Source organism: Gymnodraco acuticeps, unplaced genomic scaffold (genome assembly GCF_902827175.1).
Source record: "Gymnodraco acuticeps unplaced genomic scaffold, fGymAcu1.1, whole genome shotgun sequence".
NCBI classification, from domain to species: domain Eukaryota; kingdom Metazoa; phylum Chordata; class Actinopteri; order Perciformes; family Bathydraconidae; genus Gymnodraco; species Gymnodraco acuticeps.
Genome location: NW_022990016.1, coordinates 1,669,112 through 1,811,401, shown reverse-complemented (window position 1 = coordinate 1,811,401; position 142,290 = coordinate 1,669,112). Strand labels below are relative to the sequence as shown.

Genomic DNA, 142,290 nt, shown 5'->3' with positions numbered 1-142,290 from the left:
TTATATTTAGTAACCAGGTTTTCAATTTTGTGGTGAACTGTCCCTACAAACAATTATTTAAACAACAAACATGCAGACATTTCTGTAACACGTACGTCTTGTATGGAGGTTAGAAACAGATTTGAGGATGAATGATGATGAAATGAAGGTTAGTGAAGTCAGTGTAACAGTAATAACTTGAGACAGAGCTTTCTAGTATCTCTGCTTGGTAAAAAACACTCACCTCCAGCCAGGTTATTCTCCACTGAGGGGATGGAGGCCATCTGTGGCTCCACATGGGATGGAGGGGCAAGAGGAACCACAGTAGGAACACCAGGGATGTAGTAAGGATACACAGGAACCTGAGGAGGAGGAGGTCCACTCTTTGCCATCTTCCCTGCTTCATATACTGCAGAGGAGGACAACAAAACAATAAAACTCATGCATTAGTATTGGGGAATCTTATGTGTGTTTTGATGTTTGTGCTGGAGCCGCTTTATCCAAAACAGCACTCCGGTTAGAGAGTTGACACGGAGACAAGAAGTACAGTCGTTGGACCTTATATTAGCTTGGTTCTGATCATCAACACAGAATACATCATGTTTGATGTGGAATCACATATAGGATGATGATAATGAATGAATGAATAGAGAATGAGTAGAGAATGAATTAATGTTTTATTCTTCACGAACGCATTCTCTCTTTGAGATGGTAATTATGCATGTAGGGTTGCCAACTTCCAGAAATGGAGAAACGGGACACATGCAAGATTTCTGGCGGATTTAGTTACTTTTTTTTGTTACTTTATTTAGGTTTTAGGGTTATTTTATTTAATTATTTTGGGGGAGCCAGCCCCCTAGGGTTCGAGGGGTCAAACCCCCCAAAACCCTCAAAATGCATAGAAAACTATGCATACCTATAACACAATACAAACACAATGGTCTTACACCTGCATTAGGCTACTACATCACATTGTACATCAGCATGTTCAAATTGGATAGGTGGGCACATCTGGGCACCTCGATGTACAATTGGCTATTTTGTCCAAAATGTTAAAAAATAAATATTTGAAAAAATGGTATTAAGTAATGCAAAGTATACATGATGTGAACATGCACGGTACATCATTATTAGACTTAATGTTATCCTTCAACCAACCATTTCCCATCAATCAGCTGACTGACTGACTGACTGACTCACACACACACACACACACACACACACACACACACACACACACACACACACACACACACACACACACACACACACACACACACACACACACACACACACACACACACACCACACACACACACACACACACACACACACACACACAGAAGACCCGAGACAGATCTCCACTCACAGGCTTTACCCAAAGTGTTTTTCTTCCACTGTTTGTTGTTAAGACACAAGTCTTTTCTTTTTAGAAGGGCCAGGGCCCAGAACCACATCCTCTCTCTCTTCTCCTCTTTCATTATCACCTCCTCCACCGGCAGCGCTCATTTTCCCACACGACTGAACAGGCTGACATGCCACACAAACAATGATGCTGCGCCCGCGGCCCACCGGAGAAAATCTCACACACACACGTGCGACCATTGTGCCTGCCCTGTCAACTGAGCGGTCCTAGTGCCCTTCGGATACAGCACACAAACACACAGGCACGCAGCCAGACACACTGCATTGCGCGCAAACAGAAAAATATGTAAATGTTTCCCTTTACACGGGAATCCGGGACAAACAAAGTCCCGTACGGGACACGCCCCTTTTGGCTCAAATACGGGGCGTCCCGGCTAATACGGGACGGTTGGCAACCCTATTCTTTCACAACACATACGGGTTTTGGGCCGAGGGCGACACTGTACTTCCGGTATCAACCATTTCACGCGAGGTGCATACAGAATATCATAGTCGATTGCCTTAATCAATATAGTCAACTCTAAAATACCACATATATGCATTGGCATGATAATATTATTGTGACAAGTGGGGTATTCACCTGGTGTTTCCAGTAGATAGACGTAGATGTAGCCAAAATCGACCGAAGGCCACTTTTGAGGGTCGTAATTCCATACATTGTACATCCAACAACCCACACAGCTCTAGTTTACGCTGGTAACGACCTAGAGCACACCCCTCAAGTCCAGAGATGTAATCCGAAGACATGCAGCGATTTCTTCGGTCGTTAATTCAGAAAAAAAACCTAGTGCGCTCTGCCTGGCAACATAAGCTAGCTGTTTATATTAGCATTGCCAGGATTTTTGCACCTCCAGAAAAATGGCGTCTTTATAAAAAAATATATGGCGCGCGTTGCATTGTGGGTAGCTGTGACGTCACTGTGTGTGAAAGAATATGCATGTGACGATGCGACCTCAATAATGTCCTGTCATGAACGCACATGTGTTAACCGTGTAAACAGCTCGAGGACCCGTAGCAGCGCTACTTTAGCTGTCCCTAAATTTGCCTGACTAAAACACAAACGATATAACGCAGATCAAGGAAAACAAGGGGAATTTACAACAATTAGGTTTCTTTACTGCTCCAAAGTTTTGTAGTATCAGCAACAAAGATCGTTTTAGTTTCGGTTTGTCCGAAGGATTATAGAAAAATGTTTTGCCTGTTTGGGCGGCTTTGTCAGGAGGTTAAGTGGTGGTGCACCTTTCTGAGGAATGGCGGTTCAATCCAGCAACTTGTCCCTAAATTCAATGGCTAACGCAGGGTTGCCAACTTTGGGTACCTGGCTGGAGTGAGATTTTAATATCATGGGTTTGATTACACATATGCGCACGAAATGACTGCTATCGTGTCAGTAGCGGGACCTTAGCATATATATAGGATATATATATACAAATACACAATATTGGACACAGACTATAAAGGGCACACAGTTTCATTCACTAATGAAAGTCAAACACATGTTTGTTTCCACTGTTTTATTGTGTGCCTGTCGCGATAAGCAATGAATTGACTTATCGTACGATAAATACAAATGAACTCGATAAATTGCCATTTACATGAGGATGTGACTAGCAGTTTGAAAGGATGTACTTTAATTATTATTATATATTATCATTATGTCAGTGGTCTAAAATGGTCATACAACGGTGCCGACAATATTATCGTTTATCGCAATAATTTCCGGGAAAATGTATCCAACAAAATTAATTATCGTGAGAGCTATACATGAAACACACGCACACAAACAAATCTACAGACTTACTCCAAACTGCCAAATATATTAATTAACACACTCTCACTCTCATACTCTGACTCTATTTTGGCCTATTCATTTCTACTGGATCTTAGATCTGCGCATGCGCAATACGGGGCGGCAGTGGCGGCCACGGAGTATTTGTGTTGGGTAATCTATGGTAGGGCCGGCTAACCCATACAGTGGTGGTGGGGCTCAAATCAGTATTTGCAATGTAATTACATACACGCTCCCCTTGACAGTGAAACGCCACGCGTGAGGTTTCGATTATTTCCCTGTCTCAATCCAAATTGAACTGTATGAAATAAAAAGGCACATTTGTCTTGTAGTAAATAAAAAGGGCGACCTGGAGCCAATCCTGCTATTTCCCCACAGGTGAAAGAGTTGACATGCTGAAAACCCAACCCCTGCCACATTCTGGTACTCTCCTGAGAAGAAAAATAAATACATCTATTACTACACGACATATTTTAAAAAATGAATGCCATTTTAGTTTTGTGTTACTTTGTTCTGAAAGCTGAGCCTGCTGCTCCTCAGAGAGAAGAGGCTGTGTGAATTACTTTACATAGTGGATAAGGGTGGATAGCCCCCATTGTTCTGTGTGTCAAAATGAAAGACAGCCCACACACCTATCAATCATCAAACCGTGGGGTCTTATTTCATTACGTGTTGATTTCTATCAACACGTAATGTTGTATCGATGTAGATATAGAGATGTACTACAGCAAAAGTATTCTCCGTCGGGACTTCCTGCTACAACACAACGCCGTTGTCGTGATTCTGATTGGCCAGAAGACATTATCAAAGATGTTCTATTGAGAAGACGATCACTACGTGACAACAGTTTTCAAAACCGTTTCTAGTCTTCGGTATTCTTGTTTTGGCGTGAGAATAGTTTGGGCAGCGTGAGATTGAGAGTGAAAGCGTGTGTCACACGCCAGATGCGTGAGAGTTGGCAACCCTGGGCTAACGTTGTGAGAGTGCCTGTGGATGTTGAGCTCTTTAGATGAGCAGGTAGCCGTGTGAATGTGTGTGAAGGCGCAGACTAAAAACTCATCTCTTTCGACTCCAGTTCGAGCGATAGAACTATTAACAAAACACTTATATACTAACAAAGGACTGGCTTATCTAAAGCTAGTTGAGTAGCACTTGAAATGTTTTGGCTCTATGAAACCTGATGTACTTTGTATCTTCTTGGTCGAATGCACTTATTGTAAGTCGCTTTGGATAAAAGCGTCAGCTAAATGCAATGTAATGTCTTGTGTCTTAAAGTGGTTGTAAAGACAAGAAAAGCACTAAACTAAAACAACTAAACATGGGTATAACATGGGCCAAGGAAAAAGCCAAAACATTTTAAACTGATTGTAATCATGGACCAGATACACTCGTCTTTTTTCATTTTTGTTGAAAGTGCATGCATGGCCCGTGGTGGAGGTTAATGCCCTTTGTGTACCCTTTAAGATTGCTGGTGTAATAGTTTGTGTTACTCACGGTGTCGTGGACAGCAGCAGGTTTCAGGGCAGCAGCAGCAGCTGACGTAGCAGCAGCAGGAGTGAGGACAACACTGGCACCAGCAGATCCCCATCAACAAGAGGAACAAGACGCTGCCCAGGACTACAGATCCCACAAACACCCACTCTGGAAAACAGACACACAAAGGTATTACTTCTTGATTTGTATAAGGGTTGGGAGGATTCTGACTTCATAATTGCAATGATAAGTTACGAAAAAGTGATATTTTGGTCCTTCGTTCGTTCACTTTTGCTTGTAATGGTAGGAAAAATGTTTAAAGCTACAAGTAACAGCCAAAGTCTTATTCATGTTTCCCTCTCATCTTTAATGAAACCACAGAGGAAGAAAGGGAGAGGAAACTAAAAAAGGAAACTATAGGAGAACTGGAGGGAGCTTTGCATTTCTCTTATCCATCATCACATCTTGAAAGCATCCCGACCCTAACAACACATTTCCTCAGGGTGTGCCCAAAAGCAAAATCCACTCCAAACCCCTCGCTAAGTCAACACATATTCCCTGTGGAGTTCAAACCGTGACCAGAGGAAACAGATAAAAGCTGTGAGTCTGTGAATATTTCTTATTGTAGCTTCAATGACTATTCGTGGGAAATGTCAGGTTAGAGGCTTCTTTCTGTGCATTTTCCAACAAGTGCTCATACTTAAAATGTGTTGGTGGAAAAGAGTTCTGGTTGTTGAGTGAGAAATAAACATGAGGAAGCTTTAGAGAAGCTAGAAGATGCCATGCAGAGAGGCAAAAGTGCAGGTGAGGTGCCGTACCTGGCATAATCTCCACATCAAACTCAGGTAGGATATCGTCCTTCTGACCTGTCCTGCCTGCAGAGAGAGGGAGAGCACAGGTGAAGGCCGGCAGAGGAAGCAGAAAGCAGTGAGAATCAAAAGGTCAGCAGGGCGGATGACTAACGGTCACGCACTGATAAGGAAACTGTAGGGAGAAACTTTTTTAATCAAGTTTTGTATCTGACATGTTGCTATGACGATGAATAACGACACGCTAACTTAGCAACTCGAGAGATGGTAATGTTGGTTGTCATGTGATATCAACAACTATTCAGATGGACTATCATTCATTTGCAGATATTTAAGGTCCCCAGAGGAGAGAGGCTTCTTAATTTGGTGAATGATATTGATACAGAGGACCTAGTGTGGCTTTAGACTTTTAGTCTTCTTATCACATGAATGGGCAGAGTTCATGCTAACAAAATGTGATGCCAAAGAATGACTTAGTATGTCTATAAAAACATGAAACTATAAAAATAAATAATGTAAGTCAGAGGTCAAAACGCACTTTACTTTGTATCTATCTTTAGCAGGAGGGAAGCAGTGCTATCATTTCTATATTGATGTGCACACCACACATGAGCCTCTTTTGTGGCGTTAAAACAGCACACAGACAGAGTAATCGGTACCACTTTACAATAAGACTAGCCTTATAAAGGGTTTACGAATAGTTTGTAATTAATTTATTAATTAGGTTTTGAACACTTTATAAATCATTAATAAGCTTTTATAAGACATGAGATAAACAGGGCAATTGTGACCGGTTGCTTGCCAAATAATGAACCCACATTTATCTGTACTGCTAAGCCTTATATTGGCTACCTAGCTTACTTCGTCTCCTTCATCAGCCAGCATCCTTGGTATCTGTTGCTCACTGAGTTGATTCTCGCTAAGTAGCCAATATAAGGCTTAGTCATCTTGCCAAATAGTGAGCCCGTGTTGATGTATGAAAACTATGTTAGAACTGTTTTAGAAATGGTTCTTAATGATTAATAAAGTGTGTGCAACCTCATTCATAACCTAATTATAAACCCTTTATAAGGGTAGTCTTATTGTAAAGTGGTACCGAGTAATCTATACACATGCAATATGCATCCATATGTGCCATTAGAGGCGGTGTGTGAGGATAAATTGGGTTTATTTGTAAACTGGGGCACATATCGATTCTGGGACAACAAATTACCGTGGAGGTTTGTGCTTCATATAGAAAACAGGTCAAAAGAGGCCATTTGAAATACTGTAAAATATAGAAAAGTAAAGGGACAGTATAGAGTGCAGAGGCTGCAACACAACTGCAGGTGTTCATGTTTCTAATGTGTGTTTATGCCGAGGTGTCAAAGGACTATAATTACATTAAAGACCAGTCACTGTCTGAGGAGGGATAGACTTAAGCTTGCACTGGCTGCAGAAAGTGCTGAGTAGACTGTTACCACGGAGGGGGAAAGCAGCGTACCCTCCCAACCTGATAAAAAGTAATCTGGGTTCCCTGCTGGCACACTGATCTACATACCATGAAGCTCAGTATCACTGAGTAACCTGAGAGAGCCGAGGAGCTATGCAGCCCAAAGAAGGAGGGAGGCAGTGAAAGATGCAGGAATGAGTCACGGAGGAGCAAGATTTTGCAAGAATAAAAAGGGAGAGCCAAGGGAGTGAAAATCAATCCAAAAGAAAAAAATAAACTGGAGAAGAGAGAGATGGTGGGAGAATAAACATTTATTCTTGTTGCTTAATATTATATTTTGGGAAATATATTTAGATTTCTTGCAGAAAGTAAGGTGAACAGATTGACACCACGAGCTGTTAGCTTAGCCTAGCATAAAGACTGTAAGCAAACATGTCTTTTTTTTTCATCCATAAAAACCACACGTTTAAAATCAACGATTCTAACAAACCAAGATAAAGTAGGCAAATCGTTAAGCTGGTATTTTGTTACATTCAAATGTAACCAAGCTAGGTGTTTCCAAGACATATATATAGTTATCTCTTTATATAAACTAACATTCTAGGTGGTTATTTGTAAGGGCAATTTTTTTGGCTCAAAAGTAGGAAGAGAGATTTGTTTAAATGCAGTTTGAATGTTAAAAATACACTCAGCCAATGTGGAGATATCAACGTCAAAGGTCATGAAAACTAACTTGCAAATGTGAGGGTGTATCGACAAACACAACACCAGTTTGCTATCAAATGTGGCTGGTTTCAACATTTTGATCAATAGAAACATACATTTAACATTTGATGTAGGGGAAAACATTGCTGAGAAGTAAGAACATGTGTGGAAATATTTCCTCAATGTGTTTTATCAAGAGCTGGGAAGAATAGATATGCTCCTATTCCAGTCTTTATTGCTAAACTAAGCTAGGCTAAACTAAGCTAAGCTAACCACCTGCTGTGAGTATTGACAAAGAACAATAATAGTTGTAATTGAAGCTATGAGAGTGGAATCAATCTTCTTATCTAACTGTTGGCAACAAAGCAAAACATTAATATTTCACAAAATGTAAAACTAATTATTTTAATTTTGATGCACTCAACTTGATCTCAGAACGGATTAAATGTGAAATAATAGGTTTTAACACACTTTGATCAATCCAAGAAAAATCAGTGTAGTCTTGTTATTCTCACACATTTAAACCCCCCCTCTTCTCACTGTGAGCTGATTATAATCAGATTAGCGCTCAACGGAGGAGCATTTTATGAATGAGCAGACGCTAATGCTACATGCAACACCAGAGTATAAAACAATGTTATAAAGAGAGAAAACTATTTTTGAAGAATTGTTTTGAGGGTTTAAGGATAATTTATTGTCATTAGTTAATATTTTTCCTATGTCTCCCTTTTCATGTCTACACCAGCAGCACTCAGCAGTCTCCTCTGTAAAAAGCATGTTGCCACGGTAACGGCTTAAGGAGTGGTTTTGACAACAATGGTGTCCACAGTTTCTTTGACTGAGAGGACATTAGAGTCTCATTCAAGGAAGACGGGGAATCTCTGACCCTTTGGCAGTAAAACACTTGCTGCTTCATTGATCATTAATTGGCAACAAATTCAAAATTACAGTATGACAGAAAAACCGTTGGACATGTGATCCCATACAGCACTTTTGGATATAAACTCTAAATGAGTTCCTGATAAATGTACTTTTAGGAAAAACAAATGAATGAATGTAAACAATTTTTCTTTTGCTAGTGAATTTACTTTTGAGATGTTATTGCGTATGTTAAAATACATAATTGTTTAATATTATTTTAATAGAAATATGTCAATTTTTTGGAATCAATTGTTTTACATTTACTAATGTAACATTGATGTGTAATTCTCAAGTAGTTTAATTTTATATTTTCATTTTAAGGTTATCAGGGAATGTATGAAACTACTTTATACTTCTTCTGCTACATTTTAGTCAAATATTATACTTTTACCAACTATTATTTGAAAACGTATAAACAAGTAAATGATGGTTTATTAATGTAAAGCTACCCAGCAGTATCATATGATTTTATACGATTTTGTTAGTCTCATTAATGTTAGCTTTTTACTTCTGACAATTGTATTCATGTTTTAAAAAACACAAAAGTTGTCTCCATTTGTAAAGAAGATATAATCTTGCCAAACAAAACATTTTAAGTATCATAAACTTCAGACTGCAACAGAGCTTATTTTTCTGCAAAAGTCCACGAGAAAAATCTACAACTTTTTGGGTTGTCCTACAGAAACAAGCACCAATGCAGAAGCACCCTGTTGCTACTTTGACACAAGTTAAAGTCCTCTCCTACCACTGTAGTGCTAAATCGAGTAACGAGCCAAACACCATGTGGCCGTCTCCATGGAAACTGTTGTAAAGAAAATTCGGAATGCAGGGCAACAAAGAGATCTCTAAAAACTCACATAGAAACTCCACTGAGCTTAAAATGAAAACATTAGATCATTTAAAAGAAAACTCTTCCCAAGTCGATCACAATCAGGCATCAGGAGTTGACTGTACTTTGATAAAAAATGAAGTGCAGGCATACCAAGCACCAGTAACTCCAGCTGGGCCTCATTCTTCCCCTCCAGATCATCAGCAATGACGACTTTACAGTAGTAAACTCCACTGTCGCCCCACTGCAGCTCCCCGATACGCAGGTCTGCTTCTGCACGGAGACAGAGTAAGGTTTGATGTAATAAGTAAAAGGTGAGAGCATTTTCACAAAGCAAGTCAAACAAATGACAATTATCACTTTGTTAAACAGTTGCAGGCACAGCACACATTGATGCCTGTGTTATACAATACAAATACATGTGGAAAACAAAAACAAATGCCATGTAGTGACTATATATTATTATTATCAGCATGCCACTGAACATTTATTTAATTACTTTGTTAAATGACAACAAGAGGGTTTCATAAACATGTGGTATGTCCCATTGACACATTTGGATAGGAGACGGGTGTTTTGTCTTGATAAGGCTTGAGGTTTTCAAGGAGTCATACATGAATAGGAGGTTGTGATGTGTGTGTGTGTGTGTGTGTGTGTGTATGTGCTACTCTTTTGTGAAACAAAGACAAAGGAGGTTTATTTAGAGAACAGGAAACACAAAGCACAGTCAGCTCTGACTCCTGAGTGCAGGAATCAAACAGCTGCAGCAACTCTTTCTCCTTAAATCTGGGGTAGTAAGCTTTTTTGTTGGGCGTGTCTTTAGACAAACATTCTCTAATAACATTTCAGCACATTGTAATTAATGTGCTCTGAGAACAAATTAAACTACTATATCTACTCTTGGTTTGTTTGTAGGCCTTAGAAAATCTAACTCTTGATGGGAAACTTTGTCTAAGCACCAGGCGTTTCAGAGAGAGGATGTTCCTATTGGCTGTTCAACAAAAACAGATGGATTTGCACGTCCCTTCAGATAAGGAAAGCTTGGTACAATGTAGAATATCCTGCAGAAAAAGTTGCTTTCCCAGCATTGGGAACAAGAGACTACACTGCAAAGCAACCCTAAAAAGACAGAGAAAATATTTCTCATACGGAAGATTAGCTTGCTTCTAATGTAGGCAAACTCTCTGCTGCTATGTAGCTAACTAGAGCCTTACATCACAGTATGTTAGCTCAAAGGGCTTTGAAGACTTTCATGTTGACAGGCAGTAATTCTCATAGATGTACAGTACCAAAGCTGAATCCTTGCTACCGGTTTAAATCCAACTTACTGCCCTTTGCTTCATGTTGCACCCTCCCTCAACTCCTCTCCAATCTATCTGAAGAAAAGGCCCAAAAAATATTTTAAAAGAAAAAAGAATTGGCACTATGTTTTGAATCTGGATCACAACCACCAAAATGAATAACCTACTACTCATTATGGCTTTCTACAGAAAACTGGCTCGTCTTCAGAGCTGGGAAGTAGTGGAGTACAAATACTTCGTTACTGTACTTAAGTACATGTTTCTGGTGTCAGTACTTTACTCCACTACTTATTTTTCTGACGACTTTTTACTTTTACTTCTTACATTTTAAACCCAAATACCTGTACTTTCTACTTCTCTCATTTTCAAAACAGGCTGGTTCCTTTAGTTTGAATGTGTGTTTGGTGGCATGATCATTATTATTTAGAGTCATTGCGTGCCTATTGATTTGAACACGATCTGTGTATCCATCATTTCCTGGTCTTCTCTAAAGAAGAGGGACCAATGAAAACGTTGTCATGTTGCCGTTGTTCAGCATGGAAACATTCATTAGCTAACAATGACATTATTGTTCTATTAATATAAAGGGAGGTCAGGTACTCTTTTTAAAACAGCTGGTAGTTATGGGTACTTTTTACTTAAGTACATTTCAATGCCCATATTCCTTAATTTGACTTGAGTGAAGAAGTTTAGTCAGTACTTCTACTTTTACCAGAGTATTTTTAAACACGAATATCTGTACTTCTACTCGAGTAAAGGATGTGTGTACTTTTGCCATCTCTGCCTATCTTTAATTAACAACTTTAGGATACAAATGAAGACATTACTGTTAACGATGGCGATGTCTCTGCCTTTGTAGTGCTCAGCCAGCGTCATGGAGGCCCCCTGCGCCGAGGCCACGACCCGGACTGTGCGCCCGCTGTCGGAGCACTCGAGGTGGGACGAGGGGCCGAGCTCGGAGCCCTGGACGCCCAGTTTCTCCGGCAGGGTGAAGGAGTCTTGGGTTCGGTCTCTGCAGTACGACTTGTACCACCACTGCACCACGGGGTGCTGGTTGGAGGCCGTCTGGTACTGACAGGGGAGGACCACGGACTGGAAGAGCATCGCAAAACGCTGCTTCTCCCGAACTGTGACATGCACACCATCGCACACACACACTAAGAGAGGAGAGAGAGAAAATGAAAATGGGAATTAGTTGAGATGTAGATAAAGAAATGTACACAAATACTATGAAGAGCTTTGTAGAGCTGACTCCCATCATGCAAATGTTGCTCAAAGATCAAAATGTTGGCGGCAAAGTAACAACACAGTAGCAGAGTATCAGCATTGAGAAATACCAGGTTAACACAGACATCAACACACGGCACCTTCAAAGAGTTTATTCATACAGTTATCTCTCCCAGTATGACAATTAAAAGAGACACAAATAACAGCCTCAAACCCAATATAGAGTATATAATGATACAAAACAGAGGAAACAAGCCCATCCTCAGATTTGAGAGGCAGACATTTAAGCAGTAATGACTCTTACATGTCTAATATGTGTAATGTGTACTTGTAAAGCGCTTTGAGCACCTGTAAAAGCGCTCTAATAAAAAATGTAATGCATTATTATTATTATTATTATTAAGTTCTTGTCAATTCAAACATGACTGAGTTTAAAAGTGAAATGTACCTAAATTAATGCAGCCGCCTATAATACAGTAACCCTGCAACAAATCATGATGTCATGTTGTCAAGGTTGTGTCTTCTAAGTCGCTTTGGATAAAAGCGTCAGTTAAATGCAATGTAATGTAATGTAATGTTATGATAGACATTTTTGCTTTTGCTTACAACATATTTGAGAGGTTGTAAGAGGTTGAGTTGTGCTTTAATAAGGGCAGTTTATTTATAGTTGTTTCTTATATATTGAATTAATGGTCTGGTCTATAAAGATCAAGAAAAATAGGCAACTGCTCAGTATCATTTTTGAAAGTTAGGTGTCCCACAAAGAAAGAAAAAAAAAATCAGTTTATTATTAATCAAGACAAACAGCAAGCAGCAGTAGCAACATGTACAATTAAGAAGCTGGAAATGTTGCTTTAAAATCTAAATAGTTGTCAACAAATGTTTCGTTGATCAACTTATTCATGAATCAAATGCAGCTCTAGTTTCTGTAGAAAAACAGTTTAAAGACAGGAAGACAACTTGGTCACATTGGAAACAGCTGTGCCTCCTCTTTGTCTGTGTGTATGATTCACAACACCTGGGAGATATTCATATTAACCAGGAACAGATATTATGTGTGTGTGTGGGGGGGGGGGGCTCCTCTGGTGCTCAGGGTCAGGAAGGTCAAATTCCTGTGAGTGTGGGGGTCTGTGGAGAGGCAGGGGGTTGTCATCACAGGGGAGGGGATGGAGAGGTCGGACACTCGTGGGTGCTTTCTGCTACTCTTATTAGCTCTAGGTGGGGCAGGAACTCACTGTAAACATTTCCCAGAAACACAGGAAATCCAAACAAAACATGTCCACCAGCCTGACTCTCCTTGGGACCGTGTATCGCTTTTATCTCGAATGGACGTTTTTCTTTCTAGTCTCCTTCTACTTTGAGCATGTCTACTTATATCCAGGACTAAAAGTAGTTTTAATCATGGTTAATATGTAATGTTAAGTCTATGAAATCATGGGAAAAAGTGGAAAAGTGAATGTCTTTGGATGTTTGTCTGATTAACAGTTCCAATCTTGTAGATTTTCTGCTTACAATCCCCAGTTTCAGATGTTATCCGGTAATTAAATGCCTGGTATCAGTTGTTTTCACTCCCACTCTTATTCTTCAGATGGGGCGACCTGCACCCTCTATCTATAAGGCCAGAAGAAGCCTATCCAATGTCATAAAAATGGTGGCAGTTATGTTAAGTTTTACTTCAAGTTACATTAGTTTTAGTCGTCAAAAGCTATGTATGTTACTTAACTTTGCTTATGTTCGTTTAAATGACATAAGGATGTACTTCTGGTTTCAGACCAGACACAAACTCCAGTTTCCAGGGTTTAAGTCCTGCCTTCTTTTATTTATATTGGTGAGCCTCCATGTTCTTATAACGTACTTGTACCATATATTTGGGTAACCTCGGATGACAGCCATTTAATGGACTGATAATCGTACGCCGGTTACACAAATAGATAGAGTTACATAAAAGGCATTTAACCATTGTTATGACAATAAACCTTTGAATCTTGAAGCATGACATTAGGAATCATGACATTAGGAATGATTGAACCAAAACATTTTTTAATTTCTGCTTGAAAATGACTAATGAAACTAACCAAAGTTCATGGTTGTTATTTTAAAGTAGTATTCATTCTTCATGAACTAAAACCCCAATAAATCAAGTGATTTTGATGACATCTTGAGACTGGCCAGATGAGCATCATCAGGTTTCCTCTCAACTACACGTTATCTTTAGTATGATGATGGTGGTGGTGATGGAGCAAGAGGGGTTTACAGGCTAAAAGAACAAGAGGAGGGGTGACCAAACTCTTAAATTCCTCCTACGGGAGAGCTCTGGTCTTCCCTTTGTTTCTTTTTTTCATGGACCAGTCCATTGTTAGGGCTTTGCTGAAAATCCCCCCCTTTCTGCCCCACTTGAGGAGTTTAGGAGGGGGAGGAGGTCAGAGTCTCCCGGCCAATGGGAGTATCCGTCCTCCTCCAGCTGGCTGTGAACAGACCAATTAACTTCGAGAGATTTGAACCAAACCGTTACTCAGAGCATGCCATCAGTCTGAGGTGAGAGGAGGTTTGAGTCTCAAACTGTAAACTATTGTTTGCATCAGGTGTGACTCACTGTAGGTTAATGAGCAGGTAACAGACCGTCTCCTCCTCCACCTGCATACTGACTAAGGACCTCATTTCAACATCAGACTCCCCTTTTGAACAGTGTCATGAAAACACTCCAGGTCATAGCTCTGCTGCCGTTTCCTGAACACAGTCAGACCTTTCCTCTCCAGAGCTGTCACATTTCCTGCTCTTACTGCGTTGCACATTCCTTCACATTGACTCATTAGACCAACAAAAAAAACCTGATAAAACTCAATATAGTCTCCTCCATGTTTGATTATGGATTTTAATATATTTTCATAGGACTGTTCTGCCCACAGGTGCCCTTTTAGTCTTCTTTAGACCTGGTGTGCACTTTAGGGTCTCAAATTGAACTTTTATAGAGCAGCAGATAAAGTGTATTTTCATGTTTTGATTAATCTACCAATCATAGACTTGAAATTGGTTAATTGGATTGTTTATAACATCTCAGAAAACTGTGAAAAATCCCTGTTTTACATTCCAAAACCCTAAAAAGATTATTAATTTAAAAATAACTTTACTTAATTAACAATATATTCAAATCATCATCAGCATTTTACTAGTATAAGAAAAACATGATTATATATATAAGAAAAGCACCGGATCATCACATTTGAGAGCCAAAGACCAGGGCATGGATGACATTTTGCTTGATATTTGACTAAAGCTACATTCATTATCAGATATTTGCTAATTATTTTTCTGTCGTAATCAACTTATCCTTGTAGCTCTTGGTATATTGCTATTTTAAAGTACAGCTTTATCATTAAACAGTGTGCTTTAAAATGTACAATCATGGTTTTACATCGTTTTTTGTAATGGCATAGTTTATACAATACACATAGGCTTATAACAGCAAACCATAAGCCCCTAGGGAATATCATTTACACATGTCAGGGTATAAAGTAAACTATAAAGTAAAAACAGCTATATTTAACACACATCCCAAGGGGATTATAAGGGCTGGCAAATAAACTCCCTCACATGTTATTAAACCGTTAGAAATAGTGCAAAACATGTTTATAATGTTGCATTAGTCAAATTGAATTACAGAAATGGGCTATAAAGCATGAAAAAGCCACTTTACTGAGTCCAATGGGTGCCTGGGATAAGTAACACCCTTGCTTTAGGATCAACCTGTTGCTCGGTCGTCGAAGTGAAAACACATTTTTAGAGAATAATACATATCAAAGTGAAGGAAATTAGACTTACCCAAGGCTCCCAGTAAAAAAGCAAGCCGGTACAAGTTCATTATACAGTCCGTGTTATTGTAAAGTGCAGTTTATCCGCATGTTGGTGATTCAGGTTGTCCGCTAACTGCAGCAGTAAACAGGACTCGCGGACTGAGACTAACGGGACTGTACCACTTCATGCAGAGGTGAGTCCAAACACTAAACTCATCTAAAATACTGACTACTCCTATGCTTTTCTTTTATACACCGCATATGTAAACTATATTGTTTCTTAAGTTTATATTTATTATGGAATCTAATTTTTGTTTTCTCCACCGGGTGTAGCCCGTAGCCGTAGTGCCTACCGGGCAGGGTGGTGAGGTCTGCCCGGTGTGGAGGTGGAGGAAGGAGGGGTGGCAGCAGCTCCATGAGTAAATCAGGTCAGACTTTGCTGTGAGATTTCAGGAATTTTACTGCACACAAAAAAACCGAAACATTTGACCCACTTTCTTTATTAAACTCCATTTGATTTATCTTCATGAGAAGAAAAAAAAGTGTTTTACATCCAACATTTACACATAAAAACATAACAAAAAAAAGGTAAACACAAATTGTCGCTTGAAGTGAAATTAATTTCAATAAACTCACAATAAAAAAATGCAATACAATAAACTGCAGGCTATGAAGACGTTTTTCACACATATGTATCCGTGCAACTGAGGCAGTAAATCAGCCAGTTTTTAATCATACATTACAGGTTAATCAGACTAAATAATGTACACACTCTAATTGGCAGCCTGAAACAATTACTAAGAACATTACTGAAGTCGATGGGTGGCCTGCATATTTTAACTTTTATTGTATTCATGATTGGGGGTAGTTTAATGACCAATTTACATTCATTGAGATTTTGGCACTTGGCCAGTTTTTATAAAAAAACAAAAACAAAACACAAACAAACAATATTAATGCTAAAAAGGATTTTGGTATACAATTTATCAAAGGCTCATTACTCATTGCCCATCTACCCAATGGTAGATAATCAAATATGTTTAACATTGTGTCGTTAATAGTTCCTGATTAGGAGTATATTACAATTGTTTTTCCTCATCTCAAATATAGCAAATTTACTGTGAGTTAAAAATGTTGCCACCTTGGGAGCTTTAGGTAAACACAGCAACAACACTTATTCTCCACCGTATATGTGTAACCACTTTACTGTCACTGGTGATCAAACGCACTTTTACTATACTATTTGAGTAAATACTACAACTTCTCTGTAAGTCTGTGACGTCATTGGGACCGAAAATACATTTTGCCATCGACTTTCATTGGAAAAGAGGCCTCTTTGAATCAACGGATTTTTTTTTTTTTAGCTAAATCATCTATCCAATACGATATAGAGTTATTTCCTTATATTGACTGAGCCAAGACCGTCCGTGACGCTGTGGATTGGAGGCAGGGTTTAGGGAAAACACTAAGGCCACAGATCCGGTATTTTTGTTCTAGAGTCTGGTCATTTTGGTTTCATGCGCATTTCTCATATGAACAATGCCACCCACCCACCCATCCATCCACATCTCTTTTGTTTCCATATTTCTTGTCAAATCAAAGCCTTATTTTAGGGACAAGCCATTATTTGAATGTGGACTTTTACCAATGCTATTTGAGTACAAACGTCACAAACTTGTATGGTTTTTGCAAGAATGCAATGTAGCTGTTTCTTTATGACGAGACCAAGCACTAAGCCAATCAATTAACCCAATAAAAGAGTGCATCAACCAAAAAATGTGTTTCAGTGCATTTAAAGAATATTCAGTAACACATTGTTATTAATACCGGTTTCTGTTTTGATCATCGGTGTAATCAAGGCGATCACGGCTTCCACCATGACGATCGTATCGGTCATCAAGACGATCACGACTGCCTCCGTGACGATCGCGATTTTCATCAAGGCGATCCCTACTACCGACGGAACGATCACGATTTTCGTCAAGTCGGTCCTGACTGCCTCTGTAACGATCGCGATTCTCATCAAGGCGATCCCTACTTCCACCAGAACGATCCCGTTGATCATCAAGGCGATCCCGACTTCCACCAGAACGATCCCGTTGATCATCAAGGCGATCCCGACTTCCACCAGAACGATCACGTTGATCACCAGAACGATCACGCCTGTCGTCTTGCGGATCAACGCTTCCACTGTAATGACTACTACGTTCATCTTCAAGACGATCAGGACGGCCATCGTAACGATTACGCTCATCATCAAGGCGATCTCGACTTCCAAGATGGCGATCCTGCTGGTCCTCCTGGTAACGCTGAGAGTCGACATCACTTCCCTTGCCCGCATGCTTTTCTTGACTGCTATAATAACTCTGTTGATCCTCCTCTAACTTGTTTGCAGCTCCTACGCTGTAGGAGCTCTCAGGAAGATTTTTGTCTTCGTGCTGCTTGACCTGCTTTATGTCACCCTTTGACTTGTCGTCCCAGTACTGCTCTCCAGCTTCGGCAGCGTCTTTGTCATAATATGACGCTTCTCCAGGGGAACTAACAGACAAACAGAAACAGAATACACAAAATAAATGGTAAAGCTAGGTAGAATAATCTAATCGAAGCATCTTTAAAGATCACTTATGCTACATTTGGACTAAACTGTACTTCATGGCTATTCCCAACTCAGCTCAGTTGGTTTTCCATTAGCCAAAGTTGTGGATAGTACCCAAGCCTCCTAAAAGAGCGCCGACCGTTGAATCAAATTGTTGTAATGGCCAAACGGTGGTACTACACCCCGTTATAGTCCATGGTGTAACTTTGACTTACATTTTAAATGCCTTTGTGATGTGCTGCAACCCATTTTCCCCTCGGGGACAAATAAACGAATACTACTACTACTACTACATTGGGAAGATACAATACGTCGTAAATCAGCTGAAAAGGCTGAGCTAAATAAACTACCCAGATGTCGACAAAACCTTGATTGAGGTTCCATGTTAAAAAGCAGATAGTTGATGGTGGAGTTAAATCACTACAGACAACTGATATGTCAGGGAACCCTTGGCAACCCATTGTCACAAAGCCGCACTTTTGAAAAAGCCAAAGATACCATCAAAAGCAACTACACAATGCAGTACAGTGAATTGACAAAGTGCACTAAAGATGCACAACAATTTGACGCAGCTTTAGCTATCAAAAAATACTCTCTCCTCAACTCAAGGGGTTCATATCCATTGTGGAAAAAACGAAATAAAGAAGTACTGCTCCACAGAGTAGGCATTCAGTCAAGCGGAACCATGCAGTAGAAATTAGGCATTTGTTACTAAGAAAACACGAACATAAATGTGTGGTTTACAGCGGCAGAAAAACACAGTATTGATCAAATGGCACATTTCCACTGCAGCGGGGTAGCCCCGTTTAAGCGTCCCTAATGGCGCGTTTCCACTGCAGCGGGTAGCTCACTTTAAGCGTCACGAGCCGTGCGGGGCCCGTTTTTGGTTGCGTTTCCACTTGGCCTAGTTTTGGCCCGGGGCTATTTTTTCTGGCCCGACTAAATCGTGGTTCTAGGGCCAGGAACAACCAGGCTGAGTCGGGCTGAGTATGCTAAACTAGAGAGAGAATCGCTGACAAGGGGGCTACAACTACAACAACATGAACATATGTGACCGTGATTTAATTGTAATACACGTTTCAAAAGGATGCCGAATTAACAACATACTGATACCGGTTAGTAAAAACCATGAATTAATGCTTTGACAAGTCTGCAGACAGACGGCAGGCGAAAAACCCTTTTAAATTGCGTGCTTTCTAAATGGAGCTTGGCTAAGCTAACGCAGTATATGCTCCGACCGTCTACACTCACAACAACGGCCTATACAGACATAAATAAACCAGCGACTGTATTCGCCATGACACAGGCAGTCTGTGGTTTGTACTTGTTTAACTTTTGTCTAGTTTCTGAACAGATATCAGGAGCTGTGAGCTCTGAGTGCTAAGAGCTAACGGCTGTGTTGTTTTTCTGGGGCTCTCATTGAAGATGACGTCACGGCTCCGCCTACACTGCGTTACTATAGTAACTGCCCCAGTTCCTAAACTGTAATGGAAGCGCAGCATTAAAGTGAGCCGGCCCAGGCCTAATAAGGCCTAATAAGGCCTAACCAAACCGAGCGAGGCCTGCAGTGGAAATGCGACATAAGCGTCCTCGCTCAGGCCGTCCGAGGCCGTGGCGCATTTTCCATTACAGTTTAGGACCTGGGGTAGCAACGCAGTGTAGGCGGGGCGATCGGCTTTTTTTCTTTTCACATTTCGAGTTGTTCCGTCGAGCTGCCGCTGGATTTTATCATCCCCAATGAGATGTAGGAACGTCGTCACCTCCTCGGTCGACCACGGTGTGCTTTTCTTTGACGTTGCCATTTTTGTAGCTCCTCCGTTTACAAAAATGCTGTGTTTAAAAATGCTGCAAGCTTTCTTCTAGATATATATGCGACGCTAGGGATGATCTCGCGCGCACTTGTGACGATTCTCTCTGACCAATCAGCAGTCGAGAGTGTTGACGTCACTAGTTCAGCCCTGGCCTGATAGAACCACGATTTTATGGGGCTGGCAAAGAGGGAAAAAGTACCCGCTAGCCGGTGCTACGCTATATGGAAAGGCCACCAAAAACTGGCCTGGCCGCTTGAGGACGATTAAGGACGCTTAAACGGGGCTACCCGCTGCAGTGGAAATGCGCCAAAACTTACCCTTCAGCGTACTCTTCCTTTTTGCCCTTTTTCTTGCAGCAACAATAGGCGACAATTCCCAGCAACACAACGCCTGCGAGGACTCCTACAATTATACCGACAGTGGACCCAATTTTCATGCTGCCTGAAGAGAAAGAAGGAAAGAAAAGAGGTGTTCACACTACTTAGTCTGAATAAGATCAGAGGGTAAATCTTTGTAAAACACTTACCAGGCGTCACAGCCAAAGTCAAGTTGCAGGAGGAAGAACCAACTCGATTTGTTGATGTGCAAATGAAGAAACCAGACGTGTCTAATGAAATATTGTAGAGAGACAGAACTCCAGCCTCTGCAAAATAATGACAAAAATAAGGCTTAACAATGTTGATTTGATCAGAATCAAAATCAGTAATAAAGTAAAAACTAAAGTATATAAATATATTTATAAAATATAGAGAAGTTAATCTTCAGACGGTCACAGTCTACAGTATAAAACAACAATGTAAAAACATGTATATTACAATATAAAGCAGTGTATAAATAGTAATGATATTAAAGCCTGAATACCAGGTTATTGCTTAAAATGTACATTATAATATAAAAATAATGCCAAAGCAGCTAGTATTGCGGTGGACCCTCCAGCAGCCATGTCAAAAATATTTGCTTTCAAAATAACACATGGATAGTAAATTGCATACTTTCTGTCGTCTTAGCTGGAAATGGTCTGGCAGTGCTTTTGACACTGAAGCTTTTCCACTCGTATGCAGGTTGTGGTGATCCGTCCTCAGACATGCAGGTGAGGCTGATGTTGTTAAAGTATGATGCTTCTCCCTGAATCTTACAGATCGGTGGAGACGGAGGGACTGGACGAAAAAAACACAGAATTGAACATAAAAACTTCATGATGCAGAACTTTGTAAGCAGAATTGATTTAAAGGTCCCCTATTATACTGTTTTTCATCAATATATTATAGGTCTAAGATATATACAAAACATGTCTCTGAAGTGTTTGGCTCCAAACACCAAACAGATCATTGCAGCATCCCATAACCCCCTCTGTTTCAGCCCTGTTTCAAAAGTGCTGATTCTCTGTCTGAAGTCGAATAGTCCATTAGGAACCTTCCTAATGGAGTGAAATGACCCGGAAGTCCCTCAGTGGCAGCCATGATAAGTGCTGTTCGAATTCTCTAGATGATAGGAAAGGAGGTTTCAAACTTCCTTTATAACCTCCTTTAGCTTAGGAACCACTGGACCTCCCTTGACGAAAGGAGAGGAGAAAGTGCTGCCCCACAATGCCTTGCGGCCGCAGCATTTGCCGTCACTCAACAGTCGGCCGTTCACGGAAACAACCGATTATGACCGAGAAATTATATCATGAAAGTTACGGTGCTTATTAAGAATTTTAAAACGTATGTGGTAAGTTGCCAAAGTGCTTTGTTTTGAACGTTCATCAGTATTATAATCAAAAAGAGAAATATGAACGTTAGTTTTTACTGAAATTATCAAATAAAGTCAACATCTCACAGTCTTTACTGAGCTGTGTGGGGTTTGTTCAACTTTTAAAATATGTTTGAATGGTGATATACACAGTGATAGATGTTAAGGACTAACGTTTATAATAAATACATTTGTATTTATTTTAAGATCTTTTAATAGTTCATACAATCATACGTATTGGGATCATTTGTATTAATGTGGACCGGAGGGAGAGGGTGACGAGCATACGTTTCACTTTCCTTTTTTATTTCAATTCCAACTTTGGTCATGAAGAATATGTTTCTCTGTTGTCCACGTTCATAAAGCATAAAACAACTGCATCAGAGCACGGTGCAGAGTCTCTAGATGAGTTTACAGTAGTCCCTCGTTCTTATTATACATCCATGTTGTAGGGGGTTATCTTGGTTGGTGATTGGCTAATGGTTACACAAGCCAAACAATTGTTATGACATCATATAGTGGCCAAAATCGGATCAGCTCATTTTCAGACAGGTTTTTATATAAATGGATCAGGACAAAAAAGAGAGAGAATCTTTTTTCCTGCAACTTTCAGATTCCCTTTACACAGAGGGGACACATGTTTATGTATGAAAGACATGAAAAAAGTGGATTTTGCTCAATAGGTGACCTTTAAATCATGTCAGATTAATTCTCACCCAGGACCAAAAGGGAAGTGGTGGCAGCGGTTACTCCCTCGTCATCATTGGGGATCAGGACACCGCACTGGTAACTGCGGCTGTCCTGCACGGTCAGCTTGGATAACCGCAGTGTGCTCACTTGTTGGTTGATCTCCATAGAGGCTCGGCCTTCATACTTCGGTGCAATGTTAACCGGATTGTTCAAAAAGTAGGTGGCCACCGTTTGCTAGAGAAATAAACACAAACATTTGAGTATAACATTACATGTTACTTGTTAGACGCTTTTATCCAAAGCGACTTACATACTCAATACTGTGGACAATCCCCACAGGAGCAATTAGGGGTGAAGTGTCTTGCCCAGGGACACAACGACATGCTGACTGCAGTGGGGTTTGAACATCATGAACCCTGATCCGAACACCAACGCACTAGTCCACTGCGCCACACGCCTCCCTAACATGATATTAAAATGTCGTACAAATGCCGAATGTGATGTCACATTTCACCATGACATAATGTTTAATAATAGAAGAATTTGTAAATAAATTATTAAATTGTAAAACTTTTTTTAAGTTAAATTATTTTGAATTCCCCTTTTTTTTACTTTACACAACTTGTCACATGCATCTTTTATAATTTTACAGACAAAACAAACCAGAAAATTATACAATTCTTTAGTTTTAATTTCAGTCATCAGCTTCAGTCTTGCTTTTTCTTTGACTACATTATTTATGTACAATTTGTTGTGACTATAATTCAGATAGCAAAGTAATATAAAGTTGAACAGGAAATGTCCTTGTTTCCATCTGTGTGTGCAGCCAGCCGTTTAGTGAAGCCGAGCCTTATGTGCAAAAGGCAATCTTTACTTTGTATTCAGAGGACAAAGGTCATAACGGCTATGAACAGATAAGGAAGAACCTGTATGCTTTTAATGTTGAACATTTCCTGTATCAATCAATTAACACACAGGACTCCGCCATATAGAAACAGTTTTAAACTACAGTAATTCATTTTCTGCTTTAAGTAAGACATTGTTTGAACACACTACAAATTAATATTTTAAAAGTTGACCCAGTGTGTGTAGTTTTCTGAGACTGTTAATTGACTGTAAGGTACTCAATAACTTGGATAAAAAGCGGATAAGTTACTGATAGGATGGTGTTTATTAAAGAGGTAATTCATCGATTAATACCATTATACTAACATACAGTTGTACGAGAGAGCTCCCAAAGTGGATCCTAAACTTCCCACAATACAGCTCAAATGCAGACACACCCTGTCTTGTAAACACCCACGTCTTTCACACTCCATGCCCCCAGTTTTAATTTCTGATATCATTTATTACTCTCATAGCCAAAGCCGGAAGATAAAGCTGCAATGAAACGTTTTACATTATTTGTTCACAGGCTATAGGTAGGCTTAATCATCATGAGTAATCTGATCTTTATTTGTCCAATGTGGAGTTCCACTTTAGTAAACCTCAACACAAAATGTTTTATTCATAATTCATTGATTTTTCCATGCCTCTCACCATTGGTTCTCCGGTGTTTTCAGGGTAGGCTTCCCATGTGATGACGAGTGTGTTGGTGACAGGTCGGGCGGGGGTGAAGGAGCAGGTCATGGTGACTTCTCCTCCACTCGCTGCCTCATATTCTCTATCTGGAATAGAAACCTGCAAACTCCTGCAGCAGGGAAGTACTGAAACAAAAATAAATACATCATGACAGATATTTCAGTTTTACGCTGCTATGGACAACCTTGCACTAATGTACATTTCCCAAGATATTGAAGTGACTGTTATTTTGTATATATTGATTGTTTTGCTTTTATTTATGTCTTAATGTGTGCATATGTATAAATGTTTCTGTTAATTGTGTATTGGATATACATATTTTATATATATTTTTTTTTTTTATTCGGGATTGTGGGAAACGATCTCTCTGTCTGTACACACTCTCTGACTTTGATATTTTTTCATTTAATCTAGTACTGTACACTTTTGAGGTACTTGAGTATTCCCATTTAATGGTACTTTATAGTTATTCGACACAATATTTTGTATACAAATTATTTTTGATGTACTACATTTAGGCTAGTTTAAAGGTTTTTGATAGTTTAAAAGTTAGTTTGCAAGTTTAAATTAATAAAACAAATGCATTGTGATGTATTATCGGTTAAGGTTCCCAGCAGTAGTCTATATAATGTGATTCACATTAGCTTTGCCTTTAGCAGCTGCACAATAAAATACACATTAATGCTTCACTAATTATAATTCAGCATACAAATGGGGCCATTTTACATAATCAATACTTTTAAACATGTTACTAGTGTATTTTGATACTCGTATTTTTTGTGCTTGAATTATAATAAGAGTTTTAATGCAATAATTGTACTTGTTAAAGTGTATTTACTATTTTTACAATGTGATATTTCAATGTTTACACAAGTGAAAGATATGAGTACTTCAGCTTCCATTCTCTGCTTTTGCTAAATTCGTAGAGAAACATTGGTAGGATAAGATTGACTATAAAAAACAAACGCCATGTTAGTTTCACCAAATATAAGATACAATATGTTTCTTGCAAAGGTGTATGGATTTAACACCTTTTAAGGTGAACACACACTCTGCTTCCTGTTGAGTATGGCAAGAAGTTGGATTAATGATTAACACGGGTGATAATAGCTTAAGGTGTGGCAGAGGTTTATCGAAAAGAGAAAGACTAAAAGCATAAATCCTACCTGTGAGTATCAGAAAAAGCTTTCGCCATCCAAGCTCCTTGTTTGTAATCATTTCTGTAAGAGGATGAAAATATCCAACAAGTAGAAAATCTGAAACTGATGCTTTAAGTCCAAGAGCAAGAGCCCGTCTAACCTTCACGGTGAACTCCAAGGCGTAGAGAAGTGGACCTTTCCAGGTAATATGTTAACACCTGCAGGTCACATGTCTCCAGAAGGCCAATCATTGACCTGCCAACCCCTTAAATAAATCTGACTTCTAGAGATGTATGTGATTCTGATGGGACTACAACTAAAACCTCCAATAATAAAATATGTTTTTGAAAAAAACAGATAGATTGGTAGATAGATAGATAGATAGATAGATAGATAGATAGATAGAAAGATAGATAGTTAGATAGGCAGATAGATAGAGATAGATAGGCAGATAGATAGGTAGATAGATAGATAGATAGATAGATAGATAGATAGATAGATAGATAGATAGATAGATAGATAGATAGATAGATAGAAAGATAGATAGTTAGATAGGCAGATAGATAGAGATAGATAGGCAGATAGATAGGTAGATAGATAGATAGATAGATAGATAGATAGTTAGATAGTTAGATAGGCAGATAGATAGAGATAGATAGGCAGATAGATAGGTAGATAGATAGATAGATAGATATAAAGATAGATAGTTAGATAGGCAGATAGATAGAGATAGATAGGCAGATAGATAGATAGGTAGATAGATAGATAGATAGATAGATAGATAGATAGATAGATAGATAGATAGGCAGATAGATAAATAGATAGATACAAACATTTTGTGAGTTTTTGGAAGTAAAGAAAATGCTTTTAGGAATGCTAACCATTGAATGTCAAACTAAATCAGTAAATAAATAATTTAAAAACAAGACAATTCTAAATATATAATTTAACTGATCAAAGTCAGTGACTGTTTCTCAACATTTCCTTGGAAGATACATTGTGTTGTATGTGGTACTGCTGTACTCAGTTTGACCTGCAGGTAGCAGTGTTGCACTGACCACGATGTTGCAAGTGTTTAACTCAAAGACTGTTAAAATAGGGGTGATACAAAAAGTTAACCTCTAATTCCATTATAGCATAAAGTAAACAATACAACAACTGACAGATGTAATTAAACATCTGTTGACCTTTGATCCATGTTGTTTGAAAGGCAGAGGTGTTAAGTTATCCCGAATCTTAAGTTTAATCAGAATTTGGTTCATTGTCCAGAACTTTTTCAAATAAAGATAATTTAATTTGGTATCTGGTGGTTGTTTGAACACAGTCAGTGAGAGAAAATAAAATGGAAAAGTGAAAGCAAATATAGAAACAAATTGTAGAGGAAATGTATAGTGTACACTATAATAATAATAATAATAAGGTTTTTTGCCAAATAGGTTTTCAATTAGGAGGAGTATGCCTCAGTGTTTGTTGTATGGAATAAAGATATTAAGATGACAAAAAAGAAAATGAACGGTCAAGAAAATTAAATATACATAATAATATTACAGTCAGAATATGAAGAAGATACTAAAACAATACGAAAATATGTTCAATATGTCATGCAGGATGTTAAAAAATATAGATATTTATACGGAAAACATCTTGGTTGGTCAATCAAAAGACTACACAAAATATTTAATCACACTTAATTTACAGTTGTACAGGTTTAGATATATATTGTATCTATTTGTCCTGCTGTTACAGGTACCATTTTCTTTCAATCAATTCAGCGTTTGAAAATTAATTAGCAGACTCTCTCTCGAGCTGAGCACGGCGGATTAACCTTTTGAAGGCCCCGGGGAAAACGTTATCATTCGGGCCCCTATTAACCCCTCTGAGCGCTGTGTGTGTACACTGTGGCCTTCCATTAAGTACACTGGCATAACAAAACTTCATTATAGACCGATTCATAATCTTATACTGGGACCGGCAACAGGTTTTCTGTGAGTAATTTTAATATTTATGTTTTGGACTTTTGCATTAATGAATATATATGTGAGGAGCACAAGCAAAACACAGGTGCGGGCCTTTACAATGCACGTAACACCTGTGACCTGTTTATTAATCTGCACACATGGTGAGAGAATAAAGGAAGTAGATGTAATATAATGGGTTATTTTGGTATATCTGTGCAGATTAATGAGCAAAATGCAGGAAGTGGCGGGGATAAAAGGAAATGTGTCCCCACTTCGCATCCCTTCATATTAGAAAAGTGACATTTTCCTTTTCTGGTCAAGGAGAGGTCATGGACGTGTGTGACTATTGTTTAATTTTTTCTTCTCTTTTCAGGGTGGATGTTTAACAATATTAGTTGGTTGCTGGACATCTATGAGTATGCAGTATATCCATACTGTACCGAAGATTTCAACATTAAACAGAAATGTTTGACCTTGATTGGGCTACAGCAATTATTCTAAACTGCATTGTGCTTTTTGTATTAAGCACTTTTTGGAAATAACCTTTCAAAATCACTGTCCAACAACAATTGCTGTTGCATCTAGATTTCAAGTCCGTTTTTATGCATCTTGAGTAATAGGCTACTGCTATTTGGATATACAATTAGCTTATCACTCATATGTGTTCTGTTTTTCATGTCTGAATGTCTGCGTCACAATCATAGATAAAGATAATGACACACATACAAGGTACAAGGGTTTTTGATGTACGCATTTTGAGATGTTTAGTTAAGTTAGTATATAGACAACTTGATTTCAAGCCCCAAATAAAGCTCCTATCAGTGTTGTTATGCATCATGTGTAACTTTGCATGTATACTTTCTTTTTGGTAAAGATTAGCTTATAACCTTTCCTGGCTTTAATATTATATCTGACTTTAACAGACTACCAGGTTATGTCAATTCAATGTAGGCCTATGTTGTTAAAGTTTTAGTTGGCTTTATTGTTATTGCCAAAGACAAACAGAAGGCTTCATGTGCACTGTATTGCAGATCCGCCCATCCATGACCTTTTCAGTGCAAATTCATAGTGCAAGAAGAGCTGCTTATTTAGGTATGTAAATAAGCAACAGAGAATAACACCCCACACACACTCCACTCAAGTATGCACATGTTCCTATGCATGTGTGAGCAAATTTTGCATGTGAAGATTGGCTGTTTTTGCTCCAAAATATTTAAAAATATTTAAATATGATTTGCAATGAGAACTTGTACCCATAGCTACTGCACATGTTCTTATGGTAGGCCTACTCAGATACTTTACTTTTACTTTTTTTACTTGTCAGATAGCCTACTATTCTCAATGCAATACTTTTACTTTAAATGTTGTATCTTCAGCGTGGGGTACTTTTTGTGTGCGTGTGTGTGTGTGTGTGTGTGTGTGTGTGTGTGTGTGTGTGTGTGTGTGTGTGTGTGTGTGTGTGTGTGTGTGTGTGTGTGTGTGTGTGTGGGTGTGTGTTTGTCTGTGTGTGTGTATGGCGCTGCTGCTGGTAGGCTCAGCGCTGGGATTTCGGGTTAAATATTCAAAATGGCGGACGGAGGAGCAGCGAGTCAAGATGAGAGTTCAGGACCAGGTAATGATTACAGCATTTTACATATTCATACTCATATTCAAACTGTGATACTCACAATCTGTGATAAACGGAGTGCAGATGAATTGCAGATGGATTTAGGAAGGAGGATGATATTCAGATATATTGCAGTTTAACACACAGTAATTTGACAGAGGAGGAAACGAGCTATAGCAGTGCGACGGTAAAATTACATGGAAACATGCCTCCCCCCTTTGTGTGATTAGACGGCCGTACGTCCCTACATATTCATACCTCTGTCGACAAATACAATTTAGCATATTTTATTAGTAATCGCTGAAGAGCCTCTGGTTTCATATATGACATATTTAGACTGTTTTCTCTCTCGCAATCCGATGGAAATGAGGATGCTAGCAGGCTAACGTTAGCTCGGTTGCTAACGGTTGGCTTTGTGTTGATGGGAGGATGCTAGCAGGCTAACGCTAGCTCGGATGCTAACGCTTGGCTTTGTGTTGATGGGGAGGTTTTGATCCGGGTTTGCATATTCATTTCTCCAGTGATTCAGTGGCTGTTTGTTTTCAACTGGAGGGAATAAATTAAAAAAAGGATCGAACATGTGTTTTTTGTTGTTGTTGTTGATTACACGGTGTCAGCTCGGTGTGGTTGAGCTCGAACTGTTTTTAGCTTTTTTTAAAGCAGTTTTTGCCCTCAGTCTTTTGTGTGCTCGGCGCAGCCTGTTGTGTTATTCATGCGGGCCTGCCGGAGCCCCAGAGCGGACTAAAGCATGTCCCATCGACCGACGAGGAACCGGAGCTTATGCTGCACAATAACCAGCATGTCAACAGAACACATACTATCAATATTTACTTAACTGCTTGTAAAATGTGGCTTCGTCTGTTAAAACGCTGGTTCTCATTCCAACGGCTAACTGGCTACCTCCTCTAACTTGGTCCAGTCGTTTAGCAGCTAACTTGGCTTTAGTCTAAAAAATCAACTAAAAATAAAAACAATTCTCCTTGTTAGCTTTTTTAAAACGATGTTATTAGCGTTGCTCTGTAGTGTTTCTCACCTTGCTAGAGTTTAAGTTGCTAGTAGTTTGTTTGAAGTTGGGCCGTACACTTCTTCACGTGAAGTGGGAGTAACGTTATTTTGGAGGTTAACTGTAAATCCATCGCATTAGAATATTATTTAATTTATTTTCCTACAACTTTTCACTGTTTTTCACTGAGCAGTTTTTAAGAAGTGCGTCTTTTATGATAAGATGCCCAATTTAATTTTTCGAAAAATTAAAAACGCACTTGCATATCTGGTTATAAATAAGCATTTGGAAGAGATACACAAATGAAAACCCTTTTCATTTTTTTGGGAGAAACCTAAAAGTGAGGGTGAAGCAGATAATCTACAGAATGAGGGGCTTTCAGTAAATAGTAGGCAGGGGGGAGGTTATGGTTGGTGGATGCATATGCCTTTTATAATACAGACACATGCTTTAAAATATTTAGGATAATAATAATTGTGGAGCTAATGGAAGCAAAAGTTGGAGATTTTTCTGGTCTGCCCCTCTTTGTTTCAGTAGTTTTGACCGAGTGTGTCTGTGCTGAAAACAAAGGTTGTACCTGTGTATCCCCCCCAAGGCACAGGGAGGGGTATGAGGCCCACTTCCGGAAAGCCACAATAATAACAGGCACTCACTATTCACTCCGCCGGTTTCATGGCCGGGCAAGACACAGCTTGATGGCACTTTTTTTCTTTCTTTGTGTAGTTGCCATTTACTTCGTTTTTAAAGAAGCAGTGTGTTGTAGCAACTCTACAGGGGATGGGCTTTTCCTTTTTAAGATAAGACAAACCTTTTATGATAGAGAATGTGGTTGTTACAGCAGCAAATAGACAACACCAGTACATATAAAGTTAAACAATAAGAGGTAAATAATATGCAAATGTAAAACATATAAAAGTAAACATTTAACCATAAGAGGTATATAATATACAAAACTAGGTTGTTACACAGATAGAGTTCTCCGGCAAAGCCATGCCCCTTTAATGATAATTAAAGTATTAGTTTCATGAAAATCAGGCCTGTAGTTAATCCATAATATACCTGACAAACATGCGAAGCGAACACAAAAAACCATTACCTTCTTTGTAGATGTAATATGTAAAAGAGTACAAGATTAAACACAATAATTATGTAGTACTGCAGTATACGTAAACATTTTACTCCACAGTTAAGATGATCTTTACACAAAAGGCAGCTCTAAAGGCGTCCTTACCAAATAGTGATTACACAGTAATAATTGGCTCAAACAATGTTGTTTATTTGTCTCTGTTGTAATCTTTTACGAATATAGTTTATGCAGTTGTGACAGACCTACCTATGCAATTTAAAACATGATTAAATGGAACTGCAGTTTCATATGTTTTAATAATGACAATCAACTTTATGTCTCATGCCCTACGGGTGTTTAAGATTGCATTTCTAGTAATACGAATCACATTCAAATATTTATTCATACCCCGTCTGCATTGTTCTGACACATCACAAGGTACATTTGTAAAGTCTAGTAAGTAAGTAACAACAGTATCACATTACAGGCCATTTTATGATATGCTATATGTTGCTAGACAGTCATGATGGTTCTAAACGATTAGTCGATAAACAAAGAAAACAATAAGCATTTATTTTTATTGTGAATTTAATAGTTTTAGATATTTTTAAGCCATTCTGATTTCAGCAGGATTCCTACTTTTCTTTGTTATTATGTTAGTGTGAAAACAATATTTTTAAAGATGACATGTTTGGCTCTTAGGTTAAGTTGTGATTGCCATTTTAAAACCAAACATTTATCAATTAATTGAAACTATTATCAGCAGATCCAATCGAAAATAATTGGTAGTTGCAGGCGTAGGCATGATACTAAATGTATTTCCCATATTCAAAGCCAAGCCATATTGGCATATCAGGAATGACTTCCACTCTCTGGAAAAAGTGTTATTAAACTGGGCTACTTTAAAGAACAGACGAGAAACTTAGGCTACTTTTCTCATTTAATCAGTTTTTCAGTTCCACCCTCATTCTAGCCTTGTAGTTCCACCATGAATATTCATTGATGTAAACACAGTTGTTATGAATAATGCATAATTCGAGTAATACATTCAGGACATGCAGTCTCAAAGTACAGAGAAGGCCTCCATGAAGGCTCCAGTCAGACAAGTTTTCCACTGTGGAGGAAGAAATCATAACTAATCAGAGCTGTGTGTTGTGCTCTAAACAGATAACGGCTTGTTCCTGGTGATCTGTAGTAAAGTGGCGAAAAGAAAAAACGTCCTTACATGTCTGGTTGTATGAAAGCATTTGGAAGAGTTATACGTATATACAACCTTTTTTATTTAGGAAAAACATATAGGTACAAGTGAGGGTACAGCAGATAATCTACAAATTGGGCTTTCAGGAACAGTAGACAGAGGGGAGCTTATGATTGGTCGATGCATTAGCCAAGCAACAATTGGCATGTTGTTCCTGATGACTCTCATGTGCCTGTCATTATTTAGATCACTGGAAAACATTTGCCAGAATTTCATGAAATGTCTTTATGTTTCAGACACATGCTTTAAATGTTCAGCATAATAAGAATTGTGGAGCTGATGAAGTGAAAGTTGGTGATTCTTCCAGTAGACAGCGTAAGAGTGTATGGTGAAATATTACAAGAAAGTGTTCATACACCAAACAAATATCCAGCAGTTTATGCTAATAATATCATTGTGAATATAATTGTGAATATATGTGCAAATTCAGCCTCTGCCTGGGCTATTTTGAAGTGGTTGAATATCCCTACCACCACCCTCCAGAAACTTCCATTTAATTACGTTAGATTGCATTTTCCACAAAGTCTATAGACAGTTGGTTAATGACCACCCAAGAGATACCGCAGGAGCTTACAGTGGTGTTAGCCGCATTACCCCTCATCAAATTACACTGCACTGTATTCTGTTCACTTGTGGCCTTAGTCCAGTGTTGCTGCTGTACTAGGCACACAACATTTGTTTATTACTATGTTCAATATTCATGTTACTCCAGCTTACACCATGAATATTTAGGCCGTTTGGTTTTCAGGTCCCTTAAATTGAAGGATTATCTGTCGTGATCATACATGCCGATCGTTTCAATTTCTGCTTAGTGTGCCAAGTGGTCTTTATGTATTCTGAGTTTAAGACGAGGAATGTAGGTGCTAGGGCTGAATGTGGATGTGCTAATTAAGTTTTGCTCTGTCTCATGTTGAATCTCCGCGCTCACATGAACTGCCCTGCAGTATTCAGCCAGCCTTCCCATATTACAGCGCTAATGAGGAAGCTATTTAAAATTCTCTTCGCAGGATATTTGTGTAATGCATTGTTCCACAGCAGGGTTTTGCAAACCGTTCAACCAAGTAGTCGTACATGTGTTGAAGTGCACTGCTGATGACTGCCTCTGCATTCACATCGCTTTTGTTTATTCATTTGTTGGCATGATATGATTGTTGGAGAGATGCTTTAAAGTCTAGCTGGGTTTTCACCAAACACTGGGATGTTTGAAGAGAACAGCAGGAGAGAGTTGTGTAATATAGTGTAGTGTCCATTTGTTGTTAAGGGCTGTGAGTTCCAAACATGGGTTCTTTTGAAGGAGAAGGTTCTAAATGTGAGGATTAAACAAGTTTACTTTGAAGTATATCTAAGGAAAGTGAATATAGTTTGGTTTTGGACCTTAGGTCCGACAAAACAAGGCTTCATCTCGGGTTAAGGTTACCTTTTCCTAAGTGATCGAAAAGAAAATGACTAGGAGAATAATGAATATTTTTAAATATTTGTTGTTGCAGCCCTAATCAATAACTATGTTTTTGAGGTTAAAGGAGGATGGACAGAGGGATATAGACACATACATTGGGAACAATACCCACATTTATGTAATTATTTGTAGATCTGTAAAAGTTAGTGGAGAAATGATAGACAGAAAAGTCATCAGTAACTAGTGTACTTTACTTTATATCATTAATTTGGCAAAAATATGAATTGGTTTCCGTTTCTCAATTGTGAAGATCGTCTGTGATGACTCGGTGTATATCTTATGGTTTTCGACTTTTTCTGGTGAAAAACTAGCATTGTTCCCCTGTCTGTATACACGCTGGGGCATGTGTCGCTATTTTCAGAAATGTTATAGACTCAACGACAGGCAGATTAGTTGCAGCCCTATTTAGTAATGTTAGATAACATTTGCAACCTGATGAAGCATGTTGATGAAGGAGTACTTCATACCAAAATAAGGCACTACTGCTTTAGTGGTAACTCGTCATAAAAGCATGCTGATGTTTACAAAAAGGCTGAAAACATTGCTGAGTGCCTGAAGCCTCGTCCCTCATGCTGTCACCCTGCTGATAAAGGGTCTGTTGGTTTTTCAACGCTACCGTGCCCTCTTGCCATTGTTCGATCAGGTCAGCATTTAAATGCCTTTCAGCAGGCAGCGGGTTAAGTGAAGAGGTTGATCAGAGCTTTTTGCAGGAGCAGTTGATGTGGATTTAGTTGGTAAGCCCCCTCCCCTGCAAACCCTAATACATCCATGCATTCCTGTCCAGTCATTCTGATTCACTGGACACCTGTGCAGCTCCATCACAGGTCTACATCCCCGCCGTTAAAACTCCTAAAGCATCCTGGAAATGAATTCAAAAGCGCTCCAAAGTGAAATACTAATGGCATGCAAAAACTAATCTAAATATGCTAATCCCCAAACACTTCATAAACATGGACAGCAACAGCCCGCCACCCACTCTCTGTAGTCGCTCGCTCAGGAATGCTTTAGCCACAGGGGGTCTAGCAGTAATGACAGGCTTGCGGTGGATTAATGTGGAGTTATTTATTTCCGATTGAGCGAGTCCTCCTCCCACTCCTTCCCCAGACCCCCCTTTTTTTGCAGTTAGGCCCATGACTCCTGGAGATACTCCGAACGAGTCTTAGACGTTCTTTTAATGCGGTCCGCCTTGCTAACATGTCCTGACCACCACCGACAGGCCTCACATTGGATTCTGGGATATCTCCGGCCCTTTTACCTGCTCTTAGCTAATTACTTTTTGAGTCGTGCACCCGCTTTATAATTGGTCTTGTGCTGCTGCCTCCCTGCGCTGCGCCAAGTGCTAGTTCGAGCACTTTTTCATTCCCCTCCCCGTGTCGTCCTTATTCCCCTGTTTTTTATCGTCCTCCAAAAGCCATCCAATTAATATGCTAATGAGATGATAAATATTTATAGGGGTTTAAATTATGCAGAAAGCTTTCAGAGCTCGGTGTGAAATGCGTCGCTCGCAGGACTTCAAAGCCTTGCATTGCTAACGAGGCAGAGGCAGATTTGCATACGGCTTTAATCAGCTGAATACTGATTATGCTTCATTATAGAGCCGGGTGGGGGGGGCAGAGTTAGAGGAGGCCGCCAGCTGCACTTGTCGTTTGTTTCATTCCAGCAAGAGGGAGAGGTTGAACTTTTTCATAAGTACAGACAATCTTGGCAAGCGAGAGAGAGGGAGAGAGAGGGAGGGAAAAAGGGAGAGCGGGTGCAAAGTAGGCACTGGTTTGAAAACAACGGAGAGGGGCAGAGCTATAAGAAAATAAAGAGAGTGCTAAGAGAGAAGCTGTTTGCCTAAACCCTGTTGGCTTTCCCAGTGGCGTATCCCAGTGTTGTTCAGTGAACCGTGCGGCGGACAGTGCCACTGTGTCTGTAGTCGCTCCGCTTGTATTGAACCCGCTGCTGACCAGTGGAGAGTGAAGAGAGGGAGGAGGAACTCGGAGCCGGACGCCCTGTTGGTGGTGTGTTTGCCCGGCAGAAGCACATTTCCCACGATAGGCTCCGCAACCATGCTGGAAAACACAGGTGGAGCAAGAGCGGGTGAGTGGCTTGGTGCGGTTGTGATGGAGCTCAGCTGGGATTTGTTGTTGGGCGTCCTTATGTGAAACGGGAAAGGTTGATCTCGCACCACCTTTGCGTTACATTTGACTTGTAAGAGTTTATTGTCAGTCATTGTGTTGGTCTAGAGTAGTTACATGTGACAGAAATGTTACTGCAGAGTAGGAATGTCATGCATTTATAGGATGTATATAATCAGGTGACGATAGCACAGGGCTCCTGAAATCATCCAGACATGGTTGTTATGTTTTCACCGGCAGTGGGTCTGTCTCACTGTCTGTCTCTGTCTGGCTCTTCCAGATGCTAAAGTGAATAATCAGTCAGAAACTACTAAATGTGCAATGGAAAGTGGTGACGGGAACACCGGTGAGTGACCTCCAGCTTCTTCCTTTTCTTTTTTTGTTATTAACTGGATTGAAATGCAGGATATTTACCTCCTCATTCAACAGGTTTCACACAGCCTAAATTAACATTTTTGCAGCACAAATCTGAAAAAAGCTGTATTCACTCATTGAAAAGAAAAGACATGGCAGCTTTCCAAAAGCCTTGTTAGCGGTCTTCTTTGTCAAATGAAGTGTTTACCTCACAGAGCAGTTCCCCTCAATTGAATATCACACTAATTAGCTCCGTCGCAGTGCTTCAGTGACTGTGATCGGAGTGAACACCACTCAGTCATTTCTCATTTGTATATTCAATTTGTGTCATGTTTAATAATGTAAATATGAATGTGCAAACTCATACTGTTGATATGTATTTCTGTGTTACTAATTTGGATCACATTTGTTGTCATTTTCAAATATTCTTCTGCATTTTCACTTTGGGTTTTTACTATTATGTTCCTCTTTTTTGTGTTAAACCAACAACAGCGTATATAATGTCACCAGTTGGACCACAATCTTCTCTGTTCCTCCGACCGCTCGTTTCATTAACTGCATTTCTTCTCCTCAGGAATCCAAATCAATGGGTTCGACTTTCAGAGGCAGGCGATGCCTCTCACTAACGCACACGCACAAGCCCTCCTCCAACAGGTAACACGTCATCACTGTCTTTAAGAAACTTTTTTAGTTTTAATGTGAAATAATCAGATGTAGTGTTTTAGTGGCGACTGTGGCTGCGAGGGGCTGCGGTCGTCTTTCAACCAGAAGGTTGTGGGTTCGATCCCAGCCCGTGCAGCCAACATGTCGATGTATCCCTGAGCAAGATACTTAACCCTGAGTTGCTCCCGATGGCCAACGGTGTGTGAATGTGTATGCATGTTAGTGCATGTCCTAAGTACATACACTGCTCTGTATGAATGGGTGTGAATGGGTGAACGACATGTAGCATGTAAAGCGCTTTGAGGGGTCTTAAAGACTGGATAAAGCGCTATATAAGTGCAGTCCATTTAGTGTAGTTGCTCATCTTAATTGTAGTTTCACAATGAAATAAGGTGTGATGTTTTACCAGAGGTTTGCTCCTCTGCACGAGCCAAATGAGTTCATTTAAATGAGCCAGGCTCTGCTTGTGTCGCCTGGCAACACGGCAGATTAATCAACCCTGTATGCTAATTAGCTGCTCTGCGGTTGCTCGGAAACAGATGGCAGAGAATATGCAAATCTATGCAGAATTGACATGCACTGCATAACGGTTATTTTAATTAGCATCTCAACTCTCCCCCCCCCTTTCCCATTCACTTTTCCTGTCTCTGAAGGCTGCAGCACATTTAAATAGCAACTTTCACAATAACTATTTTATTCAAATTCCTATGCCTGCTCAAAGACTGAAGACTCACTCTCAGGTAGCACAGACGTGACATGTTTCATTGTTTTTCAATTGTTGTGCTTTTATTTGATTCAAACTGTTCTTTTTGGTCTGAATTAAACATGCTTTCAAGTGTTTTATATCTTGTTGGTTTTTAATCATAACAACAATGATGTTAAATTAAGAGACTACCTCATGCTGTGAACACCTGTAGGAAGATTTCCTCTAAGCCTTCCTCTTTGCTTCACCTCCACTAGTCTAAGTCGGAAGACCCGAGTGCTCTTCCGACCTCCGTCCAGCAGAGCGGTTTGCCTCAAACCCAGCTAATGTTGGCCGGGGCACAGATTGCAGGAGTAAGTGGCCTTTTGCCTCATTGCTTTGAGTTCAAACATAGTCATACAATTAAACATGATCAACCCTGGCTGAGAGGCTGGCTGCAAATATGATTGCTTGCCCTGATTCTGCGCCTGCTTGTTCATCCCATGATTGTGAGGCTATGTCCAAACTCTTCCATTACAGAAAATGGACGGATGGGCTTGGACATAGTCTTGATGTGTTTGTACACTCATGGTCAGGTTAACCACACGACACATTTCATATCCATCCATGTTCTCCCTGAGGACCTACTGTAGTGAAGCAGCTGCTATGCGGGAGTGACTGTGCATGTGGATTTGAGTTTGAACATGACATCAACATTGCACTTTTGCCTCCGCTCAGCTGCATGAGTCCAATCTCCATTTGCCTGTCAGGGCTCATGTTAGTGTTGCTACAATACTGACAGTTTCATGACTTTGATACCTTTTTGAGAGCAGTTCAATTCAATTAGAGAACATTTAAGAAACTCTCAAAACTTAAATGTGATTTATTTAGCATGATTTTTCCACTTCAGTAGCATCTGTAAAGGTGTCTGTGTTCATACATATTGGAATAACAAAGTAAAGGAGAAATCAGACTATGCAGAGCTGCGGTTCATGACATTAAAGTAGATTTGGCAACAGCATCAAAGGGTTGGAAAACTGAAGCAAAGCATGGATAAATTATGAGAACATTTGATTGAATCTAATGAAGGCAGTCCTTTCCAACATGTCAAGTGGCATGACGTGTCATACATCTTAAGCAGCACACGTCTTTGTAGTGTCCGGCTGTGTAGAGCTGCACAATATGAGTAAAATATGCAATGAAGTCGTTGAATATAGATATAAGAATTACACCCAAAAGAAATAAACCGTTATGAAAATGTACTTCAGCTTTTTTGCTGCTTCTACTGTACTGCTAAAATATCCTTCATTCAAAAATTATTTAAAATATTCTTTTATTAACAAAAGTCACTAATAAAAAAGAATGGCAGTTACGTTTCTATAAAAAAAACCTAAGTGCAATATCACAGTATCTCACAATGTGTTTATTGTGCAAGTTAATAAAATATATATATATTGTGCCGTCCTACTGGTGTGCTGCCATAGCAATCCTTTCATTAAAATTCCCTTTTTATGGGTATCACAACCAAAACTCAAGTATTGTGACAACACTAACTCAAAAGATCTCTATAACAGAAGATAAAACTGATTTGCCTAAACGCTACTTTCTCTACTTCCTCTATCTATCTGTTACCCCTCTCTCTGCCCTCCATGGTCCCTCTCTCTCTCCCCCTACCCTCCATGGTCCCTCTCTCTCTCCCTGTCCCTCAGTTGACCCTGACCCCGGCGCAGCAGCAGATGTTGATCCAGCAGGCTCAGGCTCAGCTCCTGGCCGCCGCCATGCAGCAGTCGGCCAACCAGCAGAACTGCACCACCGGGGCCAGCATCTCGGCGCAGGCAGCCACGCCCATTACCCAGCTGTCCCAGCCCATCCAGATCGCCTCTGTAAGTCACTATCACACATGTTTCTGCAAATATATCACATGGTTCTTACGGTCATTAAAAACCTGGAAAAGTCATGGAAATACAAAATGCTAATTCCAGGCCCTGGAAAAGTTATGGAAAACAATGTTTCACAAAGTTTTGGAAAAGTCATGGAAATTTAACTAAAGTTGCATCAAATATAATTTATATTTGATCTAATCGCCAAAATAGTAATACTATAATGATAATACATACTGTATAGTAATAAAACGTAAAATGGCATTTAACTGTCGAGGTATTTTGCTGGTGAGAGATTTTAGTTGCTTTAGCCTGTAGGAGCTAGTAAGCCTACTATTTGATTTGTTTTAGATAGGCACTACATGTTTCAGACCTTATTTTCCTGTTCCATGTTAAAATAAACCATTTTCAGTGGTACCGCTGAGAAAGAGTCATTTTTTAGGTCATGGAAAATTAGGTAAAGGTCATGGAGAAGTCATTGAAAATCATTGGTGGAAAAAGTGTATGAACCCTGATATCAACTTAACTTCCTGTTTGAGAACTTGCCCCGAAATGTTTTGAATGAAGCTGACTTATTTATAGATGTACATTCTCTGGAAATTGCTTATACTGAACTTTGGGCTGTTGTTGCTCAGGGGGTTAATGATCATCTACCAATTAGACGGTTAGTGGTTTGACCCCAAGCCCCTTGACCAAAGGTCATTAGGCACGATATTTAACCCCCAAATTGCTCCAGTACTTGATTGGTCATTTATTTGGTTTATATAGGATTGAAAGAGATTGATTAAGTATGTACGTTTCTTTGGATTCAGCTAAATAACATTTCAAAGATTCAAAGGTTTTATTGTCATATGCACAAAGTAGAAATGGCGAAGAAGATCTTACGACCGGAGCTCAATGCAACATATATAATAAAATACAAAATAAAAAGTAGTGCAAAAAGTCTATATACATGTAAATAGAATATGATATGTACAAGACCAGAATATGAAATAAATGTAATGTAAATTAAGACAAAATTAAATACGGTTTATTGCGTGGATAAATATTTATATAAATAAGTATAATAAAGTATTAATTTGTATTCAACATGGGTTGGTATATCTAAATGATTGGCTTAAATAATATACCCTGCTCTTTAGTATGAAATAATACGGAGCCCCCTAGGGGACATGGAGGGAGAAAAAAAAATGTTTTGCGACATCTCGCAAAACCCCTTTGCGAGATCTCGCAATACTTTTCATTTAGCTCAATGTACTTCCTGGTCAGTTCGGCTGCTACGGCAACACAGAAACCACAACAATGGAGCGGTTCATCGATTTTACTTTGAGCTTGGCATTAAATATAAAGATATATCAGTGCATGACATTAAGGACTTTGGGAGATGGCCCTGTGGGCCATCTAAGCTAATTTACAGATGGCCCTGAGCCCAATAGAGATTGCCCTGAAAAATGCGCACGGACGAAATTACGCACGAAGGGTTTGGGGGGGCCTCCCCCTAGAACATTTAGATTTGTGCAGGTCTTAGATGCTGTCTGGTGCATTCTCTAGACTGAATTATAAGATGAACCACCACAATATTATATTGTACAATTTCAATTGTATTCTTCATTTCCCTTGTTTGTGTGTTCTTGTTTGTGTTTGCTCGCTTGCATGCCCTGCATAGCTATAAGAAATACTTAAGTTGTTGGTTAAGACACATTCCATCTGATGAAGGCAAATGCCTTCCCAGATGTAAAAAAGTAGAAAACATTACATTCAGTTATTACTGCCAAAACAAACATTATTTACACTAGTATGGCCCCTGTTAAAAATGTTTGTAATGTTATCTACTGTAAGTTGGTCGAACGAATGCCTCCTCATCCGGAAGCTGACCGAGCAGACCCGAGCAGCAGTCGAGAGGAGCCGAGCGCATCCGCGAAGCACACAAAATGGCGACGTCAGAGTTCCCGTTAGCCGGCAAATCTAAAATGTCCGGTCAAAAATAATTTCCCTTTAGCGCAATACCGCTTCAGTTGCGCCACTTATGCGACAGACAAAAGAGTATGTGACAGACAAGAATAGTCAATTCTAATGTCTAACACTTAATGTGGAGAAAGATATGCCCTGTGTGGGTTGATTGTGCGTTGATCTGTTGGTAATGCCTCAACGTCCCTCTGAGCTGAGTTATTGACAGATTCGAATTTCGCGGATCAATAACTCATGAACATAACGTTGTAAAAATACAAACATGACTTTACAATCATAGCAAGGTAGAGAACGAGCTACAGAGTCATTTTTATCAGAACAGTTCGATACGAGCCGTCATCCGAGCTAAACATCAAGAATTGATCACAATCTGCAGCTTGAGGAGGGAGAGGAGTGCTTAGGGACTGTCTACAAACCGCAAAGGGGTTTTGCGAGATCTCGCAAAGGGGTTTTGCGAGATGTCGCAAAACATCTTTTTTTTTTTTGTTCAAATAATTTTTTTTTCTTCTCCATGTCCCCTAGGGGACTCCGTAAAATAGCAATATTGTAATTGATGGCCATAGTCAAACTTAAGATATGTTGGAACATCTGCAAAGCATAAACTGTGTTATAAATAGCTTATTTATGTGTGAGTTTACTGATCATTAGTTTGTGTTTTCTGCCTGCAGCTGCAGCCGCAGAATCTCAGCATGCCGCAGTTTGTCCTGCTGCAGCCCGGCCACCCGATCGCCACGCAGCTGCAGCCCACGCAGTTCATCATCTCACAGCCACCGCATACCCAACAGGGTGAGGAAACACACTACATGCAGAATTAAGAAAGGAGGCAAAACCAATATTTGATTGTTACGGAAGAATATTTCAATGTATGCATCTTAACTCTCACGTATTTTACACTGTAGGCCTAATGCAAGCCCAGAGTCTTCTAAATCAACTACCTCAAAGCCAAGCTAACCTCCTGACGACTCAACCAAGCATCACCCTCACAACTCAGGTTCGTAATGACGCAAGAAAACTCTGAAATATGTGGTTCTGCTTTATTCCAGCTGTTTGAATAAAATCTAACTACGAAGCAAACTTGTATAGATTAGCTAGGTGTAATTTTATAATACTTTCTCCCCTTTGCTGACTTTGCCTTAATAACAAATACATTTTTATATTTTGCTTATTTCTTCAGCCTGCCACTCCAACCCGCACAACTGCAGCCACACCGATCCTGTCCCTGCCCCACAGTCAGACCACCCCCAAACGGATGGACACCCCGACTCTGGAGGAGCCCAGCGATCTGGAGGAACTGGAACAGTTTGCCAAGACCTTCAAACAGAGGCGCATCAAACTGGGCTTCACGCAGGTGAGTGTCATGTTCTGTGTATTTCTCACAGGTTCAGTGATTGTATGATGTTCAGTTGACCCTCCTCCCTCGGTTAATCGGTTGGAGGAGAAAGTGAAGGAAGAAATAAAAACGTTTTAAAAAAGCAACAGGAACAACAGTGTTCTCTCATAGCACAGTCATTTAATATATTGTGTTATTCAAGTTGAGTTAAGGCTTAGTTATAACTTCTATTTATAGATTTAATTATCTGATATAAAACAAAATGTTCCCCCTTGTCCATTTGGTTTAAGTTCACCGTGATATTTCCTGCACATGGGGGACAACATTACTTTTAAGCTACATGCTAGGCTAGTTAATGTTATTAGTGTTCCACCTTGGAGCTAATGAAGGAGTCTGTTGCCCATTTCACACCAACGTGGTCCGTTCTAGCTCCGTGCTAGAGCTTTTCCGGTTCGGAACCGGTTCTTCTTTTCAGCCCCCGTTTTGTTCACACCGCCCAGAGCCCGACTGGTGCTGCTGCTGCGTCATGACGTCACCGTTTACGTCGCTGATTTTCTCCCCAACGGCGTTACGACGCTCACTACTACAACAACAATGGTGTTAGCATAGCAACCGAAGCTAATCTGACTTTCTTGACTACTCGTTTTCTACAGGCACATTTTACCGGCACATTTTTCATTATGATTATACTTGTGATGGTCGGACATGACAACCTGTGCAGCCCATGTATTGATTCAATCCGATAGCTGTTATAATACAAAACAAAACTTCTGCCTCTCTCCACAATGATCAATAACAGCGAACGGATGGTCAAAGTAAGGCACAAATAAACAGAATCACACGAAGCCTGGTTAGTGTTGCCTGAATTTATAAAGTGTGTTTGTTTTTTTATAAGTGTGTGGTTGCGTTCTAGTCACTTTGCTCAGCGTTACTTAGGGCTGCACGATATTGAAAAAAACTGACATTGCGTTTTTTTGTTCCCCTGCGATATATATTGCGGGTTTTAAAAAAAAACCTGTTAAGCCCCAAGGTCCCGGCGGGTACTTTACTTGTTTTTTAACGACACTGTCTCAGGGGATCTTAATATTTAAGAACCTATTAATGTGTTATACCAGATTAATGGAAATAATCTCAGCTAACTGACGATACAAACCATTTTTACCAAAACAAAACACAAGTCTCATAAGAAGCATCTAAATGACCCCTGAGCGAAAAATGCTAACGGACTTTGGCACAGAACTCAAGATAAAAATACCCTTATTACTTATCGTAGCTGCACATACAAGATATCCGATTAAAGCTGAGGTTCCACAGATTATTTAGGTATATAGTATCATCACTGAGTCATCCGAACTCGCGACAGGGGAAGCAAACACAGACATCACAACACGTACCTTTTACGGAGCTTCTAGGGAGATTGTCTCACCGTAGCTGTCAATCTGATCAAAAGACGTGTTCAATGGCATTAAAACGAGAAAAAACGCGGCTGAATCGGTTGATCCATAGTTTAATAATATATCTGTGGCTTTGAAGCAATTGTTTATAATCCATAATTCCATTTTTATGTACAAATCGGAGCACAAAAGTTAGCTACTAATGGTAGCCACCAGAGTAGAGTGGCTGCTGCTTCCGGTCTTGGCTATGCAGCAGTCTAACCCACACACATTGCCAAGCTCAGGGGCTTTCTATCCAATGCAGAACTGGAGATGGCTATCCGTGCCTTTATTTCATCCCGGCTTGATTATTGTAATGCTCTGTTCTCCTGCCTCAACAAAACATCAATAAACCGGTTACAACAGGTCCAAAATGCTGCAGCCAGATTACTGACTCGGTCCAAAAAAACATGCCACATCACTCCGATTCTTTCTGCCCTGCACTGGCTCCCTGTCCATCTCAGAACCCAATTCAAAGTACTGGTCTTCACATATAGAGCTGTCCATGGCCAAGCCCCAGCCTACATCAATGACCTTATCCACCCGCACATCACAACCCGGGCCCTGAGGTCCTCTGAGCAAGGCCTCCTAAGGGTGCCCCGAACCAGGCTAAAGACTAAGGGTGACCGTGCCTTTGAGGTGGTGGCCCCAAGGCTTTGGAACAAACTCCCCCAGATAATAAAAACCTCGGCCTCAATAGAGATTTTTAAGGGGCAGTTAAAGACACACCTGTTCCGACAGGCCTTTGGGTCGTCGGAGGAGGTGAGTTAGTGGCTGTCTTTTTTATTGGTGTTTTGTCGTATGGTTTATCCTATGTATTACCTGCTGCTGTTTTATGCCTTTTTATTCTACATTTTATAGTTGTACTTTGAATTGTGTCCTGTGTACTGTACTGTAAAGCTCTTTGTACATCCGTGTTGAGAAGGGTGCTATATAAATAAAGTTTTACTTACTTACTTACATTACCAAATAAGGAGTGAGAGTGACGCGTAGCCAAAACCGGAAGCTGCATACACTCTGGTGGCTACCATTAGCAGCTAACTTTTGTGCTCCGATTTGTACATAAAAATGGAATTATGGATTATAAACAATTGCTTCAAAGCCACAGATATATTATTAAACTATGGATCAACCGATTCAGCCGCGTTTTTTCTCGTTTTAATGCCATTGAACACGTCTTTTGATCAGATTGACAGCTACGGTGAGACAATCTCCCGTAAAAGCTCCGTAAAAGGTACGTGTTGTGATGTCTGTGTTTGCTTCCCCTGTCGCGAGATCGGATCGCTTAGATACTATACTTAAATAATCTGTGGAGTCTCAGCTTTAATCGGATATATTGTATGTGCAGTTTCGATAAGTAATAAGGGTATCTTGATTTTGAATTCTGTGCTAAAGTACGTTAGCATTTTTTTTTTTTTTTAAATGAATAAAACCGCACGTCCCTGCGGTGTGAATATCGCGCATGCGCATATCGCGGTTATTGCCATGACACGGTATATCGTTCAGCCCTAGCGCTACTGCTTGTTACAACTTTTATGTACAATCTCGCCCCCCTCCGACGTAAGCGTGACGTATGCGGTTCTTGCTTCTAGACCGAAAACAGTTTGGTGCTTAAAACAAACCGGATTCCAGAGCTTAGAGGCGGCTCCGCTGCGGTGTGAACAGGACCGGTGCTTTTCAGGCTCTAGCTCCGAACCGGCCGGAACCGCGTTGGTGTGAAAGCCCCATGTGTTGATGTTCCACAAATTCAGTTCTCTGAGATTTCCCTCTTGGATTAATCCATATCCAACATCTCTGATCTTGTGTTGTTGACTTTTGGAAACACCCACCCCCCCCCTTGATTCTGCATGTCTCCAGGTTTAGAGAGGGGTTTAGCTTGCAGTGAATTTCATGCGTTACGTTTTAGAGATAGTCTCATCTTGCTAGTGCATATACCAATAATAAACTCTCTATTATAATCAGTGTTTCTGCCAGACCAGGGCTGAGAGGGCGTCCAACCCGAGAGCGGGGGGGGTTGAATTGAGACGTCCCTTTTATAGATACTATCTCTTTACGTTAGTGAGCCGGATCATTTGGCTCGGCTCTTCATGTTACCACAGTTTACCACGGAGCCTCAGTTTTGCCGCTGCGATGCTCCGGCGCTCGCAGTTCACGCGCGTGCTCCACTAGCACCCCGCTCATCGCGTCCAATTCGCGCACGTTCCGTGTTGTCCTGCCAATGTCGGGGAAACGATCAGCAATACTCCGAAAAGAATCCCACCACTCCTTTGCCCCTCCAACAGAGGGATTTCCTTGTCCTTTTTCCTTTTCGTCATTTCAAGCGATAAAAACTCTTGATCTTCTCTCGAATTATGATTTTTTTATTATTATTTTTTAAGTGACGGCAAGACGCCCATCTGGCAGAAACACTGATTATAATAATATTATAATTTGTCTGTGGGTAAAAAGTATTGGGATTCTGGCACTCTCTTGTTTCATGTTTTCCTCTTTCTCTCTCCTCTCCGCCAGGGGGATGTTGGCCTGGCCATGGGGAAGCTGTACGGAAACGACTTCAGCCAAACTACCATTTCTCGCTTTGAGGCCTTGAACCTGAGCTTTAAGAACATGTGCAAACTCAAGCCATTGTTGGAGAAGTGGCTCAACGATGCAGGTTTGTCCCTGAACCCTCCTGAATCCCTCACACAGAAGCACTTGTCGTAGCAGCTTTAAAATCAGCTGTGGTCTAGAGAGAATAATCAGTTAGCTAACAAACGTACAGCAACATAATATTCGTATTAAAAGCAATAAGGAACTTTATTATACAGGCTCTCTTTATAAGAGGACATCACAAATAGGGTTGGGAACCGAAACTCGGTTCCATGTGAGAACCGATAAGAAAATGCCGGGTACCGGGTACCCATACAAAATACACAATTTCGGTTCTGCTTAACGGTTCCTAAACGCGGTAGACCCTGTATTCCACCGGGTCCGTCTGCGCTGCGGTGACCCGGTGGAATACAGGGTAAGGGCCGACTGGCCATCTGTGTGTTCTGGAGAATCACAGAACGGCCGGTCGTCAGCGAGCCGTTGACAGCCGGCTCGGTTCGCTGACGGCCGGCACCGCCCTTAATTTTTTTAGACGGCATCATGTAAGTTGCGCTGACAGGCGACAGAGGTCCACAGTTGCCCCGCAGCGAAGCTCCCCCCGCCCTCCAGTAGACAGTTCACGAGCTCAGTCACTTCATAACACCAGAGATGGGTCGCGGTAAACGCTCTAACGTGAGGCTCCACTACACTAAAAAAGAAAAAGACAAGGCACAGTGTAATGCCTGTTAATAGCTTGCCACAGGCATAGCTCAGTTAAAATAAAGCACAGCTATTATGCAATACATTTGTATTGCATGTATATTTTTTTATTTGTAAAAATGTCAGTTAAAGCTTAAAAGAATAAAGATATTTTTGTTATCTAAACATTTGACCTCTTTCTTTTACAATTTTGGAATCGAAACGGGGAATCGATAAGAACCGGAATCGGAATTGGAATAGATCAATTTGAAAAGATACCCATCCCTAATCACAAAGCAGATTTACATTACAACAACATTCTGGGAGGCCAGCTGATACCCCCTCTGGCACTTTATGCAAAACCATCACACCCTACAAGACAGTGGGATATACAGATACCCCTCAGACACAGTATGCAAAACCTCACCCCCTAAACACGTCTGTTGACCACACATACATTTAAGGTTCACTCCCAGAGAGATGACCTAATCAGAGAAACTAAGGTTAGTTACATTTGATTGCACAATATCCTTAACACACTTTAGCTCTGCATACTCTTTGTCTCCCTGACATGTTGGAGTGCGTTGTGTATCTCTCCAGGGCCTTGTCTTTACTTCTCTTCCTGTCTTTTGTGTCGGTGCTGTTTGTGCAGAGAACCTGACATCGGACCAGTCCCTGTCCAGCCCCAACGCGCTGGGCTCCCCGGGGATGGGCATCGAGGGGATCAACCGCAGACGGAAGAAGAGGACTAGCATCGAGACCAACATCCGAGTGGCCTTAGAAAATAGCTTTCTGGAGGTTAGAAACTCACCCTAAAGCATATTTAATTGAAGTATGTTTTTAGTGGTGCCTACATTTGTATTTCGCTTCAAAACCTTACCTCTAACTGATTGTTTACGACACACACACACACACACACACACACACACACACACACACACACACACACACACACACAGAGAACTTTTTTTTAATCTGACCTATATTTGCCCATTTTGTGGGAACTCGTTTTTCTGAATGTCATATTGATCAGGTTTTAGAGACTCCTCAGTGCTCACATGGCTTCTCTGGCTTTTTGCCCTCTTCCAGCAGAACCAAAAACCTACCTCTGAAGAGATCACCATGATCGCTGACCAGCTCAACATGGAGAAGGAGGTGATCCGGGTCTGGTTCTGCAACCGCCGGCAGAAGGAGAAGAGGATCAACCCCCCCAGCAGCGGCATGGGAGGAGGCGCCATTAAAACCCTCTTTACCCCCAGTAGCCCCATGGTAATGACGAACACCAGAGTCTATTAACTATTCCAGGATCCATTTCAGGATCATTTACACATATTTGTTCACTGGATTAAACTACAATTCAAAACGATTCATCACATCTGTTTTAGCTGTTGTTTGTTGACACTCTTAACTAATGTACTCCTCTCTGTTATTCTGTTTCTCAGGTGGCCAGCACAGCAAGCCTTGTGAACAGTCCCTCTATTAACACATCCACCACTCTGACTGTAAGCCCAATGATGCCTCTCACCAGCACCAGCGTCGCCAATTTGTCTTTCACAGGTGTGTACGGGGTCACCATGTGTGTTTGCCTTTTTGAGAATGGGCACCTAACAAACGATCAGTAATGTTGCTAGGTAAACATCCTGTGTCTCAAATGCATTGAAATCCAAAAGGACTCAGTAGAGTCAATATAAACGCCTCTACACGACTTTACATTTATTCACTTTATGCACACGTATCTCACCTAAGAAGAGATCCAGAAGCAAAAGAATAAGAAAATATGAAATACATTTTACGCCATTTAGTTGGTACAGTATCTTATATACATTTGTGTGATAGACTCACATTTAAAATATTAGGTTCGAGGTTTCATTTTGCGAAAAGATATGTTAATATATATGTATTACAGAATGATGCTATAAATACCAATTATAAGTTACTCCTAAAAACACATTGGTTTCTTTATCATGTTAGATTTTTGTGAAAAAGGTTTTTACACCATTTTTACTTTACGAATATTTTTAGATATTATGAATATAACCATATTTATAATCATATGACACCAAACACCAGTTAAACTCTCAAAGAGTACACGTTTTAATAGGGACCCCCTCAGATGACTACCAGTTATTCCCGGGGAATCACCTTACACAGGAAAACCTACCACATCACTGCACTATAATATCATTGAATGCTAACTGTTGTTTTCTTCCTCAAAGGCACGAACACGGCATCAGTCATCTCCACTGCACCCATATTTACTACAGCCTGCTCTCCATCTTTGAGCCCGTCGCCAACGACTATTCAGTCTATGAAAGCAGAGAGCAAGGGCCACACCATCATCCAGGCCCCCACATCCATCGCCTCTCTGGGGGGGGGTCAGCTGATGGTGTCGGCCTCCAGTCTCTCGGCCGCGCTGCAGCAGGCTCAGTTACCCAGCAGCTTCGCCGCCATGGCTGCTGCCGCCGCGGGGCTCAACCCGGGACTCATGGCCTCCTCTCAGTTCGCTCCTGGGTTAGTACAGGTTCTGTTCAAATATTAATGTTAGAACAATATCACTCGTCGCCAGCTTGAGCTTCAATAATCAGGATATATGTATTTATTATCCTTGCAAGAATGGAAGTAGTCATCACATACAGAGCATTTGGGACAACTAGTTCCTGAACAGTGTCCCGTGCTGATCTGCAAGAGAGGGAGTTACACAGTCACAAGATGCAGGAATACCGGTTCAAAGCAGTATAGGCAAGGCAAGGCAAGGCAAGGCAAGGCAAGTTTATTTTTATAGCACTTTTCAACACAAGGCAATTCAAAGTGCTTTACAAAAAATGAAAGACATTAAGACAAAGGCATTTAAAATCAGTCATTAAAAAGAAAAGCTAATAAAATAAACATTAAAAGAAAAAAATACATGGATAAAAGTATACAATGTTTAGTTCAGATTAGCTGAGGCCCATGTCAGAAATGATCATGCTTGTCATATGTCTATCTCCATAGAGGCTGAATCATCATGTTAATCACATAGCTATCATATGCTTAAAACAGTCCTGATGCTCTTCTAGGTAATCAGACATCCCGTTACATACACAGATACGTAGGGCCTTTGTTATCATGTGCTACTCTGATATTAGAAGAGTACATTCAGTATTTTCTCAACACTTAATGCAATGATTATCACTCTGTGGAGCTTCAGGGGTCTTCATGTCATTTATCCTTTTCCAGCGGGGCCCTGCTCAGTCTGACTTCTGGAGGCCTTGGCGGTGCGCTGAATCCGGCCCTCATGAGCAACAGCACCTTGGCTACCATCCAAGGTGTGTATCAATGTATGTATATTTAATTATTCCTTTGCACATATTTACATACTTGTCATACTATACACATACAGCACAGTCCCAGGTCATGGTAAGTATGGAGCTACAACTCCAGAAGGAAAACATTACTAGGGTTGGGTCGTTTTGTCTTTATAGAGACAGAAGAATACTCTTTAGGACACGCATATTATTTTAACTGCTAAATGCTGATTGCCACATACTGATATCCTGCATCGTCCTTGGTAGCATGACAGATTCAAAGATAGTTTTCCACAAAAATAGGCAATAAAAGCCAGTTATAAATATACTAAACATGATTCATTAGGAGCTAGATGAATTAATGAATCAATTAAATGAAATAGCCAGTGTGATTTTAAAGAACAAAAAGAACATATTCGTAGCATTTATAAAGGAAAATAATTAAGAAATTAAAATTCACCATGGGTTTATGAAGATATCCCATTGTTTGTATAATTAAAGCAAAATGTAATGAGGCCCACAATGCATTTGCATATTAATAGCTAAATTAATCAGACCACGCCCATGAGGTTAATCATGCTGAGAGAAAATTACTTCTGTGAAAAAAGTGGGTTTATTTTTAATTGAGATTGAACCCAACACAGTATGTTCGTTTAACCAGGAACATATACATTAAACATCGAAAGTAATAGTCCTCAAAGCAGAAACATCCCAATATCTGAAAAGCTGGAAACATTCAATGTTTTTACATTTCAAATGACTCAAACGTTGAATGAACTCATTCTTATCTTTTTAGCTAAACCATATATTCTCTCAATAACATCCAAAAACCGCTCCAAAATTGTCCCCATCAGCCAAGCCATTGTTTAACTATTGACTGCATGTGCTAATTAATGCAACGTGTGCCAAATGTACAAATTGCCCCAACATGCAAGTTAGCATCCGGCAGTTTCTATGTGCTGGGGACCCTTACTATACATTTCTAACATAAAACTTAGGGGTACTCAACATGTCGGGTTCACAACCAAATGTGCAAATTGCCCAACATGCAGAAGAGAATAGATGAATAGAATTGGGATTGATGAAACCCTCTTTAATGGTCACACATGCAGAGCACACGGCACACACAGTGACATGTGTTCTCTGCATTTAACCCATCCTAGTACCAGGAGTCTAGTACTAGGAGCAGTGGGCAGCTATTGCACAGCGCCCGGGGAGCAATGGGGGGGAAGGGGGGTGTCCGGTGCCTTGCTCAAGTGCACCACGCAGGAGGTGAACTGGGACCTCTCCAAGTAGCAGTCCACACTCCATATTTAGGTCTGTTCGGGGACTTAAACCAGCGACCCTACAGCTCCCAGTCCAAGCCCCTACTGACTGAGCCACTGCCGGCAGCTTCTATGTGCTGGGGACCCTTACTATACATTTCTAGCATAAAATAACAGGACTCTATGTATTTCAAACAGACTGATCCCCCCCATTGCTCTCTCTCTAAACCCTCCTCCCCCGTCTCCCCTCAGCTCTGGCCTCCAGTCAGATCCCCATCACGTCTCTGGACGGCAGCAACCTTCTGTTCGCCAACACGTCTGGCGGCACACCGCTCTTCCTGAACCCCCAGAACCTGTCGCTGCTCACCAGTAACCCCGTCAGCCTGATGCCGGGGGTAGGGGGGCTGCAGCTGACCTCCGACCCCCACCTTCAAGCCTCTGTGGCTGCTGTGCCTGTGCAAAACTCCACCATCACCGCTGCCTCCAAGGCTCAGTGAAGCCCGGCTGCATACCGTCTGTTTCTCTCGTCAGGGCGTCTGAGATCAGCGCTCCACTAACCAACCCCACATTCTTTGTATTGTATCTATCATTATTTAATCCTTTTGCTGCCACCAAAAAGAAAACAACCCCAAGTGAGGTTGAGGTTGACTTTTTAAATTTTTGTTTCTTTTTTGATTCTTGGATGTTTTTTTTCCAACAAACATTCGCTGTTGTTGGCCTGCCGCTCATCATGAACCTTGACAAAGTGACCGGGAGGATGAAATATCCCCGGCACGATCAAGCCGTTCACATTGTGTGTGTGTGTGTGTGTGTATATAAATATATATCCTCCTATTTCCAGGTCAGAATTTCTCTGAAACACTTCTAACCAAAAACGTTTTGGATTTTTCTCTTTTAACATTCAAACTGATTTACTACTAATATTCATCATCACTAACGGGGATTTGTGTGTCACCCCACCTTTTAATTATCTCTTTTGAGTTTTTTTGGACAGGCCTTGACGCAAATCATATCAAAGTTATATTGTAGAGATTTTCTTTTCCCTTTCTTTTCTGTATTTTTTAACATTTTCAGAACTTTGTAAGTCTAATATTAAGTTAACTATCAATTTGTAATCATGGTTATACGGCTTTAAAAACAAGTAATAAGTGGCCGATATAAAGGTTATCATTGCTTTAAGGATCAGAGGGACAAGACGTGTCTCTCTGAGTCTCTCTTTCTGGAAACACTGAGTTTTACATTTTGCTGCGGAGCGAAGTAGCCCCAAAGCTTTTTGTAAAATCACCGTCTCGGTGCGGATTACAGACACTGATAGAAAATGACTGAAAACATTGCGTTGAAAGCTTTATAAAGAGCTGCGGACATGCAGTCCCGTGTCGGATTTAAGGGTGATTTGTTTTGGATGGTGGTCTATTGGAAAACTGTACATTACGTTTGGATTAGGAGGTAGGAAATAGACGTCTGCATGTGTTGTCTCCAGAGAGTTCAGTTCCTGCATGATCCACGCGGCTCTGCGGCTGACTGCTCTGTCGTTGGGAGATTAGTCAGGGCATGGGCATCATACCAAATGTATGCTGGCATTGGCTAGATGGGGTTATTGTGTTTTTGTTTTATTTTTATTTTCTTAATAGTAGTACCGTCGTATCTACTTGTGCACAGTATCTGTACCAAAAAACTGGATTGATGAGCTGCAGTCTGCCTGTTTGGGGAGGAATGAAATTCTGTCTTTCTCTGTCTGCAGTCACTTGACTGGCTTCGTACTTTAAGATATACCAAAAATATTTGTTAAAATAATTGCTGTGTGTACTCGGTGTAGCTTAGTCTAGTCGATATATTTATGAGTACAGAATTTCTCTTCATTGTCAACAGAATATAGAAATGCAATATTTTGATGATCATTTTCCAAAGATGACCTTTTTTTTAATTTGACAAAGTGTCTCATCGCTCAACTTAAAAAATTGGCAGCACAAACTGACCAAAAACAGACGGATTGGCGGGATGGGGCACAAGAAAATGTTCGTTTTGACTCATTTTGAATGGTTTTTTTTATCACCGGGGCCTCGCCCCTAACGCCTGATCCTGGTTCTCCTTCAGCCATTTGATGGCTTAGTTTTCCTTTATCTTTATTGGCCATTTTGGTAGCAGTTTTGGACTTTTCTGAAGCAAAGTGGAAAGGTTCTGTTTTTTGGTTTTGTACTAATATTCAGCCATAAAACAACAGCTTGAACCAAAGTGGTTTTCCTCAGTAGTTGCCCTACGCTTCACACTGCTGACAAATTATTTCCCACTCTCTGCCTCGGTTAATACCGGATAGTCCTTATTTGGTTCTGCTAGATAAGGATCACAGAAACCTAGCTTTAACAACTTGCTGCTGGAGCTGAGCTGGTTAGAGGCCTGCATGCTCTCCTATAGCTTTATGAATACACCCTGTGAGATCAGGCCTGCCCTCTGGAGGGCTCACTTTTATGTAAATGCTGAGATCGGATCATCAGTCACACACCACACTCCCTCTCAGCATCGCCATTTTTGAACCAGCACGCTATGAAACGATATGCTGCTCCCTAAATCTGTCTGCGGACTCGTTTTAAAACCTGCCAAATGATCTTACTCAACACAGTGTTGGGCTAAGTACTGTTATGTGCTACACATTCAACTGAACCCCACGTAAAAAAGTAGCATTGTTCTACAAAATGAGTTACCACAGCGTTGTTAGATCGCTGAGGTTGTAGGCAGTGAAGTTTGTCCATGTTTTCCTCTTGTGTACTTCTTTTCTTTTGAATTACTTTGACTGAATATACCTCAGCAGCACTTAACATAAGGTTCACCTTTAGACATTTCTGTGTATAGAACAGTGTAGAATGTATAAGTACCATTCAAAGTTTATACTGATGAACCAAACATAGGAAAGGACAACCTACTACTGCTATTTTCTAGTACTACTATTTATGGGGTATTTCCAGGTTTGAATATTATTTTGAGATCCTTCTTGCCAAAGGACAAGCCTTTCTCTTTGCAGCTGGGCGGGTGTCTGGCTGCTCACGTCGCTGGTTCCCCGTCTTCGAGGACTCGGTCCTGTTACCGTGCTGTTTGTAGTTACTAAAGAGTTGAACATGTTGCAAGATGAACCAGTTGCCATCGGCACCATAGGATGTTACTGAAATATTTATCTGAGGAAAGAATTAGAGAAACAATCTTTTCTTAATTCTATACATATAAATATATATATAAACACGTGTAAGATATTCATATTTTATATTTGAACCAGTATGTTATCAAGACTGAATGTAGTGTTTATCATTCTTACCCGAGAAAAAAACTCCCCTAAATCCTCCTTTTCTATTATTGCAAAATAACGATTTTTCTTTTTTTTAACTGACAAGACCAAAAAATAAGAAATCTGAGATCACGCCTCGTGTGTTTGCTCGGACACTCCTGACTCTGATCTTAATCTTTTAATAGATTTGTTTTTGTTTGAGTCACATGGACTTGATTTGTTGTGCTGTCTTTAACAATCATTTGATTTTTTTACTTTATGCCTTTTAATTGTTTTGTATAGTGTGAGGGCAAGATCACTGGCTTTCTTAGTTTGACAAAGAAGATTAACATTATCATTTATGCCTTATTGTTACGTAGAAGACATGAGCATTGTAGCATTGTTGTGTGTGTGTGTGTGTGAGAGAGCTTTTGAGCTCACCAGGTGCACCGTTTTCACTGAAACAAAGCAGTGCACTCTGGGCATTTTGGAGAGTGGGATGATTATGTTGCGACCTTTGCTTTTAGGTGTGACTCAGACAGGTTAAAGATACCTGTGAGAAAAGCTTTACTAATAATTCCAGCAGGTGGATGTGAGTGTGTGTGTGAGTGTGTCTTTTAAAGAGAGAATAGCGAGTAGTCTGCAAACCATTATGGTGCATTTGATCCATCTTCCAGTGGGTTTTTGGGGGTGATTTTCTTTAAAAATGGTTAGACATGAAGAGTACTTTTTTTGTTGGTCCATACTGGGGTCTTTACCGATATCTAAAGCCTAAAAGCAAGCCAGTTAAAGAAAAAAAACTACAGTTTGGGGTCATTGTGAGTGTTTTATCTATTAATGATCTTATCTACTGTCAACTAAAGTTTTTCTTTGCCACTGGCTCTGCTTTGATGCTGTAGTTTCATAACGTGATCTCCAGATTTCAAGTTGCTCTTGTGGATCAGCCGTGCATCAAGTTGTAGTTTGTTGAACCCACCACACTGGTTTGCTGGTTTTTATCGTTGACAAAGGAAGTGTGGAGCACCAGTTAAGGCAAAAGGAGCTGTTGTATACCTCATTTCTAACTCGAGACTGAGTGAAACCTGCTTTAATCTACTTAAGAAATATAAAATATTATTAAAAAAATCACAAAAAAAGAATAAAATACAGAAACTGTGTCAGTGGAGAAGCCCGTTTATACTGTACTTGTGAAGGGTTGTGGAAAGTCGCACCACAAGAGGGAGACAAAATACATACCTGTACTCATGAATGTCTTCTGTTTTTTCTTTTTCACAATTTGGTGTTTTTTATGCTGCACACTGATGTATTTTTCAGCCTTTTATGGAATTGGTTTGTTGTAACTTGAGATTTATTTTAGCGTATTATATTCCTCTGAAAAGTTACTTTGAATAGACGACCCCCTCCACATTTGAACACTTTAAGTTTGACAATCCTGTTTTCTATTTAATTTTTTTTTTTCACTCTGACTAAGTGCAGGTATGTACGTGTCTCCCCACATGACCCGCTCTCCTGTGGTACCAACAATAACCAAAGACTTCTAACTTGATTGTAAACGAAACAACGCCCGTCTCTCGGCCCATCCCCGCCTCACTGCTCAGATCAAATCCCGGCTGCACGCTCTCCCCCGAGTCCGCTATTCATTTGCTTTTTACTGCATGTGAATGTGTACCCGCCCCGAAAAAACACCCTGCGGTTTCAGTGCCTGTGGGCGGGGATCGGAGGTGGGACGGGGGGTCGAAAAGGGGCCGAACGGGCTTCTCCCACAGACACAATCTGGTGGTAGCTGGGTGATGTTTGTTAATACACACTGAGGGTTAATCCTGTGCACACTGTACATGCTCAGGACTGTATGTTTGTTGTTATGTTTCCCCGTCCACTCTTTCTCTCTCTCTCAAGGACTGCGGTGAAACTGCTCTTCCTGCCTCTGTCTCTTCCTCATCACACTGTATAGTCCCAGGACATTTTACCCTGTTGTCTCCAGGAATACACATCCTAAACTCACTGCTGTGTCCCCTCCTCCCTCCTCCTCTTCTGCTTCCTCCTTTGCCATCGTCTCTTCACTACAGACTCTGATCCGCTGTGACACTATGCATCATGGTCCTGTCACTCTGCATGGACTGTGTCCCAGTGACACTTTGTTTAAGGCTTTACTCCGAGTGAGGTTTGAAGGACCTCACAAGCGCTATCCCAAAGCAAAAATCCAAATATTTAACTTTTGACAAATGCAGATACCAAAGATATCTCTCTGTCCTGTGTCTTTCTCTGTCCTTCTCTCCCTTCCACCCTACAGCATGTGTATTAAGAGACAAACCCAGCACTGGCTTTAGTCCTAGCCTCAGTGATTCCAAAGCTTAGATGTATATTTTGGTATATTTCTGAGAAAATCTTGTGTGAAAAGTTTCTCGTTTGTTTGTTGTAATCTCTTTTTTTTCTGTCACAGCATGGAACTAATTGCAGAACTGTCTTACTCTTGGTAGGTTAAAGATATAGTATTTTTGTATGTTTTTTGGGTGTGTTATGTGTGTGTGACCATGGCTTTCAACAAGATAGGAAAAATGAGAAAACCAAAAAAAAAATGCCAACCATGTACATAATATGTTTGTGTATCTCAAGAACTGCATTACGTAAAACATTTACTACTCGCGTTGGAAAGCTTGGGCTCATCTAAAGGAATGTGTCCCTGATTTATTTACCTGTTTCTTACTCTGCCGTCTGATAATACTTGTCGTTCCAGGACTCTAATTTAAGGAGTCCTGATTTCCATCATGGACAAAAACTCTGTGAGAAACTGCTCTGATTTGACTACAAGGAAAAAAACAACTACAAATACTGCCGTAAAGTACGGCGTAGAACTGAAAGGTTGTGTAGGAGTTTTAAGTATGTGAATCAGGATACATAGTAGATTTTGATGCATTTATCTGCTGTATTTTTGTTTGTTTTGTTTTTATACACATATAAAAATAATCTTTTACTGTAAATGTACAGTTCTCTTTTGTTGTAAACATCATTAAACCATTTTCCAAGTGTTTTGATGTGCTTTGTCTTTTATTGGCATTCAGTTACAGTTTGATATTCAGAAGCACCAATTATAAGCCATGCAGGCTTTTTTTCATTTTGTGCCCAATAACTTCTAAAGTTAAACAGGAATACATTCTGTCGCTTATCAGCTTCTGCTATACTTTGTGTAGAACTAATTCATTGTATCATGCTAACAGTAACACACTAAAAACATGCCATTGTGATGTCTTAAGTTACATAAAGGGCTTGTTTACATCCCTATCAGCTTCTGCTGTGCGTTTAGCATTATGTTAGCATGCTAAAGTACTATGCAAATAAGGTCTTAAGTTAAATAAAAGACTTCTTGGAATCCCTAACCGCTTCTGCTATATGTGATAAGCATTCATAATGTTGGCATACTTTGTATTATACCTATCAGCTTCTCGTATAGCCTACTTTATGTTTAACACTTATAAATTACAGGGTTGCCGACTCTCACGCATCTGGCGTGTGACACACGCTTTCACTCTCAATCTCACGCTCTCACGCTGCCCAAACTATTCTCACGCCAAAAACAAGAATACCGAAGACTAGAAACGGTTTTGAAAACTGTTGTGACGTAGTGATCGTCTTCTCAATAGAACATCTTTGATAATGTCTTCTGGCCAATCAGAATCAAGATAACGGCGTGGTGTTGTTGCAGGAAGTCCCGACGGAGAATACTTTTGCTGTAGTACATCTCTATATCGATACAACATTACGTGTTGATAGAAATCAACACGTAATGAAATAAGACCCCACGGTTTGATGATTGATAGGTGTGTGGGCTGTCTTTCATTTTGACACACAGAACAACGGGGGCTATCCACCCTTATCCACAATGTAAAGTAATTCACAGCCTCTTCCCTCTTCTCTCTGCGAGGAGCAGCAGGTTCAGCTTTCAGAACAAAGTAACACAAAACTAAAATGGCATTAATTTTTTTAAATATGTCGTGTAGTAATAGATTTATTTATTTTTCTTCTCAAGAGAGTAGCCTACCAGAATGTGTATTTTATGTTAGTATTTTAAAAAAAAAGAAGAATCCCCCCCAGACCCCCCTGCAGGGGTTGGGCTTTCAGCAGGTCAACTCTTTCACCTATGGGGAAGTTGCAGAATTGGCTCCAGGTCGCCCTTTTTATTTACTACAAGACACAGGGCCGCCCCTTGCCAACTTGGGGCCCCAAGCGACATTGTGAGATGAGGCCCCCCCCCCAACCGACAGGAGTGAAAAAAAATTGCAAATATAATTCCTGTTTATTATTATTATTATTATTATTATCAACAGTTACTTTTTTATACAGTGAGGTAAATGGTAAATGTGCATGTATGTCGTTCAGTATGCGTTTACAGGTGAATACGTCTGCATTTCCTGCCAAATACTAGCCTCATAAAGATTCAAATATAATGAATGCAAATAAACTACTTCTACTAATAATCAATTCAATAATATAAATACTATATTTTTTTTATTATAATATAGTTGTAATATAGTCAAGACAAAACATGCTTATGACAAAAACTGATATTTCTTAAATCTGTATTCAAACGTAGTTCCCTCTGTCAGCAATGTATCAACAACTACACACACATTTCTATCAGTAGCCTATTTCTCTGTGTTGTGGTTGACATGATGATGACTGTTAGGAGTTAAAAGGGAGAGGCTGAGCATCACCATGAAATGTGCAAATTGACATAAAAATGAATAAAAGGGGAAAAAATGCTCCATGTTTTTTAAGCTGTAAACTTTAACTGTTATATAAGCCAACTAGACAGACAGTGTATCACTATTCCTCCTGTACATTAGCAGATAAAAGGCATAACATACTTGAATGAATGGTAAATAAAGAATGCTGGAAAAAACTGCATCTCCATTAGCCTATGCTATGCAGAGACTGCCTTCTTCATGTCGTGAATTGCAGCTGATGTTTTAATACGGCAATTGGCAATTTGACTTATACAACATTCGCAAGTTGTACATTTGACTCATACAATAACCCACCTTCGAGTGATGCTCTAGTTTCTTCATGTTTAGTTTTTTGCGCCGGACTGAAACTGTCTTTTCACCGACATCTCTTTACCTGCACTAGTGGCCGTATCGAAGCCGTGATTGGTCAGATGTCGATACATTACAACGGTGTTGGGTTACAGACATGCTCCCCTTGTCATCTCTCACCAGACCCGGCGTCATGGGCGGGCCCCATGGGGCCGGGCCCGCCCATCCAGGATTTGGGCCCGCCCATTCAGGATTTGGGCTCGCTGTTTTAATCAGGGCTGAATACAACATTTTAACTGTTTCATTATTATGTTCAGTGGCGGTGTCAGTACCAGATATGTTCGGCCTACCAGATATGTTCGGGTGTATTTCCGTCGCATCCGTCATCCGTCATATCCGTCATATACTCACCTCCCTCTGCTCCCAGCGCTATGCTGCCGCACACTGGCCGTCTGCGGAACTGCAGCCGGAGGAACTCGGTACAGCTTGTTATGTGTGAACGATCTAGATCCCTCCGCTTCCCCATAATTACCGCGACCATTTTAACTTTCATGACAGAAATGGAGAGCTTTTATGCTGAGATAAAGCAGTACGTGCTCAATGGTGGTTACCACAATCTCACCATCGCCGCTGAAAAGCATGATAAAAGGAAGGCGTTAATTCGGAGGGCATCCAAACAATACCTGATCAAAGGTAAGTAACAGAATAAGACCATGGTTAAGTCACGAACATACGTTTTTATTATGAGGTATAAACCCCCTGTACATGTGACATCATCACATCCCTTTACTTATAGGGATCAATAAAGTATATATCTATCTATCTATTTATCTAATGGTGTTTTTTGGTGCAAAAGTGATCATACCTCTAATGGTTTATCATATTGCAATTCCAACATTTTTCAGTAAATCGCAAGGACTCCACAGCTTGTTTCTCCTTTTTCTTTTTATACACACTTTACATTACTGTAGTTGTTATGTCTAAACCACATTTGCCACTGGATTTCTTGAACAGCTTTTAGTCATAATGTCATCTCTACACATGTCTAAATGATTGTTTTGTTGTTCCTGTTGTGCCAGCTGGAGATTTGTACTACACATACAAGGACAATGAGAGGATGGTTGTGTGCACCAAGGACCAAATTATCAATGTCCTGAAGGAGTGCCATGATAACCTGGGTTCCGGAGGTCATGCAGGGAGAAGGCGCACCACCGAGAAGGTTTTGGCAACGTACCACTGGTCCACTATGCGGGAGGACGTGAAGAAATGGGTGGGAGATTTTGACTGACTGACTGATTATTGATCTACAGAAATGTGTTGTATGTGTACATTGAAACAGAGTGAGACAGTTTGAGCTCCATCAGAGCAGAGAAAACATATTTCAGAACTTTAACAGTTTAATTCTGTCTCCTCTGAAAGTTTTCTCTGTTCTATCATTTTTATACCTAAAGTTTTTTGTTTTGCTGATTGAAAATGTATGATATTTGCTAAGGTTGATGAGTGTCCCCGCTGCCAGCAACACGAGGTCATTAAAACGGTTGCACCCGTACTGCATCCCATTCATGTTCCCGAGGCATGGACTGTCCTTGGTGTGGATCTCATTGGCCCACTTCCCTCCACTGCTAAGGGCAAAAGGTACTATCATGATGGGCTGAAGCATGTGTAACCTCCTTTAAAGGTTCTAAACGTGAAGAATCTGGTTTAAAAAGAAAGGAAATCATTTACAGTGATTCTGTATGTATTTACAACATTCTGCATTTTATATTGCAGATACATTCTAACAGCGACTGATCTGTTCACAAAGTGGGTGGTAGCAAAAACGCTCTACCACAAAACAGCTGTTGAGGTCTCAAAAAAGATTGTAAATATTCTTCTCGATTTCGGTTTTGTCGAGAAGATCATTACCGACCAAGGACGGGAATTTGTCAATGAGGTACAATAATCTATCTAATACAGTGTATGTGTTATGTGTAACAATGTAATACGATTTTTCAGGTAATTTGGTAATTGGTGTACACTAAACCATCTGCAGGTCAACCGTGGTGTTTTTGATGCACTGGGTGTAAAACACTGCATCACTTCAGCGTACCATCCCCAGTGCAATGGCCAAGATGAGCGTACAAACCAAAACATAAAAAAAGCACTTGCAAAGTACTGTGGAGAGGACCAGAATGACTGGGATTTACATCTGAGGGGCATTGTGGCGAGCATTAACACCTCAAAGCAGGTACAATGTTGTAACAAATGCAGATGGAAACAATACTCAACAGAGATACTAAAAGGAATTTTTATGCTTTCAGAGGTCAACCAAGTGCACGCCCTATTTTGCCCAGTTTGGGAGGCACCCTCGCGTCCCGGGTGTTATAAATGCTACAGTCAATGACAGGGATGATACCTCTGTTTTGGTGCCTGCTGATGAGGCAGAACAGCAGCTTGAGGCAAAGGCTGCAACCATTGCAGATTTGCACTCGAAGGTGAGAATAAAATGGCAATATTTAAAACATAATAACTCCTAAAAAATGCAAGCGTATGTTAAGGACTGTAAATGATAACTGTTACATATCTTTCTCAGATTTACCAGAACATCCAAATAGCACAACAGAGACAGAAAATCTCTTTTGAAAAACGCAAGGGAAAGAATGTAAAATCTTTCCTGATTAACGTTGGAGATGAGGTCCTAAGAGCGAATAAGAGGAAGGAGGGCCGAAAAGGTGGAAAACTGGAGTGCAACTGGTTTGGCCCTTATGTGGTTTCCTCAATCACCAACAAGGGTGTGGCAACCCTGTTGAGCTCAACAGGAGCTCAGCTGAGACAGAGTGTGAATGTGTCTCAGCTGAAGCCCTTTATCAGGCCTATGTTGAGAGGTATTTTGATTATCAATACAAGGACACATTTTAGGTATACTTCATGTGTGGTACTTCAATAATACTGTTTATTTTTTGTCTATCTAATAACAGCTGAACCGAAGTTGGATTCGGAGGGGTCTGTTGCTGACCACCAGTATGCCCTCTCTGGTGCGAAATACGCAAAGGATCTACATCCGATTCAAGACAAGCTGGTAGATATATGTTTACTTCATGCACAGTGATTTGATTTTAATTTTTCTATGTTTTCTATTGGCTTGAAGTATGTTTTGCAATCTGTTATTTGCAGCTCAGCTATGTGCTAGACCACAATAGGCCTGGAGCAGAGGTCATTGTGAAGGAGGGTGATGTGTGCCTGACCAGAGAGGACTTTTGGAGCCTGGGTCTTCCTCAGTGCATGGAGTCAAATGTAGGTATACTTGAGCTTTCCTCCCAACTTCATCTTGTCTCAAATAAATGGCACAGGTAACTTACTGTTGTTACTGTTTCAGATTGGAAACACGTGCCTGAAGATGGTACAAGAAGCCACCCAAAGACATGTCCGGTTTCAACAGACATCATTGGCCTGCTTTTTTCTTTTGAATAACACATATTTTCTAAATAGCTGTTTAGTGGTGAAACTCCAATCTCGTGAAGTGTGGTTGTCTCTTGTTGTTGAACATACTTCTAGGAAGATTTCATTTTTTTTGAAAAACTATCAATATAGGGCAAAGATATATACATCGTGGATATGTATGTGGTTCCTACCTGGAAGTCCAAAACAGCTGACGCGTTGGCCAGTTTTCCAGTAAGTTCCTGTTGCTTGAGACCTATGTTTCTTGAAATTGATATACAGCAACTTAAAATCCCTTGTTTAAAATACTAGGCTGACCAATTGGCCACCAAGGACATGGTTTTCATCCCTGCCTGGAGTCGGCAGCAAGGAAAGGCAGATCACTATTTGCTTTGCGTGAGTCTGTTCCAAATGATCTCACCAGCATGTACAAAATGAACATAAGTTGTGCTGTGTGGTTTTCTTCTGGTGTTTGATTATGTCTAATTTCAGCTATTTTGTCAATGGTTGACAGGTGATCAAGCCAGCAAAGAGAGAGTTATATTTGCTCGACCCTCTTAAGCCAGATGGCTTTGGGGACAATTCCTACAAGGACATATTTAGGTTTTTGTAACATGATTACCCCCTTACCGTTCTGTGGCTTGTATGGGAGTTCTAAATAGTTTATAGTATTCTAATACTGCAGTAACCATCTTGTAGACCAGGGGTCTGAATCTGATCAAATTCATTTATAATATATCTCCATTTCCACAAAGTCTGGAGTGTCCTTAGTGGAACCAAAAGAAAAAGAGTCTGCAACAGGATGCTATGAATTATAATGTTCATTTTGTTATAAGCCTTGTTCAAAGGTTGTTTTCAAGTTCAGCTTTGTTCAGAGGCTGGTAAACGTATTTTTGTTTGTTTTATTTTAGCCCCGTTCAGTGGCTTTCATAACTTTCCTCTTTTAAGGCATGCAATAGTTCAATGTAAGGAAATCCAAAAACATGAATTATATTGAGTATAGCGTTCCTTCACCAAATCAATTCCCATGTCTTATCATTTCTTTTGACAGTGACCTAGCGCACCGCATTGCTCCAGGTCAGTGGACAGTAAAGTTCGGCAGAGACGTCAAGGTACATTTCTCCACCATCTCATACACCTGCTTTCACATGTCTTTATTTTCCATTTGACCATGAACATCACTGTTATATTCCAAATTCTTACAGGGTTTGCCTCACCAAACCACGGGCAATGACTGTGGTGTCTTCATACTGATGGTAAATTCCTCCCTTGACACTTTTTTTTAAGGGGTTTTGTTTGTTTTTGAAACTCATAACTTAACAGATCTTTATCCTTTCACAGTATGCACTGAACTTCAGCACAGATGCTCCACTTTGGTTTACCGAGGTCAGTATTTATCCTCTGAGTTAGTATTTCAGGGGGAAGAGGGGGCTAACATTGAGTAGACAAATGATGAGGTTCCATTCATTTTCAACTTTATTATTGTTACATTTTCTTTTAGCGGGACATAGCACAGATCCGGAAATGGTGGTGCATTATGCTCATGGAACGGTACCAGATTGAAGGGTAAATCATACATTTTAAATGTTACTTTATAGACAACAGTTTCTTTGACACTGATTTACATTTTCATCCTGATATTATGTGATTTTTATAGCCACGGACAGAGGTTTTCTTACTGGACCAATGAGGCCGAAGAGCTGCTCAAAGGGGCACTGGAGCCAGTGTACAGGGTCTCAAAGAAGCAAAAGACAGAACATGAGGTCAATAGGCACACTCCTGTTTGTGATAAAGAAATGTAACAATCCAGATTATTTAACACATGCATACATATCAATATTGATAATTGTATACACATGTAATTAAACAATCACATGACCCACACCTTATATTTTCCTTCAAAGGTCCAGTTTCAAAAGTCCGACATGTGCTTCATATTGGAGGTAATATCTTTTCAGTGAAGCAGTAACTGTTTTTTGTTTAAAAAACGACCTATGATCACGGCAGAATTTCCAACTATTATGTCTCACTGCTTTTTTTAACTTTATTGATAGCTGTTTTTTACCTCAAGGAGAAGAATAACAAAACATAAGAAAAATGTGTGTGATATATTCAACATTAATATTAAAAATGTGTATTTTTGCTACCTGAAGCCCAAAGAATCTTGGTATTTCGATTGTGCTGGCAACAGTCTAGTCAATGTGTTGTTAAATATGTTTGATCTAGTCTGACCAATACTTCACAGCTGCCAAACTGTCTTCTCTCGGACCTTCTGATGGAAGTGGTTCTCCAGGAAGGTGACAAAGCGTACTCATCACTCACTCTAGTGTGTACCACCTTCAGAGACACAATGTCCACTGTGTCTTTCAGAAGAGGGGCCCACTTTCGCTGGCTTGAGAGTAAGTGATTCAGTGAAGGTGCAGCAGTATACGACAGCTGTGGTGTCTATGCATATTTTTAATGGCTCTATTGAAATGCTTGTTTTACACAGGTGTTGCTACATGGAGTTTGTTCTCTGCTTCATACAAGCAGGATTTCAACGTCATGTACACCATTGACACCTGCCGTGGATGCTTGGAGCCTTACAAAAACTGCAAACCAGGTAGACTTCTTATTCTGGATAATAATGTTTATGTGTCATTACATATTTAGTGTGTTGTGGTCCTAGTGTGATTCAATTACAATATTTTCTTTTTCTATTCATAGGATATGTTGGGAAAGGTAAAAGAGGAGAATTGCAGGGCATCTACTCTGATGACCAACATCCAGGCTATTGCAGTCCCTTCTGCAACCAGATATCATAGGTAAAGATTAACTCACACAAACAAATGTCAGAATAGACTAAATTGTCACTGCAATTAATGAAGATCATCCTTTGATATCTTACCTTCAAGTTTGGTTTTCCCGGACGCTGCCCGTCGTGGACTTCGGGTCGTGGACTTCGGGTCGTGGCTGAACCTGTCTCTGCAGTCCTGCCTTGGGTCATGCTGCTTCCCTGATGGCTTCCTCATATATTCTGAACAATCTGTGCTGTTTTCCTATCCACATGTAAAAGGAACTAGAAGGATTTCTTGATACTAAGGGCTGTAGAGAAAAGTTTGGAGCTTTTTCCATTAACGTTGAAGTTCAAATTCTCAATAAACACTTGAATGCTGTGCTGTCTTTCTATTTACTTGAATGTGTGAATTCATTCAGTTGGGTAGGTAAGCTTGGGATGGATATATTAAATATATACATACAAAAAATTAGAGACTCTTTCCAATGAAAGTAGCTAGCCGCAATAGCTCCAAGATTGCTATATCTAGTTTGTAGGTCGCCAAGTTGGCATCATTGACAGTTCGTCTCTTAAAGCCTCTAAAGCTCTGCAACAAAAAAGGATCATTATGAATGTAAATACTATACATGGTAATGCAGCAGGGCAGAGTGCGATGAGGCAGGCAGGCAGAACCAGATTTATTTCTAAATATTTGTCGATCAATATTAGGCTACACTAATATAAGGCTACTAGTATTATAATATTACTGCAATAATATTCCAGTGGTGGCTGCTTAAGGTTGTTTCTGGCTCGTTTGATCCAAACATTGTCCAAAGCTCAAAATGTATTGTAATAGATGTAAGAATTCTCAAAATGTACAATATGTTTTGATCCAACACAATATTCTGATTCAATCCATATATGTTAGGGGTTTTTTTTCCACCAAAATAAATAGACTGCCTTCTCTCCAGCTCACCGCACACAAAGGGGGGGGGGGGGGGGCATCTGTATTAACGGGTCAGTCTATAAGCACTCTAATAGCACCATAAATTACATTTAAATAACCACAAAAAGACAATTATTGTTTCCGATATTGATTTAACGAGATGCTGTTATAACATGGAAACGGCTTAATTTAAAAAAATAAGCTTCAAAAATGTTTTATGAAGCACACTGGGTACAGCCCTGTAATACATGTGTTCCGTGTGTATATAGTCTTACGCAAGAAACACATAGCATGAACAGACTGCAACAAAACCAGTCTTACAAAACAGACTTCTGCTAAACTGGTGCAGAAGCAAAGCATCTGCCTTAGATGAAGTTCACACAGAACTGTGGAAAAGGGAGAACATCTGTACTTGCTTTCAACGACATGATCAGGCTTATATATTATAAAAGTGTTGGCTAAAGTAACGCAGAATATATATATTTTTTAATTGTAAATAATTAAGTACACACACATAACAAGCTGTACCGAGTTCCTCCGGCTGCAGTTCCGCAGACGGCCGATGTGTGGCAGCATAGCGCTGGGAGCAGAGGGAGGTGAGTATATGACGGATATGACGGATGACGGATGCGACGGAAATACACCCGAACATATCTGGTAGGCCGAACATATCTGGTACTGACAGCGGCGCTACAGCCATACCAAGAAATGGCTTAGCCCCACCATGAAAAATGATTTTAAAGTAAGCTAAATAAAGTCCGCCAACTCGCGGAGTAAATTGCACAGACAGCAGTAAATACCGAAGACTATAAACGGTTTGAAATGTTTTGTCACGTAGTGATCATCTTCTCAATAGAACATCTTTGATAATGTCTTCTGGCCAATCAGAATCACCATAACGACGTTGTGTTGTTGCAGGAAGTCCCGACGGAGAATACTTTTGCTGTAGTACATCTCTATATCGATACAACATTACGTGTTGATAGAAATCAACACATAATGAAATGAGACTCCACGGTTTGATGATTGATAGGTGTGTGGGCTGTCTTTCATTTTGACACACAGAACACTGGGGGCTATCCACCCTTATCCACAATGTAAAGTAATTCACAGCCTCTTCCCTCTTCTCTCTGTGAGGAGCAGCAGGTTCAGCTTTCAGAACAAAGTAACACAAAACTAAAATGGCATTCATTTTTTTTAAATATGTCGCGTAGTAATAGATTTATTTATTTTTATTCTCAAGAGAGTAGGCTACCAGAATGTGTATTTTATGTTAGTATTTAAAAAAATCTCCTGGGGGAGAATCCCCCCAGACCCCCCTACAGAGGTTGGGTTTTCAGCATGTTAACTCTTTCACCTGTGGGGAAATTGCAGGATTGGCTCCAGGTCGCCCTTTTTATTTACTACAAGACAAATGTGCCTTTTTATTTCATACAGTTCAATTTGGATTGAGACAGGGAAATAATCTAAACCTCACGCGTGGCGTTTCACTGTCAAGGGGAGCGTGTATGTAATTACATTGCAAATACTGACTTGAGCCCCACCACTATGGGTTAGCCCTACCATAGATTACCCAACAAAAACACTCTGGAGCCGCCACTGATTATTTTTATTGTTGTTATATTTGTAGGGCTTTGTCCTAATATTTATTTTTGTTTTAAACTATGTTGAAAGATTAGTTTAATATCATTTTTTTTATTTTGCTATGATATTCTGAATGAAATTCTGAATGAAAGGCTGCGAGCGCGACTGGTTTTTCGCTGGGTTGAGTCGTGTGGGTTTTTGAGTGAGATGCGGCACAGCAGCCTGTCACTTCACTCTTGCTAGGTTAGTTTGGCTATTATCATTTATATGTATCTGCAACAATGGATATCAGAAAGTGGTTCATGAAAGGAATATGGCAACTCAGCGCCAGATGCAGGCACATTAGAAGACATCAGCTACGTTACCAACGAGTTAGCAAGCCAGCCAGGGACAAGGGAGGCTGGCAATCAATTATATTTTGAAGAGAAATTGACTCTCAAGCCGGCTCTCTCACAAACTCCTGCTCTGTGCGCAAGCAGACCGCTGCACACGCTTTCTGCCTCGCTCAATATCTCTCTCTCTCCCTTTCTCTCCATCGCTCAACCTTACTCCACCTCTCCACCCTGTGTGCTTGCCCAAGTTGGCACAGCGTTACAAATGTGCCACAAAAACAACCAATGGATGTAGCCTATAATAAGACTGTCAACAGCCTTGGCAACCTAAACCCCCCCCCCCCCCTTGACAAATCTCGAGATTTCCCGGGAAACGTACGTTTCGGGGTGGGCCCGCCCTGGTAAATCAAATGCCCGCCCAGAGACGTATGTCTGCCGCCGGGTCTGTCTCTCACTCTCACTCTCGCGGGGGGTGCGCGGAGAACTGAGCGGAGAACTGCGCACAGCAGCTGAGGCCCTCTGGGCGGGGCCCCCTGCGCAAGGCGGGGCCCATGCAGCCTGCGTGATTGGCCTGTAGGGAGGGGCGGCCCTGACAAGACAAATGTGCCTTTTTAATTCAAACAGTTCAATTTGGATTGGGGGAGAGGGCGGGGAGTTGTGACGTAGACACTGCTATATATATATGTGTAGGGGTAGGAGTTAGGTTAGTGTGAGGTTGAACCCACAAGTGTACATGTACCCAGGGGCGGACTGGGACTAAAATTCAGCCCTGGAAACTGACCCAGTCCGGCCACATGAAATGTCAAATGTTAGAAATCCGCTGTTTATTGTAAAGTTTTACGTCCGACTCGCTCCTTTTTCCCTCTCTGTGCACAGCTCCAGTTTGGGCATTGGCCTGTCATCAGATTTCATTTTGAGCTGCTTCCTGTAGCGGAAGTTTAGTAAAATTATTTTTGATGAAATACTCCAAATCTCCACCCTCCATAATTGCACTTGCTTCAGTTGCTTGCTACTTTTTAAGGGCAGTGATGACAGTTACAGTACGAACTGAAGTTGATGCGATTTGATTGGATTGTGAGGCATGACGTGCATCATCTGATTGGTCAATCCCTCAATTCTTTTCACCAAGGGAAGCCAATTTCGGCTAGCCTCCTCTCGCAACAGAGTGCAATCTACTGTTTCACCATAACATCTAGAGGGGCGCTGTTTCACTCTTTGTAAAATACTCAATGAGAATGGGGGAGAGACGGGCCGGCGGAATAATTACCGAAACTAAACGAAGTGTTTTTATGTATTTATTAAAATTATAACTACAATCCAAAAAAACAGGGGAAGCCTGGCTTCCCTTGGCCTCCAGGAGAAAACGCCACTGAGTTCAAGGGATAATTCTCACCCACCTCTTGCTCTTGCCCTGCACGTGTGCCAGTTGAGCTGGTTCTTCCAGCAGCTCAACTCTGTCCCTCATCATGAACGCAGGAGGCTGGCTGTATATCTGAACTCACGCCCTCATCATTCTCTTCATCATCTTGCACTTGTTCTAAGCTGCTGCTGATAATGCTCGTAGCAGCGCTGCTGCCAAAAAGGTCTGTCAATTTGCGACATGTATATGCTTCACCTGCGAGTGACTTCATCTTTTTTGTTCTCGCCTTCTCGGCCCCACCTTTTTCTTTTCGTTTTCTTTGATTTGTATCCATGTTTTTGTATTCTTCCTGTCTGCCGCGGCGTCTAATCCCTTCTCTTCGTGTGGCCGGTCTTTTTTCTTCTTCGTGTGTTGTTGACAGATAAGAACCACACAACTGCATTAGCGGCCGCTGTCGCCCGTCAGCGCAACTTAAATGATGCCGTTAAACAATTTTTTTTTTTAAAGGGCCGGCCGGCCGTCAACGGCCCTTGACGACCGGCCGTTCTGTGGTTCTCCAGATTATACAGATGGCCAGTCCGCCCCTGCATGTACCTATGATCATCTGTTGTCAAACAAGAGTTATTACAGCCTAATAACGAGAAGCCTGTTTCCGACTCACCTTGTGAACGCTACAATATTGTATATATATCCTATATATATGCTAAGGTCCCGCTGCTGACACGATAGCAGTCATTTCGTGCGCATATGTGTAATTAAACCCATGATATCCAAATCTCACTCCAGCCATGTACCCAAAGTTGGCAACCCTGCTTATAAATGATAGCATGCTATCAGGCTAAATCATCATGGTACTATGAGGTCTAAAGTTAAATTAAAGATGTATTTAACATCCCTATCAGCTTCTGTTGTACTTTGTTTAGTGCTATCGGTCATTCTACTGAAAAGGTGGAATCTGGGTGATACAAATCTGCTGAAATATATTCCTTCTAAAAACATCTAAAACCTGTTAAATAGCAATAAATAACTCTTAACTTGATGAATCCACAACAAGTAGAGCTTACAATATTTTTATTATTTTTATTATTTGTATACTTTATACAAAGCTTATTTGTATAGGAATGTCACTGGTGTTACGTGTTACCAGGAAGAAGAGTAACACCAGTGACGGTAACACCAGCGACGGTAACACCACCAGTGACAATTTGGAGAAAACACTACCATTTTAACAAAATGGCTGCCATCTGTCAGTCAATATCAAAATCGTTTAACTCTTCAATACAATACATTTTCCCATTCAAATGTTCACCCCTAGGGCTATGCAATGAGTAACACTAATGACAGACTTGAAAGACGCACGTACAATTTGAAGATAAAATGACACCTTTTAACAAACAAAGTAAGAAGTATCTGACTTTCCTTATGTACATTATTTCAAAAATAAAAGCGTTTTGTGTAGCAGTAACACCAATGACGTCATTTTGGGTGACTGACATTTATTTGATATTATTAATAATAATTTGCGTTTTTTTTTACCATTTCAGTGTTATATTTAATGCTTGTAATGTTATGTAAATATAAATTAGATTTATTTATTGAAAAAAAAATCTTTTAAATTAAAACTAGGCTCCACTTCCATGTATGATCAAAGTGACAAGGCAGTTCCTTGAACTTGGCATTTTAAATAAATTGCAATTTACGTATAAAACCATTTATTTTATTTAGTACCATTGCAAAGACAATCTATGTATTCAACATATATAATGAATGTGAGTATTAGGTCAACATCATGTATTTTGGTGTCTGCAAAAGTAAGTGACAGCACTTCCACCTTTTCTGTTGAATGACCCATCTGGTAAATGTTAGCATGCTATCACGCTAGGCTACAAGCAGAAAATAGTAAATGCTACACAATAACACAATCATCCTTTTTGAGAAGCTTCATGTAAAGAACTGTTTTGCATTTCTTTCTCGATCTATCACTTAAATATTCATTGATCATCAAAATAGTCGATGTATGTTTTGATCGCATAGTTGTTTCACATCTAGGACTCGAGGGGAGTTGAGGCCACCGGAGACTCGTAGGGATCTTTATCCGGCACACCTTGGGTCGACTGTAGAGGAGAGAGACAGAGTTTAACATCATTCTGTATTCATCATTATTATTATTATTATATTATTATTATTAGACCAGTTTATTTTGTAAATATTTGTTAACATTTGTAAAAGGAAACCATTTGCCTTGCCTGTTTCTTGATATTCTGACTACATCCTAGAGAGTTTATTATGTTTGACATTTGGGTCATTCTACAGAAAAGGTGGAATCTGGGTGATACAAATCTGCTGAAATATATTCCTTCTAAAAACATCTAAAACCTGTTAAATAGCAATAACTAACTCTTAACTTGATGAATCCACAACAAGTAGAGCTTAAAATATTTTTATTATTTTTATACTTTATACAAAGCTTATTTATATAGGAACGTCACTGGTGTTACGTGTTACCGGGAAGAAGAGTAACACCAGTGACGGTAACACCAGTGACGCTAACACCAGTGACAATTTGGAGAAAACACTACCATTTTAACAAAATGTTTCCACGTCAGGTGTTATGTATGCTAGCAGCAACACACGGAGTTAACTACATTATACAAACATGGGTTAATGATTAGAGGAAACTGAGTTATTTAGTTTGTTAATATTTCAGCTATTCTGTTTACAGTCTGTCATCAGATTATTTAATACGATTTGTTAAAGGCTCAGGGCAATCTCGATGACAAAGGTCAATGTTCCCCCCCTGTGAGCCAGCCGCGAGCATGGTCGCCGCGTCTTTATTACGTCATCACAACAACACGTTAGGTTACCAACGTAAGCCTGTTCTGACATTCGGTGATATTTTTTCGGTGCTAAAACCCTTTCGGCCGAAAGCCGAAAGGGCCTTTTTAACCATTTTCGGCCGATAATTTTCGGTGGCCGAATATTCGGTGCATCCCTAGTATTTACCTATAGAAACAAAGTTGTTTCTGTCCTTTAAGTAGGATTCAAACCAATTTAGAACTGTTTTCGAAAGTCCCACCCAGTTCTCCAGTCGGTCGAGTAATATGCTGTGGTCAACAGTGTCAAACGCAGCACTGAGATCTAATAATACTAACACTGAAGTTCTGCCACTGTCTGTGTTTAAGTGGATGTCATTGAAGACCTTTACAAGAGCAGTCTCAGTGCTGTGGTTTGGACGAAAGCCTGACTGGAACACATCGAAACAGTTATTTAAATGCAAGAAATTACTCAACTGTTGAAAAACAACTTTTTCAATGATTTTACCTAGAAATGGGAGGTTTGATATGGGCCTGTAATTGTTCATTACTGAAGCATCTAGATTATTATTTTTTAAGAGCGGTTTAATGACTGCCGTTTTCAGGGCCTGTGGAAAAATACCTGAGTGAAGAGATTTGTTTACTATATGAAGTAGATCTGAGGCCATGCAACGAAAAACATCTTTAAAAAACCCTGTTGGAATAATATCAAGGCAGCAGGAGGAGGATTTCAGAAGTTGATTAATGTCCTCTAGGTTTTTATCATTAATCTGATGGAATTGTGTCATGGTGTTTGAATTGATATTAGGTGGACATAGGGACAACACATTTGCTGTACCTGATGCAGCAACACATCCTCACTCCCAGGTCGGCCTATGTTGACGTTATGTCAAGTCCTGTGTCGGCTTTTTCCAACGCAAGGGGGGGGGCCTTAGCGTCCATTTTCAACGCAAGGGGGGGGCCCTTAGCGTCCATTTTCAGCTTTCCGGGATGTCCATATGCTTCTATGGACGCTCATGGAAGCACGGCATTCGTTTGTGTCGGCTGCCCTTAAAGGCAATGTGAGCGTCCATTCTCATTGGATAACGGAGAATTGTACACCCGGAAGTAAGTATTCCCCTTACTGTCGATTGAGTTTACAGTGTTATCTGCACTACTCATCGACTAAAAAACACCAGATTATCCTTGTTAATTACACAACATTGATTGGTTTAAATTGTGTGCAATGCTTTTGTATTTTTCCCCTTCCATTCGGAGAAACAAATATTTTTTCGGAGTAAAGGATGGCAGAAGACACTACACTACCCAGAATCCCCAGCTATCGTTTGGACTACACCATGTGCTCTGTTTGACAAACCCCGTGATAGACCTCAAGCTCTGTGATTGGAGAGTGTGCTCCGAGGGTTACGCCGATTCTCGAACAGCACTTGAAATGGGATGGAACCATGCACGGCAGACTGTCCAAAACTGGATTTGAACGGGTCCACCACGTCCCCCCCTCCCCCACCCCATCCCCAGAACTACACATGCTGGCTATTCTGTTTCGCAACATGTTCTCTATCTATGGCACGTCTCTACTGGGAGTTGTAGTTATAAAAGACGTTTTCGTATTTCCCATAATAAGAAGTTGCCAGTATTAAACTGTGTACATCCCTGGAGGTTTAGAGGATAGGAAACACTCACATTTAAAACATATAATTAATAAATGGGTGAAAATTGCTTGTGCCCATAAGGGGCAGCATTAATATATATACACACATGCCAGCTAAGGTCAGAAGAGCTTTATTTAACAGCTGGTCTTATGTGTGTGACCACTGTTGTTAATTGATAACATTACATTACATTAATTGATAAGCCTGAAACATGCACTTGTCAAGGTTCAGAGGCACATTTTGCAAATATGGCAGTAGCCATCGATCAGCTTAAGATAAGATATACTTTATTGATCTCAAGTTGGAACATTTGCTACATCAGCATGTGTAACAGTTAAATATGCAGTGGTGTTTATTTGTAAATCATTTAGTATAATCACACAAATTCTGTGTTTTATATTCAACAATTCTGTGTTCTTTATTTATTGATTGTTCAATACCTGACAAGGTCGGAGATGAAATATCTACATACATCTTATAAGAGTATAATACATTATGTACAATGTCAGTTAAAATAAGTGCTTCAACATAGTTAACATTGCTGGAGGTATATGCACAAATATTGATAGATGTCTTGTAATGCACTATTGAGGAACCTGCGACCCAAGTTTTTCATTCAATGCATAACTACTACACCATAGTTGTGTAGGCCTATATGATATGTCAATAAACCTTAGAAAATCTTGAAAGGGATGTGCAAAATAGTCATTATATACAGTCTTTAATTAACTATTAGTAGAGAATAACGAGTAATGAATATACTTTATAGGGATCCTATTAATATCTAATAATAAAAATAATGAAATTCAATAACATGCTTTAACCACTAGGTGTCCCTTTATATCAGCTGTGCACCTTTATGGTGTAAATACAGCCTATCTACCAATTGGATCAAATATAAAAGTCAGCCTAATTAGTGTTGATACTGCAAGGAGACGTATTGTGTGAAAAGAAATGTAAGATGTTGTTTAATGGCTGATATATTTATGATCCATGTCACGTTTTCAGTTCCTCATGTTTGTCTAGAAGTCTTCTCATCAGGGCTCTATAAATACAGAACTACGGCAGATATGTAATATTTAATGCAGCCGAATCGTGTATTACAATGCCGGTATGTGATGACTTTCAAAGAGAAAAGCAAGCACACTCGGAATAAAGTATTATTTTATTTTTTTAAAATGTTTTCGGTCTGTTTCCGGTATTTGTTAATGACGATGTGCTGTGAGATGTGAGACTGCAATTGCACAGGGGGAAATAACGTATCTTTAGATGCGGATTTTGTTAAACTAATATGTTTGCGCTGTGGACCAACACTATACATTGACGGGGAAAGGGGTAGCAATAAAGATAACACCATTAAACAGTTACACAACATAACAGAAATAATATCGATAGCAGCGTCCCTAGCAACCACCTTGGTAACAATGAAAACGTTATGGACGCAATTTCCTGAAGTAATCTTCGTAATAACTAGCAAACTAAAGATCATGTGGGCACTGCACACATAATCTGAAATAACAACTCATATTTCTCGCATCAAATGACATCAAAACGCATTTGAATGGCCAAACTAACTTTAAAATAGGCATTTTCCACCGAGAATAAAACGAAGTTCCGCCATGTTTGTTTTTTCTGCAGGGAGAAATGTGAAGATCACGTGACGTCAAACAGAGCACATGGTGTAGTCCAAACGATAGCTGGGGATTCTGGGTAGTGTAGTGTCTTCTGCCATCCTTTACTCCGAAAAAATATTTGTTTCTCCGAATCGAAGGGGAAAAATACAAAAGCATTGCACACAATTTAAACCAATCAATGTTGTGTAATTAACAAGGATAATCTGGTGTTTTTTAGTCGATGAGTAGTGCAGATATCACTGTAAAATCAATCGACAGTAAGGGGAATACTTACTTCCGGGTGTACAATTCTCCGTTATCCAATGAGAATGGACGCTCACATTGCCTTTAAGGGCAGCCGACACAAACGAATGCCGTGCTTCCATGAGCGTCCATAGAAGCATATGGACATCCCGGAAGGCTGAAAATGGACGCTAAGGGCCCCCCTCTTGCGTTGAAAATGGACGCTAAGGCCCCCCCCCCTTGCGTTGGAAAAAGCCGACACAGGACTTGACATAACGTCAACATAGGCCGACCTGGGAGTGAGGATGTGTTGGATGCAGAGGCACTGACTGCTTGTCTGATTTTCTGAATTTTGTCAGTGAAGAAGGCAAAATCATTGCACGCCCTGGTGGATAGAAATTCAGAGGCTACTGACACTGGGGGGTTAGTTAGTCTGTCGACGGTAGCAAACAAGGCACGTGCATTGTTTTTGTTTTTGTTAATGATGTCAGAGAAGAAAGACTGTCGTGCGTTTTTCAATTCCAAATTATAAAGGCCAAGTCTCTCTTTATAGATTTCAAAGTGAACCTGGAGATTTGTTTTTCGCCACCTACGTTCAGCTTTTTGACACTCTCGTTTTTCTGCTCTCACGGTCATGGCCTTTCTCCATGGAGATATTTTCTTCCCAGTCACTTCCTTTACCTTAGTTGGAGCAATGGCATCTATAACATTTTAAATTTTTGAATTAAAATGATCTACTAGCTCATTTACTGAGATGTTAGCAGGGGCAAGTGTGGAAGAAAAATTCTGAGTAAACATTTCCCTAGTGTTTTCAGTTAAATATCGCTTTGTGGTTACCTCTTTTGTACATTTTTGTGAACAGAAATAGAGCTCTCAAAGAAAACACAGGAATGATCAGAGAGTGCAACATCAGTCACCACAACCTTAGAGATATTCAGACCCTTTGAGATAATTAAGTCCAGAGTGTGCCCCTTATTGTGCGTGGGCTCCGTCACATGCTGAGTCAGTCCATAGCTATCAAGAACACAAAACAGTTATTTTGCCCCTCTGTCCTGGGGGTTGTCAACATGGAGGTTAAAATCACCAACAATGACTAGACGGTCAATACACACTAGAGACAGCAGTACAGTGAAGTCATCAAAAAAGCTTGCACAGTATTTGGGTGGTCTATAGATATTTAGGAACAGAGCTCGAGAGGAGCATTTCAGCTGAAGGGCCACATATTCAAAAGAAGCAAAGTTCCCATAAGATGTCTTCCTGCATTGAATGGAATCATTGAACAGAATAGCAACTCCACCTCCTTTCTTATGCATTCTTTCCTGACTCATAAAACTAAAGTTGGGAGGGGTTGATTCGATAAGAACAGCTGCACTGTTATTTTGTTCAATCCAAGTTTCCGTTAAAAACATAAAATCAAGATTGTGCTCAGTGATAAAATCATTGATTAAAAATGTTTTTCCTGCCAGAGACCTGACATTTAATAAAGCTAATTTAAGTTTGTTAAACACACTATCAGTCAGGTTTTTTGTAACAAGCTGTGGCTGACATGGAATCTGCTAAATTAGATAAACTCACACAAACGTTTGAGCGCTTCCTGTATCTAAGATGATTCACCGCTCTTAATCTATTACCTATCAACACAGATATCGGCAAAGCTACTGGCAGGCAGGGCCCCGACATGTCCTGGAAAGAGTTGAGAGTGCCATACGCCCTTGAGCCTGGACCCAGCACATATCAGTAAGAGTTTGTTGCGTTTTGTACACACACATTCTTATCAGGCTTCGGAGACTGCAGATGCTTTCTTGAAGGGAGGGGAGGTGGTTGACGTAGGCACGGTGATGGAGACGGGGGAGATGGTGCGGGGGTAGAGGACATGCTGCCAGGGGGGGGAGGTGGTTGACGTAGGCACGGTGATGAAGACGGGGGAGATGGTGATATACATCATAAATAAATTAGATTTATTTATTGAAAAAAAAATCTTTTAAATTAAAACTAAAGGCTCCACTTCCATGTATGATCAAAGTGACAAGGCAGTTCCTTGAACTTGACATTTTAAATAAATTGCAATTTACGTATAAAACCATTTTTTATTTATTTTTTATTTAGTACCATTGCAAAGACAATGTTACGATTATTGTGTTATGTCACGTTTTGTATGTCTTGTTTTGGGTGTTTTCTTCCTTGTTTCTTGTCTGGTCCTTCTCCCTGTGTTTTCCTCCCTGTCGTTAGTTTCCCTGTGTGTCTAATTGTCTGATTGTGTTTACCTCTCGCCCTTGTGTTTCTCCTCCACTGCCCGGCTGTTTCTCGTCTTGTGATTACCCCTCCCTGTCGTTAGTCTTGTCTCTTCCTGTGTTCAGTGTTGGTTCGGCTTTTGTTTGTGAATGAGTTCACTGGTGAGTGTTCTGTTTTGCCCAAGTTATTATTTTATCCTTGAAATAAAGGCAATATCAGTGTAATCTGCATTTGGGTCCTGCTTGCTTCACCCACCGTAACAGACAATCTCTATTTATTCAACATATATAATGAATGTGAGTATTAGGTCAACGTCATGTATTTTGGTAAGCTTCTTACCTCAGATTTATTCTTCTTGGCAGCTTTTTTCTAGAAAAGATCAAATACAACACAGTGATTGACAGTTTAGGACCGAGCAGAGACAGAAAAGTGACCTTCAAAAGTCTTCTGTTGCTTACTTTTTTCCCTTTTGATGGTTGGAGCACATCGTAAGCATCTGTATCCTTTACTCTGTCGAGCTCCTGCAGGAGAAAAGTGTAAATAAATGTGTTAAAGCTGAGCAGTGAGTTTAAACCTCATCTGTTCATCCAGTGTGAGAGCTCGTCTTACCTGGTAAATGCATGCCTTATCTTCCTTCTTAGTCGGTGAGAAATACACAAGAAAGTGAGATAGTCATCAAGCAAAAACACTCATACTCACATCAATATACTTTATATCAACCAATTATTAATAAATAAAAGGAAAACATGGCGACTTACAGGCTCTTCATCAGTCAGAGATAAGGCGGCAAACTACACAGAGAAACAAACAGCATTTTATCAAATTAAAAGTCTGCAACTTTATGACTATTTCAATTAATTGAAATCCCATCACAAGTTACAAAGGTGTATTTATTTAGCAAAAAATTACAATTATTCCCAAGGTTTATTTTCTTCATTGTGATAAATTGTTGCTTGTCCTTATTTGAAACCATTATTAATGTTTTAAAGTGGCGTTTCAGGTTGTTGGGTAGACAAGATAACATATGAAAGAAAATGTGTATACAAGATTAATAGACAGAAATAAATAAAAGATTAAATGATAAAGAAAATAAAGTATTGGCAGAATTTTAAATGAATAATAAGTTATTACAAAATGTATTAGGTAATTTTTCGGACAAGTTATTAATATCTTGCCTAATAACTTATCTCACCTTCTCCCTGAAGAAGAGCCCGGTGGCAATTATGCAGTAAAGGGTCAGAAACGCATCCAGGAAGTAGCAGATGTGAGGGTGAGTGAAGAACGTCTCTACAGGACAAACACAAAAGAAAAACATCATGAATATTAAACTTACACACATTTCTGAGGGATTTCAACACATCATTTTTGTGTTATTTTTCCTCTTAGAGGAAGACATTTTATAACCAGAGGGGAAATTGAAATGATTTATAGGCATTCATTTATGTGAACAATAAATAAGTATTCTTGTGTATTTGTTTGTTATAAGTGTATTGGAGAACCCTATTTGGGTGTTGTGACAAATTTGTGCTTACATTATTTGGTACCCCACATTTAAAAAGGTCTGCCACTGGACATGCTTTATATATTAGTTTAATATATATCATTATGATATAATTAATATAAAACATGAGTAAAATTATGTGTTTATTTCCCCTCTGACTTCAGAAAAGTACTGTGTGTGTGTGTGTGTGTGTGTGTGTGTTGTGTGTGTGTGTGGTGTGGTGTGTGTGTGTGTGTGTGTGTGTGTGTGTGTGTGTGTGTGTGGTGTGTGTGTGTGTGTGTGTGTGTGTGTGTGTGTGTGTGTGCGTACAAGATATTTACTTTGCAACATGGGATGGAAAACAGCCCCATAGTGAAGCATTTCATGATTGAGTAAGACCCCTGAAACAGGAAGTAATGCACTACATATCTGTGGTATGGTAGATTAGCACTTCCTGTCAGAGTGACGGCTGTTAGAGGCCCGTTTATCTCGCTCTGCGGTCGGAACAGAAGCCATAACGTGAGAGCACCACGCCAGTAGTGGGGATTAAATGAAGCTATCACCAAATCTTGATGTCTACATTGACTTGAAGTTGTCACATGTCTTACTTTTAGATTATTTGTAGCTGTAAACAGGAAAAGTGTGTAATAACTGTTGCTGAGTGGGTGGGATAAGCATTTCTGAGAATTGCCGTTAATGACCTGCTGAGCCCACCTCGCAGTTTGTTTTCTTTCGTTTTTTTTACAATATACTTACAATTTGGGAAATACATTTACATGCTCTTCTAACAGAAATGTGCAGATTGAATACAAGCTTGATCTCTGCTTATTCAATAAGAAGCTACAACCAGAAGCCAGTTAGTTTAGGAACAATCTGTTCATCTAACTCATCAAGAAGGTCATTGTATTTTCAAAATGTCAAACTAGTCCTTTAACTTCTCAATTGAAGTTCAAACCAAACATTGTTTATTTTATTTTAAATTCGACTGCAAATCCTCAAGTAAAGAAAATAGTGTGAGGTTGAATCTTGAGTAATGTGTGTAAACTACTTCTAAAATATTTCCAGTCGATTAAATAATGATGTAGTCTTGGCTATGAATATTTAATCACTTACTGCTAACATCGTTAATATACAGTAATTGAAGGCAAAAGATAAGGAGACTGCTTTCAGGATCTAAAGATGTTATTTCATGTAAAAATGTGCTGATTTGGTCATTTTTGAAGGTATCACTTCCCACTTGTTTCACACATACCCTGGTGAATATAGTAAACATGGACGATGCATTTCTTTGTGTTTAGCAACAAATCATCATCGAGTACGAATTGAAAAATTAAGCAATTGTGGCTTTCAGGAAGTTACAAGGTCACAAATATGCAGTGCTCAAATAAACCTATAAATATCTCTATGGCAGCTTCCTTCTACACATTGTAAAGTGTGTTTTACTTCAGAGGGAGTTTTAATGCTGTGGAAAACTCAATTAAATGTTGCTGTTTTCCCACTCAGTATATTCTGATGGGAGATTATTTATTCATGCTTTCCTGTTAATCCTTTCATCACGATGTATCTGAATGAAATACATGACAGGACTTGAAAGTGTTTTTTGATCACTTAGAAAATATTTTTTCACAACCCTCCTCCAACATGAAAGGGAGAGCCTGGGAAACATCAAATGCACAGAAAACTTCTCTAGTTCAGGAAAGATAGGCAGCGCGTTGTTGCGTAATTTTATGGGATGAATTATATAAAGACACACATTTAAATATAACTAGACTAACATGTATCTCTAAAACACGTTTCATGAGCGTCTGAGAAATATAATGTCAGCAAAGAGCCTCTAAAAACAAAAGGAAAAAACATGTTTATTATCAGATCAGTTTTCCTCATTGATAAACAGCAAGATTATATACATAATGTATGTTTGTTTCCAATATAAGGAACTGTTCTCATAACATTGAATGGAACATTTTTCTCTCATTACCTTACCATGTAAGAAAACCTCAAACGGCTCTACTTTTTTCCACAAGATGATGCTGTGTGGAAAAAGATCTTCTATCATCTGTGACTCTTTTGCAACACATATATCAGATATTTTCGTATCTCTCTGTCTTCATCTATCCGAGCAGAGAAGGCCCGTGTTACGGAAGATATCACGACATAATTCAAAATGCATACAAGTTAGGTTTAAAATGAGTCTCTTAACACTTCGTGACTGTTTTCAAATGCCAGCTGGGTGTTTTATTTTCTCTATCACATATACAAACATTTGACCCCAACTCACATGTAAAAGGTTTTGTATTTGAGGAACTTACCCGCAGAGCAGACAGGCAGCAGGACAAACAGCAGAAATACACCTGATCTCAGGGCGTCCATGACTCTTTCTGCACAAACTGAAGCTTTTCTTTGTGTCTTTCTATCCTGGTTGTGTCGGATTGCCTCACTCTTAATGTTTTCGTGTTGAGAGGAAGTGGCTGAACTGACTACCTGCCAATGGACTGAGTCGTTTGCTGTGTGAACTTCAAAGAAGAAGCACAACCTTCAACACCCACTTTTAAGTCACACTGACAGACTGACAGTCATGTTCACTGTTTCCTTCTCTAAAACCTCAATAAATGTGTCCTTCCAGCTTCACTAATGAGTTCCTCTTCCTCTTTATTCATCTTAGATTATATGTACAATCAATTCTCCTTTACTTGAATAAACCCTGAGCTATTTCCCTGTTTAAAGTTGCAATGTCAAAGATTTGGCATGTATTTGAGTTGAAATCATTCAGAAAAGGGCTGTATGCTCAAGGAGATGTTTGTGATTTTTTATTAAACCATTTTTGTAATGATTTGATATCCTTATTGTTGCCGTCTCCCCACACTTCTAACTGGCTGGTTGTGGCAACAAGTGCATTTCCAGGAATCGACTATGCCAACAAATAGCCACATGCACCTAGTCTGTTGCAGGCCACATTTTGGCATTTAGTTTGTCAAAAAACCGAATATCCATAGAAAGGTTTGGTCTCATTTTGAACCAGAGCATCTACAGATTAATCCCACATGATGTAAGACACGATATAAGAAAAATAAGCCCTCTGTTTTAAAAAAAATCTTTGCTGCCATTTGACGGTAAGGCAGCTGGGTGCACTTTTCTACACTAAATGGTTAGTATTATACATTGTGAAATTAAAGCTGTACTAGTTTATAAAATAGAAAACAATGTTATGCAAAGAATTTTGACTTTAGGTGAATTGTGTTCCTTTATCCTCTGGACCTTAAGAGACATATTGCTACAGTTTTCTAAGGTACTTCAAGGGATGAACAACTTCTAAAAGTGCAGCATTTGTCACTGGCCTGTAAACCACACCTTATCAAGCAGAGAGTAGAAATCAGATTGAACAGATCATAAAGTAAAACATGTGGCTGTTGGTTAACACGAGAACATTGGCAGACTGCAGAAAGATTGATTGGAGCCGGCTACAGTCTGTTTAATAAGGGACTGTGTGTTCAAAGGGTCCATGGATAAGTTGACCCCCATGATACTTAAATGTTAGTGTTTGTCTGTGTAAAGGAAGAGGTTACGGACGTTAGACCTCTGTCTCTTTCAAAGGGTCGCGTCTGTCTCAAGTGGCATAATCACACTGATCTGTGAGGAAATTATTGAGCTATCAGGCAGACAAGTGAGGTCGGGTCAGGTTGCACAGAGAGGAGACTTTATTTTGACACTGGTGAGTGAAATGTCCAGGCACTTTTGACTGGGGTCTGACCTCCGGGGCCTTTAATTAGACGTCCACATTCAAGCTTGAGCCTGTGAGTTGGCCAGATAGATACATCTAGTGGGTTTGATTGAGGGACACAGTGAAGTTAACAATACAAAACAAAACTGACCAGCTCACAACAGCTAGATAAACAATGATGATTGCAATTACATTGATATTTATCGGACAAACCTTGCTATATTGCAGTTTTTATGTAGTCGTTATCTGCAAAGTAGGGTGAAAATACAAAACAAATTAATGTGATTCAAATAACAATATTAGTCTCTTATTTGTTTTAGTTCAGTGAGTCTAGTGGCATAAGGTACCTTAACATGGCACTTAAATACAGCATCTACTTTAGTAAATGCAACTGTCTATCAATATTTGTAACAGGTATCCTCCAAAAATGCATTTAGTAGAAAAAAACGTGTAAAGCATACATTTAATATAATACAGCATAGTACAACATACATAAATAAGGTTAAATAAAACAAATATGTGGTATTTACATAAATGGTTATATAGAAATATATTATGTTGTATTGATCACTACACAAAGATAAAAAAAGGGAATAGTAAAATATAAGGGGTATGAATTAAAACAATAAAAAGTGACATATTTAACCTACAAACATTTTTACAAAATTCAGAATAGTATCTCGAAAACGCACTTTAGCTCAGCAAATACACTTTCCACCACTCATTAATGCATGACATTGTCGTATTCCTTTAACTCTTAACGAAAAACACTTAATACGCTTGTCATGTGGCTGCTGTGCATCACGTGACTTTCTGGGTTTTTTCTTAAAGCCCGTCACATGACACTCACTGATGTCAGTTTGTGCTGAAGCTGCGGTGATAAAGTGTTAAAAGGCAAGCTAAATTAACCTCTCAGCTAGCAAATATACACCATACAAAGTTTAAACGTGGTGCCAGAAACGTCAGTGTTTTTGTTACCAGAACCAGAGCTTTATCATCTTAGTAAATCCAGGGCGCTTGAGTATTATTTCACCCTTTGCTGTTGTTGTTACGCTAACGTTAGCTTAGCTAGCACAACATCTTGCTAAGCTAGCCAGTTAGCCGCGTCTTGTTGTTTGTATCCCTGAGAAGCAACTGGAGTGTTACCGAAGAGAGAAGCATGACTCAGATCGGTGCTGCTCAGTCATGGTGGCTGGGAGTAACGTTACAGTTGATTTTAGGTGAGTATTGGCCCATTCATATTCTATCATCGTTTACTACGTTAACCGGGCGAGCAAAACAGTAACGGTTATTGTTTGATGACGTCACATTCCTGATGCCTAATGTTAGCTGACGTTTAGCTAAGGTCACTATATAAACTCTTCTCAACTAGATAGTGAAAAGCAACGTTTTCTGTGTTTTATAAGGGTTTAAAATGTAATAAAACCAGATAAATTAAAGATCAAACAAGCAGCTGATTTGTCAGGCCTACGTAACATATTAACTTGATTTTGGTTGCAGAAATGTTATATACGGTTTATCCTAACGTTACATGATGTACTGTTTAATGATGCGTTCACGTCTCTCTCTGTTTTGGCGCAAGTAAAGGCGTCAGTCTCAGCTCAGTCTGCGGATGAACTCACACTGAGTTCAAAATATGGGAGCGTATCTGTCAGCAGTAGTGTAAAGTAACTTTAAACGTTCACTTCATTACATTAAGTAACTCGCTACTTTGCAGGTATGGATTTATAATACAGAATATAAATCAACCAATAAATCATAATGTGTTATTATAGGTTAAGCTACCCAGCAGTATAGCAAGTTATTTAAATAACCCCCACCTTTACCAAGTTAACATCAATGCATTAAAAAGAATTATACAATACAAAAATGTAATATTTTTAGATCTGAAATGGGCCATACTGTGAAATTAGAACTTGCACTTGAAGTATACTTTAATGCCAATACTTTTGTACTTTTTACTTGAGTACAATTTTGAATACAATACTTTATATGTTAACAATGCTACTTTTACCTGTGTAAAATATCTTCTTACACCTCTGTATGTCACACTATATAACATCAACGATAGCTTTTAAAAGGGTGTTGTGTTCTCATCCAAGTGTTTTCTTTGGTTAAATGCACAAATCACTTACTGCTGGTATAATCCTTGAAATCTGAGCTACCAAATATACGTGCAAGATAGATATTTGTACTTGCGTAGGCTTTGATATCTAATACCTAAAGGGTTCTCATAAAGTCTTGTTTTAATTATGTATTTAGCATTGAACACATTGCACCTCTGAAAATCGTAACTTTGAACTGAAACCTTCTTGCAGCTGGCGTCCTGCTCCAGGGTTTTGCTGCTGCTCAGACGACGGCTGCCCCGCACAAGGAGCCCATGAGACCTGAGAAGGGTATCTATGTGGTGAGCAGCAGCAACGGGACGGCCTGTTTACTGGCCTCCATGGGTCTCCAGCTCAACATCACCTTCAACTCTGTGTCCCAGAATAAGGTGCCTAAATATAAACCCTCAAACAGCTCTCTGAATTCAGCCACATTAACTGGTTCCAAATCCTAAATGTAAACTCCTTCTTTCTTTACAGACTGTGTGGAATATTGTGAACCTCCAGCCGAATGTGACAAAGTCCTCTGGATCATGTGACGCAGACACCGCTTCCCTGCGACTCTCAACCGATGCAGAGAAGACCAACCTCACCTTCTTCTTCTCCCTGGTGGGTAACTCCTGCCTCACAACCTGCTGTATAACATCGCTTGTATTTCATGAAACAGCCACTAGATGGCAGCTGGAGGTAAACTCACTTCACTGCGGTGTAGCTGATTTTTGTTGCTGTTGCTTTTCTCTCCAGAATATTACTAAGTACCACCTGAGTAACGTGTCTCTGTCTGCAGCATGGCCAGACATGAAAGGTGAGTGCACTTAAACCTTGTAGTATTTCACCTTTTATCATATAATGCCAAACCAATCCTGTGGTCAGTTTTTGGAGATTGTTCTTTCATTTACGTGATTACTCTTAGGACCATGGAAAATAAATCCAAACATTACATTTACATTACATTGCATTACATTGCATTTAGCTGACGCTTTTGTCCAAAGCGACTTACAATAAGTACATTCGACCAGGAAGACACAACCTTGAAGAAAACAGAATCATATAAGTACATCAGGTTTCATAGAGCCAAACATTTCAAGTGCTACTCAACTGGCTTTAGGTAATCCAGTCCTTTATTAGTATAAAACAGAAACCTACTCTGCCTTGTAACTCAATAACAGACCGTGATTTGGTGTTCAAATATTGTAAATGAAATGGAAAGAAGACACAGTAGTGCCCTGTAAATGGATATGAGTCGACTGAGCAAACAATTCACTAAAAAATTAAAATGTTTAGACTTTTCTAGCATTGTACCAATTCTACTAATGTCCAAAATGAACTTAAGACAATAAATCATTCACAGAGGCCATTAACATTTCCTTCCTGTTTGAACTTCAGCTGTCACCTGGTAACTGTAAAGCTAGTTGATCTACAACTCCTCGGCTCATCTTTGGTCTCCTGCCGCCGTTCTTTATTCTGTCTGTAACATTGTTGTCTTGCTTATTTTTCACTTAGCCCAGAAGCGATTCTTCATTTTTGTATTTTATTAAACAAGATTATTATATTATGTCTTGAACAAAGCCGCCACCTTTTAAATTCTCTATGCAAGGTGGTGAAGCATTTCGTCAAAGGCACAATCAGTTGAGTTTCCTTAAAGGTCCTGACACACACCGAGCCGATTTCTGCTGAAGTCTTTGCCGGGTGTTCTAGTGCGAAACATGGCCAAGACGTGAGGTGACGCAACAATCGGGTCTGTCGGAACGTGTTCTTTGGTGTCAGTTTGGTGTGTCAGGGCCTTAAGGTTATTGACAAATACAAACATATCCCTTGCAATAATCACTGATAACCCACTACTAATGTGTGGCAGTGTTCTTGGAGTCCAACATCCCTTAATTAAAAACCCAGCGACCAGATGTCTGATTGTAGACACACATCCAAGATGATACAAAATGTCACAAATATAGAGGCAAAATGCCAAGTGGACAAAGCTTGTTCCAGAAAAAGACTAGTGGTTTCCTCGTTTTGTATCACCTCTATTCTTTTTGTTTACTGAACACATCTTCCTCTGTAATCACTCTCTGCTCTGTTTTGTCCCATAGAGCCCGTCTCAGCTGATAACAGCAGTCTGGACTTCCTGCGCGGCACCCTGGGGGTTCTCCTACCTGTGTCGTGAGCAGCAGACTCTGACCGTGTCCCCGGATCTGTCCATCAACACCTTCCAGGTGCAGGTGCAGCCTTCGGCGTCTCAGGAGATCAGTTCGGAGCAGGTACAACTACAGACGCTTTCAAATGTAGCTTTGCATGTCTGTCGCTATATTCTCTAACACTATCGCACTTAAGATTAAACATCCACAAACAAAATTCGCAATTTAAATGAAAGGATTTATGAATATTATTGAATTAACTTCAGCAACACAAATGGATTAGAGCTGACCTTTTTGTTGGATACATTTTTGATATGATAACATCCATCTTTTTCTTTTGTATAATGTGAACTTTTGTGACAAAGCTCTTGTAAATGTTTGGATCACAAACGGCAAAAACAATCATATGCAGCGATCTCTGGAATCTAATCATACAAACAATATGAAACGATACATGTATTCTATCTTTATCTGCATCCGTGCGATTAAGGCAACAATTATGATCACAATTATTTTGATCAATATTGAGATCACGATTATGAGTTTAAGTGACAACAAATATGTTTTTGCACTTTCTCATTTCAATCCTTCAAATGTACAAATTAGGGCTTCACCATATTGGAAAAAAACAGACATTGCAACAAAGTTTTCAGCAATACGATTTTTAAAAAAAAAACGTTACTTTTAAACGTTGCATTTGTATACTCCCTTATTAAATGTAAATTCACTAATCACGTGTGCTTTAAGAAGCTTCAAACTGGGTGATTTCCCGGGTTTTGCTCTAATCCTCTCTGGCGTTCCCCCCCCAGCTGAGGAGTGCCAGTTGGATGAAGACGACATGTTGATCCCCATCATCGTCGGAGCGGCTCTCGCGGGTCTCGTCTTCATCGTGCTGCTGGCGTACCTCATCGGCCGAAAAGAGGAGCCAACGCCGGCTACCACAAAACCATCTGAGGTCACATGACTCAGGGCAGAGCGGTGCGTACCCCCCCCCCCCCCCCCCCCCCCCCCCCCCCCCCCCGAGATTAACCACTGTTTTATGAGACTAAACACTCCACCCTGTGCCCCCCCTCACCCTCCCTGCCTGTGTGTGCTGTTCTTAGCCTTCATCAGTAACGCTAGTCATCATCACGCAGGTTGATTTGCTCCTTCCGGTCTGACCCGCTCATTTGTGTAAAAAAAAAAAAAGGAAAGGGGCTTTGTTAGGGGATTGTAAGGAAGTGAAGGAAAACTGGTACTTTTAGGGAGAGGGCGGATGTTGATCAGAAGTTAGCGTTCTCAATATGTAATGTACTATTTATGATTTCTCTGAAAGGGATTGTGTGATTTTGAGGGATTGTGTGATTTTGAGGGAATAGCTACTCTAGCTTTTTCTTATCGGCTTTAGGGCGACCATTTTTAGTGGTCTTGCCTTAAATGAAGTTTGTTAATATAAAAGGGAATATTTCTGGCAGTCCACTTCAGACTGAAATGATCTGATGTTTTTTTATTGTAACTCTACATTTAGCCCAAGTTTGCAGATTTTATGTAACACACCTTAACCCGACTCTAAAAAGGATATGCAAGAAGTCCCCTTCGTAGCTTGAATTTAATTTTATTTACTGGGATTAGTTATTTTCCTCTTTACGGTACTCGGCACATTTTGTATGGAGACTGAAGATGCAGTTGTGAACTTTTTGTAAAATAGTTGGTTCCATTTGAAAGAATAATTCAACATTTTTGGGGGAAAAAACGAGATTGATACCACTCGGCTGCACAGTAAATGTAAAGCTACAACCAGCAGCTGGTTAGCCTAGCTTAGCATAAAGACTTGCAACAGCGGGAAATGGCTCGCCTGGCTCTGTCGAAGTAAATCCAAAAGTCTACCAGCACTTCTAAAACTTGCCTATTTACTCTGTTGATTGATCTGTGCAAAGTGTAAACAACGAAATATTCTGTAGCACCTACCTAACCCTCCCATTTATCCACAATGTCATGTTTTTGCAATTCACGTTTTGTATTGAACAAATCAATCTTAGATATATTGTGCTGAGTGAGCTTTAGAGGTGATGGTGGGCAGATTTCTTAACTTTTGACAAGCAGTGCTAACTGATCCTCCCGTTTCCTGTCTTTATACTAAACTAATTTAATCAGTTCAGAAATGAGAGTGGTTATCATCTTCCTCTATCTTATCATGTAACTAAAAATGTCAAACTATTCTTTAAGGTCATTGTAGCCACGCTTGGGGTTTACTGTTACAAAGTGAAGTTGCTTAAACAATCGTCGGTTGGCTTATGTGGATGTAAAAGCTCAGGACATCACTGTTGAGTGTTAAAATGTTGACGTGTTACACTCCACCGGGTGGTGTTGTTTGTTTTCTTTTCCACTTGGGTTTTTGCTTCTGAAGTGAAAGAAGTTGCACTAATGTTCTGACAAACAAACAGCCCCATGTAATGATTTAAGAGGCCAAAATGCTCCGGTCAGTGTTTATCAGTGCCTTCCCCGCAGTGACATAGATAGGATGAAAGTAAAGCCAATACCACAGAGGGACTCACTCACTGACACCGTGTGCTGCCATGTCGAGACTCTGTGTCTCACTAAGCCTTCATGTACCGTTACTACCATAGAAATGCATTGTTTGATGTTGTAGGAGAAAGTAAAGATATTTTTTTTCCCATGTTTTTTTCTCCCTCATCTAAATATTCATGTAGTTATTTAATAAGGTTTTAATGGGTTTGTTTGAATTGTTTGTTTTCTAAAGAAGAGGTCAATAAAACTGAATGAACGAGACTTTTTGTTTTGTCTTTACTATACGCTTCAGCAGTGAAACCGGTTCCTACGTTATTTTGGTCTAGAATAATTGGGAATTGTATTCTAGAAATGCATTATTTTAAATTCCTTTTTAACATCTACCATAGACTTAATTATATTAGTGTCAATAATAAAAGTGCCTTTTTTATTATTATTGTTAAATCAGTTTTTGTAAAGTTTCAATAAAATGTAATTAGATTTTTCAGTCATTCAGGTTTTAAATCCTCTTCTAACGAGACAGCTGAAATAAAAGCCCGCAGGACTCTGAACTGTAGTGTTTTAGCACCGTTCATTTTTATCACATCTGAGCTCATACGTTTGTCTCTGTACATGCAGGGAGGAGGAAAGTTGTCCAAAGGTGCGAGACAACATTATGTAACTGTTAAAACAGCCCGCAGGCCCCAGGTTAACAAGAAACTTTTTTCTTTATCTTTGTTTCGCACAGGCATTTCTTTAGGTCAGCTAGTGTTAGGTTTCTAATATAGAGTAAAACACAAAGTTCTGTAAATGAATATATCTCATTTTACTTCAGAAAGTACAGTTTCAATAGTGTTTCAGTGCAAGAGACATCAACTATTTTCCATTAGACACATATTATCATTAATATATATTATTATTCTCATATATTATCCTCCACAATAATAAAACCACTCCCTACTATTAAGTTACAATACAATAGTGCAAGTAATAAAAACAATGGCCAATTTAAATACATTAGCATCAGGTTATCTTGAAGTATTTATAGCAGCAGAAATGTGAGACCATGAGCAAATGTTTACATCCTTTAGAGAGTAATATAGAAACGTATAACAGAAGGAACAAAATCCATGAGTAGTTCATTTGGAAATAGTTAATTTTTCCTGATATTAAAGTGTTGTCTACTTACACTGAATGAAAGGGTTTTATTAATCCAGTGAGAAAGGGTGGATACAAAATGTTACCGGCGTCCGGATTCCTCCTCCAGTATTCGCTGTCGGCATTTCTCTCTGAGTTTATCGATAGTTCCCATCGACAGGGTCCCAGGTTCGGAAAATATCTTCTGTAGAAAGAGAATTTGAGATAATGTCACGCAATTGATTCTAATTATTCCTTTACAGGAGTACACACTAAGCAGTGTTTACAAAAAGTCTGTAATTTTCCCCACCTTAAAAACTCAGTCAGAATAAGCCTCATATAAACACCTCACCTATAATTATCAGGCTCTGGATAAACTCCTATCCCAGGGGTGGCTTCAATTTGTCATAATCTGAAAAAACTGAATATTTTACATGACACCTCCTTTTCTGATCATTATACTTTTGGTAAATGTCTTCTCTTCAGTGCAACCTGACTGAATGCTTCTCAGGGAGGCCAGGTTAATTCTGTTTTTTAATTAAGGAGTATATTCTACATTACATTTATCCAAAGCGATTTACATTCTCAATACTGTGGGCAATCCCCAAAGGAGCAATTTTGGGGTGCAGTGTCTTGCCCAGGGACACAACGACATGCTGACTGCAGTGGGGTTTGAACCTGCGACCCCTGATCCGAACTCCTACGCACACCCCACTGTACCACACACCTCCCTTTCTACTATTGAATGAAAATGAACCAACCATTATGCAAAGCACTTAGGATCTGAAACAGTTACTGCAACAACTTTGATAATTTGAAGTTATTTTCTTTTAAGAAAAAATTCCAGAAATATGTTGATTTGAGCCTCTTGAATGTGAATTCCTGGTTTTACATTTTTCTTTTATATAGTAGAAATTAGATTATATTTTTATTTAGAGATGTTACCTGGATAAAACAAGACATTTTGAAATGGGCTCAGTTTACTTTCATCTGAATGTTTCACTATTTGCGTACATACAGTATTCTAGACCAAATTATAATTAGATCCATTGTCAAAGTATTCACCAGAATAATCCCTTATGTAAAAAAAGGATTAAAGCAGGTGGACCTTTTGCTAAAGTTTGCCAGTGGAGGAGAGCTAATGTTCAAACATCTCTTATCCCATGTAACAACAGCCAATGCTAATGTCCTTTCTCATCGCACCTGCATGAAGGTGTGGCAGTCCAGAGTGAATGCTCCGCAGGTGATTTGTTTGAAGCACTCGCACACATCCGTCAGAGAACGAGCGCGCAGGATCTCCGGCTGGTGGTGAATGATGAGAGTCAGAGCAACACGGAAAATAACCTTTGAGCCCTCGTAGAAAAGAGAATCCCAGACCCGCAGAACTGTCTGTAAGAACAATGAACAAGACAAATTAGTGCTTCGACATTGCTTGAATTCCTTATTTGTCTATATTATTAAACCCCAACTTTTCCTCACCTCAATTGGGAGAACGTCGATGTAGAGGCAGATGAACCAGCGAGACACCACCAGCGTCCAAATGCCGGGATACTGGTCCATTAACTGTCCGACTGCAGGAGATTTAGCCTTCACCAGCTCCCCGAGAACCTCCTGGTCGGTCTTCAGACCCATCATGGCCGGACTGTAGAAATCTACCATATCCACAAAGTATAGGAGTTTATTTTATTTTGTTTTGCTCATATCTCTACTTTATAAATCTAATATCAAATTGAAATGTTTTAGATGGCTGTAGTAGTCCTGAATGAATTTTCAATGTGGAGCTCCACAAGGCTCCAACCTGGGTCCATTGCTATTTAGCCTTTTTTATTACAACGAGTCATAACGAACAATACTATTCATTTGCAATTTGTAGATAATTATATTAACACATTATAGTCAGCCTTAATTCTCTTAAAAAGCCTGACATCAATGACCCAACATTGCTTCAAGTGGGTCATGATATAACACTGAACAGCAGAGGCAAATGCATTTAAATGTTATCACTGATCTAGAAAATATACACTTTGGTCTCTCTTCCCTTTATAAACAGGAACATATGCACACCTTTTGTTGCAGGTAAATTATCATGTTACACTGCTCTCAGATCTGCCTTGAAGTGTGTATTCATTCAGTATGCTAATGCTGGCCCATAGCTTTAATTTGAACACTAGATGACAGTATTACTGATTTGAAAGAGTTTTAATATCAACAACTTTTTTGTAATGCTTTATTTGAACTTTTCTTCCATTTTTTATTTGTAGACATTCAGTTAATGTAATGCTTTACAAATAAAGTGAGACGGATTAAAAGCCCTGTGTCACTTTGGAGTCTGATTAGACCTCTTCTCGGCCTTTTTATTGACATCTCCAAAAACTGTCCTGTCACTTGTGTTGTAGCTGTGGTGGCTGGGCAACTCGTACTCTTTTTAAACACTTGTCGGTGTTTTGCATGACCTTTCATGTTTGTGAAGATAAAGAATACAAATAAACTCTACCTGGGAGCATTCTTCCCAACAATGCATCCATGAGCCAGAAGGAGTTCTCTTCATTTTTGGTGATGATCATGAGGTAGCCTGCAATGAAGTTCATGCCCTGACATGAACAGAGAGAGAGAGCGATGATTTTATAACAGTGATTTACAGACACATGCACCCTAATACCTGGCAGGACAAGACACATCCTCAGCAACAACATATTTCCAACTCGCTAAATCAAAGAGCTTTTACACCAATACATTGTTAACTTGTTATGTATGCATGTCTGGGGAAAATAGACTGTTTACATTAAGCAAACCCATTGATTTGAAAACAACAACAAAAAGTCTGTGACTACTGTATACATCAAAATGTAAATTAGTATTTTAATTTAAGCAATACAAGTTTGTTGTACAGGAAGAGGAATTAGTATGTTCCAAAGAAAGGGACATGTGGGTTGTTTGTATTTAAATGAATACAGAACTAACTGGCCCTGTTCTTTAGGTAAACAATGAGAGGAAAACGTATGAGCTTTCCTCACCTGACAGTAGCCCACTTCCTTATTGTGGTGTCCGTACGCAAGCAGCACGTTGAACAGAGCGCTCTGCAGGCTCGGTTCTGCTTTGCTCTGGAAGAGGACGTTGTCAGGAAAGGTCCTGTGCATGTCTGAAAAATAACATGACAAGAATTTTAATATGAAATGTACCTGTGTTTTATTTTGTTTTTTTTAAACAATATATTTATTTATTTTTCCAGTTTTTACAACACAATAATGAAGTAGCACATACATGACAAATACATAATTACAAAGCAAAGCAAAAGACAAAACATAACAAAAAACAAAAACAGCTCAGTCTCAAACATACATGCATGTAGGTGGTTACAGGAGTATCACATGTATGATTGATGATGAATTGATGATGCGTGTGGAGGTTTTTTTAAGGGGGAATAATTGTAGGGGGATGGGGAGGCTGGATCCGGCTTTTATCACAGAGGACATTTGGACACTTCATAGACAAAGCTCTGTTGATAATAACATTATTCATGTCCCCTATTCTATTTAAGTGTCTTAGTAAGAAGGAAAGTGTATTAATATTTTTGTTACAAGTAAAAGTCATGCATTCAAAATCTTAAATAAAAGTACAAAGCATAAAATATACTTAAAGTACAAAAACAAAAAAGTACTACATTTGAACAATGACCAACATAAGAACAATATTTTATGTTATCAAAATAAGAATTATTGATGCATTCATGTGTTCATCACTCTAATTTTGAAAAGTAGGAGCTTATATCCTTTTTATTTTATACTGCAGAATGTGTGTATTTCACCAAGGGATAAATAAAGTTTAATCTTAATCCTGTAATAATAATACGAGATCAATTAATATTATAATTATATTTTGCATTATTGATCTGAATATGATTTTCTAATTTCAGAAAGTTATTAAATAAATGAAGGGGAGTAAGATGTTCCTTAGTTTCCTTTAAAGTATATTATAGTTAAAGTATGAAGTAGCAGAAAATGAAAAAAGTACAGTACTTGAGTAAATGTACTTTCTGTCCACCCCTGTCAAAATGTCCTCTGTGTAACGTTTGTTTGTTTGCACCTGTGTGGATGGTTTCCTTCAGCTTGGTGTCATGCTCCATGCTCAGCAGAGCCTGGTAGTAACCCGGGTTTCTTTCCAGTCGCTCCTGAGCGCCGCTGGCCGCCATCCAGATCCTGGCACGGTGCTCATTAGGCACACCTTTACGCACGTAGCGCTTCACTTCAAAGAAAACATTTATATATATATTTATAATTGCAATTACATAACCACAAAAAGCACTGAAAGCACAACAGTGGTGTGCTAATAGAGAAGTAGTACTTAAATCCTTTACTTGTGTAGAAGCAGGTACTATTGTCTTAATTGCACCATTACAAGTAAAAGTCTTGAGTTTAAAATGTTATTTAGAAATAAGTACAAAAGTATTATGAGCCTAAAGTATCAAAGGATGTACCCAGTTTGCAGCAGGGTGCTTTTCACAGCAGTATACGTCACAATTACATTTCCTCATGGGGGATGAATACAATATTTCAGATTTTCTGATTCTTAAAAGTGGCTATGAGAGTAAAATAAAGTATAAATCCTGTCTTTGATATGTAGTGGAGTAGAAGTATAAAGTAGCCTAAAATGGAAATGAAGTGAAGTACAACTGTGTCAAATAGAAGTATAGAGCTTTAGTTAATGTCTCTGTTGTTACATTCCTCCACTGGGGATCTTTTGTTGTTGTACCTGTCAGGTTTTTCTCCACATGTGGTTTCTCCTGAAGCAGTTTGTCCCATCTCATTGACCTTCTGTTTAGCACCGCTACATATTCTGTCATCATCTCCTTGTAGGGTTCAAAATCCTGACGTCTCTCAAAGCCATAAGGGTCAATCCTGAAGGGGCAAATCCACAGAGTCCAGCATTTACAAATATATAGTACTACACAAAAGCACCACTGACAGCTGGAGTCCCTTTCCTCCCCGCCCTTCTTTGTCGCTCCTATTCCCTGAGGACAGACGCTACAACAGCCTCCCCAGGGTTGGGTTTCAGCAGAGAGGAGATCAAATACCCAAGCCTGATGATTAGTCCGTTTTAAATTACTTTATACTGGGTTTATAGTAGCAAGAGCAACATTCAAGTTTGAAAAGTAACCTCAGAAAGTTTAGTTTTTTCAACAAACAGCTTTTTGAAATGATATTTTACTGATCTCTGTAGTTTTATTAACTGTTGTTGTAAATGTTCAAGTAAAACAAAGTGGCAACCAGAGGTGGAAGAAGCCCTCAGGTCATTTACTCAGGTAAAGATTGCAATACAGTTTAAAAATATTTTGTTACAATAAAGATAATAAGTATAATAATAAGCTAGTAAGTAAAAGTTCTGCATTCAAAATCGTATTTAGGTAAAAGTACAAAAGTAATAGTATCAAATTATACTTTTTACGAAAAGTAAAGGTAGCCTACTCATGTAATACGGCCAAGTCTTAAATCATATATAATCAATAATGTAATTGTTTTTAATTACTTTATATACTCTTGGGTAGCTTAACCTATAATAATTATATATTATTGGCTTGTAACTGACTTTATAAAATCATACTGGACTAAGAAGTGCCTACAAAGTGTAGTAAGGTAAAAGTACAAGGTTGCATAATTGTAAAATACTATATGCAAGTACAATTACCACATCTTGTTTTGAGTACAATACTTGAGTAAATGTACTTAATTACATTCCACCACTGATGAAAATACAATTAGATGATGAGGAAATTACCTGATGTTACTGTTAGTGAAGAATACACATGTTTGAACCGTAACTAAAAGAGAAGCAGCAGTCAGTGAACACATCGACACAAAGCTCACCTTTCACTGTCATTATCACCCGAAAGAGCCTGAGAAGCATTTCCTTTCAGCTCCATTGTGTGTCATGTGCTGCGGGTACTATAAAGTAGTCCGCCTCCAAGGTTATACAAATCCTGTTTATCCCATGTCTGTTTCTTGAAATAGAGTTGTCTGCTGTGAAGGTAAATAACAAAGCGGTCGGAGTTTCAAATTACTCACCTTACTGTTGTAACCGAGGGGCGGGGCTTGTGGAAGGAACACGCAGGTAACTTCCACAGGTAGCATCCATAGACTGTATATGAAGGTAGCATCCATAGACTGTATATGAAGGTAGCATCCATAGACTGTATATAGCATCCATAGACTGTAAGGTAGCATCCATAGACTGTATATGAAGGTAGCATCCATAGACTATGAAGGTAGCATCCATAGACTGTATAAAGGTAGCATCCATAGACTGTATAAAGGTAGCATCCATGGACTGTATAAAGGTAGCATCCATAGACTGTATAAATGTAGCATCCATGGACTGTATAAAGGTAGCATCCATAGACTGTATAAAGGTAGCATCCATGGACTGTATAAAGGTAGCATCCATAGACTGTATAAAGGTAGCATCCATGGACTGTATAAAGGTAGCATCCATAGACTGTATAAAGGTAGCATCCATAGACTGTATAAAGGTAGCATCCATGGACTGTATAAAGGTAGCATCCATAGACTGTATAAAGGTAGCATCCATGGACTGTATAAAGGTAGCATCCATAGACTGTATAAAGGAAGCATCGATTCGAGCTATATGCATGCAAAACAATTAGAGGAAGAGAAACAGTGATGTTTGCTATATGTCTTCATTTACAGTCAATGATGTGTCATTACAGAGGTGTGTACTTCCTGTAGATGGTAAATATTGATTCATAGCCAGGATTTTTAAACATTTAAAATACTACTATTTTAATTTTTAAAACACAGAGTCCAAATTCCCCCGTTCAAGTCAAATTGAAAGATATTTAAATGTCTTTCAAAAAAGTACACACTTTCTTTTATTATGTACATGGCATCTTCCTATGATCTAAATTGTATATCTAAGATGCAATGCAAGGAATATAACTATCAAAAGGAAGACTAAACCCCTTTTACTTTACTCATTTACATTTATTTGTAGTGCCTCTCTAAAGGATATTTTGATATCAATGTTTTCACTGCCCCCAAGTGGCCAGAAATACAATAATGCTGGTTTTATATGAACCCTTTAAAACAGATTATAGAAAAAATAATCTCATTCAAATGTGTTAATCCAGTATATTCCCAGGTATGGTAGAGGATGTGCGCTTTCCCTTAAACGATACGACCACATCAGTGTGTCTTTACAGCAAATAAGGCGCTCTTATGTACACTGGAACAGGTTTAGCTTGTTCACAGGTCATTAAAATATCCTTTTCCAATGCCCTTCCTATGAAAGTGATAGGGGACAAATCCAGTCCTTCTGATACTGACCATTTTCCTGTAAGACTTCCATAATGTGAACTATTCCCTAAAATGGTAGCCATGGACGAGCTATTCTTTCTTTTCTGTCACATTAGTCTTATAGAACCATGATTTTTATTGTATTTCTGCATTTATTTGACAGCAATGATGGAGAAATAAAAAAAGGAAATTATGGAACACACAGTTGTCTGATTTGAAGTACATGTTTTTAGTGTTGTAACATCCAAACATGTCATAAAACCCTTTTCGCAAACTAAACACTGATGTTCGTGACAACTTATCTTTGCAGAGGATGGCCCAACATGCAGGTACATAGTGGCGTAAATATTATTTCATAGTCACTTAACCTGCTGCGTATTATGATAGACACATTGAGGACGTAGAATACATTTGTAAATACTTTATGATCAAACTTCCTTGACAGCTCACCATCATCCAATACTGTACTTTAGATATGTTACATTGCACAAACAGGTACATATTTAATAACGTTTCATTAATGAGGTTTGTTTTCCAAAGCACTATCCAAATTATAACGAGAATGTACTTGAAAGATCTTGTTAAATATTGTTTATTATTAACAATCAACAACATGGAGGATTATGAAAAATGTAATATTAAAGCTTTCAGATCAGTATGGCTATAAATCTTTTTTACATTGTCAATCATAACAAATACACTCCTGTCTAAGCAGCTGTACTGTTGTGGGATATAAAATGTGTCTCATCAACAAAATAACTTTTTGCATGTATGATTATGGAAAAGCTCATGCTTTATTCATCTCTCAAATGAACAATATACTTACATGATGTTTTAACAATATATTCTAGTTTTCACTACCGTCAGTAACACTGGACAGATGGCTCGGACAGAAATATAAATATTGAACAGACAGATATTTATTCTTAAGGCTTACTTTGTCGTCCCGTCTTTAACGTCCTGGCTTCTGAACTGAGCACTGCCATAACATACGGATATGTGCCATGCTATCCTACGGGTTTGTCAGTTCTTCACTTTATATTTCACTTAAATGTTTCTGAATAGTAATTTTAGCATCATTAATGCCTCAGGGATACAAAACGAACATTTCCTCAACAGTAATCTTTTGAAAACATAAGTTTGCTGCTGTATGTGGACTGTGTCACATGTAAGATTTAATACTCCCAACTGACATTAACCTGACAAATGAAAACCACGAACCAAACTCAGTTAGCTAAATGAAAGCACTGCCTTTACTTTAGTGAAAATGTATTTGTGAAACCAGTTCGTGGTGACGTAAAATGTGTTTAACATGCTTTCAACGAGAAGCTCACAACTCCATGACAGATCCACCGAACACTTAAACCAACAGCGTATCATCCACGATATCGAGGCATCCCGTTAGAGATCTAAGCATTGACTGTACATAAAAGAATCATCCTTTGCATTTATAAATTGAAAGTATTTATATTATTCTTCATATAGCTCTCTTTGTAAACTGTCCCAATAGATACAGTATGTACAGTAAAAACTGCAACAGTTCTGTTTGGTGCTGGTGTCGCGAGCACTCAGAGTTAGAGTAAGACATGGGAACTTTGCACAGTCGCTCAGAGCTTCATATAACAAAACAAAGCGTAACACACGGTTTCCTCCTCTCCAGTCCCTTTAGAGTGCACACAGCCAGTGAAGCTCCTCAGCGCTGTGTCCATCCCCTCATACAGGGCTGCGCTCCTCCTGGAGCCGAGCAGAGGCGTCCAGGATGCTGAGAATCCAGCGGAGAGACAACGGTGAATCCGCCAGATGTCCGGATGACGCCCCGGTCTCATGAGGGCAAAACAAAGTGGCCAGTTGTTCTCAATGTTTGTACTCAGCTCCCTGAACGGTGGTGTCCTGACAGTTTCAAGTGCTTCTGTTTTCTCTCTCGTCTACAATTTTCACTTTTTTTGTACAAGTCTTAAAAAAAACAATGAAGTCACTGTAAAAGAAACAAGGTTCTGGCTTCTCCAGAGTTGGGAGTGGATTTAGAGAGTTTTACGTTTTGATCCCGTTACAATTGGTCGAGCGAATTCCACAAAGTCATCTATAAGGACCGGCCACGCTCCTGAGAAAAGAAACAAGATATCATCAGTGGGAGAGATTGAAACAGTAAAGTCCATGTTCCCAGCATTAGAGAGGAAGCAGATCGATGAATCCAGAACTCACCTTCCTCATCATAGTTTGACATATCGTCTGCGATCATGTTACCAAAGTCCAACAATAAATTCCACGTGTCCTTTGGGATGGATCGTTTATGGTGTTCCTGTAATGGACAACAGATGGTCAAGAATAGCTGGTCTTTTCATACAAACTTCCGACACAATCTGAAGAATCAATTCCCCACATTATCCACAGTTTCTCCTTCAAACAACAGGAGACTGTTGGGGTCAATTGTTGTTACTTGGGATGAAAGCCAAGTTCACCATGATTGAAACAAATGTGTTTTTATCTTTTGATATACAATCCATGTTTATCCCACTTGAAATCCATTCTAAAACCTCAACTCTTGAATATTCTTCTTCCCTAATATTTTAGATCTGTGTTCCTATTAAGGCGGTGTATTGGCAAGAATCTGGCAGTACGATGTTGGGGCGATACCATTACATATACTGGACATTTTAAGCAAGGCAAGACAAATCTAATGTAAGGATACAAAAAGTTGTAAGACTTTTTAATGCATTCAGAACAACTGCTTTATGTGGAATCTGGACTTCTGTCTGTCACAAATCTTTGGATGTAAACTATTAGAAAAAAGGCAGTTGAGTTTTTGCAGATTGACACAGTATCAAAAAAGATGATACTCAAGTGATTTGATATTTTTACATTTATCGCATTTAAAGTTATTTGATGCTTTTGGGTAAGGTAACACGGCAAGGGATTACTTTGACCATACAAATTGCATGTCGTAAATGTAACAAATAGAGACAATTGTATATTTGTTGTTCATGTCGTGGCTAATACCTGATCTGCTTAATAAGGTCAGTGTTGGTGCTGATACTGATTCTAATTTCACTTCCTTGACTCACCAGGAGGAATCTGTTCCAAAGATCAAGGAACTTAAACCGTCCCGACAGAACCAGGTTCCAGTAAGCTACGGCCATCTCCAAGTCTGCACACAAACACAAAGCAGAACACTTAACAATGGTTTGAAACTCAGTGACACCATTAAGCAATATGTTGTTGTTGTTGATGTTGTTGTTGTAACTCATCTTACCTAGACCCTTCTGCCCAGGATTTTTGGCAAAGTTAAAGGTGAACTGGTAGAAGTCCTTAAACTTCCCACTGTCTTTAAGCTCCTGCTCTAATCTTGACAACAGGGCCTTCAGTTTTTCTGGGCTGTCACACCTAGAAAAAAACAAATTTAAGCAATAAATAAACCAACAATATAAATACACACAGACACCCTAACCAGTTGCAACATTAGCTTTTTAATGCTGATGACACGTTTGCCAAAGGTAACTTGAACTTCTAAAGTCAAAACACTGCAGCTCTTTGACGGAGTAATTCCATAAGGACACAGAATACTCTAGCTGTGGTTGAGTGGCTCTATATATAGACAACCTTCGCTCCCTGGAGCTATACTCCAAGAGGAACCACCACCAATGATACTTTGGGAACACTGTTTATGTCCCACTTTGGAGCATGTCTCACGCTGTTGATGTCAACACTCACCCCAACTCTGTCATTCCATCCAGAAACTCCTTCTTGGAGAACTCGCATTGAGTGGCGGCACGAAATTTCCACGCCACGACCAGCACGGAGATGCTGGCTGGATCCAGCAAGAGGTCGTCACAGAACTGCTGGATCCCATCGATACCGATCTTATTCTCATCCTGGGGATCTATCAAGGAGGGGGGGGGGGGGGGGAAGAGTATCAGTGACATTTTCTGCGCCAAAGTAGTGTCTAGAACTTTTTTTTAAATACAGTTCTTTCTGGTTGATATTTTAGGTTACGGACTTACCTTTGTAGCGATTGTAGAGCTGCTCGAGCCTTTTCCGGTCTACTGACGTTTTCATGGATTCCTTGCAGTAGAGGTCTGGATTCTGAAAGTAGTTGTCGGTGGCAACTTCTAGTTTCCAGTCATTCTGCGTGAGGCAGTACACAGCTGTCTTCTCCCCAGCCTGTGTGAAGGACATGAACTGCCGTACCTTGTCCCTCTGCGAAGACTTTAGCTTATGCTGTGTGAGGACAGGACAGGGACTATCAGACACGGGCGCGATCAGACCAGGGAAGACTGACAGCAACACACAAACACAGACCGAAACACAGACCAGAACACACAGCGAGACACACACATCTACAGGCATTCAGGCAAGAGTTAGGACTGCGAGACACTCAGAAACTTGTATATCAAAAGGTTAGTCTGTCACACTGACACACATATGGTGGTGAGCCAAGTCGCTGTCCTGTTAATAATGTCCTATCCAACGGCAACATGGGCTTTTCTGAAGGGGGATGTTGTGGATTCTCAAAGCACATGCTGTACCCGCGAGGGCCCCTCAGATAACTACAGTCACAGATGTAACATGAGTAGGGAAATGGGATGCCATCACCAGGACCTGGGGGTGCAACAAGTCTGGAGTGTAACACAAGCACCCTGACAGAAATATACAGCAATAAATTAAAGAATATTGCATTTCTCAGAATACTTTATACATTAATATTGTCAACACTTTTGGAAAAAGTTGGGAATTTTCACTTTTGTAAGATATGTGTACAAAAATGAGTTATGGCTGCAAGCATGAACAGGCATTCAGAATATTTAATGTGGCTATTGTCGACATGCAAATAACCTCAGCATATTGCGTCAGTTAACTGTTGGGAAAGTTTTACAGACATGATAAACAACAGTGAGCTCTAAGGTTTTCCAGATGACTTAATCCCGTTTTTCTGATTCATCAAGTAGTTAAAGGACTCATATTAATTTGAATTTTTAAAGTAATTTTTAAGAGAAAATGTAAAAATCCAGTGTCTCTGACTGCTCAAATTTTCCATTTTAATTTATAATTAATTCCTCAGAGTTTTGGACTTTTGATTTGAAAACATTGCCTTGGATCAAAGGATCAGAATACATAAACAGTAAAGCTAGTTTTATCACAATGATGCAATAAGTATAATTAGTAGTTTGTAAATATGTAATTAAGGCCGGGTGAGAATAAATAAACAGTAAAGCTAGTTTTATTACAATGATGTAATAAGTATAATTAGTAGTTTGTAAAAACAAAAGTAAACAACATATTAAGAAACAGCTAGGATCCTGGCTTTTTCTTTGAATATATTGCAACGCTTTTTAATCGTCAAGCATAAACACCGAATTGGTTTTAATAACTTTAATGTACTTAAAGTGTGTAAAGAAATTATTATAGGAAAATAGTCCTGGTATCGATACTCAATAATAAATGACTCGGATCGGGGGCAAACTTTTGATGGTGACATCCCGAAAGAAAAAATCTTAATGAATATTGTTCTGAAATATCGTCTTGAAAAATCAGCATAGCAGCTGCTGTATCTCTGAGCACTTGCACTTCGCTGGAGAGCATTTCCTGAAACCGGAGACTAAACTCTGAGTTCACCAAGTTGCTAATGACTCCACCAATCGTTACAGATTCCTGTTAAAAACGAAGCAGAAGTCAAAAGTCTTCTGTTCAGACTGCACAGATGTGTGTGCGACCAGAAGGGTAACGTTAGGTTAGCATTGTCTATATACCACCAGCTAGTAACTTATACTGGCTAACGTTAGCTAAATTAGCCACACTGTATCACTGACATCAACGATGTTGTATCACGGGATAAGACTGTCAGTATGGTTACATATATACCGGGATCTCACTAAAACGATCCCGTGTGTGTCTGTCTTTAAGGTCCAAAGACTGACCTGCTCACAGCCGAAGTTAACAGACTGCCAAACAGGGACGTGTAGCTAGCTAGCTGCTCCCAAAATATCAACTGACCTTCCCTGTAATAGCAGCGAACACACGTAACTTATCATTGTAGACGTGCCAAAACGCGACACAGCGTGTACTTTAATACTACGATCATAGTACTCAAGGTAAGTCTTAATGGCACCAAAGACAAAGCCTGGGTTTGTGTTTATTTTGGTTACCTACCATTTTTACACCCGCTGTTTGACCAGTTTGGTAGCCCGACTGTCTCTCATTCTGCGCATGCGCGGAAGTAGTCGAGCAGCTATAAAACGTTTCATTTGAAGGATGAGGTTCTGCAGTAACTGCTCTGATGTTATGTGACTTTATTGTTGATATTTAAAACCATGTACACAATATACATGTTTGTAAGTAGGGGTGAAAGAAAGTGAGACTTTTACTCTACTTTATTGCACCATGTGTACATTATGGCTGGATGATTAAATTGCTCCTGTGGGGATTGTCCATAGTACTGAATGTATGTAAGTCGCTTTGGATAAAAGCGTCTAACAAATGACATGTAATGTAATGTAATGTAATGTAATTATCAATACAGATATGCAATAAGCCCTATCACTCACCTCTCCTATGAGCAATACAGCCTTTACAGTTGTTAAGACTCTTTATCTTGTGTATTACGTTGAATTAATAGTTTTATTTAAAAGGCATACGCAGTATCTAGGGCAAGGCAGTATTCAGGCATAAAGCAGTTGCACACTTAACACAAAGAGTATGTGGGATAGTGGGGTTAATGGGGGCCCAGCTGCTCTTATTGTTCCCCCTTTATATTATATTCGGTGGACAATGAGTAATTTGATTCCCCCATATATTATAAAAAAACACCCCTCTAAGCGTCAACCTTGAAAGAAAAATGTAATATATGTCTTTTGGGTGGACTCTGGCCCAGCTGAGTTTTATCTCAAGTGTAAATGATACACCCTTCAACAAGTGTGAGGGATGACTGATAGAGTATCTGTGGATGTCAGTCTTCCCTGTGGCTGTTTTGCAGTGAAAAGGGTATGAATGATAGCCTGGTTTTAGTTGAAAACGTGTTTACTCACAGGATGCATCATTCAAGTGACCATTATAATAGAGGGGAAACCACTTGTTGTGAGATGCTTTCATGGGCTTTACTCTGATTGTATACAGCGGTTTGTTAGGCTGTCATATTGTATTTCTTTGTACTGAGAAAGATGCTTCCTATACTTACTCTACCCTCAAAAAGAAAAACACCCCTCTGTACAACAAATACAAATCAACATCACCAAAATACATCCTACAAAACTTCCATAAACTTGAATCAACACCTCAGAAAAAGTAGCATTTATTTTAAGGCTGCTTTATTTAACTGCATTCGTTTTCGTTGATTGTATTTGTGTTATATATTATACTTATGATACCATATTTAATATTCTATTACTAATTGGTAACTGTTATGTCTTACACTATATATTAAACTTATACTAGCCCATGTTTTATTGCTTTTTTATGCTTATACATTATGTTACATTGTTGTAGTATAGTATCATATTACTATACTAGTCTGTTTCATATTGTCTCATATCAATCAATCAATCAATCAATGTTTATTTATATAGCCCAATATCACAAATGTTACATTTGTCTCAGTGGACTTCACAGTTTGTACAACATATCAGTATGACAATAGACCATATATAATAATGAACTATGATATACTACATCATATATTAGCCTGCCTAGGTGTACACTGTTTACAGTGACTTGCTGACTCTGCTGCTATCAATCACAAGCTGTCATTTATCAGCAACACTCACTTCACTGTTAATTGTCTGATAGCTTTTGAATATATATTTTGTATTATTTCTTTCTGTTTATGTTTACTGTTTCTGCTTGCCTCTGGTTCTTTTTTATACTTATGATCTTAATGTATTTATTTCCTTTTTTGTTTGCAAAAAACACATTCACCTACTAGTAGAATTAAGGCCTTTCAACAAAAAGTAAGTTTTATACGGGAACTAAAAACAATAATATGAAGTCACGAGGAACAAAATGATTTACATGAATTCATGGGATATTGAAATAACAAAATGAGCAGCTATAAAATATGACAAAAATCCTACCTCAGTCTGCGACCCCAGTTGATAATCCTCCCACTCCTGGCCAGCAGATGGCGGTGTGTGTATATATGACGCTGGTTGGTATCCACCAATCCCAAGTGATGCTGTCTGTGGGCACGAGCCTCTCTACTGCTCTGCTTTCGTCTCGTCGATGCTGTCCAATCACAGGGCGCTGAAGAGAGACACCGCCAAGATCAGATTGTGAGACGCGCTGCTGTAGCACGGCTAGCGGAGAGTGGATAGAAGAGGCTAACAAACATTTTGCTAACTTGTGAAGTGCACCGGTAAGCCGCCGTATTTATCGACTTTTGGCTTGCTGTGTGACGGAGTTACCACAAAAGAATGTTAAATATATGTTGTATCAGTTATTGTGTGTTTTGAAAGTCTTTAAAATATACTAACACTAAGCTAACGTAGTAATGTTGCGGCTAATACTGGCAGTGTTGTCGATGACAGCTGTGGGTTAGCTCGCCTGCTAGCTGCTAGCTCATGAATCGTCAGTTGGCTAACAAAGCGCCGGTGGTCCTGCTTTCCAACCGTAATCGCGAGTTAGCTTGTTGCTACACTAATGAGAAGGCATTGCTAACTACCTAAAATATTACTAGTTGCTGTACTTTGTGTTGAATTCAGTGTATTATCTGTCAAGTTGATAACTTACTATATATAGCACACGTTAACAGTCATCAGAAGGACTTTAGTGGGTTTAATGTAGAGATTCATGGTGATAGTGATTGAATTGGTTCATTAACATAATGTACATTAAGCTGTTGAATGATCATTGTTGTCCTGAAACGTCAAAAAGATTGTTTTAATGGTTGAGCAAACAGCACTTGTAACGTAGCAAAATATATTATTCGTTAGCTCGGTGTTTTCTTCAATGTATTTATAACAAACAGGATCGTGTGTTTATGTGTCTACTTTAAGACATTATTCATAACCCTAATGCTAGTGTAACTTCGGAAGAACCTCACTGTTCTTAAGTTTGTTGCTGACCAGTGTCCAGACCTATCGTAATCAACACTTAAACATCAAGAATCTAATCACCCAGAAAGTAAAGGATAAATCCGAAGTCTTGGCGAAATGTGTAGTTTAAAATGTCTCAGTCTGAATAAAACGCATGTTGTTTATGCTTAATTGTTAACTTGTTCTGTTGACTTTTTCAGTGGTTAGTTTTTGATCCATTGAAAACGATCACTTTTTAATTCAGCCTCCATACGACACAGGCAAATCCTGGCATAAAATGACAAGAAACAGGAAGTTGAGCTAGAAATAAACTCACTAGTAAACACTAACACAATTTAAGTAATTTGTCCATGGTATTACACATATAATTATATTAAAGTAGTTCGACATTGCTTAGTTTGTTTCCTGTTTGGTAAGGATTTAGACCTCCTCTTCCTCCATTCTCAAATGCCAACAACAACAGCCGTCGAAGAAACAGGAGAGTGCACTCGTAAGTGCACATAATCACCATATTAACTTTTCACCGTGCGAAATGCACACACATTTCTTAAATGATAACCCACGCGGAACTTTGCCTTCAATCTGCAGCACGGAACTAAATAATCGCAATTTTCTAAGTGAATCCTTTGAAAACGTGCATAAGCTAACTGGCTAGCTAACGCCAGCAGGCTGAATCCAACGCTAACTGTTAGCTAGCTGCATTCAACAAAAGAGTGTTCATCGCTGTCGTTGTATGAGGTGAATATTGTTGCTAGTGCATGCAACATTAATAATGGACTGTAACTACATGGTGCTATCACTTAAGTCTCTTTAATAGTTTTGCGCTGGTGTGATAAAGTTAGCATGTTTGCGTGACCTGTAGCAGAAGTTCTACGATGCCTCTCCTCCGGACGGTACCTGAAGTAGGCCTTGTGCACACTTAGCTCAGTAAAAGTTGTGAGCATCAAGGGAGGCTTTATTGTGAGTTTCTGCAGACAAGGTGCATTTAGAAATTCACCTCAAAGGCTCATATAGTCGAGGAAGGTCTGAAATATGCACATTTGTCGTTAATGTTGTCTCCTAAGAACACACGGTTACTCAAGCTAACATTAATGCTGTGTACAGTGTGCTGGCAGCAAGCAGTTTAAATGGGCCTCAGAAATACTTCAGTTTCATTGGAAAACAAACCTGTAGTTAAATAGATTTAAACTTGTGTGAAATATAATTTAAAAAATTGACATTTTGGATGAGCTGGAAATGAACTACTGTAATATAATAGTTGTTGTTTTTTCTGTCCTCAGGGGTCTGAAAAGGGACAAATAAAGAAACATTTATTTTAAGCCTGAAGCCCAACTGCTCCGGTCCTTTGGGATCATGGCGAAAGATGCAAGTAACTTATTATTATAATTTGTTGTTTTTATTTTATTCTGGAAAACCTGTTTAGTTTATGTAGTTAATGCACTTTTAAGGAACCTAGATAATCCAATACCAAATATTATCAAAATGTCTCCAGTCAAACTAGTTAATTGATGATAACTAAAGAGCCCTTTGCCCAATGTGCCACCTTTTTTATAGGTACTTTGACTGATCTTAGGATAACGTCTTGCTTTACATTAAGATATTCCCTTTTTAAAATATCACGTTTCTTCTTCTGTACACTTTTGGTTCATTGGACCTATTTAGTGTATTTTAATGTTGTAATTCCGAGTGTGCTCTTGTCCTTTGCAGGCTGGTCTGATAGAAACTAACGGAGAGCTGAAGGTTTTCATCGATCAGAATCTGAGCCCCAGCAAAGGTATATGTTTCTAGAAAATGCCTTTTTTATACTGCAGTTTCATCCTTACAGTAATGCAGTGGTTCTCAAACTTTTTCTGTCAGGCCCCCCCTTTGGAGAAAAAAAAAAGTCAGGGCCCCCCCCCACACAAATAGTCAGGCTCAGTGGCGGCGCCAGAGATTTATTTTGGGGGTGCTGTGGGGTAGCTTGACCTTTCATAGAGGGTGCTCAAACATTTAGGGTTTCCCATTAATGTACCGGGCGCTACAGTGGAATTTTCTACTGCAACGCTCCTCACGCAAATACACAACGTACCCGCAACTGTTACAATGAAGGCTCGATAATCAGCTCACGGCATATAGGTGTAAGCAGAGGTAAAGTGCTATTTTTATAGGTGGTGTGTGGACCTCACGCAGGGCTCGACATTAAGGACTGCCCGATGGCCCGGAGCCATCTAGTATTTAGCTCGGGCAATGAAGCCTCACCTGCTGGTTGCCCGATCGGGCAATCTATAATGCCAGTATCATGCAGCTCGCGGATCCAGTAATGAGTGACCCGACAGTAAAACTAAACATATCTATAACTAGTTTAGGTAGTTTGAGAGGTAATTAAAATAGCTACGTGTGATATTCTAACCTGAAGTGTGTGTGTGTGTGTGTGTGTGTGTTTGTCCGCTCACCGCTGCATGTGATCATGCAGAGCTGCGTATCAACTCGTCAGCAGCAGCTGATCTCTCTCTCCCGTCAGATTAGACTTCACTCGCGTTTATGTCCATATCGATCAGATCCAGCTAGTTCTAGCTAATGATATGACTACCTGCTTATTAAAAGACACCTAAACAATAAGTGTCGCTATGCAACCGGGTGAGGCCACAAAGTATAGCGCAGCATTATGCATTTGTTTACATGCCCACCGGAACCCCGAGGCATTACCAACAGATCAACGCACAATCAACCCATACAGGACATCTCTTTCTCCACATTAAGTGTTAGACATTATAATTGACTATTCTTGTCTGTCACATACTCTTCTTGTCTGTCACATACTCTTCTTGTCTGTCACATAAGTGGCGCAACTGAAGCGGTATTGCGCTAAAGGGAAATTATTTTGACCGAAGAGATTTAGATTTGCCGGCTAACGGGAACTCTGACGTCGCCATTTTGTGTGCTTCGCGGATGCGCTCGGCTCCTCTCGACTGTTGCTCGGGTCTGCTCGGTCAGCTTCCGGATGAGGAGGCATTCGTTCGACCAACTTACAGTAGATAACATTACAAACATTTTTAACAGGGGCCATAATAGTGTAAATAATGTTTGTTTTGGCAGTTATAACTGAATGTAATGTTTTCTACTTTTTTACACCTGGGAAGGCATTTGCCTTCATCAGATGGAAAGTGTCTTGACCAACAACTTAAGTGTTTCTTATAGCTATGCAGGGCATGCAAGCGAGCAAACACAAACAAGAACAAACAAGTGAAATGAAGAATAAAATTGAAATTGTACAATATAATATTGTGGTGGTTCATCTTATAATTCAGTCTAGAGAATGCACCAGACAGCATCTAAGATCTGCAAAAATCTACATTTTCTAGGGGGACGGAGGCCCCCCAAACCCTTCGTGCCATTTCGTCTGCGCGCATTTTTCAGGGCAATCTCTATTGGGCTCAGGTCCATCTATAAATTAGCTTAGATGGCCCACAGGGCTAAATATTGAAGTTAAAAGCATCAATCTGCTGCACTTTGAGAGCAAAATGAAGAGATCTATGGATACATCTCTCAACACCCATTTGAAAAACAACTGTAAACAGATTTACTATTTCTTTATGGATATTTTACAAATCACCCTTTTAAACTTTATCCTTTTTTTTACTGTCATATAGTATTTCATACCTGTTTTTAATTTATTCTCTTGTTTTATAACTATAATGATCATATAAACGTGTGCCTCGGAAATAATTGTTTACATTAATGGTGACCAAAACGTTTGAGACCCACTGAGATAACACTGAGAGTCCTTTAGCTCACTGAGTCTCTCAGTCTGGCAGGAGAGGACTCTCCTCCACTTTGTTGTTGAAAAAACTCCTTATATCCGTTAGCGTAGCTCGCTAGCACCAAAGCTAACAACAACGATTTCCGGTACCGGTGCGCTCTCTCTCTCTCGCGCACGCACACAAAATGGCTTGTTCCACACACACACAGAGCCGAGCTTTAATGAAACGCAGAGACCCAGACGTAATAGTACTGTATCATATTATTTTCGAATCAATAATTTTTCAAAATATGAATTTTTTTTTTTATATATATTTTTTTAATAACCATTTTTCCTCCTGGTCTCTCGCGCCCCCCCTGTCATGCGCGCCCCCCACTTTGAGAACCACTGCATTAATGTCTCTGTGTCCTGTCACCGCCACATTTTGCCGTCATTTTACTTTACCGACTAATATCAATTAAAATTGTGTAATGGTTTCAGTTTTGTGAATGGTTTACATTTTAAAGGTTCATTCAAATAATTGAACAGATGAGAATGGCTGATTGTTTGATTTTAAATGGTATTGCTTTGTTTTTTTTTAAAACAAATCATGGTTTATGGCCTGTTTTTGTATAAAAACAAGTCCAACACCAACGTGATTATGATAGGAAAGACTTTGCAATGTTCAATATAAACTATCTTTCCCACACAGGAAACTCTGTGCCTTTCATTTTGCAATAGGGGGCTATGGCATATCATTCGAGCTCTACTCATTACTCGTCTTCATGTCTTCTGTTAGGTGTCCTGTCTTTGGTTACAGTCCAGGCTACAGCTGTCCCCGTGGCCAAACAGCTACTTCCCAAAACTCTTGGGCAATCCAATTTGAACATTGCTGCACACATGCAACATTTGCCACACATGGTGAGTGATGCTCCACACAACCACCACACTTCATGGTCCTATAAAGCCAGACTGTTATGCTCTCTTAACCACATTTGTATGAGAGTTTGTAACCTCAGAAATAAATAAAATCCAGCTTTTGAAGATGCTAGTGTCTATAGATTTGTTGCTGGGTCTTACTGTTGTGTAAGTCCCTCCATTATCATTGTGAGGTGACCGGGTGGGTGAAGGGACTTGATCCTAAGCTTATCAACTCTACAGTCAGCAGGATTACACCCATCATCCCATTATATACAAGGAGTGTATACATAACATAAATCAGCTTAGATAATTTAGATAATCAAACTTTAGTGAAGGAATGGATCTCATAGATGCCTCATATTACGGTGTAAGAGGCAAATCTTTCTTTGATCATTGGCCATGTTCATTACCAGTAACTGATAAGTCAATATCAATAAAGATGTCTAAAATAAAAACGTTTTCTTTCTCCATTCAAAATGGACAATAGGGGTTTGCCTTTTCAATATTGGTATTGGCCTATTTTTTGCTCTGTTGCCAGCCTTTACCCCACATGTGTCAAACTCAAGGCCCGGGAGCCAAACCAGGCCCTTGGTGGATTTAATTTCGGCCCGCAGGATAATTTGTAATTACTATTAGATCTGGCCCGCCGGTATATTGCACTGATTATTTAATGTTGTTTCTTTAGGCAATAATTTAAGCTTTGTTAGTTCCAGGTTTAATATGTGCAATAAGTTCTGCAATAAACATTGAACCAGTCCGGCCCTCGACTAGTACCCATTTTTTTTATTTTGGCCCACTGTGTATTTGAGTTTGACCCTCCTGCTTTAGGCAAATGAGATGACATTTGATTTGCCTATGTTTATCTGTTGCATCAACTTTGCGAAAGCTACATTTAGTTTTAGTAATTTGCAAACAGACTCTGAAAACAGTATCTGGCATACCCAGCTGCTGAGTCATTGGTAAACCACTAGCTAGTCATGACTCTTGTGTTGATGCCAATGCGTTCCTGTATGGTTTGTTTACAAATGAAATGTTGGTTTGTAAGAAATAATGCAAACAGTCAGATATTGGAAATTACGATTGACTATTTCTCCCTTCGCTTGTCTCTCTGTAGGTGATAGGAACACCCCAGAGGCCTACGATGTCCAATACCATTTTGGTAAACAGTCCACATACACCCAGTTCCCAGTTCCTCACTCAGAATCCACCATCAGATGCCTCTCCGTGGTCTTCAGGGTAAGTCTCAGAAGTCTTTATCCGCTTTCAAATCAACGTGGAACCCTGTGGAGATTAATTTGATACTGGAAAGGAAAGGCACACATTCAACAAACTTATCAGTATCCACGTTACAAATCTTGTCATTTTAAGAGCCTCTGAAGTATTGCATGAGTAAAACCGTCTTTGACGCTGGACAAGGAACTATATTTGTTCATATTATCTGACATAAAAGAGCTTTCCTGAAGAACTCTCTCCATTTTCTCTAGTAAATGGCCAAGCTGAATGATATTGTCTCCAGTTCGCAACCTCTACTTCACTGTCAGTTTACAGCCATGTGACCCTATAGCACAAACGTCTGACAAAACTACGCTGAAGTGAAGTTTATGGCCTTATTTGCTTTTTTCTAGTGTCATTTCAAAATGTTCTTTGAATTCGCTTAATAAGTGAAAGGAAAAGGTGAAATGGATGTGAAAATTGAAAGTGGGCTCGGTTTTGTCTGCAGAAAACGCGGAAAGAAAGGGGAAAAGAATGGAAAGGGCTTGAGGCATTTCTCCATGAAAGTGTGTGAGAAGGTGCAGAAGAAAGGAGTCACCACCTACAACGAGGTGGCAGATGAACTGGTTGCAGAATTCAGCTCTGCAGACAGCCACATGTCACCCAACGACGCAGTGAGTGCTGCTGATGCATGACCTTTTTTCAGAATGATGCAAATGTAATAAAAATAATAATAATGTCGTCCATATTTTAAACTTGATTCTCCATTTCAGCACGTGTACGACCAGAAGAACATCCGACGGCGTGTGTACGATGCACTTAATGTGCTTATGGCCATGAACATTATCTCTAAAGAGAAGAAGGAAATCAAATGGATTGGCCTTCCCACCAACTCAGCGCAAGAGTGCCAAAACCTAGAGGTAGAAACACACAGAACACTTCCAACAAAGACTTGTTTCAGGCACATCTTCTGTTGAATTATGAATTGTAAGATATTCATTTGTTATAACAATGTGTTATTGTTCAAGTGTACACGATTTTTAAATTGAATTTGTGCAGTATAAGAGTAAGTACTTATTGTAAGTCGCTTTGGATAAAAGCGTCAGCTAAATGTAATGTAATGTAATAAGTGGGGGTGTTGAATTATGAATTGTAAGATATGTATTTGTTTATTTAATACTCTTATACTAATCACTTCCTGTATTCCCGTGACAAAAGGGACATGCGCAATAAAACGTGTCCCTTCCGGTTGAAGCAAAGCCGACGGTGTATGTGTGTATTTATTCCTCCGTCACGTTAAACTATGTTCACGGTATTCCTGCCCTAAGATCATGGCATCGTCAACATCTTTCCTATTCAACCCATGTTATAAATCTTCATTGCTATTTCTTTATTTCATCTGCAGGTGGAGAGACAAAGGCGGCTTGAGAGAATTAAGCAGAAACAGTCGCAGCTTCAGGAGCTCATACTGCAGGTGGGGATGAACTGAGAGTTTGCTCTTGGCCTTATCATGGGGGTCTTCGTCTTAGTGATTGTTCGTAATTACCTTCTCAAGGTGTTTGTAAGTGCAAAACTGTACACTAAACGGCCGCTATAGGCACTATTGTGTTAGATGTTGATTGCGGTCTTAATCTTGGCTTTTTGTCAAAGTGTTCACCTTTCGTTAATCTTGTCTTGCAGCAAATAGCTTTTAAGAACCTGGTGCAGCGGAACAGACAGACGGAGCAGCAGGCAAACAGATCTCCACCTCCCAACTCCATCATCCACCTCCCGTTCATTATCGTCAACACCAGCAAGAAAACGGTCATCGACTGCAGCATCTCGAATGACAAGTATGTGATGGTGCTAGCCTTCATGGTTGAGCACTATTATATTGTTCATTAACCTTACAGTTTAATTTGAGTATCTATTACAATACTGGATTAGTGGGAGAACACTTGTAATAGTCAAGGTCAATTATTACTAGTGTTACGCCCCTGATAAAGGGGAGCAATAATGACAACACCTTTCACATTTATTTATTTAATCGTTTGTTTGGCAGGGACAATGCACAGTAATGAACACTTAAAACATTAAAATGTGTCAAGCGTAACAGTGCCAGATTTAGCTTTGAGCTAATTTCCATCCGCAGTCCCTCACATAAAACATTTAAGAAGTTTACATTTTACAAACATAGCAAAAACAAAATACATGATATGCAAAAGAGCAGCATACACAAGTACTTATGACATGGCAGTACAATGTAGCAGCAACGACATGTAAAGTGTCCCTGTGTTAAAGTGCATTTAGCGGTGACCTTTGAAGCTATTGAGAGTGGGACAATCCTGTGTCTCAGTTGGGAGGCTATTCCACAAAGAGCTGCCTTTAATGGAGAGGACATTTTGTCCAAAAGTGGTCCTTCTGCGATGGACTTCACAGTCTCCTCTGGTTTCTGACCTAGTGCAGCGTGCAGTGTGTTTTCTGTGGATGAATTCCTCTAAGGGAGGGCGGTCCATGTAAACATTTATAAATAAAGCACATACTTTTAAAAGACTTAAAATGGTCAAAGCTCAAGAAATTGTGTTTTTCAAGGATGGTACAGTGGTGGTATGAATGTGGCTTTCTGTCAAACACCTTGATAGCTCTCTTGAATAACTAAAACACATAGAAAAGACTGGATTAGTAGAACACTTGTAATAGTCAAGGTAGGTTATTACTAGCCTAATTCGATCATTTATCAGTTACAGATGCCTATTGCGTAAAGTGAATGATTTGCATGTTAAGTTTTCCAGACCTTAGCAAGGGAACCAACAGCTTGTGGTCAAATGCCAGTAAAAAGTTCTTTGGAAATGGTGTTGGGCGTGAGGAGGAACGTGATAAACCTGAACAGTTTCTTTAGACGCTGACTCAACAGTTCAGTATGAAGCTGTCTGGCAGGCAGTGACTTTACATGTAAGACCATAACTCTGGCATGTCAACTAATTGGGGCTTATTTATTGTGCAAATATGTTCGATTTTTGATGCAACATAAATATATCATGCCATTTTTAACCCTAGAAGAAACATAAAGTAGAATGCAATTAGAGTCCATCTCATTCAACCTTTACCCTCCAGGGTGTCCGCGGGGTCTTAAAAAGTATTAAAAGTTGATCGATCAATTTAGCGAAAATTAAGGCTATTAAACGGCATTTTCCAAGGTATTACATTTTGTCGCTTGTTTTCAATAAGTATATAAATGGTCCAAAGAGGTTGTATTCTACAGTCTGCCTGAATGTAATCATTGCGTAGGTGTGTAGTGTGATTCTGTGTAGTTTATTTATGGCATCCCGTTGGGTTTGACGTCATCTGAACAGGACATCGCGCGCTCACTGCTTGATAGCGCGCGAAGGTCCGTTTACGCCATCGTTATGGGGAAATGCAAGTTTGTGTCCAAATGGTTGGAAGATAAGGAGGAAGGACAATCAATACTGTGTATAGTCAATGTGAGGTAAAGTGTGTCGCCAATGTAACCGGTTAGAACTCAAAGTGTCGATGAGGTCTTAAAATGTATAGAAAGGGTCTTAAAAAAGGTCTTAAAAGGTTTTACATTTGACTTCAGGATTCCTGCATATACCCTGTATATAAATGTCATGTTCTTATATGTTGTATGTGAGGGACTACGGATGGAAACCAGCTAAAAGCTCAAATCTGGCATATTTACATTTTGAAGCATTAATTGTTTAAAAATGTTCATCAATGTGCATTGTCCCTCTTCAAATAAACGATGAAATGAAACATGTGAGGATAATGTTACCATTGAGGCTTTACATAGCCTTCAATAGGTTCAGGGTAACTCAGTAGTTCATAGTTTCCTCTCTGCCCACTGAAGGCGGATACTTCCTTTACATCTCTTGACTTTAAGATGTCTCATTTAGGGTTGAATCCAAGTCCTCTTACATCCTCTTCCTTGTTTCTTCGGTCTACTAAATGTATTCTTATCTCTCCTGGGCTTCCTCTCTTTCATCTGCAGGTTCGAGTATTTGTTCAACTTCGACAGCATGTTTGAGATCCACGACGACATCGAGGTGCTGAAGCGGATGGGCATGGCCTGCGGTCTGGAGGTGGGGAAGTGTTCTCCGGAGGACCTGAAGGTCGCACGCAGTCTGGTGCCCAAAGCGCTGGAGCCCTACGTTATAGGTCAGTCCTCTCACCCAGAGTTATAATAATAATAATACATTTTATTTCTATAGCGCTTTTCTTGAGCCCAAAGACGCTTTGTTATTATTTATTTAGTTATACATCTCAGATGCTGTGGTTCTGGTTCTTTCTTTATTTCCAGGGTTCCCGCGGGGTCTTAAAAAGTCTTACATTTGATAATCAGAATTGAAGGCCTTAAAAAGTCTTAAATACTATCAAAAAAAGAAGAAAGGTCTTCAATATGATTTAGAAGGTCTTAAAAATGATGGGATTTGAAAGGTACTTCTGTGTAGCGATCGCGTCTAAATGTGTTTTGGGGGAAATGTCCGGGCTGCAAAGTAACCAGTACGGTAATAGCCTTTCAGTTCCCCCCAACAATTTGTATTGAAATAAATAAACATGGGACCAGTCATCACTAACTTTGTTCCCCCCGGCCCCTTATCAGAGAACACCCAGCTAGTAACATAGCAACCAAGCTTCAGCTAGTGGCAGTCAGAAACTCGGGTATCTTTGAATCTACTTACAAATAAATATGGGGAAGTGTGAGTTCAACCGTATTTGGTTGGAAAACATTGAATTTAGTGCTTAGTTGAAACCAGTGGAGGGAACGTGTTTGAAGCCCGCTGCACCTTTTGCAAACAAAATTAGAGTTTGTTTTACTAATGTAGCGTTGGCTAGTGCAGCGTTAGCTAGTGTAGCAGCTCCCGCAACAACACCGGGGGACCTCCGGGCGACGTTTGAGTCAATCAATCAATGTTTATTTATATAGCCCAATATCACAAATGTTACATTTGTCTCAGTGAACTTCACAGTTTGTACAGTATATCAGTATGACAATACGACACCCTCTGTCCTTAGACCCTCACATCGTACAAGGAAAAACTTCAGGCGAAAACCCACAGTTTAAAGGGAAAAATGGGAGAAACCTCAGGGAGAGCAACAGAGGAGGGATCCCTCTCCCAGGACGGACAGACGTGCAATAGATGCCGTGTGTAAATTGAAAAGATAATACATTTGCAACATGGGTAGTCCAAATGTTTGGAAATGCATGTGTGTATAATAGGAAGATGAATCCACGAGGATATCAATCCCGGACTTATGATCCAGGACCACAGCCACGACTCAAGATCCAGGGCTCGCGATCCAGGACACAGGACCGCAGCAACAGGATCATCCATGACTCCGGATCCCAGCGTATATAGACACCAAAAAGAAAGAAATTTGGGGAAGCTGGGTTAATCGGAACATGAGAGTACACAGGTATAGACAGAGAGAAGGAAGAAGTAAGATGTCCCCTGACAAACTAAGCCTATATCAGCAAAACTAGGGGCTGAATCTAATCAGCCCTAACTATAAGCTTTATCAAAAAGGAAGGTCTTAAGCGCACTCTTAAAAACGGATAGGGTGTCTGCCGCCCGAACACAAACTGGAAGCTGATTCCACAAATGTGGAGCTTGATAAGAAAAGGCTCTGGCTCCCATTGTACTTTTAGAGACTCTAGGAACAACCAACAACCCTGCATTCTTGGAACGCAATGCCCTAGTAGGACAGTAGGGTATAATGAGTTCTTTAAGGTAAGATGGCGCCTGCCCATTAAGGGCTTTGTAGGCGAGAAGAAGAATTTTAAATTCTATCCTGTGTTCTATAGGGAGCCAGTGTAAGGCAGCCAGAACAGGAGTAATTTGGTCCCTTTTCCTAACTCTGGTTAGTACACGAGCTGCAGCATTTTGAATCAGCTGAAGCGACTTGACTGACTTCTTGGTACACCCTGATAATAAGGAGTTACAATAATCCAGCCTTGAAGTAACAAATGCATGGACTAGTTTCTCTGCATCGTTTTGAGGCAAGATATGCCTGATTTTTGCAATGTTACGTAGATGGAAGTAGGCGGTCCTTGAAATTGATTTTATGTGAGCGTTAAAGGATAAATCCTGATCAAATATAACACCAAGATTCCTTACAGTCTCACTGGAGGCCAAATTAATGCCATCCATAGTTAGTATATCTTTAGATAATTTGTTTCGTAGATTCTTCGGGCCAAGTACAATAACTTCAGTTTTGGTCGTGTTTAACATCAAAAAGTTTAAGGTCATCCACGTTTTTAAGTCCTTAAGGCAGTCTTGAATTTTATTTAGATGATTAATTTCATCAGGCTTGATTGATAAATATAGTTGAGTATCATCCGCATAACAATGAAAATGTACAGAATGATTCCTTATAATATTGCCTAACGGAAGCATATATAATGTGAACAAAATAGGTCCGAGCACTGAGCCCTGTGGCACTCCATGGCTAACGTCTACGTCAACCCTAAAAGCGGAGGTGCTGTGGACACTAAACACCAATCATACAACAGCATGAAGACAGCAGAGCTCTGACTATAGCTCTTGACACTCACTCACTCACTCACTCACTTTGTCTAACATGCGAACACAGTTCAGTGTTCTGTTATGTTCAGTCATCGTTCTCATGTTGAACATGAATACATTTACTTTGTAAGTAATTATGGGACGTATTTCTTCTTTCATAGCAATTTTCCTTCATACTTTCTTGTCGTGAAATAGGTCTTAAATTCTATTCAAAGTGGTCTTAAAAAGTCTTAAATTTCAGTTGGCGAAAACTGCAGGAACCCTGATTTCAGAATACCTGTATTGGTCCCACAAAGTGGACATGTACATTGTTACAGCAGAAAAGAGCCAAAGACAGCTTAATGTTACGAAGGTTTTAGAAAATGTATCCTGCTTATTCAATGTTTTCATGCTCAATAAACACAGATAATATTTTACAGGTATCCCTACCTTTAGTCCGGTACACTGGAAAAGGAATACCCTGATGAAGAATAAATGCATTACATTGTTAAACCTCCAAAGCAAATCCTGCCACCCTTGGTATATAAATAGTTTGATAATAAATAAAAGTGCAGAAATCCTACTTTACAATTACAGAGTTTAAAGGGAAGGGTTTGGGGTATATAAAGCAGGGTATGATGATGCATCCTTTTGCAAGAAAAAGCTGCTTTGACGCAACATTAGTACCTCTGCCTGAAACGTTTCATAAATGAAGGATTGAACATTTTCAAATGTGAGCTTTTATGAAAATGAGTGAACTGCAGTGCTTTGCAAAGAAAGTGACACCATGGTGGGTCAGGGCGTTTCGTTTTTAACAGCAATAGATGAGATTTATTTTTTCCGAATTGTTTTTATGTACCTTTCCTTCAGTATTTCATATACAAACGAAAACAAAGTCCTGTTGAACACAAAGTTAGAACAATAGTTGGATGAAGTGGTCCTCTGCCTATCCATGTAATGTTTCAGAGGAGTGGTGCCTTAAGGATTCATTAAAGATATTTCTATTTGCTGATGTAGTTTATTTTGTTTTCCACAGAGATGGCAAAGGGTCCAATCAGTAACGTCTATATCACTGGAGGGTCCTCAGTCAATGGAGCCCGTTACCCTGCAAGCAGGTGAGAAGTCTTTCCTGTAATGTATCCTATAAATGTGCCGGATAGCAGCCGGTTCATCCATTAACCATTACATTCTCTCCTGTTTTCAGCGACGGCTGCACTGACGGCACCATGGCCTCCAGCTCGAACGACTCTCACTACAGCGGGTCTCGCGTGGAGACTCCAGTGTCTTATATGGGGGACGAAGACGACGAGGAAGAGTACGACGAAAATGACGATGAAGACTAACCCATCTACACCTCGCCACTCCCAACAAGCACAGTCCTTCAAAACCACCTTCACCGTGGGAACGTAGTCCCCTTTTTGTGTGTGCTTCTTCAATCTCCTCCCAGTTCCCCATGCCTGTTTTTCTGTCTGGCTTTCTCAGGGGTCTAGATGAATGAATTGGAAGTACAGAGGTGTGTTATTGCAGCCGTCTTTTTCTGATCCTGATCACGTGCACCTGCACCGCAGCTTTGGGGGAAGGTGTCGTCCAAGGGAACTGTGGCCACGCTCTCAAGTCTTTGTATGTTCAATCCACTTCTCAATAAGCCATCCCACTTAAAAAAAAAGCAACCTGTAAAACCCACTGCTGTTGGAGAATGTTCAATGTACTTGTTTGAATAGTTATTCCTATTATTTTGCATTACATACGGCAGACATGATGATCAAAATGTTCCAAGATGGCCAAAGTGTCTGCTTTAACCGTGTTAGTGCAACACGGTGGTTTCCGAGTGGCCTGACAGTCGCCATGGCCTCCCAGGATGTGGCTCCATCACATGTGTTGAGACGTTCTTCTTTTGTGTTCTGGGCAATAATTTTAAATAGTTTCTTATTCTCCGTTGTGTTGGGCTGGCTTCCTTCTGTTCCTGTAGGGAGCTGCTTTTCCTGATCTTGTTTGCTAGTTTTTTTTGTTTTTTTTTGTATTCTGGAGTTGAGGAATTCTCCGTCACCGCCCTTGTCAACGCCTTGGTAGTGTTTACAAAAGAATGGCACCAGCAAGGTAAAGACTTTTTATAACCCAGGCTCCTGATAGGTGAATAAGCTTTGTTTGTGATTTACGTATACGAATCCTACGACGATTGTAGCTTATAGTATCCTTTAGAGGCCAGTGGTAAAGATAGACCTTACAAACAATTATTGGTGTATTGAAATGTGTGGTTGCATAGATCTTTATATATACTCCCTTCAAAGATCTCCCTTTTAAAACTTGGCAACACATGTACTGACTCTTCCAAAAACCTTTTCTGTAATCTAATATAAGTTTGCAAATTAAAATATAGATTGTTTTAATAATTTTGTATTTATAATTTGTGGTTTTTATGCGGAAAATACGATTTTAAGGGTCGTGATGGAAGGACAACTTTCATTTGTTTGCATGTAAGCAGAAGTACTGGAATATAATATGAGATTTATTTTAGCATGTCAAGCACTGAGGCTTTTAAAAAAAATTCACAACGGTTTTCCTAATTTCCTTAATCGGCAAAGGACCTTGTTAAAAAATATTACCGTTTTTAAGATCATTGATTTGTGGCTGGTGGTTCTTTAAAAAAATAAATAAATAAAAAAGCCAATGGTTTAGGATCGACTCCCAGACTTGAGTGCTGGTGAAGTGTTTGGGGAGGGGTCTGTTCTTCAGAGGAAAGTCACAGGCAACATGTTAAACACTCAGAAGAAGATAGCTGAAAGGTGAGACCCATCAATAATATGCTTCTTTGCTCACTTATATTTTGCTACTGTAGTTTTACATTTATCAGCTTTTAATTTAAATCTCTACATATTCAAACACTTGCTGACTTTAACACTGGGCTTATTTGAAAAATAATGGGTGGGCCAAGTGTTTTTGACATGGAGAGCCGATAAGGGTCAAAACGAAGCATGTGCCGCAGACACTTGATCTTATTGCTTTTTTAGCAGCCAGACCAAAAGATAGCAAAACATATCGGTGCATGATATTTACATTAGTTGTATTGCTCAAAATGTCTTCCACATTTGAAAGCAAAGGTTAAACATTGTTCATGTTAAAATGCGGGTATGTGAATTTAAAGGGTTATTCATTGCTGTCAATAATCCTGTTCAAACCAGCTGCACACAAATCTTTCAGTGTAAGTGATGCAGACAAAAACAGTTCTTTATATATTTTTTAATTATTTTGTTAGTTCAAAAATATCCTACACACACGCTGTGTAAACAAAGCAGTAGCCTATATGTTTCTATTATGAAAACTAATCTGCATAAATAACTCGGCTGAAGCCTCATATGAGCTCCAGCGGAAATTAAAACATGTATCTTTGAGAAAATACGACTTTTCACTTCTCACTTGCATTGAGAATTAAGACAGGATCTCTTTGTGGCTACTACTACAGCCATTCATACATTGATTGTACTAACCTGGATGTCAGTATTTAATGATATATAATAGAATATTTCCCATTTAACGTCGTATTTTAATTTTTTTACGTGCTTGGTAAAAAAAACATTCATTTTGATATTAGGATTCTGGGTATATTGCAGACAATATTGCTTTGATTGGGCTACATGAATGTCTCACTGCTAATTGTGAATAGCCATTTGAATGACTGAGAGTCCATCTTCATATGCTGTCTATGTTCCTGCATGTGCTCAGTGCTCACACACAGTCTGGGACATTAGGGTCATAATGGATTACCAAAAGATGATGACTCAGGTGTGTGTGTTTTAGTGAGGGTTGAGTTGAGACACCAATCTCTCAGTCCCATTTCTCTCTCATGCTGCCTCACCGTCACCTGCGTCTTCTTATTTCCACACACTTTTAAGCAGCATTTATCCTCTGCGTCTGTTTTCTCTTTGCAATGTCTCCTCTCTTTGTTGCCTAGCAGTCTCCTGCCCTAAACATGGATATCGGAGGCCTGACCACAGTGGTAGCAAACTCTGCTTACATCAATGCTCGTGGAAGTTTTGATGGCACCAATACAGCATCATCCCGGGATAAAAAGTACCACTCCCGCCTCAGGCTGCCCGACCTCCCAGTGTGTGAGGGCCTGAGGGACACCCTGGATGTGACCTTTGACTCGGTGTGTGTGGAGCAGCCCATCGGCAAGCGCCTCTTTAGGGAGTTCTTGGATAAAGATGCAAATGTAGAGTATCACGGGGCTTGCCGTTTGTGGAAAGACCTGGAGGCGTATGACATGGCTGAGGATTCTGGGAGGGCAAAGAAAGCCTCAAAGATAGTCCTGCATTACATGGAGCCCTCTGGCAAACACTTCTGCTCCTTCCTGTCAGAGGACCTCATCGCCAAGGTGAAGGAGAACCAGGAGGCAGCAGGCGATGATCTGTTTGTAGCAGCATGGGCCATGCTGTTGGACTTCCTGCGAGAGACCCCCTACTCCTCCTTCCTGGAGAGCCTGTTTCTGAAGAGGTACCTGCAGTGGAAGTGGCTGGAGATGCAGCCCATGGACGCAGACTGGTTCCTGGACTTCCGTGTGCTGGGGAAAGGTGGGTTTGGGGAGGTGTCGGCCTGTCAGATGAAAGCCACGGGGAAACTGTACGCCTGTAAGAAACTCAACAAGAAGAGGCTGAAGAAGAGGAAAGGCTTTGAGGTGAGAGAACTATTGTCACTCCTGATAATATGCTCCTTTATTCACAATGCATGTCTTTTTCATTAGCCTTTAACTTTAAAAAAACAAATGGTTTTGAAATGGGGAATGCATTAACAATGATCAACTTTTCCAAAACATGTTTGACATAGAGGTTAATATAAGTTTAAAATATAAATGCTACAAGTTTGGGGTTATATATGTTAGTTTCTGATATGATCGGACCTATATTATCTTATCTGAATATCAGTTTATATCCAGCCCAAGTTTATATAGTGAACAAGTAAAATAATTTGGCGGAATGTATCTAAGTAAATGTACCCAACCATTGTAATTAGAAGTGCACATTTTATGTACTTTAATTTTACTTAAGTATTTTTCTTTTCATGCCAATTTATACTTTTACTCCACTACATTTCAGAGCTGCGAATAATTTGTACAAGTTACCACACAAACGTTTACGTTTTTTGCACACAAAACATTTAAAGAGATTATAAAATATGAGGGTTCGTTAACAATGCATTGTCTATAAATACAGCTGAAATGATTAGCTATTAATGAATTAACCAAACTATTTTGATTATTTTAAGTCACTTTTTATGTGAACATTTTTTTTCTGGCTTCTCAAACGAAAGGATTTTTTTTTCTTACATGACGATTAGGGCTTACATTTTTTATAATTTTACGACATTTAATTGACTTTGTTTACATACTGCATTTTCAATGAAGGACTTTAACTTATTTATTAGTGTTTTGTTAAGATGTGATTTCTTCTGACAGCACTGCAGTAAAGGCCCATTTCCTCGCATGAGTATTTCAGGGAAATGAAAAGCCCTTTTAATTACTTGCATGCAGTGATTTGATTAAACGAGGCATTTTGCTGGCCTCATGTTGGAAGTGTGGGACTGCCACTGCTAATCATCTTTGTCCCTGCCGCTGCCTCGTTTAGCCCGCAGTATTAAACTCTGGGACAGGGATAGAGTGATTACTGGGGGCTTTACTGGAAAGCTCTTCTGAATGGAACTGCTTGGCACAGTTGCATCTTGCCCTTGGCTTGTCTGAGGACATTTTTTGAAATGCACTTTAACCTATGTTTCAAATGGCATGTATATCAGCATACTGGCCTATGGAAGAGAGGTCTCTGTATAGTCTGAAACAAATGTTTCCTCTCTTGAAAAATGTCTCTTGTACCACTGTTGGTCTTTCCAAATGTCGTCCTGTAGGGGGCGATGGTGGAGAAGAAGATTCTTGAGAAGGTTTACAGTCGCTTCATTGTGTCATTGGCGTACGCCTTCCAGACAAAGGAGGAAATTTGTCTGGTGATGACCATCATGAACGGAGGAGACCTCAAGTAATGTCACATTCCTCCCATGTTTTAAAGTACAAACATCCCAAAAACTGAGCATAAGGTCCTCGTCCCTGCAATGCTGCTGTGGCGTTTACAGTCTTTTTAATCTGAGAAACAGAACATGTTTCTACAATATCTTTTAAACATCTCTAGAGCCAACAGAAGGTGTGCAGTCTGACATCAGAGAGATTTTGTAATGTGAAGTCAGCTGTGACACCAGATGGGAACACACACAGTATCAGTTACCCAAATGTGCCACACTTTATTTCTAAATAATGGTTCCTACAGTGTGAGGGATTACATGTGATAACATGAACCTTGGTGGCCTCAAACTGTTGTTTATCTGTAGAAAGGCACACAGACGCAGCTGCATGTGTGTCCGTTTCACAAGAGACAGCTTTATGCAAATATTTAGTTGTGTTTTTCAACAGACATTGGACTAGAAATCACAAAAATAACATGAAGTGGTTCCCTAAAATGCACCCAACAGTCAAAAAAAGAAAAAGGGAAGACTGTAATTTGCAAAACGATAGCATAATAAGAAGGATTCTATTATGCAAAATATATATGTGTATAAAAAAAAAGAATTGAGCTTAAGCTGTATATATTTAATCGTGTAAATGTATGCCTTTTTATGGCCTACATGCTTTAGCCCAGTGCTTCTCAAACGTTTTTCAGTAATGTATCCCCTTTGAAACATTTTCTCAGCCAAGTACCCCCTGACCGACCCCGGACATTTTTGACAGAAAAAGCCTATATAAATAATTACAATATAGTGATGTTCCCTCAGTGTTTGATTTATTAACTCCTTAATAGATGAATTACAACAAACTAAGGATATTTTCATCTTTATGCATGAAAAAAAAATGTTTCCAAGGAGTTTTTCAATTGAATTAATATATGTTTAACAAACCAATGAACAAAATGATATATTATTAAAAACTATAAATACAATACACAAATGTAACATGTTTATATGAGGACCCCCTTAGTGGTTCTAGGAATATTTTATATAAAATTGTGTTTTCTATTTAACTTATTGTACTAAGATTATTTTTGTAATCATGCATGGTATTTCTTTAATTAACCTTTTTATTTTGTTTACCTCACGTACCCCCTGCAGTACCCCAACGTACCCCTAGGGGTCCGCGTACCCCCATTTGAGAATCACTGCTTTAGCCAAAGCTCACCTGTTCTCCGGTCCCTGAAGGTACCACATCTACCTGGTGGATGAGAACAACCCGGGCTTCGATGAGCCCAGAGCCTGTTTCTACATCGCTCAGATCATCCAGGGCTTGGAGCACCTCCACCAGAAGAGAATCATCTACAGAGATCTCAAACCAGAAAATGTGCTGCTGGATAATGATGGTAATGCATTTCTAGTTGAACAGTAGAAGAAACAGCATGGTCCCTGTGTTAATGATAGCAAATTACGATTAATTATTTATGTTCCCAAAAAGGGAATGTGCGTATATCTGACCTGGGTCTTGCTGTGGAGCTGAAAGAAGGCAAAACACAGACCAAAGGATACGCTGGGACTCCAGGTGGGTCTCCTCTGTTTCTACAAATGAGTTCCCTAAGTAATTTACACCATTTAGAGGTGTACATTTAATGTGTACTTAATTATAATGTGTTTATCCATTGCTTGGCTTACGTTCTTACAGGGTACATGGCTCCCGAGATGCTGAAAGGAGAGAAGTATGACACCTCAGTCGACTACTTCACTCTGGGAGTCACGCTGTATGAGTTCATTGCAGCTAAGAACCCATTCAGAAACAGAGGGGAGAAGGTCAGTCACCTTTCATCAAACTACAACTTGTGCACAACATGAATTACTTGTGAAATGAATGAGAGGAACACTTTTGCCTGTTTTAGGTTGAACGTGAGGAGATGAAAGAGCGGATGCTAACCCGGGAGGTGACCTATGAGGAAAACTTCAGTGAGAACGCTCGCTCGCTCTGTGACGGGCTGCTGGCCAGAGACGTTGAGAAGAGGATGGGCTTCAAGAACGAATGCTGCGATGAGATCAGAGCGCACGCTTTCTTCAGTGACATCAACTGGAGGAAACTGAACGCAGGTGCAGAGTTGGGAGAAGTACTCAGATCTTTTACTTGAGTGAAAGTAGAATTACCAGAGTGTAAGAATACTCTATGACAAGTAAAAGTCCTGCATGTAAAATGTTATTCAAGTATTCAAATCAAAATATACTATATAAGTACTGAAGTAAAAGTACTCATTATGCAAGATGCTCCATTTCAGAATAATATATATGATGTGTTTTAATTATAATTATTGATGCATTAAAGTGTTATCAAAGCTGGAAAGGTGCAGCTAGTTTTAAGGACTTTGAATACTGCAAGTATACATTAAGTCTTTACGTTTTGATTATATTTCACATCTTTAATCCAAATCTGCTTGGTACAAATTAAATGTAGTGGAGTAAAAGTACACAATTTACCTCTGAGTTGTACTGAAGTAAATTTACAAAGTAGCATAACATGGAAATACTCAAGTAAAGTATCAACAATTTGTACTCAAGTATAGTACTTGAGTGAATGTACTAAGTGACGTCCCACCTCTGCGCAGGTACCATCTGTTTCCTATACTTTCGCGTGGCATATTTTTCAGAGTTGTGTATAACTTCTACAGTTTGATACAAACATGTGCATGAATGAAATCTAGAGTCAAAGCGTATTCTGTTTTTTTAAAGCTTAAATCCCCCTAAAGTTAGATTTTTCATTTCTCTCCAGGAATTCTGCATCCACCTTTCGTCCCGGACCCTAAAGTGGTGTACGCTAAAAGTCTGGACGACGTTGGAGCTTTCTCCTCGGTGAAGGGAGTGACCTTGGATGATCCTGATAAAAGCTTTTTCGATGAGTTTTCCTCAGGCAACATCCCCATCCCCTGGCAAGAGGAGATGATCGAAACAGGCATCTATGGAGAGCTCAATATTTGGGGTCCTAACGGCAGCATCCCCAAAGACCGCAGGGAGTCTGTAATGGAGCAGCAAAAGTCATCAACCTGCTGCGTTTCGTAGAGTCATCGAAACACCTTGAAAATACTAATAATAATAGACTTATGCGTCATGAAGACTCATACACTCAGGAAAGACACATCTCTTTTGGACTCACTAATCTCAGTTCAAACTGTTTGTGACTCTTTAATTACATGTTAACAGTGAGTGCAGTAACACAAATAGAAAGGATGGTGATTTTCAACTTGGAGTGGACTTTAAGTAATAATGTTAAAGGTTTTATCCCCAAACTAAGTAGCACAATGGTGACTTAGTCGTATACCCCCCTGATGAAAGCCCTGGGGTTTACACAGCATTGCAAACCAGGGGTGTTTGGCGACACTTCCTGGAAAAATCCATTTTATTGCGATAGGTGCCACCAAAGAGAAGAACACAGAGATCTTCCAGATTACCCCTTAAAATGTAGATTTAGACGTTTAAAAAAGAACGTGCTGACATGATTTCCTCTTTGTCTTCTTTGCCGTTCTCTCAGTCTTTACTATTTGTGTGTGCATGTGTTAAATGAATGTAATACTTTTAGGTTTAAAATGCATTTAAAGTATAGACTTATACTTTAAATAGGGTTAGTCATGTGGTACATTCGAGTGAGAGTGACATGTTGAACAATGTTTATTTACTTCTCTTGAATATGTGCTTCTATAGAGTCTAGGTTGTTCTTATTGAGTCTACTGTCTTTTAGTTTTAATATAAACAGCTAAATCAACTACTGTTGCTGAAATACTAAAAGCTACTACACCAGGAATGTACATTTTTTAAAAGAAATTGTTATAGATTTATTTATTTGTTTATTTCATAGATCATAATTTAATCTTTGCACAAAGAAAAGAAACAAGAAGAGCAGAGCACCTTTCATACAAGTAAATATAGTCAAGTTGTTATGAAATAAACCTAAATATAGAGACACGTTTACAGCAAATGTTTTTATTTTTGTTAATTAGATTAAATCAGAGATATGAACTGTATAAAAAAGTGCTGGCAAATAAAATAACTTATTGTAATGGAAATGTGAGCTTAATTTCTGTTATTTTCCTTACAGCAGCTACAGCTCTGTCCACTGATGTTGTGAACTAAACACAGATCAACACAGAGGATATGGAATTGATTTTATGACCTCTAACATCTCAGGATCCTCCACCTCCCGCAGCTCCTCGTCACTCCTTGGCTGTGGCTTTGTAAATCCTCACCTCCTGCTGTGGCAGCTCGGCGAGCAGCGTGGTGTTGAAGCTGCTCTCGAAACTCTCCGTGAACTTTAAATCTGACTGGAACCGGATCTTGTTGGCCCAAAGCAGCGTCGTGCGACTCCCCGGTCGGCAGAAGTGCTGCATGGTCTCCAGCAGTTCATTGATGGATCCGTGGGGGTAGACCACGTCCGCAGCGAGCACGTAGTCGTAGTGGAAGGCCGGGTAGGGGAAGTCTCTCTGCAGGTGCTGAGCCCAGGTGAGGGCAGACACCTGAGGGGTGTAGCGGCAGCGACCCCTCGTGTTCCTCAGGAGGTTAAAGGTCAGATTAGATAAGATGTCAGGCAGGTCCGTAGCTGTCACCCAAGCACCTGGAAAAGAGTAAAGAACACCAAGGCAGCTGAAGTACAGATAATAAGAAGCATACACTGACTTTTTCTTTGTTGACTGATCCATTTGTAGCTCTAGTGATGCTGTGCCACTATTGGATGGATTGCCATGAAAGTTTGGTCAGACTACTTTGTTCTATTAAGATCTAACGTTGATCCTCTGTTTTTTCTTGTAGTGCCATATTTAGGTTGACTTTTTTCTGCATTGCCAATAGTTCACACATTCATGTCAAGTTCAATTTGCATGAACATTTGATTAGTTTTCACAGATTGAATGCTGAGTTGCCGCTATCGTATGATGTATTACAGATTTGAATTGCTGTCTTTCAGAAGCGTATACTTCTTAACGCCCAAGAAAGGAAACAATTTGTTTTTATAGTTTGGAACTTGCAATCCACTTTGACATTATCTCCAACAATCCAACAATGGGTGACTTCATTTGACATCGATCCTATCACCAAGCCGAACACAGGCCAAAGATGATGATAATGAAGGGACCTCAATATCTCAATATCTACAGAATACCATCACTTTGTTTTCGGCGAGATCTTTTTAAAATGTAAGAATGTTGGTGTGGGTGGATATGCACGGTCCTCAGAGACAATGCATCCCTATGTGTTAGTGACCTCCTGATGTTTCTGTGACTTCCACCAATAGGTCAACATTTACATTTGGCACAAAAGATGAACAGATGCCATTAAGATATTCCTTGTAATAAATCCTTCAAGCTTGCCATCTAGCACCCACAATCAAATGGTACTGGGATTTTCTTAAGTATAGGTGTTAGGGACATTGAGTGTCAAGACCAGTGAAAGTTTTTGCCAAATGGACTTGTATTGACTTACCGAGCAGACTGGCCACTATTGAGAGCAAGCCAGTCCCAGCTCCAATCTCCAGAACTGCTTTGTCCATCAGGTTCAATTGCTGCTGGTTATTCTCCAAGAACTGGCTCAAAGCTATCCCCTACAAAGTAAATCACTCATGACTATATTTGCAGCCAAAGAGTAGGTCAGAGTATGTGCATTACACACAGTAGCAGGACGTACCCCGGGCCAGATCAGAGCACCAAAAGTATCCATAGACTCGCGGATGCTGATGTCATGACCTGCGATATAAAAAAACTCATTCCCCAGTGCGTAGTAAACACTCGGCTCCCAGATGTTCCTTCTGTCCAGAGCCTCTCCTGCCATCATGTTCTGGTCTGTTAATGTTGTAAAGGAAAGTGTTAAATGAAGGTTATAATTCTGCAGACCTTATTCCAAATCTGCTTTTCTGCAATACAGAAGCTAGACTAGGGTTGGCGGTGCAGAATTTAAAAAAAAAACATAGTGGGTATTCAATCTAAATGTACCCTCATTTGCGACCCCCTGCTCCTCCGCTGGTAGTTTTCCATCCTGTTTGTCATCCAACTCGTTTTCCATTATTTGATGCTTCTCTTGGACATGTTGGCTGACTTTTGGCAATGTTTCCATGATCACTGAAGCCTAAAGTGAAAGAAGTTTAATCAAATATTTGAGTGACATTAGCCTTGTAACAGGAGCTTATGATTATGATTAAAGGTAGCCTACTATATGAAACAATTCACATTTAGTAATCGCTCTGTATTGCCAATGTCTGAACGGATTGTAACAGAACCTAAAAACGGAGTAATTGGTTGCTTAAAGCAGCCTTATGACCAGTGGCGTTTCTATATGTACAAAAGTGGTGGGGCACAAAAAACTCAGATGTCTATATATAAGCTTCTGCAGTGAGGTTCATGGCTGGTGAGGCACTGGCACTGACTCTTCAGGTTTACAAATATTATATTTTGACCTAAATCAAAATATAATATTATTTTCAAAAGCTTTTTTAGTCTGATTCTTCGATTAATTTTAAACAGACAGTTCAACAGAAGGATACCAAAAAAATGTAATTTTATCATTTAAATATTGAATTGTTCTCTCTTAGTAAGATCCCATTTTCACTAAAATGGTGGTCTTACCTTGACTTGAAGATGAAGTCCATTTGCCTATCCTTCTGGACAAAAATCTCTATTACTTTTTTGTAAAAGTCCTCCTTATCTTCTTGTAGTTTCAAAAGTCTATCATAAATCTAAATGATGGATTTATGATTCGAAAATGATAAAAGTAGGGTAGACGTGGATATTATCCGGCTGAACAAAACGTACATTTATCTAACAGCTACGTTTCCCACAGATCTTATTTTGAGCTATTTTCTAAAATCCTATGGAGAAATCTCATTGCTTTTTTGTGGAGGGAAGCCATGCGCAGCTTACTTCCTGGTTTTAGGACGCGTCTCTCTCCTCCTCTTCACCTGCTCTTCACACACCACACTTTTCGCGGCACACGTACTTACAGCCAATCAGCTCTGAATTATGTGAGATGACGTATGGTGGAGATGGCAGCTCTATGCCCCTATGGTCATTATTTTTTGCCACACACATTAAATAGGAAAATACTCTGAGCATGCGCAGTGTAGTTTTTACAGTCACCGTTCACTTAGACAGTGAGAGGGAGGGGCAGGATCGGGTTTTGGCCCACATGGCTCTAAACAGCTCAATAGGCACACACTGTAGACACTAATTAGAAGAACACATACTAAAACAGCAATGTACAGACGAATCAGATGATTAAACATGATCTTAAAATATATTTTATTTATTTTTTTATTTATTTTTTGCATTTTGTTGTAATCATTATTTTAATACTTTCTGCTGACACTAGGTGGGGCTGTGCCCCACCTGCCCCTAATGACCAGTCGCCACTGCTTATGACTCATTTCTATATAAAGTATGTTGGCTGGTTTTGTCAGGAAAATCCAGAACATGTGAAACTTATGCACACAGTGGCTAGCCTGTCTTTAGCTTCCATACAACCCCACCAGTGAATAGCTGACGTAGCAAAGTAGTTTATTGACTGGATAACTTTAGCTAACTCATCAAGATTTTCAGGGTCGATCTGGCTTACTAGCTTGCTGTTTGCAAATACATTTACAGCGGATGTTATGAAGCAACCAACGCCAGATCCATGCTGCTTAGCTAAGTCACAGCTAGCTACCGTTAGCTTTCTTGCTTGCTCATGTTATCTTTAGCAATATAGTATCTGAGTGGAAATGTAAATTGGCCAGTTTGCCAAATAATTTCACTAGCTAACAAGATCCATCATACTAATGATGTGTTTTGACAAATGGTGGTCATTTTGCCCAACATGAAATGATTTAAATGCTTAATAAATTCACCAATAGTCCAAATAAAACAAACGTAAATAGCCTACATTTGAATAAACTTGTTTAGCACCTTTTATGCAAGACATGCAGCTCAAAGTGGTTTACATTTAAAAACAGTAAAAAGTTTGAGATGAACTCCAGACACGAGCTGAAGCAGACTATCCCCAGATTGGTGTTTTATCACCAATAGAGGGTGTTTGAATAATCATTGTTGAAATTGCATTCACAACTTGATATTAATTTAGGCGTAGGCCTATAAGCCGTGTTGACAATATGCATATCTTTACTTTTTATTATCCGGATCATCACAAACCTTTGCATTATTTCTCTGGCTAGGAATTGTGTGTTTATTTTTAGAGTGCATCGTAAAATGATTTGTGTGTTTGTGACTTCTTTTAAGCTCTGTTAAAGTTTTACTGTGTTGACAATCGCCTAGATGTTGTGTACTAGTCCCTTTGGCTGTCATTGGACTCCAGTGTGGAGCCCAAAAACACAGCTGGTTAAACCCCCGAGGTCAACAGCATGACATTTCTCTCTACCTCTCCATGCAAATATGAAGGACACAGTTTGATGTAATTTGAATCTAACCACTTTCATAAGAAGTTTATAAGAGTTCTTTACGAAGGTCTTATTCACAGAAACATTAAGAACAAACACTTTAAATATGTTGCTGAAACATACCTGTACGAAGCAGTCGCTGTTTCTCTTGTGTGTCTGAATGTTTCTCTGCTGTGTTCTTGTGTTTATAGAAGCAGCAGCATCTGTGACACACCCCTGAGCGAGGCTGCAGCATTGGGCAGACAGAGGCAGAACAACTGATTTATAATCTCTGACAGATATGAGCAACCCGGACCGCTCCCAGCTCTCCAACAGCATCTCTTGTTGTGTGGATATTCTATATATAACTCAAAAAAAATCAACAACATTGTGGCTTTATAATCAGGTTTGACATTTGTTATTTTTTCTGAAGATAAATCCTAACATCTGCACTACTTCTCCTCCTTGCATCCTTAATGAACAAGACATCTGGCTTTCAGCAGGGATTTCAGGTAGGACTGTAATGCTAACACTTGTGCACGGTGCCAACATATTTACATTTTTATCCTTGGAGGGAGATCTTTATGAGGTTTGTTATGGTATGTGAGATGGATGTGTGCCACCTGGTGTGACACTTTTCCCTTTGAATTCCTTCATCAAGCTTTTTTCATTCCTCTCTTCTTCAGACGGCATCTCTAAACCTGCATGCTTTTCCCTTCTCTCTACATCCTACCTGCTAAACCACTTGGACTTCAGTTTGTTAGTAATTTAACCTTAGGATAGGATACGACATTAAACCTTTGAATCTGAATTGTATTTAATATAACATTTTAACCCTCTTTTGGACTGCAAGATCCTCCTTAAAACATCACAAAATCAACGACAAAAATTACGAACATTTCAGTACATTTTTCCAGGGAATTTATAACTTTATTAAATGCCGATGGTGGAGAGATGCATCGAAAGTCTTCAACTTTGAACCTGATTGCTGCAAAATTCCGAAATCCTGATTCTTAAACCGAACACATAAATACTAGGGCTGTCAAACGATTAACATTTTTTAATCAGATTTGATCACAGCTTAAAAATTAATTAATCATGATTAATGACCATTCGAACTATGTCCAAAATATGCCATTTATTTATGTATATTGTTGTGGGAATGGAAAGATAAATGAAAGAAGGCGGATATATCCATTTAACATACAGTATGTATGTTTATTATAACATTTTTCTGTGTGTCAAAATGAAAGACAGCCCACACACCTGGCTATCAATCATCAAACCGTGGGGTCTTAATTAATTACGTGTTGCTTTCTATCAACGGGGGAGTACTTCAGGAAAGTCGACGGGGGGCGCTAGTGGAGTACTTCATGACCACAGAGTGTGAAAGTTGTGATCAGCTGTTTTAGCGCAGTTCTCCAGTGAAGGGGGGGAGTCTCCCTCCGCAGCCGGTTGGCGTAGTTTTGGCACAATGCCGTTGAACAGACCGACGTTAACAGCAGCCCTGTCTGTGCACACGGAGACCGACTCTGTCGTCCGGTGATCTAACCGCCTTCTGGAAAGCGGTACGCAAATGCGCTTTGTGACACAAGTGACGGTACGCATTTCAGATTACGCACATAACCTGCGTACCAGTTATGTGCAGTGCACCCCTGTACTACAGCTACATACTACTGTATTCTCCGTCGGGACTTCCTGCAACAACACCACGCCGTTATCTTGATTCTGATTGGCCAGAAGACATTATCAAAGATGTTCTATTGAGAAGATGATCACTACGTGACAAACGTTTTCAAAACCGTGGATACTGAAATCAATCTTACTAACTGCTGTCTGTGCAATTTACTCCGCGCGAGTTGGCAGACTTAATTTTGCTTTAACATCATTTTTCATGGTGGGGCTAAGCCATTTCTTGGTATGGGTGTAGCCTACCCCAGCCATACCCTGGCGCTGCCACTGGTGGCACGTATGGGGCGGGCCATTCTGCACATGCAGTTAAATATTTTAACGCAATTAATTAAAAAAAAAAATTACCGCCGTTAACGCGATAATTTTGACAGCACTAATAAATACATAAACCTAACATAGATTACCCTCCCATGCTCTCCCAAACATGACCATACCGTCAACCTTTTCTGACCCCCCCTCCTCTTAATCAATCCCATAATCATTGTTGCATAGTCCACAAAAACAACATATGCCTTCAACTGCATCAGTAAATATGAACAGTAGTCACAGATTTAATCACCAGAAGAGATGCAGACAACTCAAATATAATGTCATCTACGACTTTAATTATTATATATGTTAACGATTTTAGAAGACACCTGTTATGGGACTATTTAGCTTTTTAATAAAAAACATTTGATGCCCCCAACATTGTGTCAAATGTGGTGTGACTATTGTTTACAGATTGCAATAACACACACACACACACACACACACACACACACACACACACACACACACACACACACACACACACACACACACACACACACACACACACACACACACACACACACACACACACACACACACACACACACACACACACACACACTTCACCAGCAGACAACTGGTTGTGAAGCCAGAAAATGGTACTGACAGATGGCGAGCAGCTACACTGAGTCACACTCATCTAAACAGCAACAATAAGCATGGTCTTAAAGGATTTCCAGAGCATCAGGATCTCCAAACCAGCAATCCAACGCTCTCTATTTCATTTATCAATCATTGTTGATGAATGACATATTGAACAGATGTTGTTGTTTTGCCAGACTCCCGCCCGTTTGATGCATTTCTTATGAATATTGTTATGCATCCATGCAATGTGCAGCAAAGCCAGTTTCAGAGTGCAGAAACATATTTCGACAGTGATCTCTTAAATCCAGCAAAAGTCACTTTACCAGGTATTGGAACAATGGAGAATGTGTGCACAGATAGAAGACCAACAATGAGTCTATGGTGAGTAATTGGTAATGCATAAATGAACTTTTATCATATAGTTAGTTTATTGTTTTGTAAAATGTTAAGGGGCCCTATGATGCTCATGTTCAGGTTCATATTTTTATTTGTTCCCTCTACTGTGACATGTCTCCATACTTTAATGTTCAAAAAGCTCTTTATTTTTCTCACACTGCCTTTTTCACCCTCTGTCTGAAACCAGAGCCCAGTCTGCTCTGATTGGTTAGCTGGAGATGTCCCGCCCTTTAGCCTATCCTTACAGTGTGTTAGCCAATTGAAGGGCAAGTGTAACTTATTGATGTCACTATGTTACTGAAGTAAAGAAAGGAGTCCAATGGAGGCGTTTCAAGCAGGGTGTGTCTCACGTGTCAAATGTAAACCTTTTTCTCAAACCAAAGAATTAGGATTGTTAATTTGTTGTTTGTTTATATCGGGTGAATAAATACAGTATATGTGGAGCAGCATGCAATCAAAATAGAAGGATGAAGAGCGGCCAGTCATCACCTCGCAGTGGTTAATCCTCACCTCCACGTCCAAAGGTCAGAAACAGGTCGTGTAGGCCAGTGGAAAATGAGTCACAGTCACACACAGAGCAACATGTGAGTCCCAGCTGGATTTACAGTAGCACTGGGATGTGTGAATACATCAGCTAATAGGCGCTAAGGCTGCTGTATTTTAAAATGGGAAGGTGATGAATGGTACTTAATGAGAGTAGCCTCATTAACAGAAGAACATAAACATGTCAACACAGCAATGTTGCAGACAGAAGACATGTGATTTTTAAATCTTCCATTGCCATGCCATGCCAGATATTTGGCACAGGAACAGATTGCTTTTGTGACTTAACTCATCACCCTGTTCTGGAAAAAATAAGCCAGAATTCCTTGAGTTCCTGAGTTGTGTGAGACGGGCCGGCTGTATTTGGGTCCTAGATGGACTGGAGGTTTAGAAACAACCAAAGGACTGATGGTTATGTCAATGTTTCCTGGTAAACACTCCCCACCTAAACCTTAATAAATCGGCGGGCTGTGGGAGGCGTGTGGCGCAGTGGGTTGTGTGTTGGTGTTCGGGTCAGGGGGTCACAGGTTCAAACCCCACTGCAGTCAGCATGTCGTTGTGTCCCTGGAGACACTTCACCCCAAATTGCTCCTGTGGGGATTGTCCACAGTATTGAGAATGTAAGTCGCTTTGGATAAAAGCGTCTAACAAGTAACATGTAATGTAATGTAAAGCACAACAAAGCTGCTGCGCTAACTTCCAGTTTATTCATCACGTACACCTAGATCAGGGGTGTCCAAACTACGGCCCGGGGACCAAATGCGGTCCGCGGACTATTTTGAATAGGCCCTCAGCAAATTCAAAACGTATAATGACTTAAGTATAATAAACTTCTGCTTGTCTTATATTGTACTTCTTAAATATATATGTTCAAATGTTATATAACAGTATTCATGTGTTAATAAGCCAACATTTCAAATTAATTCAGTCAATTAAAGTTGAAAACATGTTCTAACAAATCTAAGTTGATAAGAAAAAAGCCCAATAACAAATGTACATAACAACCTCGAAATATACCCTTCATATTTCCTCTTCTTATAAACAATCTGAAGCTTCTGTTTTAAGGAATGAGCTGCTAACAAAATAAATAAAAGCTCTGCAGAGCTGTGAGGTGGGCAGCTTTTTTCTAACAGCATTTTCAAGTATCAAGAATAATTTACCTATATTGGATTGATTTTTCCAACTTATAACTTAACTTATGAGGCAATATACCTCGCCTCTAGTGAGTGGCCCAGCCCTTCGTATATTGTTCTGTATGTGGCCCTCGTGAAAAAAACACCCCTGACCTAGATACATCTAAAGCTAAACAACCCTGCAACAATCCTTCTGTTGAAGCTGCAGTTTGTGGTGTTGTTGGATTGTATTGCATTATACAGAAAGGTATTTCTAGTATGTCCAACCCACTATAAGGAAAGAGTTAATAACAAAACAAAACGGATGCAGGAAAGGCTCCAACTAACAATTACTTTCATGTTTCTTAATCTCTCAATTCATTTATTGATACAAAATTGGTTGTTTGCTCTGTACAATTTCAAAAAATGGTGATCAATGTTTCAATATGGTGTCCTCAGATACAGTAGCTCTAACTCAACTATATTAAGCTCACTGTCATAGAGAAGTAAAGAAGATCATATTCATATTTACGAGCTGGAATGAGAAAAAATATTGACTTAAAAATGTTAACTTACAACAATAGAATTGACTAAAAATCTAAAAATGTAAGCAATTTATCTAATAGTTGACAACTTGATTTATTTAGCAGCTTTAATTGCAGTGCTCCTCTATTATTTAGACTGTATAAGTTATAGATGAGTTGTACACTAACTGGCAATTGAGTGTAGAGCTTTAATCTACTAGAATCACATTTCCCGAAATAAATATTAAACTCTATTTTAAACGGGTGTGTTGAATCAGCACTTTCTATTTGTGACACACAAACATTGTACTTAACAATATATGATAAGTGAAATTGAATGTAAATGTAAATAAGTAAGTCTAAATATCTTGGTAGCCTACACACATTTCAATACACTTAAATGATACATAATTCAACTCAAAAATAACACATTATGGTGTTTTATTTACAGGATATAGCTTGTTATCAAAAAACAAATATAGAATATAATATACAACATGCTCACAAGTCCTGATTTTCCAGTTTTATTCAATAATAGATTTCATGGTTCTTTCATTCAGTCCATTGTATTCCCAAGATATGATTTTAAACTCAAGGAAAAGGTAGCAAACTCTTCATCATATCAGCCCAAGGACTAGATAAGATATGAGGTGTGTCTGTATATCCATTAATAGGAGCAGACGAAAGCCTGAGGTTCCCAGCAGGTGAAGTCATTGAACTTTCCATTTCCTGCAAAACAAATGATCAGCAGATCAGAAACACAGTGGTTAATATTCAAACTTGGTGCAACATCAAAGTAAACAAGTAAATGATCTATCTCCATTTAGTTCAGGGTTAAACCAGTCCTACCCTGTGGCAGCAATTCCACGCAGTCCTCTAAATCTGACGTGTTGTTGGGCTCCCCTGACAGCCAATCAGCAAAGCCCCAGTGAGAGCCGTCCAACCAGATGAAGCGACCGGTCTGATAACGGGACATTAATGAGGGGAAATTAGATTGGGAATTGAGTCATTTATTTAATTAATTCAACAGATACAAACACGGTAATGACATTATGTAATAGGTGAAGGCTAAGTGATTATTAACAGATTTATGCCCCTTTAAGGTAAGTGAGTCAATCCCAGGTTGAATGCACGTCTAAGGGTCTTGAACACATGGTCCTCAGTGAATATAATGTTAAAAGTCTGTCTCTTGTTTTAAATATCTGTCCTTGTTGATGTTGCTGCTTTGATGCAAGAAAAATGTCAGACTTCTGTTTGAAATTATAGTATTATCCTATCCTATGATATCGTATGGTAGACATGTATTAATGAAATGATGTTGTCACGGCAGCACACAGACAACAATAGTATAGGTAAAGAGGGAAGTCAAATAATAAATAATGAGAGGTATATTAAGGCTTATATAAGAATAGAAGAAGACAATTTATAAAAAATGATGAATAATCGAGTGAAAAATTACTTATTTTTAAGCTGCTCCCATGTGAGAGCCCTCTTCTACACATCAAGTATTTAAATAAAAGTGCCTTTCTTTGGAAAAGTGTAAATTATTGATGATTGTGTTTTTAATGATATTGTTATTTTAGCGTTCCTCGTTTTTTTGCGTAATGTTTTAAATGTACATTCTTTGAGATAGGAAGTTTTAATTAATATTTCATTGTGAATTTTTTGCACTTTGTTTTATTTTCTTCTTTGCCTTTATCTTGGGACCACGTTAGAAAAAGTGTTTTCACTTTAAAATATTATTTAAAGATAGGTCTTGTTTATCGGATTGATGATACTGTATGATCAAATAATGGCAAGTTCTGATTGACTGCACTAATATAGAGATGCTATTTAAATATGATACAGACTATGACGTGTTAAAAAAGAACATACAGCATGATTTATAATCTGATAAATGATGATGGTATTGGATATGAGATACAACATACACACCTCCAAATATCTCAGCCCTCCG

At 39.5% G+C, this 142,290-nt stretch overlaps 11 protein-coding genes and 2 long non-coding RNA genes across 31 annotated transcripts in view; 6 read left to right on the top strand and 7 right to left on the bottom strand.

Moving 5' to 3' along the window:
* The window catches only part of ildr2 (immunoglobulin-like domain containing receptor 2), a 22,499-nt gene extending 6,452 nt beyond the window's left edge, over window positions 1-16,047 (bottom strand). For 2 of the 3 annotated variants that reach the window (XM_034213770.1, XM_034213772.1), the window contains exons 1-6: window positions 15,710-16,047; window positions 11,491-11,820; window positions 9,516-9,635; window positions 5,485-5,541; window positions 4,688-4,834; window positions 224-388 (exon numbers count right to left, since the gene is read on the bottom strand). In XM_034213770.1, the coding sequence (XP_034069661.1) occupies window positions 224-388; window positions 4,688-4,834; window positions 5,485-5,541; window positions 9,516-9,635; window positions 11,491-11,820; window positions 15,710-15,749 (859 nt within the window). In that variant the 5' untranslated portion in view covers window positions 15,750-16,047. The remainder of the gene's footprint in view (window positions 1-223; window positions 389-4,687; window positions 4,835-5,484; window positions 5,542-9,515; window positions 9,636-11,490; window positions 11,821-15,709) is intronic. The other variant, XM_034213771.1, reaches the window with a different exon arrangement.
* LOC117544586 lies at window positions 4,373-11,651 on the top strand. Its single transcript, XR_004568708.1, has 4 exons — window positions 4,373-4,855; window positions 5,048-5,266; window positions 9,559-9,676; window positions 11,523-11,651. It is a non-coding gene; the product is annotated as an uncharacterized LOC117544586 (long non-coding RNA).
* Window positions 16,048-17,003: 956 nt separating the features above from the next.
* LOC117544536 (cell surface A33 antigen-like) lies at window positions 17,004-44,026 on the bottom strand. Of its 3 annotated transcripts, none has more exons than XM_034213669.1 (7): window positions 43,968-44,026; window positions 24,049-24,215; window positions 22,536-22,743; window positions 21,081-21,245; window positions 20,615-20,731; window positions 20,406-20,529; window positions 17,004-18,219 (listed from the first exon to the last, which is right to left on the bottom strand). In XM_034213669.1, the coding sequence occupies exons 2-7, from the start codon at window positions 24,136-24,138 to the stop codon at window positions 17,502-17,504; spliced, it is 1,422 nt and encodes a 473-aa protein (XP_034069560.1). In that variant the 5' UTR covers window positions 24,139-24,215; window positions 43,968-44,026; the 3' UTR covers window positions 17,004-17,501. The 3 variants fall into 3 exon arrangements, with proteins under 3 accessions (XP_034069560.1, XP_034069561.1, XP_034069559.1); XM_034213670.1 differs by lacking the exon at window positions 43,968-44,026 and adding an exon at window positions 29,827-29,961; XM_034213668.1 differs by lacking the exon at window positions 43,968-44,026 and adding an exon at window positions 25,257-25,395.
* On the top strand, window positions 28,722-58,099 carry pou2f1b (POU class 2 homeobox 1b). 12 transcript variants are annotated; one of them, XM_034213656.1, is made up of 16 exons: window positions 28,754-28,799; window positions 35,977-36,042; window positions 36,625-36,704; window positions 37,367-37,453; window positions 37,674-37,769; window positions 39,105-39,278; window positions 41,912-42,029; window positions 42,143-42,234; window positions 42,418-42,591; window positions 46,515-46,656; window positions 47,914-48,068; window positions 48,360-48,539; window positions 48,713-48,827; window positions 49,487-49,781; window positions 50,487-50,575; window positions 52,072-58,099. In XM_034213656.1, the coding sequence occupies exons 1-16, from the start codon at window positions 28,754-28,756 to the stop codon at window positions 52,314-52,316; spliced, it is 2,154 nt and encodes a 717-aa protein (XP_034069547.1). In that variant the 3' UTR covers window positions 52,317-58,099. The 12 variants fall into 12 exon arrangements, with proteins under 12 accessions (XP_034069557.1, XP_034069555.1, XP_034069549.1 ...); XM_034213655.1 differs by having other exon boundaries at window positions 50,487-50,587; XM_034213657.1 differs by lacking the exon at window positions 28,754-28,799 and adding an exon at window positions 32,573-35,658 and having other exon boundaries at window positions 50,487-50,587.
* Window positions 58,100-66,097: 7,998 nt separating this feature from the next.
* On the top strand, window positions 66,098-66,674 carry LOC117544533. Its single transcript, XR_004568704.1, has 3 exons — window positions 66,098-66,121; window positions 66,226-66,323; window positions 66,414-66,674. It is a non-coding gene; the product is annotated as an uncharacterized LOC117544533 (long non-coding RNA).
* A 5,586-nt stretch (window positions 66,675-72,260) lies between these two features.
* Window positions 72,261-83,088, bottom strand: cd247l (CD247 antigen like). Of its 2 annotated transcripts, none has more exons than XM_034213801.1 (7): window positions 82,839-83,088; window positions 80,242-80,336; window positions 79,808-79,840; window positions 79,659-79,685; window positions 79,508-79,570; window positions 79,389-79,418; window positions 72,261-72,610 (listed from the first exon to the last, which is right to left on the bottom strand). In XM_034213801.1, the coding sequence occupies exons 1-7, from the start codon at window positions 82,897-82,899 to the stop codon at window positions 72,542-72,544; spliced, it is 378 nt and encodes a 125-aa protein (XP_034069692.1). In that variant the 5' UTR covers window positions 82,900-83,088; the 3' UTR covers window positions 72,261-72,541. The 2 variants fall into 2 exon arrangements, with proteins under 2 accessions (XP_034069692.1, XP_034069693.1); XM_034213802.1 differs by having other exon boundaries at window positions 79,659-79,682.
* A 1,980-nt stretch (window positions 83,089-85,068) lies between these two features.
* On the top strand, window positions 85,069-91,253 carry lamp1b (lysosomal associated membrane protein 1b). Its single transcript, XM_034213819.1, is given in 8 exon segments — window positions 85,069-85,467; window positions 86,566-86,741; window positions 86,833-86,961; window positions 87,097-87,157; window positions 88,440-88,489; window positions 88,491-88,575; window positions 88,578-88,607; window positions 89,294-91,253. Coding segments are annotated over 8 exon segments (747 nt in total). The 5' UTR covers window positions 85,069-85,406; the 3' UTR covers window positions 89,449-91,253.
* A 520-nt stretch (window positions 91,254-91,773) lies between these two features.
* LOC117544611 (growth hormone-regulated TBC protein 1-A-like) lies at window positions 91,774-98,157 on the bottom strand. The gene is made up of 8 exons (XM_034213807.1): window positions 97,970-98,157; window positions 96,858-97,003; window positions 96,192-96,350; window positions 95,123-95,247; window positions 94,603-94,699; window positions 93,588-93,760; window positions 93,312-93,497; window positions 91,774-92,313 (listed from the first exon to the last, which is right to left on the bottom strand). Exons 1-8 carry the CDS (start codon window positions 98,023-98,025, stop codon window positions 92,212-92,214), a joined length of 1,044 nt encoding a protein of 347 aa, XP_034069698.1. The 5' UTR covers window positions 98,026-98,157; the 3' UTR covers window positions 91,774-92,211.
* A 1,466-nt stretch (window positions 98,158-99,623) lies between these two features.
* LOC117544615 (DCN1-like protein 1) lies at window positions 99,624-105,545 on the bottom strand. Its single transcript, XM_034213810.1, has 6 exons — window positions 103,414-105,545; window positions 103,124-103,292; window positions 102,666-102,796; window positions 102,478-102,560; window positions 101,618-101,714; window positions 99,624-101,516 (listed from the first exon to the last, which is right to left on the bottom strand). The coding sequence occupies exons 1-6, from the start codon at window positions 103,757-103,759 to the stop codon at window positions 101,437-101,439; spliced, it is 906 nt and encodes a 301-aa protein (XP_034069701.1). The 5' UTR covers window positions 103,760-105,545; the 3' UTR covers window positions 99,624-101,436.
* Window positions 105,546-107,573: 2,028 nt separating this feature from the next.
* On the top strand, window positions 107,574-123,179 carry LOC117544580 (transcription factor Dp-1-like). 3 transcript variants are annotated; one of them, XM_034213759.1, is made up of 12 exons: window positions 107,574-107,756; window positions 109,716-109,800; window positions 110,143-110,209; window positions 112,953-113,074; window positions 114,189-114,310; window positions 114,795-114,960; window positions 115,060-115,206; window positions 115,692-115,760; window positions 115,967-116,118; window positions 118,275-118,441; window positions 121,826-121,904; window positions 121,994-123,179. In XM_034213759.1, the coding sequence occupies exons 2-12, from the start codon at window positions 109,789-109,791 to the stop codon at window positions 122,130-122,132; spliced, it is 1,242 nt and encodes a 413-aa protein (XP_034069650.1). In that variant the 5' UTR covers window positions 107,574-107,756; window positions 109,716-109,788; the 3' UTR covers window positions 122,133-123,179. The 3 variants fall into 3 exon arrangements, with proteins under 3 accessions (XP_034069650.1, XP_034069651.1, XP_034069652.1); XM_034213760.1 differs by lacking the exon at window positions 107,574-107,756 and adding an exon at window positions 108,862-108,925; XM_034213761.1 differs by lacking the exon at window positions 107,574-107,756 and adding an exon at window positions 108,885-109,173.
* A 1,343-nt stretch (window positions 123,180-124,522) lies between these two features.
* On the top strand, window positions 124,523-130,786 carry grk1a (G protein-coupled receptor kinase 1 a). The gene is made up of 7 exons (XM_034213757.1): window positions 124,523-125,461; window positions 126,682-126,809; window positions 128,017-128,174; window positions 128,267-128,350; window positions 128,471-128,595; window positions 128,682-128,883; window positions 129,557-130,786. Exons 1-7 carry the CDS (start codon window positions 124,757-124,759, stop codon window positions 129,841-129,843), a joined length of 1,689 nt encoding a protein of 562 aa, XP_034069648.1. The 5' UTR covers window positions 124,523-124,756; the 3' UTR covers window positions 129,844-130,786.
* A 127-nt stretch (window positions 130,787-130,913) lies between these two features.
* Window positions 130,914-135,367, bottom strand: zgc:172067 (S-adenosylmethionine-dependent methyltransferase domain-containing protein). Its single transcript, XM_034213758.1, has 5 exons — window positions 135,314-135,367; window positions 132,759-132,891; window positions 132,454-132,608; window positions 132,253-132,370; window positions 130,914-131,389 (listed from the first exon to the last, which is right to left on the bottom strand). Exons 2-5 carry the CDS (start codon window positions 132,877-132,879, stop codon window positions 130,992-130,994), a joined length of 792 nt encoding a protein of 263 aa, XP_034069649.1. The 5' UTR covers window positions 132,880-132,891; window positions 135,314-135,367; the 3' UTR covers window positions 130,914-130,991.
* A 5,466-nt stretch (window positions 135,368-140,833) lies between these two features.
* Window positions 140,834-142,290, bottom strand: part of si:ch211-160b11.4 (proteoglycan 3) — a 3,058-nt gene continuing 1,601 nt past the window's right edge. The window contains exons 3-5 of the mRNA XM_034213675.1: window positions 142,269-142,290; window positions 141,183-141,294; window positions 140,834-141,062 (exon numbers count right to left, since the gene is read on the bottom strand). The exon at window positions 142,269-142,290 is cut by the window's right edge and continues 116 nt beyond it. Of these exons, the coding sequence (XP_034069566.1) occupies window positions 141,001-141,062; window positions 141,183-141,294; window positions 142,269-142,290 (196 nt within the window). The 3' untranslated portion in view covers window positions 140,834-141,000. The remainder of the gene's footprint in view (window positions 141,063-141,182; window positions 141,295-142,268) is intronic.

Bases quoted from the DNA above. Each gene is read 5' to 3' on its own strand.
- pou2f1b (XM_034213655.1), top strand. From the start codon at position 28,754: ATGGCGGACGGAGGAGCAGCGAGTCAAGATGAGAGTTCAGGACCAG. The intron at 28,800-35,976 runs GTAATGATTACA...TGGCTCTTCCAG, and splicing joins AGATGAGAGTTCAGGACCAG to ATGCTAAAGTGAATAATCAG. The intron at 37,454-37,673 runs GTAGCACAGACG...CACCTCCACTAG, and splicing joins GACTGAAGACTCACTCTCAG to TCTAAGTCGGAAGACCCGAG.
- grk1a (XM_034213757.1), top strand. From the start codon at position 124,757: ATGGATATCGGAGGCCTGACCACAGTGGTAGCAAACTCTGCTTACATC. The intron at 128,351-128,470 runs GTGGGTCTCCTC...ACGTTCTTACAG, and splicing joins AGGATACGCTGGGACTCCAG to GGTACATGGCTCCCGAGATG. The intron at 128,884-129,556 runs GTGCAGAGTTGG...ATTTCTCTCCAG, and splicing joins CTGGAGGAAACTGAACGCAG to GAATTCTGCATCCACCTTTC.
- LOC117544580 (XM_034213759.1), top strand. The intron at 115,761-115,966 runs GTGGGGATGAAC...CTTGTCTTGCAG, and splicing joins TTCAGGAGCTCATACTGCAG to CAAATAGCTTTTAAGAACCT. The intron at 116,119-118,274 runs GTATGTGATGGT...TTTCATCTGCAG, and splicing joins TGCAGCATCTCGAATGACAA to GTTCGAGTATTTGTTCAACT.
- zgc:172067 (XM_034213758.1), bottom strand. From the start codon at position 132,879: ATGGAAACATTGCCAAAAGTCAGCCAACATGTCCAAGAGAAGCATCAA. The intron at 132,609-132,758 runs GTACATTTAGAT...CAACATTAACAG, and splicing joins GCAGGGGGTCGCAAATGAGG to ACCAGAACATGATGGCAGGA. The intron at 131,390-132,252 runs GTAAGTCAATAC...ACTCTTTTCCAG, and splicing joins AATAGTGGCCAGTCTGCTCG to GTGCTTGGGTGACAGCTACG.
- LOC117544611 (XM_034213807.1), bottom strand. From the start codon at position 98,025: ATGGAGCTGAAAGGAAATGCTTCTCAGGCTCTTTCGGGTGATAATGAC. The intron at 97,004-97,969 runs GTGAGCTTTGTG...TTGCCCCTTCAG, and splicing joins GGTGATAATGACAGTGAAAG to GATTGACCCTTATGGCTTTG. The intron at 93,498-93,587 runs GTGAGGAAAAGT...TTGTTCTTACAG, and splicing joins TCGACGTTCTCCCAATTGAG to ACAGTTCTGCGGGTCTGGGA.
- LOC117544615 (XM_034213810.1), bottom strand. From the start codon at position 103,759: ATGCCTGTAGATGTGTGTGTCTCGCTGTGTGTTCTGGTCTGTGTTTCG. The intron at 103,293-103,413 runs GTAAGTCCGTAA...CCTCCTTGATAG, and splicing joins GCTCTACAATCGCTACAAAG to ATCCCCAGGATGAGAATAAG. The intron at 102,561-102,665 runs GTAAGATGAGTT...GTTTGTGTGCAG, and splicing joins TCCTGGGCAGAAGGGTCTAG to ACTTGGAGATGGCCGTAGCT.
- LOC117544536 (XM_034213668.1), bottom strand. From the start codon at position 25,308: ATGATTACAAACAAGGAGCTTGGATGGCGAAAGCTTTTTCTGATACTC. The intron at 20,732-21,080 runs GTATGCAATTTA...ATTATTTTGCAG, and splicing joins TCCAGCTAAGACGACAGAAA to AGGCTGGAGTTCTGTCTCTC. The intron at 18,220-20,405 runs GTAAGTTTTGGC...TTTGTCTGTTAG, and splicing joins AAGGAAGAGTACGCTGAAGG to TTCCCCTGGAGAAGCGTCAT.
- cd247l (XM_034213801.1), bottom strand. From the start codon at position 82,899: ATGGACGCCCTGAGATCAGGTGTATTTCTGCTGTTTGTCCTGCTGCCT. The intron at 79,841-80,241 runs GTGAGATAAGTT...TTCTCTGTGTAG, and splicing joins GGCTCTTCTTCAGGGAGAAG to TTTGCCGCCTTATCTCTGAC. The intron at 79,419-79,507 runs GTAAGCAACAGA...GATCTTTTCTAG, and splicing joins AACCATCAAAAGGGAAAAAA to AAAAAAGCTGCCAAGAAGAA.